Below are 141148 nucleotides of genomic sequence, written 5' to 3'. Positions count from 1 at the left end.
TTTCCACGTGCCCCCCACTCCCTGCTGCCCCAGAAAGCTCCCACTTCTCTTGTAAGAGCTGGTTCACGGTCACTTCACCAACCTTCAGTGACTCCCTGAGCCCTCACCAGGTATAGAGGGAGGGGGACTCCCCTACCTTCCACCCCGAATGTCCCTACCCAAAGGGCTTCTCTCACACCGATTCACTTCTCACGCTCCACTGACACTCTCCTCAGACAGCTCCCCCCCTACTTTTCCAGATCTGTGACCCTGCAACCAACACAGCATCCAACTCACAACAGAGCACAGCTACACCTGTGGGGAAATTACCATAACCAACGAACCTGGGAAAGGAAGGCCGTCTTCGACTTGCCGCACAGAGTTGTGGGTAGGCCTCACGGGAGCAAGGGCAGCATGGCACTCCGTCATATCGTACTGCCCCGTACTCAACTCCTCCTTGGGGAAGAGCTCGCTCTGACTCACCTCCTGGGGTATTTCAAGACAAACTCGGTGCCTCTTTGTCCCTATACGGTGCTTGGCTAGGCTGCAAGGAGAGCGAACTTTTTAAGGGCCCGCAAGTACATTTACCTACATACATATTCACACACAGCCCAAAATGAATGAATGGCCAGGGCCTGTCCAGTACGCGTCACACTTCAGTCCTACCTCTTATCTGTGGGAGAGACAAGGGACCTCACCTCTCTGAGCCTGTTCCACCCAATGGGAAATAGTTATCACCATCCACCTCAAAGATCTGATGTGAAGCTCAGGGTGCGCAGAGTGCCTGACAGAGCACCTGGCACACAGCAGGGACCCCACGAATGCTCCTTCCTCCTCCCCGTGGCCCAGATTCTCTGGCTTAGACACCAATGGTGCTGGCCAACTTCAATCACACCACCCCCCTGCCCTTGTGAGCTTCATTCCCACTACCATACTCTCCTTTTTTTAAAAAATGCCTCCTATGGGAAGGAGAAAATATGGCTCTTCTGGTTCGGAGGGAGCCATGCTCTCTTATGTGACCTTCGCTCTGGCTAATTACAGGCTCGCATATGGAGGTGATCACTCCTGGGAAACAGCCGTAAGGAAGGGCCTGAATGCCCTTGCTCTGAGGATTCTGGAGCCTTTCCCAAGAAGAATATTCCCTCTGCTGTGGCTCAAACACCCTACATAGAAACAGCCTCTTGGCAGGTTATGGAAGTTGCCAGACACCCTTTCCGCAAACAGCTGGGCCCAGAGGACTGTTGGGTTACCTTCTCTTTAAGTCGCCCTCCTCTCCATCCTCAACCCCTTCCATGTCATCCTCCTCTGGACACTCCTCCTCGCTTCTGGCTCTTGGGGGCAGTTCATTTTCCTTAAGAAACTCGGCGGCTTCTGGCGTAGGCAGAGTATGGTCGATAACTGTGGTGTCCTTCCCTGCTTTCCAAAGTTTGTACCTTTCTGGCTGGAACTTCCTCACAAACACGTCCATGGAGATCTTCACCATGTCCTTTCTACAGGAGCACTATCCCAGGGAACCAGGAGAGCTCCGGTCAACACTCTTTAATGGCTTCCGTGTGACCCCCATACCCCATCTCCCCACTCCAAGTGCAAAAGACACAAGACAATTGAAAGCCAAACTGTTTGCGTTCACAGGCTGAGGCCACATTGTCCTTGCAGAGCCTTTGAGCATGGAGGGAAGCAGGGAAAAAGGCAGAGAGGGATGTGCAGCGCTGGGGTGAGCCCACCTGGGCACGAACTAGGATGCATAAAGAAATGCTGGAGGTGAGGCTCTGCGCTTGGACCTGGAAGGCTCAACATCCACCTTCCCTTTGAGACACATCCAAGCCAGGACCACATCAGTGAGCGTGCTCCCAGTCAAGTGGCCAGCCCTGCTTGCATCCTGACCCTAAGCTTTCCTCAACGGAGAAATCCCAGAGCAGTCAAAGCAAGAAATATCCATGTGTGTGGGTGCAGTTCTCGTGCTCAAATGGACTCTGAGCATGGAAACCTCACTTTACGCATCCCAAGCCTGAACAAATTCTTCTAAATTCTGCATGGATGCAATATACTGGCACTTTGGCACAACCCCGTCAGTTTCTGAATTCCAGCAGCTCAAAGAATGTTCCAACCACCAGCCAGTGCATCTAACAAGAATTTGCTCACCAGACACTTTCAGTCATGGCATTGTGGAAAGAAAGCAAAGAGACTCACCAGCACAGCTTGTTTGCCATACTCAATCCACCGCCGAGTGGCAAAATTGGTGGACTCCGCGCAGTTGAAGCCATGGTTAAAGCCGGCATGGTAACCGTAAGGAAAGGTGATCATGAATTCACCAGCTTCTTGGGTCACCTGGACAAGAGGAGACTTGAACCAGTTGCATCAAATGGCTGATGCCTACAGGACCGGGGCTCTGCGCTCTGCTCCAGCCTCACGGAGTAGTCCAGCCAAGTCATAAAACCACTGGGGTCTTTGTAAGGTGCAAAGCCTGGTCCTATCAGCCCCCAGCACTATAACTGACCATTCCCCCAAGTTAACACTATTTAAGGGGATGTGACTCTCCTCCGGCAACGGAGAGCTCCAGTTCCTCCACCTTTCATATCCATGGATCAAGTACTGCTATGTGGGTTACCTGGTACAGAGGGATGAGCTAGAATAAAGGCCCTCTGTGAAACAGGCAAAAAGGGTGGCCGTCTTCCTTGTAAGCCTAAGGACCGTATGTACAGTCAGCTCACCTTGTCAAAGGGAATTCCATACTTCTTCAGCATTAAAGGAGAAATCAAGGTCATCTTATGGCGGAGAAAAGCCTCACAGCTCTGAGCGCTTCCAGGGAAAAAACCTGTTTCATTGAAAACGGGCACAGGTGAATATACTGCTCCACACCAGCCCCACAACCCTGCAGCCACTAGACTCCTGTGCATCTCATCTGGCTGTCAGGAGGCTAAATCAGCAACGCGATCTCCGCACATCTGTCTAGCTTCAGGCCAATCCTAAGATTCTACGATGAGCCTCTGGGCTCTCTAACGGCTTACCTGGGTAATCACATTCTGTCTGGGAAACTGAGATCACCCAACCCGTCTTGTTCTTATAGAGAGCTTGGAAACTATTTTAAGACCTTCCTCCGTCACTCTGTATCCCTCAATCTTTTGTTAGTAACACATCTACAGCACCGTATACCCAAGCTCTCTTGAAATGGGCCCCGTAGAGATACAAATCTATTAAAGTCCACTTAAAAGAACCAAAGCACAAAAATTTAATTTTAACCTATAGATTTCTGGCAGAAGAACCAGAACCAGTGTGACTGGTATACTCTCCGTGGTCAAATAAGCCCACACTTGATAAAACCAAGGCAAAGACTAAGAATTACTTAGTCCCTTCCTAGGACAAACGGAGGAAGTTTCCAGATTTTTAACTGCTCTGCCAGGGTACCCACTCTGGCAGTCTAGCTCATCACCTACACGAAGGCCTGTTAAAGGACAAGTAAGAAATCTGACTACAGAGAATGGACATTTTAGAGCAATTAGCGTAGCTCACAGAGCCTGAGGGCCTGAGCTGGCACAAGGAAGAGACACAGTACCTTTGGCAAGGCGCTCCAACCGCTTTCCGTGCTCCGGGGGGACAGAGTACCTGCAATTACACAGAGGCACTGGATGCCGAGGAGCGCATGCTATAGCACCCAAGGGGCTCAGCCCCCCTCTCAAAACAGCTCCCAACCACAAAAACTGGAAAGGAGTCTGGAGAAATGACATGTTAGACTTCGGGGAGAGGAGCCCACAAAGTACAAGTGAATTTATTTCTCTAGTCTTCATTCATTTACCGACACTTTTACTGAACATTTACCATGAGTCAGAACTTCTAGTACGCGATCAGCACTGTTCTCCTTTATAATGTTGAAGCAATAAAAAAATTTTTTAAAGGATAGCACGAAAGTGCTCCCGGTGGAGCCTGAAAGGCCTAAGGGGGACACGATGGAGGAGGAATGCGGAAAACAGACCTGATACCAGAGACCTGGCCCTATTAGCTGCTGCTGACCCCATTTTCACATCATCCCCATAACAGCTACATTGATTACCCACACAGGGTAGCATGACACCACAGAAATTGCTCTTCATAAACACACACACACAAAAAAAAATCCTGTAACTATGTAAAATTTTTGCAAAACTGGGGTGCCTGGTGGCTCAGTCAGTTGAGTATCTGACACTTGATTTCGGCTCAGGTCATGATCTCACGGCCATGGGATGGAGCCACACTCAGCGCAGAGCCAGCTTAAGATTCTTTCTCCCTCTGCCCCTCTCCCCTGCTTTCTCTAAATAAAAAAAATAAAATCTTTAAAAACTTTAAAAAATAAAAGTTTTGCAGAACTGTTAAACTTTATATTCTGAAACTCACAGTTAAGTCTATTTTAACCATTATAGTTAATTGTAAAGATTATTCCACAATAACAGAAACTTCCTATCCCAAACAGTTTCACTATGAAACAAAACAGATGGGGAGTGGAGGGAAATGTTGGTCACCCAAAGGGACCTTGGGATCCATCAGGCAGCCTTACCCAGAAGTCTCTGGGGGGGTCCCTCTTCAGATGACCTAAAAGAGTTTATGTAATAACTAGAAAAATCTTCTCTCTACAGGAAAATGAAAATCCAATCTCAGGGAACATAGGAATAAACAGGGGGAAAGCACAAAAACTACTTTTACAGATTCTAGAAGTCTAGCCATCTAAGAAAGGTATTGATGGGACAGCAGTTAGGGAGTCTGCACAGGCTCAGAAGGTCGGCCCCCCCCCCCCCCCCAGACTAGAGACTGGAAAGCCTTTGGAAAAAGGAAAACCTTTGGGAAAAGAAGTGGCTGAAAATGATGGAAAAGGACATAGAGATGCATACGGTTTCCATGACTCCCCATGACCTGGCCCACGGTGTCCCCATCGGCCTCCTCGCTCTTCCATCCTTATCCACAGCACCCAAACCACAACGGACTTCCTCTAGTTCCCAAAGACATTGTGCTCCCTCTCAGCTTAGGGCCTCTGTACGTGTCATTCATTCCAACCACCTAGACACACTTTCCTCAGTCTTCCCTGTGTGAAACCCACCACCGCCCCACCCAGCTAGGCCTCAGCTTGGTGGTCACCTCTTCCAGGGAAGCCTTCTCCAAGTCCCACCCCACCTTTGTGTACCCTTCCACCAGGATCTAGAGTACCCACATCAGAGCTTCTCTCCCACCTTCTCTCTCCTGACCAGTCTCCTATCTGGGTGACAATGCATAGCTATCTGTCTCAGTCACTGCGGTCGAACGCAGGATCTTCACTAAAATGCTGGGATTGAGACATGGATCAGCACAGGGAGAGAGGACAGAACAGATCTTTGTCTCCCCAGCTAGACGGAGGCCATCCTGGAGAGCAGGAAGCGCATACGGAGTAGCCCTGCGTCCCCTCTTGGGTTTAAGCACACACTGCTGCTCACCAAATATTTTTTCCATGAGGAAAAGAAAGCTTTCTATCATCTGAAGGAGCGACTCCAGTCTTGGAAGTCTGCCTCTAAGAAATGCCTCAGGCCTGTTCGGAAAAAGAAATCAGAAAGCAGTGGGAGAGCCTAGGAAAGCCTAGAACAGCCTCTGTGGCTCTCGGTAACTCAGCCATCTTCTCTTTGCGTCGGGTGTTATTCAATGACCAGCCCTCTACGGCCTCACTACTCAGGGAGGGGTTTGAGCACCAGAGCTCTAAGAGCATCTAGTAGCTTCAAAACCCGGGGGGAAATGTCAAATGCCAGTCCCACCCCAGGCCTACGGAACCTGAATGCACATTCTAACAAGACCTCAAGCTGCCACCTCTGCACACTAGAGCTGAGAGGCCCCGCCGCGCCGCCCCGGTGCCAACTGCGACCCGACTTTACCAGGACTTTGGCTCTCCAAAGTGCAGGTAGTTGATGCTGTACAGGTCCATGTCTTCAGTGTGCCAGGCAAAGGAGGTCTTCCACATGCCGAAGTACAGGTATGGGGTGTTCACACCCTCGATGGTGATCCCGCTCTCCTTCTCCACCAAGTCCAGGATGGTTTTCAGCCGCCCAATATTCCACTCGTCGACATGCTGCGAAGTCAAGTCACAGTTGAGGGCAATTACAGTACATACAAGGGGAGGCTCACAGGTGACCTGTCACCTCTAATGACGATGTGGAACAATGTCAAAATTGCCTGGACATGAGGACCACAGCCTCCCCCACTCACTCTTCACAGCCACCACTAGAAGTGACGCCATCAGACCTCCAAAAGGCAAACCCCACTTGGAAAAGAAAAGGGGTATGTGACAGATGAATAAGCAGGGGGCAGGCACCTGTTCTCAACCCCAGGGGGAAGAGTTTGATCTGAAACTAAAGAAACTGAGGCCAAAATAGGAAAGAACTCTTAAATCACTAAAAATACAAAACATGGGAGGGGCGCCCGACTGGCTCAGTTGGTTAAGTGTCCGACTTCGGCTCAGGTCATGATCTCACGGCTCGTGGGTTCGAGCTCTGCGTCAGCCTCTGTGCTGACAGCTAGCTCAAAGCCTGGAGCCTGTTTCCGATTCTGTGTCTCCCTCTCTCTCTGCCCCTTCCCTGCTCACATTGTCTCTCTCTCTCTCTCTCATAAATAAATAAACCATTTAAAAAAAAATTAATAAGCAAAAAAACAAAAACACAGGAATGAATCATCCCAATCTGTGACTGTTTAGCCCCAGGTTCCACCAGGCAGTGTCTTCAGTAAAAAGTCTACAATGTCACCAAAATCCTTTTCTGAAATTTAAATGGTCAGCTAGAAGCCCACCTTTTCTAATTATGTTCTGGATTACTACGTCCTGCTTCTATACCTCCCATCCCAGATCCTTACCTTATCTTTCTGCCATTTAACATCTGTAAGTTTCACTTTCCACCACTCAAAAAATTGTCACTGACAAACGGAATCTTTTCAAACTCCCTCTTTCCAGTAATTTACAAACACATTAAAATTAATCTGGATGATAATCCCTAAAATGCCCCACAGATTTTTTTTATCATCCAAAAACAGTCCCAATTATTCCTTCCTTATATCATATTTAAGGTTGTTCTGTATTCCGAAAAGCACTACACCCCAATCTGACTCAAGTTGTTAAAACAGGTTCTGCTGAAGTATCTTGTTTGAGGGTTCTGAAAACCTAAATGTTTCTCTTCTTAAAAATATGCCCCTTTCACTAAATTAGTCAGTGATCTTTTTTCTGCAGAAACCACTCCCCCATATACTGTGAGCCCACCCTTTCAAGAAGTCATCGAGCTACCACCCAGGCTACCACCCACAGACTAGTCTAACAGCCCTTGCAAAGAACACTAAATCACCCGATTCACATGGAGAGTGGGAGAAATACAATTCAGTCACATGCAAAAATACCCACAATTAAGTGTGCACAGCCTATCAGGCGGTGGTGGGTCATTCTTTTGTTCAAGCTCTCACTCAGCAAGCAGCTTCTGGGTGCCTACTAAGTGCTGGGCAGGTAAAAACGATGTTAAATTACAAACATGCTGCAGAGGCCTTCCCAGAAGTCTCACCTTTTCATAGAGAGTGCCATTCACATCTGCACCATAGATTGGGGGATTGAATGTGAGATTCTTCCAGTATTTCCGTTCAAGCTCTTCAAACTCACTGTAGCGTGGGGTACAGTACCTTTCAAAAGTAAAAAAAAAAAAAAAAAAAAAAAAGTGTTAACCACTTATAAGGACTAAATTCATCAGGCATGATGGAAGGACAAGACACAAGACACAATCCCCTGTTCTAGGGAAAATAGACATTTCAAACGAACAAGACATAAACTTGGCCTTCACGGTTCCAATACACAGTAACCTCCTCAACATCCCTTCCATAAGCTCCGGGCCTGAGGAAGGTAACATATATGAAGATGTTAAGCGCATCTTCCCTGAGAAGCAGAACACCCTCAACTTTTTCAAGAGACCACTGAAAACTACATCCTGCCAGAATCAGGAGTGGCCCGGCCACCCAGGGAGAAAGCAAGCAAATCCCTATACATCCACAGACAACCAGACCTGCCAGCATGTGGAGAGCTGACATTCTAGAACAGTACTACGCTCTGTAAAGGAAGTGGCTCCAAGGGAGCTCATCTGCATTGTCATTGCTACGTCCCCATTACGCAGTGCCTAACTCAACAAATTATCACGCCTAAAAACAAAGTATTTCAATTAAAAAAATTTTTATTTTTTTAAATGTTTTATTTATTTCTGAGAGAGAGAGAAAGAGAGAGAGAGCAAGCGTGAACAGAGGAGGCTCAGAGAGAGGGAGACACAGAATCTGAAATAGGCTCCAGGCTCTGAGCTAGCTGTCAGCACAGAGCCCAACGCAGGGCTTGAACCCAAGAACCATTAGATCATGACCTGAGCCAAAGCTGGACGCTTAACCAACTGAGCCACCCAGGCACCCCAAGAAAGGTATTTTTAAAAAGATATTTTTATATATGTACATATACATATATATAGCGCATGCGCGCGCTCTTTCTCTCTCTCTCTATATATACACAGCTGTCTATATCTATCTCTCTACATAAAGACATTAAAAATATCTATACTCGGGGCGCCTGGGTGGCTTAGTCGGTTGAGCATCCGACTTTCGCTTAGGTCGTGATCTCACAGTTCGTGGGTTCGAGCCCCGTGTCGGGCTCTGTGCTGACTACCAGCTCAGAGCCTGGAGCCTGTTTCAGTCTGTGACTCCCTCTCTCTCTGACCCTCCCCTGCTCACGCTGTCTCTCTCTCTCTCTCTTAGAAATGAATAAAACATTTAAAAAAAATTAAAAAAAAAAAAAATCTATACTCTTCAGCTCAATTATCACATACTGAGAATTTACTCCAAAGAAAATCTTTTAAAAAATTCAAAACACTTAAAAATTATTACATAGCAATTTTAAAAAGAATAAGGTGTAAATTGAATAGATATTTGAAAATGAACATTACAACTCAAATGGCAAAGAAATATTATGAATGGATAAACAGTAGAAGCAAAGACCCACAACAAACTGTGGAGACAATGACCTTGGTGGGAAAACCATCTTACTTTAAATGCAGCCTTACATTTTCAGGTCCACCTATTGAATAATACAGTTTAGGACTCTTAAATTCCCTCTGAAATAGAAGTAACTCTCCCACCTCCAACTGATCTGCTTTATAAATTTAGATTTTTACCTGCTGGGTTTTCTTAAAGCTGGCCGATCAAGCAGATAAGAAATCAAGGGCAAGAATTTGTTGCCTTTCAGATAGAGGGGAAAAAAGGGGCCTGCTAATTTAAAAAGAAAAGAGGTATCCTGGAAGACCTACCATTTTGAGAAGAGAAACTGGATACGAGAGGCTGAGGCCTCTGGTGGAGCGCTATAGGAGCCTGAAAGCTGAGGGCCCTGGCCCCAGGGCGTGGCTAGAAACCAGACAGAAAGGACAGCACAGCCTTTCCTGTGCAGAGCATGTCACTCTTCTTCAACAGGCTCTAACATACTCACTCGTTAGACAGCAGGTGGGTCAGCAATACAGGTGTTTTTAAAAGTTAAGCTGCCAGGGCACTGCCAGGGCTCAATCGGTTGAATGACCTACTTCAGGTCAGGTCATGATCTTGCAGTTCATGGGTTGAAGCCCGGCATCAGGCTCTGTGCTGACAACTCAGATTCTGTCTCCCTCTCTCTGCCCCTCCCCTGCTCACACATACACTCCCCCTCTCTCTCAAAAAAAAAATAAATAAACATAAAAAAAAATTTTTAAAGGGTTAGGCTGTATGGGCGCCTGGGTGGCTCAGTGGATTAAACATCAGCTCAATGGATTAAACATCCGACTTCGGCTCAGGTCATGATCTCACGGTTTGTGGGTACGAGCCCCGCGTCAGGCTCTGTGCTTACAGCTAGCTCAAGAGCCTGGAGCCTGTTTCGGACTCTGTGTCTCCCTCTCTCTCTGACCCTTCCCTGCTCACACTGCCTCTCTCTCTCTCTCAAAAATAAATTTTAAAAAACATTTAAAAAAAAAATTTTTTTTTAAGTTAAGCTGTCAATAAAACTGGAAAGCCACATTTCGAATTGTGGTAAGTCAAAGGAAAAGAAGGCAAAGCACAGAAACAGAACAAGATCTGATGCGAGACAGAGGAATGAATAAAGCACACGAAGGGACGCCCCCAGGAGCGTGAAGACTGGCCAGCTACAGATCTAGCTCTGGGCTCATACACAGCGAGACAAAATATAATGTCTGACTGGCTGAAGTCATAACATGCACAGATCAAAAGGGCTCAGGAATAAAAGCAAGAGTAAAGGGAAGGAATCCCTTGTGGACACTCAAAAATTAAGGAATAACATGGGAAAGGAAAAAGTCCGAGAGAGAAGATTAAGAAGGAACAGTCAGTGCTCAGTGAGGGAACCACACAATTCATCCTCTATAAATGGGAGGTCAAATGAAGCTCAATATTATAAACAGAAAACAACTAAAAACAGCAGGCTAAACAAAGACGTTTCTAACAGAGATAAGAATGTATGCAGGATAAAGCACGGAGATAGAAAACAGCGACCAGCTCAGAAGCTTAGTCACATTTTGTCCTGTCAAGATGCTGGACCGGTAGAGAGGAATCTGAGCACAATAAAAGACAGAAGAACCCCGAACCCCGAAGAGAATCAACTGCTGAGGCCGCTTTTCAATAAGCAGGTGTTATCAATACATCGGGCAAAAACTCCTTTTGAACCAACTCCAACGTTCCCCTTTGCAACTCTGCAACTTACCAGGGTCAGAAAATGATTCTGCTTCTGATGGAAAAAGAATGGGATTACTTTAGGCAAAAATACGGTACGGATGCGTTTAGACTGTGACACAGTACTGAGAGTACGAATGCTTCCAAAAAAGAGCAGAAAGGGAGACAGAGGCTAGAGCTGAGAAAAGAGTTCTTCAGGCTCACGACAGCAGTCTTAGCAGACAGCTAAGAAGGTGAGACCTGAGCTCCTAGGTGGGAAGGAATGTGTTTTCACTCACTTATCACTATTGGCTATCTTGCGGAACTCTCGAACAGTCATGGCTTTCTTCTGTATGTTGTACTGAGTGAAGAGGCCAGACTGCCCAGTCACCAGCTGTTGGATGGGGGCAGGAATGACCAGATCATCAATATCATCATAGGACGCTCGAGGCTTCCACTCCTTTGGAGGTACAACCTGTAGGGAACACAGGAAACAAAGAGATCAGAAATGGGGCAAGCGGCTCATAGTCCGGAATGTGGGTAGGATGCTATCCAACCAGCCAACTTTACTACAAAGTGACTGATTTAACCACACTCACCCCAACAGAGCAAGTCACACTGTTGTGCTAACCCTGATTCAGTTCAGCTACCAACTAGCCGCCTAGTTGCAACGACCAAAGATGAGTAATACTCATTCTCAGCTCAGTATCTCATCTGGGCACCGAGAGAGGAGACTGAAGACTTGATTCTCTTAATCTGACGGAAGTGCGCAAGAGAAGCCAGCTGCTATCAGAGTGCTGGATGAGACTGAAGTGAGGACGAGAGAAGGTGGACACGGCATATAAGCCCTCAAGTGCAAACACTAAAGCACCCATCTCCACCAAGGGGATCAGAGCACCACAGCAGCTGGCCCAGGAGGCAAGCTCTTTACCTCCCTTTAAAAAAGACTCCAAAAAAAGACTCCAAGCTCCCCTCCTACCTAAAAGGTGTTTCATATGTTAACAAAAGGCATTAACTTGCAAATAGGAAGTATATACTCCACACCCTGCCTTTAGGAAAGACTTCTGCTGCCCCTCACAAAGCCCTGTGGAACAATCCCACCCACCCTCACCTTGGCCAGCCCAGCCCGGTGAGCTCCTTGGGATTCAATGTAAGCCATGTATCGACTGAAGTTGCGGAACTCCTCCATGGTGGGGTAAAAAGTCATTATCCGAGCACTGGGATTCAGAGTTTCAGATTCAGAAGCCATTTTCCCTCCTTTTTGAGGTCACTCTGGTCTGACAGGAATCTGAAGAAATACATTAAGAACATAAAATCATATAAAATGTAATTAGAGGGGCACCTGGGTGGCTTAGTCGGTTAAGCGTCCGACTTTCGCTTGGGTCATGATCTCGCGGTTCGTGGGTTCGAGCCCCGCGTCGGGCTCTGTGCTGACTGCCAGCTCAGAGCCTGGAGCCTGTTTCAGTGACTCCCTCTCTCTCTGACCCTCCCCTGCTCACGCTGTCTCTCTCTCTCTCTCCTAGAAATAAAAACATTAAAAAAAATAAAATAAAATAAAATAAAATGTAATTAGAGTTAAATGCTGGGAACGTCAAGGAGGATGGGCTAAATAGGTGATGGGAATTAAGGAAGGCACTTGTTGGGATGAGCATTGGATGGTGTAGGTGAATTCTACACCTGAAACTAATATTACACTGTATATAAAATAACTGGAATTTAAATAGAACTTGAAAAAAATGCTGGGAATGTCAGTGCTGAAACAGTAAAAGATGTAGAAGTTCTGAAGAAGTATTACGACCTCACACCTAGAATCTGCCTCTACATAGGTTATTTAAATGAACAAGAAGACGGACAGAAAAGTTTCTATTTAAAAGAATTGGATATACTAGGGCACCTGGGTGGCTCAGTCGGCTAAGCATCTGACTCTCATCTCAGGTCATGATCTCACAGTTCATGAGTTCTGAGCCCTGCATCGGGCTCTGCACTTAGCAATACCTGCTTGGGATTCTGATTCTCTCTCTCTCTGTGCCACTCCCTTGTGCTTTCTCTATCTCTCAAAATAAATAAATAAAAACTTATTTTTTAATTAAAATATTAAAAATTTTAAAATAAAACATTAAAAATAAAATAAAGCCGACTTCGGCTCAGGTCATGATCTCACAGTTCATGGGTTCAAGCCCCGCGTCGGGCTCTGTGCTGACAGCTAGCTAGCTAGCTCGGAGCCTGGAGCCTGCTTCAGATTCTGTGTATCCCTCTCTCTCTGACCCTCCCCTGCTCATGCTGTCTCTCTCTCTCTCTGACCCTCCCCTGCTCATGCTGTCTCTCTCTCTCTCACAAATAAATAAAAACATTAAAAATTAAAAAAAAAAAAGAATCAGATGTATCAAAATTGTATGTATTCAAATCTCACTTAAATGGAGACATTGTTTCAGCTAAACTGTTACTAGAGCGTTGATCGTATCTAACAATACTATTGCTGCCCTGCCCCTATTTTAGTTTTATCTTTTCAAGTTGCTCCCTTATTCACCTTTGATAACTGCTTTCGGGTATATTAAACAATGTAGTACAACCAAATTTAAAAAACAACCTACGGGCTCCCTTTTAGGGCTCCCTTTTAGAGCACGGCTTAAAGCCCTATCTATTCTAGATTCCTAAAGACAGTTACTTGGCTACAAGATTACAAAGTTTAAGACGTAAAAAGTACACTGTTATTAGTATTTAAAACCGTAAAGTGAAATTGTTCTCATATCTAAACCAAAATGTAATTTCAGCAGTATTACATGAGATCAAGCAAGAAGACTAGTCCAAGTGTACCGTACCCAGAATTCAAAGGACAAAATTTAAATGGGCAATAAACTAGCAATACAGGGCAAACTTCAAACTGACTGGAAAAGGTCAAATATTGTGTTTCTAGAAGAGGCCTTCAACTAAGTGGGTGCATCTCCATTGCCTGATAACACAATAGACTATTCCAGCTGAATTAGAACCAAGCATACTAGATAAAAGGGGCCACTTTAGAAGCAAAAACATTTCCCTCCTCCATTCCCCCAATATGGGCCCCAAAGCCATGGCAGTTCAGCTTCAAGAGTTCCCCAGAGAGGAGAGCTCAGAAGGGAAATCTGTCTCCAATCGACCAGCAACCTAGTAACAGACTAGGAAGACAGCATGGGCACAGACCTACCTAAGGTAGGAGAGAATGAGCCACTACCCACATCTCTCAAGCTTCCATTCACCAAAAATAAAGTGTGTTCTTGGCCAGGAGCTTTTCCCGCACCTCACCAAAACTTTACACGGCAGGTTTACGTTTATCCTCCTTTTAAATACCAGGAAATACCCCCACAGTCCTGCAACGCACTCCCAGCACTCCTTCCACTACCCGATGCTGCCTACATCGTAACTTCCACCTAGACTAAAGCCATCTGCAAGGGCAGATGCAAGGGTGGAGGAACCTCTGAAGTTTAATCAATGTCCAGGACCCTCTTTTTTAAAACTGCAAAATATCTTCAACAAATCTGACAACAATATACAATCCTGTGAACGCAGTGTGAGGCCCCGTCACCTGGGCCTTGGAAGCCACTCATGGGGCTTCACCTGCCTCTGGACTTAGTCATCTTTGTTATGCCTACAACCTAGAACAATGCACGACACAGAGTAGGCACTTGGTAACTACTGAATAACTGATTTCCTCACCCCCACTCCAGTAGCTCACTCCCTTTCTTCAACCCTAAGATTCCCTTCCCCCCATCTATTCCCTGGGGAAAGCTCTGGTTCCTTGACTCCTTCATTTCCCCCATCCAGCAACAAAGCCTAGTAGTTTCAGAGCACCGGCTCCGGAATCAAAACAACTCTGAGTACAGATCCGGTCTCTGCTATTTATTAGCTGTGTGACCTTGACTGTGTGAGTTGTCCAAGTCTCAGTTTCCCCACCTGTAAAATGGGGATCCCAACCTTCTTGCCCAGCAGGGTTGCTGTGATTAACTCAGATGATGCAAGCGAAACGCTAAGCACTAGGCCCTGTACCTAATAACTCAATAAAGGTCGCTGTTGCTAACAACCGCCTCTAACTCCCGCCCCCTCCCCTCACGGCCGCCCCCGCGGGTACCACTCCCAAGGTAGCCCCCGCTCCCAAGGTCCCCGATCCTCACCGCGTAGACGGCCAGCCCCTCCCGGCCCCGCCGCCTAGGCGAGTGAGGCCCGGCCGCAGGAAGAAGAAAATAAGGCCTAGTACACCCGCCTCCCTTCCCGACGTGCATTGGCCATAAGAGATTAGAAAGGACCAATCTTATGACCCATATTAGAAGCTCCTGTTCCCATTGGCCAAGAACCATGCCTATCACTCACCGCTGACGGCAACCCCGCCCCTCCCCCACCGGAGCTCACGATCACGGCTACGGGCAGCAACAAATCCAAAGGATTCCAAAACCCTGTAGTTCTTACCTAGAGCCCACCGCCCCGGAAGGGCTAAGGCTGGGCTCCTGCTGTCGCCACTAGCTCTATCTACTGCTTTTTCAGCCGGCGAAGGGTGAAGCTCCGCCTCCTCAAGAAAGAACGGCCTCTGCGCAGCCGTACAGGGTCAACCAATCTGACGGCCGCTATCACTCCTCAACCAGCCAATGAGCACGCGCTGCAGTCGCCCAAAGTCGGGGCGTATCAATCTGCTCAGCCTATGAGCGCAGGGTCGGGCTGTTGCCAGGAGGAAAAGCTGTACCACTCGGGACTGCGGCCACTGAGCGTCTTGGCTGGATTACGGGGCTGGCCAATCATAGGCGGGCTTCTGACCGACCAGAGCTAATCAGAATTGAAAGAGGCGAGTGCCTGGAAATAGGATGGGGGCGAGGGTAGAGGCGATGAGATTATTGTAGGATGTTACTAACGAAAGGGTGGGGCAGAGTCTTTTTAGGGTGAGACCCTTGCCTAAGGTAGAAGTGCCCTGGGAGCCCTTAGAGCCAGCTTCCGAGATCAAGCAATTTCTGATAGGGTGACCAACTTGTCTCATTTTGCCAGAGACTGCCTTGGTTTCTAAAGCTGAAAGTCCCGTATCCTGGGGAGCCCCTCACCCGCCGGCAAACCGAGACATTTCCTGAAGGGAGCAGTTCCTGAAAGGGAAAGAGCTCTGAGGTGGGATGTCCTTAGGGTTATTAAAAAGCAGTTCTTCGATGAGCAGGGATTTGGGGGTCATTAAGAGCAGCTCTTGGGGCGAGGGAGAAGATCCAGGGAATCATTAGACGCACTTCTGGAGAGTTGAGGGGGTGCCTAGAAGTCATTAGGAGCTGTTCCTAAGGGGTACTTAGTCGCCCTAAGGACGTCCATATTACCACGGATGATGGGCAAGGAAGCCTCCATACAGGACCCTCTGATACGTCCAGTAGAAAAGTAGAATATTCAACCCGAATCAAAAAATGTGCAAAATTACCCATAGATGAGTTAGGGTGTGGTGCACTCTAAAGAGCTGTGGAGTCAGATCTGTGTTCAAAATCAATCACTCCTCTGAGCCTGAGTTTTCCCATCGGAAAATGGAGACAATAATACCTGCCTTGCGGGATTATTGTGAAATGAGGGGTAATATATGCTGACAAAATGGATGCTATTACCTACGTGGCATGGAGGTAGATCAATCGTGATTTATTCCCCTTGGACTGGGTACATGTGTCCCAAGAAAGGGGGCAGGGGGGAGAGTTCTGTTTCAAAAAAGACCAGGGAATGATCGTTGGTGGTTAGGTAGGCAACCAATAGCCTTTCACAATTATGAAGTTGTTCTCTCTTGACCTAGTAAGAGAATATATTGGATAATAGATTATATGGGGTAGCTCACAAAATTAAGAGCCTGAAGAATCCAACCTAGTAAAGAAAACCACCCCAAACCATGCCAAAGAATGCACCTACCGCTCTCCTTGCTGTCGTTCTTGCTGCTGCCACCTTGCTTTACCAACTCCACTAAGCTGGGCATAGATACAGTTGCTAGTACTGCTGTCACCACCAACTACTTCATGAATTTTATCTTGCTACAATTCCCACCGCTACCAAAGAGGATTTTGTATTGCTAGATTCCAATTGGTGCGCCCTGGTGAAAGTTGAAGCCTTCGGGCTCTCTTGACATCCTCCCATTTCTCTGACCAGTTTACCTGTCACCTTTTTAAGCTCATCTTTCCTTTCCCACCCCTTAAATGTTGATATTTACAGCAAAACTAATCATGATGAAAGAATTCAAAGGTGAGGTTACCTTTGGGTGGGGGGCAGGCAATGATGGGGGAGTAATGTAAACAATGATTCTGGAAGGGGAAAAAAAAGAATGCTTCTGGAGTGTTAGTAAAGTTTGTTGTTATTGAGTTTCTAATTTTTTTCTTTCTTTTTTTTGGAGGGGTAACATTCTATTTCTTGATCTGGGTGATGGTTATTACAGTAGTGTGTTCACATTTTAAAATGTCATCGAGCTGTACACTTATAAGTTGTCCATAACATTCAGTATACATGATACCTTAATTTTTTTAATTAGAAAATTTTTTTATAGTAAAAGTATTTCTTTTTTTAATTTTTTTTTTTTTCTAGGAGAGAGAGAGAGAGACAGCGTGGGCAGGGGAGGGTCAGAGAGAGAGGGAGTCACAGACTCTGAAACAGGCTCCAGGCTCTGAGCTGGCAGTCAGCACAGAGCCCGACGCGGGGCTCAAACCCACGAACCGCGAGATCATGACCCAAGCGAAAGTCGGACGCTTAACCGACTAAGCCACCCAGGCGCCCCTAGAAAATTATTTTTTAATTTAAAAACTTTCAAGAACTAAAAATATATTGATGTTCTCATGGCTCTCTGTCTTTTGCCTTCTCCTCTCATTCTCCAAACTCCTTAGGTGTTTCCGGTTTCACGACTCACTAACAGTATGACCTGGGGCAAGTTACTTCATTTCTCTAATCTTCAATTATAACTAAAATTGGAACGGTACTTCCCTTTTTTGGTACTTCCCTTTCTTCCAGTGACAACTGAATGAGATAATGCACATAAGCACTTAGTAGTCAAACTGGCATGTATTAAGTGCTCTGTAAATGTTAGCTGTGGAATCGATGATGATGGAGGTGGTAATAATAAGCTCTTAGCATAAAGCCTGAAACAAGAATTCAAAACACTTAAACTCTCAGGCTTCACTCCTCTGCACATTGATGACACCTATTCTGTACTCCAGTGCGGTCTTCTCCCCTGTCTTCAGATCCAAATTTCCTCCTATCTCTGGACCCCTAACCCTGAATTCCTACAGGTACCTAAAAATTATTTAGGTACATGCCCAATAAAGAACTAACCTATTTGCCCCACAAATGAGCTCTACCTCCTAGGTTTTCTGTCTCAGTTAGTGGGGGCAGTCCTCCACCCAACCACCTAAGCCTATCTAACTAGGGATTCCTTGATGGGGTCCATTACTTCACCCTGTACAGAGTTCCATAAACAAGTGTTCTACAAATGCCTGGATTTATTTACATCCCCATCTTCCTCCACTAGACAAAAATCTCTCAAGAGTATCGCTTCAGTCTTACCGATATTGTCATTTAGTCATGTGTTCCATTACCAGAAATAGAAAACCCTAGCAACAAGGTCTTAAATAAATATAAGGTTTTTTCTCTGATGTATAATAAGTCTGACTTATTGACATTGGCTCATTGCTCAACCAAGTCGCCAAAGAGACAGGCTCATTCTATCTTTCTCCACACTTCACAACCTGGCTTTGGCCCTTAGAGGGGTGCACCTCATGGTTGTAAGGTGACTGCTGAAACTCCAGACATCCCATCTGCATTCATGGGAATAAGGAGGAAAGGAATGGTATCAGCAGCAACTACTGCTCTTATCAGACTCAGCAAAAAGTCTCCTAGAATGGGGCACTGGCTAGCTCAGTTGGTGGAGATCTGACTCTTGATTTTGATCTTGGTGGTGAATTTGAGCCCCATGTTGGGTGTAGAGATTACTTTTAAAAAATTAAAAATAAAGAGTGGCTGGATGGCTCTGTCAGTTAAACATCTAACATCTGCTCAGGTCATGATCTCACCATTGGTAAGTTTGAGCCTAGCATCCGGCTCTCTGCTGTCAATGCAGAGCCTGCTTTGGATCCTCTGTCTCCCTCTCTCTCTGCCCCTCCTCCTCACTCTCTCTCTATCATAAATAAATAAAAAAATTTTTAAACGAAATCAAAAATAAACTAAAAGTCTAGTAGAAGGTGACTACCTGCTGTAATGAGTGGAACAGAACTTTACCTGCCCTCATCCAGTGAGGGAGACAGACATGAAACAGGTGCTCACATAAAAAAATAAAATCACAGAAGTTGTGCTTACTATGAAGGCAAAAAAACAGGGGTGAACAACTTTCACTTTTAAGGGTGACTTGCTAGCAATGGCAGTGGGATCTGAACATTAAAGTTCATCTTTATAGCATAAAGTTTATGCCATGCTTCTAGCTCAAAGATTCTTCCCTGGAGCTTTACTTTATCACTTTATCCAGCACTCAGCATGGTGCCCAACACATAGTAAGCATTACATCAGTAATGATAATGGCAATATTATTAGCATTAAAGGTTAACTATAGGGGTGTCTGGCTGCCTCAGCTGGTGGAGTATGCAAGTCTGGATCTCCAAGATGTGAGTTCGAGCCCTACATTGAGTATAGACTTTAATTTTTTTATTTTTGTTTATTTTTGAGAGAGAGAGAGATGTAGTGTGAGAGGAGAAGGAGCAGAGAAAGGGAGACACGGAATCTGAAGCAGGCTCCAGGCTCCAAGGTGCCAGCACAGAGCCCAATGCAGGGCTTAAAGTCACAAATGGTGAGATCATGACCTGAGATGAAGTCAGACACCCAACCAACTGAGCCACCCAGGAGCCCCTAGACTTTTTTTTAAAAAGTTAACCACATTTATTGAGCGCTTATTATGTTCCAGACAGTATGCTAAATGCTTTATATACACATAAATTGTTTACATTGCCATTGACATTGTTCTTTTTGTAAAAGCAACTTTATTGGGGCACTTGGGTCCAACTCTTGATTTCGGCTCAGGTCATGATTTCATGATTTCGAGCCCTGAGCCCTGCATCGGGGTCTGCACTGACAGTATGGAGCTTGTTTGGGATTATCTCCCTCTGTCTCTGCCCCTTCTCTGTTTGTGCTCACTGTCTCTCAAAATAAATAAATATACTTTTAAAAATAAAGAAATAATAAAAACAAATTTTTAATGTTTATTTATTTTTGAGAGAGAGAGAGAGCAAGAGCAGGGAAGGGGCAGAGAGAGAGGGAGACAGAGGATCTAAAGTGGACTCTGTGCTGACAGCAGAAATCCCTACATGGGGCTTGAACCCACAAACTGTGAGATCATGACCTGAGCCTAAGTCGGACGCTTAGCCGACTGAGCCACCCAGGTGCCCCTAATTTAATTTTTTCTTAATTTTAGAGAGCCCACGCAAGTGAGGGAGAGGGGCAGCGGGAAAGAGAAAGAGAATTTTGAGCAGGCTCCACACTCAGCATACAGCCCAAAGCAAGGCTTGATCCTACAACCCTTGGATCAGGACATGAGCTGAAATCAAGAGTCGGATGCTCAACCAACTGAACCACCCCAGTGCCTCTAATTTAATGATTTTTAATAAATTTACTAAGTTGTGCAACTATCACCCAATACAGTTTTAGAACATTCCATCACCTCAATAAAATACCACCTGAATAAGACCCTTGTGCTCAGCTACAACCACTGACCCTAGTATCAGCCCCATAAAACCATTCATCCACTTCCTGTCTGTAGAGGTCTGCTTTTTCTACACATGTAAATAGAACCATACAATATGTGATTTTTGTGTCTGGCTGCCTTGTTGTGTTTTTTTTTTAAGTTTTATTTTTTATTTTATTTTTTTAATGTTAATTTTTGAGAGAGAGACAGAGCACAAGTAGGAGAGGGCAGAGAAAGAAAGAGACACAGAATCCAAAGCAGCCTCCAGGCTCTGAGCTGTCAGCACAGAATCCGACATGGGGCTCAAACTCACGAACAGTGAGATCATGACCTGAGCTGGAGTCTGATGCTTAACCAACTGTGACACCAAGGTGCCCCTTAAGATTTTATTTTTAAGTAAGCCGTATACCCAATGGTAGGACTTGAACTCACAACCCCAAAATCAAGAGTCTCATGCTCCACCGACTGAGCCAGCCACACACCTCTGGCTTTTTTCACTTAGCATAATTTTTATTTCAGATTCATCCCTATTATAGCATGCACCAGTATTCCTTTCCTTTTTTGATGTTGAATAGTATCTCATTGTAGTACTTTTTCTTTTTTTTTTAAGGAATCTCTACACCCAATGTGGGGCTCGAACTCCCGACCCTGAGAAAAAAAACAGTTGCATGCTCTACTGACCAAGCCAGCCCCGGTGCCTTCCCATTGTAGTATTGTTAGCTAGAATGCCATGGGAAGGAGGAAGGGAAAAGACAAATGCAGGGAATATGTTTTGTTTTGCAGAACCAACAGATCCAGCCAAGGAGATACCCAAATAGGTTTTTCACCTGATAACCCCTTGCTAAGTATGTCTTGCCTGAGAGCCCCTTATGCCAGCCAGTTTGGGATGGATTGGAACTTCAGACCAGCGCAGATGTCCCCAAGCGCCTAGTTGTTCTGAGGTTACCTTTAGCTCATTACAATACTAACATCTTCTATATGTGGAGTTTATTGTCATTTTTTAAAACATAAGATGTATGCACTAGCGTGTTGAGATGTTAGGAGGAATGCACAATTGAATTGGAAGTGTCTAGGCAAGCGCCCCGCCCCCATCCCCTATTATGCTGAATAAAAATTTCCCCTGCTAACCCCGTAATTGCCTAAAGCACTCTCTCCCTGTCTCCTTACTTGTAACAAGTAATAAAAATTCCTTTGCTTTCTACATTTCCTTGGGTTGTGTTCAATTTCATGCACTCCAAGGAGTGAACCTTCTGAGTTAGATTACAGTATTGATTGACATTTGGGTTGTTTCCACTTTTTAGGTATTATGAATAGGGCTTCTATAAACATTTATGTGCAAATCTTTGTGTGAACATATGTAGATCATTAAGGAATGTCTGTGTCATAGAGTAAATTTGTGTTATCTTTTAAGAAACTGCCAAACTTTTCCAAAATGGTTGTACCATTTTATATTTCCATTAACAGTAGATGAGGGTCCCCATTTCTCCACATTCTTGTCAACGTTTGTTATTGTCTATCTTTCTGATTAGAGCCATTCTAATGAGTGTGATGTGGTATCTCATAGAGGATTTAATTTGCATATCTCTAATGATGAATGATGTTGAATATTTTTTTAAACAATTTTTTAATGCTTATTTTTCAGAGAGAGAGAGAGACAGACAGAGTATGAGCTGGAGAGGGGCAGAGAGAGAGGCAGACACAGAATCAGAAGCAGGCCCCAGGCTCTGAGCTGTCAGCACAGAGCCCGATGTGGGGCTCGAACTCATGAACTGTGAGATCATGACCTGAGCTGAAGTTGGATGCCCAACTGACTGAGCCACCCGGGGGTCCCCGTTGAATATCTTTTTATGTGCTTATTAGCCATTCATATATATATTCTTTGGTGAAATATCTATTTAAATCTTTTATCCATTTTTTTCCTTTTGTCCACTCTTTAACTGAATTGTCTTAATATTGACTTGTAAGAGTTCTTTACATGTTCTGGATATGAGTCCTTTATCAGATATAGACTTTGTAAATATTTTCCCTCACTCTGTGGCTTGTCTTTTCATTTTAATAGCATCTTTTGTGCAAAGGTTTTTAATTTTTTTAATGTATTTATTTTGAGAGAGAGAGATAGCCCTTGTCAGTGGGGGAGGGGCAGAGAGAGAGCGGTAGAGAGAATCCCAAGCAGGCTCCACACTGTCAGCACAGAGCCCGATGCGGGGCTTGATCCACGAACTGTGAGATCATGACCTGAGCCACCCAGGTGCCCCACAAATGATTTTAAATTTGATGAGGTCTAATTCATTGAATTATTTTCTTTTATGAATTGTGCTTTCGGTGCATTGACATTAACATTTATATAGTTCCGCTCTGCCTCCAAAATATATTCCGAACCCGGCACTTCCGTCCCCTTCCACCGCCACCACCCTGGTCCAAGCCACCATCATCTGCAGCCTCATCAGGATGATTCTCCTGCTTCTGGCCCTGTCCGCTACAGTCTTCTCAACACAACGGACAGAATGATGCTTCAATTCTAGAACCCAGACACATCGCGTGGCTCCTCCTCTTAAAAACATCGGGCTCTGTGCTGACAGCCAGCTCAGAGCCTGGAGCCTGTTTCCGATTCTGTCTCCCTCTCTCTCTGACCCTCCCCTGTTCACGCTGCCTCTCACTCTCTCTCTCAGAAATAAATAAAACATTTACAAAATTAAAAAACAAACAAAAACATCAAAAGGCTGACTGTCTCATTCTGGAGGGCAGTCAAGTCCTCTGATGACTTTCAACCTTCCCCTACCCCCATTCCTGTTCAAGTGCTCCCCCAGGTCACTGGTCCGGTGTCCCCAGTCTCCCTCGTGTTAATGGCTTGCTCCCTTACCCCTTCAGGGCCTTGCTGACATATGGCCTCCTCTGGGAGGACTTCCCTGCCCACCACTCTATGTTTTATTTATTTTTCTATCAACTCTTCTCGTTAGAAGATCTGCTCTGTGAGGACAGGGATCTGTGTTTTGTTCCCCACTATCCTGAGCACTTAGGGCAGCCCCAGCTCTTTGTGCCACATGTTTGTTGAGTGAATGAATGATATCCCCTAATTTCATCCTCGCAATGAACTTTACAAGAAGGCATTATTACTGTCCCTCTCATATAGCCTATAGCACAGGGAATTGGGAGGCAGAGAGTCTCAGTAACTTGAACACTGGACCTGAGGCTATTTGTTGAATAACCTAATGAATGATGAAGGAAATGAGTGAACAAACAGGAAGGACTGTTTGTATGCTAATGATGCTTTCCGTTTTCACCTCTGGGTCGGCCACATTCCTACCTTGCCCGTGGGCACTACCTACTCAAATTAAACATATCTCTCTGGAGCCTTGGAGGCTCTGGGCAAAGAGCCTGTTAGCTGCTCAGGAAAGTAAGCCCTGAGCTCCTGAAGCAACAGGAATGCACTGACACAGCCCGACCTGCTCGGCCTGGTTCGCTGGGGGCTGGGGGGGGGGGGGGGGGGGGGGGGGGGTGGTTCTGCAGTCAGGTTAGTCCATGTAAATGAAAAGGGAATTCAGCCTTGCAGGCAAGGTCACCTGGAAAGACCAGGGCCTTCTAGCCTACGAAATATAAAAATACAAATATAAAAACGCTTAGAAGCAGGCATGCACATACCCATAAATACACCCCGGATTCCTCCGTTTAATAAAAACATACTTTTTCTTTGTTGCCCTGACTTAGTTCCCTGCTCAGCAGAGGATGGCTCATCATTAGAGGCAAAGGCACAAAGAGGCGAAGCCAGGCGCCCCGTGGGCCACTTCTACATCACATTTGGTTCTTTATTTGCTTCCACCAACTGTTGTATTTGGTTTTTGTTTGGATCTCAGGCTCCAGAATGTCTTCAGCTCAAGGCCAAATCCCATCCATTCTTCAAGACTTGACTCAGTGGGGTGTCTGAGTGGCTCAGTTGGTGATTTGGTGATTTGGTTCATGAGTTCAAGCCCCACTTGGTCTCTCTGCTGTCAGCATAGAGCCTGCTTCCAATCTCTGTCTCCCTCTCTGTCCCTACCTGGCTCCCTCTCTCTCAAAACTAAATAAACATTAAAAAAAAAAAAAAAAAGGCTTGGCTCAAATTCTACCCATTTGTGAATTCTTTTATTTACAGATTTAGGGGTGCCTGGGTGGCTCAGTCGGTTAAGCGTCTGACTTCAGCTCAGGTCATGATCTCATGGTTTGTGGGTTCGAGCCCCGTGTCGGACTCTGTGCTGACAGCCAGCTCAGAGCCTGGAGCCTGTTTCAGATTCTGTGTCTCCCTCTCTCTCTGACCCTCCCCTTCTCATGCTGTCTCTCTCTCTCAAAAATAAAAACACATTGGGGCGCCTGGGTAGCTCAGTCGGTTAGGCGGCTGACTTTAGCTCAGGTCAGGAGGTGGAGCCCCGCATCGGGCTCTGTGCTGACAGCTCAGAGCCTGGAGCCTGCTTCGGATTCTGTGTCTCCCTCTCTCTCTGACCCTCCTTGCTCACACTCTGTGTGTGTCTCTCTCTCAAAAAAAGAAATAAATATTAAAAATAATAATAAAATAAAAACACATTAAAATATTTACAGATTTTAAAAACTTTAATGTTTATTTATTTTTGAGAGAGAGAGAGAGAGAGAGAGAGAGATTGAGAGCATGAGCGGGGGAAGGGCAGAGAGAGAGGGAGACACAGCATCCAAAGCAGGTTTCAGGCTCTGAGCTGTCAGCACAGAGCCCAACATGGGGCTCGAACTCAGGGACTGTGAGATCATGACCTGAGCTGAAGTCGGATGCTTAGTCTACTGAGCCACCCAGCCTCCCCTTATTTATAGATTTTTAAATAACCACCAATTTTGTGCTGATTCTAGGGACCCAGAGTTGAAGACAATTCTAATGGTCTACTCAGACTATTACAGGCACCTCAAACTCAGCAAAGGCAAACTCTTGGTTCTCCCCTAAACCTGCCTCTCCCTCAGTGCTCCTCCATCTCAGAAAAGGCACCAGTATTCATCCAGGTGGCCAGACATTCTTTTTTTTTTAATGTTTATTTACTTTTGAGAGAGAGAGAGAAAAAAAGTGCGCAAGCACAAGTGGGGGAGGGGCAGAGAGAGGGAGACACAGAATCCAAGGCAGGCTCCAGGCTCTGGGCTGCCAGCACAAAGCCTGACACTGGGCTGGAACCCACAAACCCTGAGCTCATGACCTGAACTGAAATCCGAAGCTTAACTGACTGAGCCACCCAGGCACCCCCCAGGCATTTTTCATCTTCTTATAGCCCACACTCAATCCTACTGGCCTTACTTTCAAAATGATGTCCCCCAACCCCCTCTTCTTCCCTTGCCTGTTACTACCATTCCCATGTCACCATCACCAGTTACCTGCATGCACCACGTAACTGTTGTCCCTTCCAATCTGTTCTCCAAACGACAACAAGAGAGATCTTTCAAAAAGCAAGCGCGAGGGGCACCTGGGTGGCTCAGTCGACTGAGCATCCGACTTCGGCTCAGGTCATGATCACAGGGTTGGTGGGTTCGAGCCCCGCATCAGGCTCTGTGCTGACAGCTAGCTGAGAGCCTGGAGCCTGCTTCTGATTCTGTGTCTCCCTCTCTCTCTACCCTCCCCTGCTCATGCTGCCTCTCTCTCTCTCAATCTCAGAAATAAATAAAAAACATTAAAAAAAAAAAAAAAAGCAAGCACAGGGTGGGGAGGGGGTGGCAGGCATCTGGGTGGCTCAGTTGGTTGAGCATCCACTTCAGCTCAGGTCATGATCCACAGTTTTTGGATCCGAGCCCTGCTTAGGACTCTGTGAGCCTGCTTTGGATTCTGTCTCCCTCTCTGCCCTTCCCCCACTCACGCTGTCTCTGTCTCTCAAAAATAAATAGGAACACCTGGATGGCTCAGTCAGTTAAGTGTCCGACTTCAGCTGAGGTCATGATCGATCTCACATTTTGTGAGTTCAAGCCCCACATCAGGCTCTGTGCTGACAGCTCAGAGCCTGGAACCTGCTGTGGATGCTGTGTCTCCCTCTCTCTCTGCCCCATCCCTGCTCGTGCTCTGTCTCTCTCTCTCTCTCAAAATAAACATTTAAAAAATGAATAAAAAATAAAATAAAACAAAAACGAAAAAGACAAAAAGTAAGCCTGAATCACCCCTCTCCTGAAAACCCTTTAAATATTCCCAAGTTCCCCGCCTAGGTGCAGCAGGCCATCGGTGATCTGGCCCCGCCCACTCTCCTCCCAGCCCTGCACCACTCTCTGGGCGCTCTCTGGGCTCCAGCCAGGCAGGCCTTGTCCTGTTTTCCTAAAGCACTCCTTGAAGTAGCGACGTTCCCTCCCTCCTCAGGGCCTTTCTGAGTCCCAGGCAGGTCCTGTGCTGCTTCCTTTGTATTTGGTGCTTTGCCCACAGAGCATCCAGGAGAGTTTGTAGTTATGTACGTGAGGTTTCTGTACAGATGTCTGTTTCCTGCCAGAGTAGGCTTCTAAGGGGAGGGGTTTTGTTTTGCCGCCACTGAATCCACTTTGTACAAAGCCTGGTTCATGCCAAGTGCTCAGCTAACACTCCTGGAATATTATTTGTGGAAAGAATGGATAAATGACACCACCTGGACTGTGATTTGTATAGTAGTTAAAGCATGCAGGCTCTGGGATCACCCACATCCAGGGTAATATCTAGGTTCTGCTCCTTTCCTGTGTGCCTTAGGATGACTTGCTTGACCTCTCTGAATCTTAGTCTTCAGCTGCAAAAGGAGGTAATAATACAACCAACTATACAAGGCTGTTGGGGGAACTAAATTTTAGCAACACAGGTAGAGTGCTTGTCCATTTAAGTGGTTGGTAACTAGTGGGTGTTATTACCGCCCTTGATAAGTGTACACCGTGAGGCGCCTGGGTGGCTCAGTGGGCTAAGCATCCAATTTCTGCTCAGGTCATGATCTCACTGTTTGTGAGTTTGAGCCCCACATCCAGCTCTGAGCAGAGCCTGCTTGGGATTCTTTCTCTCTCTCAGTTTCAAAATAAAAAAATAAACTTAAAAAAAAAAAATAGTGTGTTGAGGCACCTGGGTGGCTCAGTCGGTTAAGCATCCAATTTGGGCTCAGATCATGATCTCATGGTTTGTGAGTTCAAGTCAGCCTCGGGCTCTCTGCCGTCAGCGCAGAGCTCACTTCATGTCCTCTATCCCCCTCTCCCTGCTTTACCCCTGCTTGCCTTCCACCCCCCACACACAAAAAATACATATTTTTTTAAAGTGTACCATGTTTGTTGGATTTAAATCGTTAGGATTACATGGAACTCAGACAGGACTAACTGCAGAGACTGCTCTGAGGTGAGGCTGGAAAAGGCCATCCCTGGATTGGGGTTTGGGACACAAGGCGATTGAGGAGCACCCCAGTTCCGGGGCCCAAAACCTCTCTGGTGTGAGGGAAGGGGAGGAAAGCAGCTCATCAGGGAGAAGGTCGAGTCTGGTGTGGTGGATGCAGGTCCTTTCTTAGTTGAGGTGGCTGCAGGGTGGGAAGTCCCTCTAGGAGCTGACACCAGGGTGTGTCTGAGGCTCTAGAAGGCAGGCGTCACGGGGGGCTGGGAGCAGAGGTACTGAGGACTGTGTGCTCTGACAGTCCCCGCCAGAATCCCTCCTGCCCGATCAGATTTACTCCTTGCCTCCGGGCCAGGGCAAACACCTCCCCCTTCATCCACTCAGCCAACATTTATTGAGTCCCTGCTTTGGGCCACACTAAGCTGGGAGGCAAGTGAGACATGGTCCTTGCCTTCAAGAAGTTCACAGTCCACTGGAGGAGACCGATGAATCAGACCGTAATTATAATGTCAATTTGCATCTCTTTTCTGCACTGCAGCCCGGATAATTTCTTTGGTTTTTTTTTTTCCCTATTTTAGTTTGTGAGCAGCTGAAGAAGCAATGGTAGTAATTTCAGCGCAGTGCTATGGTTACTGTACCAACAACAGAGCTGGAGGTGAGGCCGTCTAGCTGGGGGTGGAGAAGGAAGGGGCTAAGATGGGGATTTCCGAGAGGAAATTTTCTTGGTCTTGGATGAGGTGTGCCCGGAAGGGTGTCTAGGCAAATTTCACCAGGACATGGTGCCTACTACAGTTGACACATTCTTACAAAAACAGTGCAGGTCAGAGGTGGCAAAACTAGCAAATTCAGTTAACACGGGGAGCGCCACTACCCAGAAAATCACAGTCAACATTTTGGTATATATCCTTGCCTGGGCTTCTGAAATCTTCATGCTCCTACAAATACTCTAAGGAGCTGTCAGAATAAAAGTTGTTTCAGTAGGTCTGGGGTGGGACCTAAGTGTGTTTCTAACATGTCCCCAGGGGATAGGGCACTGATGGGCTCCAAATTCACTTGAAGAAGCCTGAAATCTAGGCGTTTGTGTGGGTGTAGGTGTCGGTATTTTGAGTTGTTTCCAACTTTTTAGTATTATAAATGAGGCTGTGTTAAATCTTTGCCCATAAATTTTTAAAATATTTGTCAGTTGTTTCTTTTCTATAAATTTCTAAATATCTATCTCTGGGCTACAGATAAAGCATATTTTAAGGCTTTTGATAGATAACTGCAAATATTCCTCCAGAAAAGTAGAACTTTGTTTTTGACGTATATTTATTTTTGAGAGACAGAGAATGAGCAGAAGAAAGGCAGAGAGATAAGGAGATACAGAATCTGAAGCAGGCTCCAGGCTCTGAGCAAACGTTTGACACAGAGCCTGATGTGGGGCTTGAACCCACAAACCGTAGATCATGACCTGAGCTAAAGTCAGATACCCAACTGATTGAGCCACCCAGTCACCCCAAATAGAACCAGCTTATATCCCCACTAACAATAATGAGCATCCACTTCCCCATACCACATTAACACACAGTTTTTGCCAATTTGATAGTCAAACAATAGTACCTCCTTGTTGTTTCCATTTGCATTTTTTTTTCAATTTGCATTTCTTTGATAGTGAGGCTGAGTATCTTCCACATTTGTACTGGACTTTGTGTACCCCATTTTGCAAATTCCCTATTTGTGTCCATGCACATCTTTCCATTAGGGTGTTCACTTTCTTTTTTGTAATGTTTATTTATTTAAAAAACTTTTTTTTAATGTTTTATTTATTTCTAGGGGAGACATAGAGACGGCATGAGCAGGGGAGGGTCAGAGAGAGAGGGAATCACAGACTCTGAAACAGGCTCCAGGCTCTGAGCTGGCAGTCAGCACAGAGCCCGATGCGGGGCTCGAACCCACGAACCGCTAGATCATGACCCAAGCGAAAGTCGGACGCCTAACCGACTAAGCCACCCAGGCTCCCCAGTAATGTTTATTTATTTTTAAAAACAGGGAGAGAGGGACTCCCAAGCAGGCTCCGCACTCCATGTGGACACCTCAGCGGGGCTCAATCTCATGACCGACCTGAGATCATGACCTGAGCCACATCAAGAGTTGGATGGGAGCGCCTGGGGGGCTCAGTCAGTTAAGCATCCGACTTCAGCTCAGCTCATGATCTCACGGTTCATGAGTTCAAGCCCCACGTCAGGCTCTGTGCTGACAGCTCAGAGCCTGGAGCCTGTTTCAGAGTCTGTAACTCCCTCTCTCTCTGACCCTCCCCTACCTGTGCTCTGTTGCTCTCAATACTGAATAAAAGTTTTTAAAAAATTAAAAAAAGAATCTCTTACGTTAAAAAAAAAAAAAAAGAGTTGGATGCTTAACTGACTGAGCCACCCAGGTGCCCCTAGGGTGTCTACTTTTGCTTTTATTGATTCGAAAGTAGTTTTGGACTTAACCCTTTCATTGTTACAAGCTGTTTGGCATGATGTACTTAATAAATAGCAAGTAAAGGGTAAAGGGTTCAAGGAGAGATGAGCTGCACTTGAAGAAGAGTATGATGGTCTCAAACGCCAGGTTGTCAATGCTGGGGATGTGGAGAGCCTGTGACATCCTTGAGCCACATTTGCTCTAGAAACAGATGGCTGCAGATACCAATGTTTCTTCCTTTTCAGCAGCGCTGGATGAGCACAGCTTTCTTTTGATCCCAGATCCTAGGTTTCATTGAGACTTCAGCCAGCTTTTTCCTTGTTTTATGTTAACACATATTCTTAGATATATTGTTGTCAGTTTTATTTACTGAGGTGCAATAAAATCTGCAACCAACATTGAGGGATGGGAATTTTCCAAAAAAAATTCTATAGTCCGGTTGGAAGAAAAATAGGGGCATAACATTGCTTTTGAAAAAAAAGAAAAAGAGGGGCGCCTGGGTGGCTTAGCCGGTTAAGCGTCCGACGTTTGCTTAGGTCATGATCTCGCGGTTCGTGGGTTCGAGCCCCGCGTCGGGCTCTGTGCTGACTGCCAGCTCGGAGCCTGGAGCCTGTTTCAGAGTCTGTAACTCCCTCTCTCTCTGACCCTCCCCTGCTCACGCTGTCTCTCTCTCTCTCTCCTAGAAATAAATAAAACACTTAAAAAAAAATAAAGTTTAAGAAAAAAAAGAAAAAGATAATGGCGGGGGGGTGGAACTAGCTGTATCAGATAATAAAACAAAGCCATAGCGGTTTCATGAGTAGTTTTTTTTTTTTTAATGTTTATTTTTGAGAGAGAGAGAGTGCAAGCAGGGAGGGGAGAGAGAGGGAGACAGAATCTGAAGCAGGCTCCAGGCTCTGAGCTGTCAGCACAGAGCCTGACGTGGGGCTTGGACTCATGAACCGTGAGATCATGAGCTGAGCTGAAGTCGGACACTCAACTGACTGAGCCCTCCCAGGCGCCCTGAATAGTTTTGACTTAGACTAGACAGATGAATGAAATACACTTGAGGCTCAGAAGTAAACACTACATAATGACTTCACTGGTGATAAAAAAGAGGCATTACAAATTAGTGCTGGAAGAATAGTGATCTAACAAATAATATTTGGGGGGCAAAAACCCAATTTAGATACATTAACCATACACCAAAGTTTTGTTTTGTTTTAGTAAACTCTACCTCCACTGTGGGTCTTGAACTCATGGCCCTGAGATCAAGAGTCATACTGGGGCGCCTGGGTGGCTCAGTTGCTTAAGCGTCCGACTTCGGCTCAGGTCATGATCTCACGGTTCGTGGGTTCGAGCCCCGCGTCGGGCTCTGTGCTGACAGCGAGCTCAGAGCCTGGAGCCTGTTTCAGATTCTGTGAATCCCTTTCTCTCTGACCGTTCTCTGCTCATTCTCTCTCTCTATTTCTCAGAAATAATAAAAAACATTAAAAAAAAAGAGTCATACAGTCACACATTCGGGGCACCTGGGTGGTTCAGTTAGTTAACCATGTGACTTTTTTTCTTTTGGTGTTTATTTACTTTTGAAGGAGAGAGAAAGACAGAGCATGAGTGGGGGAGAGATAGAGAGAGGAGACACAGAATCTGAAGCAGGCTCCAGGTTCTGAGCTGTGAGCACAGAGTCTGACATGGGGCTTGGCTTGACCTGAACTAAAGATGACACTTAACTGACTGAGCCACCCAGGTGCCCCAACCATGTGACTTTTGATTTTGGTTCAGGGCATGATCTCATGGTTTGTGAGTTCGAGCCCCACATCAGCTCTGCTTGGGATTCTCTTTCTCCTCTCTCTTTGCCCCTACTCGATTTGCCCTCTCTCTCTCTCAAAATAAATAAATAAACAACAACAACAAAAAATTGCACATTCTACTGACTGAGCCAGCCAGGTGCCCCCACCAAAGTATTTTTTTATTGTAATTACTCTTTTTTAAAATTTATTTTGAGACAGTGAGAGAGAGACAGAAAGAGCAAAAATGAGGGAAGGGCAGAGAGAGAGACCCGATGAGGGGCTTGAACTCATGAGCCATGAGATCAAGACTTGAGCTAAAATCAAAAGTCAGATGCTTAACTGACTGAGCCACCCAGGCGCCTCCAAAGTATTTAAAAGTAAGAATTCCAAAAAATAGTAGGCAGATAGAATCAGAGAAGTCAGAGCTTAGAAAACCACATTTTCTCAAAACCAAAACCAAAAAAATCCACGTTCTTCTTAAAACCAAGATATCTGGGTCAAAGGTTGTTCTTCCCAAGGGAAGCTTGGACAGGTTTTGAGTTCAGAGTCTACAAATAAAAAATCAAAGTGATGAACGGGGCAAATATCAGGGTAATTTGGTACAGAATCCCATTTGCAAAGCCTCAACATTTGCCAGTACAATCCCTCCTCCAACAACTAGTTAATACAAAACTAGGAAAAATATCTTTAGGTTTCTGGGGAAAACAAGTTTTTCCTTTATAAAGAAGTCCATACCAGGCAAAGTTAAAACCATGAGTGAGTGTAAAAGATATTTTCAGACATATAGACCTCAGAAAGATTCTAATCCTGCGTGAAAACACTCTCATGGGGGAATAATCACTGAAGAAAAAGGCGAGCAGGCTGTACAAGAAACGACGGCAGCTGAGTGCGAGCCACATGTGAGGGAAAGAAAGAAGAAATCAGGGGGAAAAAATCTTATTTGAAATTGGCGCTTGACAGATTTTTCATCAACATACAACTGAAATGGCGTTTATCGGTTTTCAATTTCTGGGATGGAAGACTTAATTGTACTGATAGGACAGGAAGGATTGTAAACCATGACCACGTGAAATAACAGAAAATTGTAGTGGGAGGAGGGAGGAGGGGGAATCGTGGGAAGGGAGTAAATGTCCTCATTCTTCTTAGAGGGCAATCAGTAGGTACTGCCTAAAACGAGAAATCAAGACAGAGATGTGTAAGGATGTTTGAAGTCCTGACGGAGCTCCGGAAAAATGCAAAGTAATAATAGATCTAACAGAAGCAGGAGGCACAGGTGGGAGGTCACACAATGCGATGAAACCCCACACCTGGAGTCACCGGGTACTGTCCACTGAAAGTGCAATGCGTAGTGTGAAGCTGCATGCTTCCGGCCTGGGAAAACTACAACCAGCAGCTTCAGGGAATGAAACTGGAGCTGGGGAGAGGAGGGAGGAAAGCTGATCTCTTGTTTTGTACCCTCAAGACTTAGTTATTTTTTAAAATTTGTTTATTTATTTTGAGAGAGAGCGAGTGAGCAAGCGCACCCGCATGCAAGGGGACAGAGAGAGGGAGGGAGCATCCTAGGGCGACTCCGCAATGATGGTGCAGAGCCCGATGCAGGGCTTGAACCCACAAACCAAACTGCAAGATCATGACCTGAGCTGAAGTCAGACGCATAACTGACTGAGCCACTCAGGTGCCCCTAGACTTAATTATTTTTATGTGTAATGTGCATCCACTTTGTTCTTTAGTAAAAAAAAAAAAAAAAAGCTATACTGATAACCATTTAACAAAATTATGGTACATCTTTAACGGTAGTGTTGTGTAGCTGTTTAAAAGATGAGGTACTAAAGCTCTTTCTGCCCACAGGTCCTGTCCCTGTGCTTTAATAAAAACACCTTTTTGTACTGAAAAATAAAAGATGAGGTACTGACATGGAAAGAGATCCACAACATATTTAAATGAAAAGGGAAATTTACAGAAAGATATCACTAGGATTCTAGTTGTATAAAAAATAAAGTGGGATGCCTGGATGGCTCAGTCGGGTGAGCGTTTGACTTTGATCTCGTGGTTCATGAGTTTGAGCCCTGTGTTGGGCTCTGTGCTGACAGCTCAGAGCCTGGAGCCTGCTTCGGATTCTGTGTCTCCCTCTCTCTCTGCTACTCTGCTCGTGCTCTATCAAAAATAAATAAACATTTAAAAATACATAAATAAGGTTTATATACATTATATATATGTTTGTATATTCATAGAAAATGCCCAGGAGAATATAGACTAAATTGTTGTCCAGAGACTTCAAAGGAAAGGAAAGAATGGGGACTTTAACATTTTCCACTTCTATCCTATTTCAAATATTTTTTATTTTTTGAGAGAGAGAGCGAGAGAGTGCACGAGGGCGAGAGGGGCAGAGGGAAAGAGGGAGAACCTTTAGCAGGCTGCCACTCAGTGCAGCAGAGCCAGACACGGGGCTCGATTCCATGACCCTGCGGTCATGACCTGAGCCCACTGACTGAGCTACCCAGGAGCCCTGATTTTTGTTTTTAAAAACAAATAAGTATTCATTGTACAACTTTGTGTTTAAAATATTAAAGCAATATTAATTCTTTACAGAAGATTTGAAAAATTAGGAAGAAAATCACCCAACCTCACAACTCTTGGTGTATTTTCTTCCAGATACTGTTTGTCTCACTGCGTCTGTGCTCCTAGCTATAGGCAGATGGCAGTGTGGAAAGCGCCCTGGAGTCAAGCAGACGTGGGAGTGCGATGTTCCAGTTGGGACCTGGAGTAGGTTATTCAATACTTAGGTTTGGGATGGGGGGGAGGGGAAAGTGGGTGATGGGCATTGAGGAGGGCACTTGTTGGGATGAGCACTGGGTGTTGTATGTAAGCGATAAATCCTGGGAATCTATCCCCAAAACCAGGAGCACACTGTATATACCGTATGTTAGCTAACTTGACAATAAATTATATATTAATCCTTTACCTGATATGTCATTTGTAAAAATCTTCTCTCATTCCGTTGGTTGCATTTTAGTTTTGTTGATTGACAATGAATTATATATTTAACCCTCCCCCCCTCAAAACCCCCCAAAACCAAAAAAAGCTCACTTAGATTCAGCCTTTCTGATCACAGTGAATGACCACCTCAACCTTCCAGTTTCTCAAGCAAAGCCTGTGAGATCCACCTTGACTCTGCCTTGACTCTTTATCTCATCTGACCCATAAGCAAGTTCTTCTAGTGCCATCGCCGAGATATGAGCATATCTGGCCACTTCTCACCACACCTGGGTTTCCACCAAGGTTCTCCCTAATGGCCTAGGAGTTGGTTCCCATTTCTTTCTTTTTTTCTTTTTTTAATGCTTTATTTATTTCTGAGAGAGAGAGACAGCGTGAGCAAGGGAGGGTCAGAGAGAGAGGGAGGTACAGAATCTGAAGTAGGCTCCAGGCTCTGAGCTAGCTGTCAGCACAGAGCCTGAAACGGGGCTCGAACCCATGAACCGTGAGATCATGACCTGAGCTGAAGTCACTGAGCCACCCAGGCACCCCATCCCATTTCCTTTCTTTTACAAGTTTTTTTTTTTTTTTAATGTTTGTTTATTTTTGAGAGAGAGGGTACAAGCGAGGGAGCGGCAGAGGGGGACATAGAATTGGAAGCAGGCTCCAGGCTCCGAGCTGTCAGCACAGAGCCTGTCACGGTGCTTGAACCCACAAAACATGAGGTCATGACCTGAGCTGAAGCCGGACTCAGCCATCCAGGCGGGCCCCCCCCAATTTCCTTTCTGATGTCATCTCCCATTACTCTCTCACCCGTGGGTGGCTCGTGGTGTCAGGGCCACACCAGCCTCCACAATCAGGCACATTCCTTCCTGAGGCGTTTGCTTCAGCTGCTCTTTCTGCCAGGCGCTCAAGCTTTGTTTGGAGCAGAATCCCTCATCAGCTTTGTCTTTCTTCCCATCCCATCTTTTCAATGAGGCTTCCTCTGACCACCCTTCCCCACGTGCCTAATCCCTCCTATTTTAATTCCGCCCCCATGGCACTCATCGGTAACAAACTACATATACGTCTGTTTATTATTTTTCATACGCACCATGTTTCCTCCTATGAGTATAGATACCACAAGGGTAGAAGTCTTTGTTCAGGTCACTGGCTGACAGAGTGGACCGTGTCGTGGCTGGAGGGCATGGGGCGAGGGGCCAGGAGGAAAGAGGAGACTGTAGAGGCCAGGTCTGCAGCCTTGGAGACCCAGGGTGTTTGGGCCAACCGTGAGGGCTTGGCAGGGTCTGGCCCGGACAGTGACACGGTCACGTCTGCCCACAGGAAGAGCTACTCTGGCCGCTGTGCTGAGAATAGGTTGGTGGGGGCAGGCAGACCTGGGTGGATGGGGTGCCACGCACTGATGCCACTGGTCTGACCACTGGTAGAGAGGCCACAGGGTTCAACAAGATGTTGCTGGGGGTCAGATGGCCACAGTGTCCGGTATCAAGGATTACAAGGGTCCTCGTTAATCAATTTCCGTATGGTCCCGGCCTCCACTGGCACATGCCATCTCTCTCCTCACAGCAGGGGAGAAGAGGAAAGGGGAGGGAGGGGTGTGGCTCCTGGAGAATCCCTGACACGATGACCCAGAACATCCTGAGGGCAAGGAGAGGCAAAGGGTCTGCTCTTTGCCTAGGGAGCTGGGTGCCCTGTGGGCCGTCCTTGGCACACACTGGCATCTGGTTTTCAGGGTTTGTAATGTGCCTTCCTGAAAGTGGGCAGCCATGCTGGGAGCCCGACCTGCCGCAAACACTTGGGGCAGCCTCACTGTCTCCTTAGGAGCAGGCCATCTCCAGAAGGTACCCCTAGGTATTGAACTTACGGAGCCCTCTCTTTGGTTCCAGAAAGAGCTGAGACAGAGGCCCGGGTTTGTAAGAAATCTGATTATTCAAATTTATTACCATCAAGAATTATGCAATGATGCTGTAGTTTTCTTAACAAATAGAAAACAGACTGTGTACAACAGTGGACTCTACAGCACTAGCATCCACAAGGTAAAAATGAATGTTTCATCCAACATTACCAACCCTGGATTGTTGATCTTGACTGAGCCTAGCTAGATCTGGGGACGTCTGCTCCATGTCCCTCGGCTAAAACAGCTATGCACCCTTCCCCGCCCCCACTTACCTATCTAGATAGTGCTGCCCAGAGGAAGAGGCCCTCTCCCTGCCCCTCAGCAAGCCAAGATAATAAGGATTGAGTATAGTACCATTGAGAGAAGTCCAGTAGTCTTGCCACATTGGTTTATAAGGGCATCTTGAAGGAGTGGAAAAGAGCAATTCTCAGGGGCTTTGAAAACGGCTGCAAACCAGGGAGAGACATCATCTGGCCCCTGCTCCGAGGACAGACATGTGCTACCAGGCCCACTGGCCTAGACCTGAAGGGCCAGCTGTGCCCCTGCTCGGCCCTGAGGTGTGCGGGGCGTGGTACACACCCTGACCTGTGTCAATCACCTTGGCCCCACGGCCAGATCCACAGCTTACCAACACCACGCCATACCGCAATGCTGGGGACAAAAGCAAGGCTCTGTGGGCCCAGAGGCCGGCCTGGCGGCTCCCCTGGGCAGCCCAGGCACACAGAGCCGCCTCCCCTCTTGGGGGTTTGAAGCAGAGGCCAGGGGGAGGACTCTGTTTTTCTTGGTGGGTTTTTTTTGTTTTTGTTTTTTTTTTCATTTTTTGTTTTTGTTTTTTTTTCTTTGCGTTTTTTAAATCTTTGCAAACACGATGGTGATGAGGAATGCCTTGCCAGGCTCCCCGAGACACGTCTGTGGTTCTGGGCTGTGAATGTTACACACACACACGGGAACAGACATCTGGGGATGAGTGTTTCCTATCTCCTCCCCGCCCACCACTGTCTGTGGGGCCTAAAATAAGGCTCTGAAGGAAAAACAAAACAAAACTTAAAAAAAGAATTGTGTCCCCGCATTTGGCTGAAACACGATCTTGTCGGAACGGCTGGAGGAGCAGCTGGACCGGGGACGGCTCCAGGCCCACGGCTGGGCCTGCACTTAAGCCGGCGGCCCCAGCTCCACACGAGGAAGGCATGTTCTGTCCTTCAGCAGCAAGACTCATACAGAAAGGAGGTCCAGAATGAACTCAAAAAAGAAAACAAATGGAGCCCCCAACCCCACAGCAGCTCATTCTGCAGTTAAGGATTTGCAAAAGGAAAATCAGAGGGAAAAGGCTAGAATCCCTCAGTCTACCCCACTTAATGTATAAAAAAGGAGACTTTGCCCCCATCCCCACCCCATGAAAAGAAGCATGAGAAACGCGGCGGCAGCAGAACAGAGAGCTCGAAGCAGGCTCTGGGCGGGCCTGGTGGACAGAGACGGGCCACGGCACCTGCCTGCCGGCCCACCCACTCGCCCAGGGGTGTTCGGGGCTCTCCATTTGGTGTGGCAATGTTCCTGAAACGCTGTGACCCCAGTGGGCTGTGCTCTGCCAGCAACAGCATCCGTGCAGGAGGGCGAGACGATGGTCGGTATGGCTCAGAGGAGCTGAGTCCCCTCCGGAGCCCCAGGCAGGGGCAGCGGAGGAGAGGGGGCGGTAGTTACGTTGCATAGTGGTCAAAGCTGCCAAGGTACTCCAGGGCCGCGCGATAGCACAGCTGGTACTGGTCCTGCCGGAACAGGGGGCTGGTCAGCCTTAGGTGGTATGAGTGGAGGCTCCCGACAGGCTGCCAACGGCACTCACACGGTAGATGGTGGGCCACGAGCAGGTGCTAGACCCAGACATCTGCCCCAGGTAGTGTCCAGAGAGCCCGGAGGAGCCTCTGAAGGCTCACCTTTTCCCCCACCCCTTGCCTCATACCTAACCGTCCCCTCCCCGCCGACGGCCACCTCAATCAAGTTTATCTGCTCCTGGACCACACATCCCATAAGGACTCCCGTCCAACCCTAGCCGGGGAGCAGGCACTCTGCTGTGCTCAGTGGGGAACTGCTGAACGAGAAGTGTGCTCCCCTCATCCTATCCGGCACCTCGCGCAAAGCAGGTGAGGGTAGATGCTGGCGGCACGTGTGTGCGGGGAGCTGGGCACATGCACCAACCAGTGGGCCTGCGTACCTCTGTCTGCACCATGGCCGGGCGCTGTGTGCGCAGGGTCTTCACGGTCTGGAACATGTCGACCACGCCCTCGTAGCGCATCCGCTCCAGGACGATGCTTAGAGTGATGAACACCCCGGTGCGGCCCACGCCGGCGCTGCTCAGGGACAGCACCGGATCAGGGGTCCTGCCCACCCTGCCCACAGTCAGCCCCCTCCCCCAGCCCTCCGAGGGGTCAGCCCCACCTGCAGTGCACCGTGATGGGCCCGTCCTGCCCGAACTGCTCCTTAGTCTTGTGCACCTGCCCGATGAAGTCGATGAAGCCCTCACCCGTCTTGGGCACACCCTGCTCGGGCCAGTCTGTGAACTGGAACTGCCGGATTGTCCTCGACTGCCCATCCTGGGAGAGGTGGGTAGGGAACAGGCGTATCGCTCGTGCCTCACGCTGCAGCCCCACCAGGCCAGGCGGGCGGGACAGTGACACAGGTGTGCACCCGTGAAACCACAATACCTGAAGCCACCCCGGGAAATGTGCCCATGCCCCCACACCTGCACCCTTGCCTCAGATTCCCAGAGCCTGAGCCAGGGCACCGTGCAGGCAGCCACCATGCCACACAGTGCTCAGGAAGTGCTGCAGACGTGCTTTTGTGCAAAGATGCACACTCCCCTCTCTACACTTACCCGGGCGTCCGTGACCTTGAATTCACGCAGGATATACTGGGGCATGTTGTACTCTGCCATTGGGTCAACGACAAAGTACTGGTAGCGAGCAGAGCGCTCTGCTGGCCAATACTGGTGGCATTTCTCCTGTGGACAAAGAACCCAGCCCCCATGATCAGGTGGAGGGAGTGGGGGAGGGGAGCTCCAGGTTTCAGAGGACTCCAGGGCTGGGCATCTTGGGTGGTGAGGAAGAGGTCTGAGGGTCTGGGTGTGACAGGACAGATGGTGAAGACATGGCTGGTGTGCTCCCAGGCAGAGGAAGGGCCCGGGGGAGGGGAGTTGCTCACCCTGCCCATCTCCCGAAGCCTGGTCAGCATGACGATGATGGTGGAGTTGTGCTCCCACAACATGCGCCAGAAGTCCTCGGTGCTCTCGGCCAGAGGCCCCTGCGTGGCGATGTAGGCCTTCTGCTGTCTGTGGTGGACACAAGACCGGACATGCCGGAGGTGCTGTTGCCCCCTGAGTCTCCCTAAGACCGCCTAGTCCCTTGGAGCCCTGCCCTGATTGGCTACCCCTCCTCCAGGAAGCCCACTTTGATCTTCTGGGCTGACCCTGCTCTGCTGTGCCCCAGCTAGCCAGCTGCAGGCCTAGGCTCCCATAGGGCGTGGTGTGCAGTTGCAGGCATGCTGACCTGTAGCCATCCAAAAAGCTGGCATTGATGTAGTCAGAGCCTTCCACACCACGGATGGGCTGCAGACACACCCGGGTCAATTCATAGGGCATGATGTTCACCAGGCGGTTCTTGAACTTGTTGCAGGGCAAGTTGGCGCTAATGAAACGGGATGTGTGGGCCTTGGAGCTGGCCAGCAACTAGATGGAGGAAGGGGCTGGTCAGGCCTGGCCTTCTAGGGGGGGATCATCCCCATGACCCAGTCCAGGCCCCCGAGCCCACCTTGAACTCGAGCTCCATAGCAGTCACACTCTCCCCAGGAGGCACTTGGCCCAGCTTCTGGATGTGGGCGTACAGGCTGCGGGCAGGCACCTCCGTGTGTCCGCATGTGGCGGCTTCTAGCAGTGCCTCGTGGATGAACACATACTGGTCCTCTGTCTGCACCATATAGTTCCGCTGCGATCGCATGCATGTCACGTGGCCGTAGATGTCGACTGTCTTCTCGTGCTTCATCCGCTCCAGCATGGCATCAATAACGATGAAGCAGCCCGTGCGGCCCACGCCCGCGCTGCAGGACACGGGCTCGGCTTGGGGCAGAGGTCCACCCCACCTCCCACCCCACCCCTCTGGTGGCACTGTACCCCCTCACCTGCAGTGCACCACCATGGGCCCTGCATCGAGCGGGTTGCAGGCCTTGACCCGCCGCAAGAAGGCTAGGATGGGGGTCGGGTACTCGGGAACCCCGTGGTCTGGCCAGGCCATGAACTGGAACTGACGCAGCTCTCTCTTCTCGCTGGAGCCACTCTGGGGAGAACAGTGGGGACAGACAGTGTGGCAGGAGTATGCCTGCTGTAGACTCAGGGCATGGTGACCAGACGCTGAGGCCGGATCTGCTGCTCTCACGGGACTCAGAAGCCGCACAGGATGGATTGAAGGAGCTCAAAGCATGGTTTTCATTCATCCCACCCACAGCCCGGGCTGCCACAGGGCACTCGCACACCTCTAAGCCCTGGCTTCTAGGAGCAAATTCCTGCTCGCCTGTCCCCAGCACAATTAACTCAAACTGCTGTCCTCATGGGGCCCGGGTGGGGGATGAGTCCCAGAGCAGGACCGTACCTTGTGGAGTGCAAAGGTGCGCACAGTGTACGTGGCCAGCTCCACTGTGTCCAGCAGGGACACCTGAATGAGGCCGTAGGTCTCAGTGCCCCGGGCGGGCCAGTACTGGTCGCACTTCACCTACAGAGGGACAAGTGGGGAGCGTGAGGGTCCTTAGAGGCTCGGACAGGCAGGGGCCCCGGGGCAAAGAAGGGTGGGAGGTCTAGCTTACTTGGCCGCAAGGCCCCTGGCCCTGAACTCGCAGATCTGTTATGCCACCCTCTCACCAGACCGTATCAGTTCTCACGCTACACTGCCATCCGTGCCTGAGCTGGGGGAATGAAGGCCGTAATTGAAAATTATTTATTCATGACCAGATCGCACCAGGCACATTTTCTGCCAAATTTACCCATAACGTTTATGCGCCATTTTCAAGCTCTGTAAATTTTACGTTCCAGTCAATGCTTTGCAGTGCAAAAGCAGATAACAGCAGCTCTTCCCACTAATTAACTTAGGAGATGTGTTACTGCCCCAGGAACACTCCAGCATCTGGGGAACATGTGAACGTCTCGGGAACATGCTAGCAACTGGGGAACATATTAACATTCCTGGAAAATGACAGCATCTGGTATGACACGGTAACATCCTAGGAACCTGCTGGCTTCTAGGGAACATGCCATAGCCCAGGAATAGCCAGCAGCCAGGGCACATGGTAGTGCTCCGAGAAGACAATAGCACTTGGCGAGTTCCTTGAGGAACTTCCAACAGAGACAGAAAAAGGTGCCGAAAGTCACCTGGTGGCTGAGTATCTCCCCCCTCCACTCCCGGCAGGCCCCTGCGCTGTCCTACCCGGGACTTCTCCTCCAGCCGCGTCATCATGACCACAGTAGCCGTGCGCTGTTCCCACACCATCCGCCAGAAGTCGCCCATGGTCTCAGGCAGTGGGCCCTGTGTGGCAATGTAGGCGTTCTGCTTGCGGTAGCCATCGATGTAGTTGGCATTGATGTAGTCACTCCCTGGGACACCTAGGGGCATGAAGGGACACGGGAGAGCATTATGCCAGAGCCCCCCACCCAGCCCACCATCCCTTGGTGTACCCATGGGGCCCATGGATGGAAAGTCACCCCAGGCAGCAAGGAGGAGAGCAAGGGGATGGGAGGGGCACTGCCCTCGGCTCACCATCGATGGAGGTAAGGATGACCCGTGAGTGGTCATAGGCAATGACATTTGCGTAGCGGTTCTTGGGCTTGTTCACCTCCAGGTTTGAATTCTCCCATGTGAACTGTTGTCCAGGGTCAATGGACTGTAGGAAGTAGAGGCGGCAGGTAGAGCAGGGTAAGAGCTGAGGTCTCCCTACTGGCCCCCAGACCCAGCCTGCCAGGTGGCAGCCACATGCTGCCTTTGCTCTGAAGCCACGACCAGCTCCACGTCCCCAGCTATGGCACTCAGAGGCTGCCACATCGCCTGCTGGGGAGGTGATGGACCAGAGGCCCTTCTGACCATGGCACCAAATCCCCTTGCCCAGTAGGGTGGTCGGCGTGGGGTAGAGGCAGGGGAATGTCCCTCAAGCCCTGCACCTAACTAAGGAAATGAGTCCAGACCAAGAAGGAGCAATGTGACTCAGCCGTGCAGTGCCCAGCACGTGCAGTGGGCCACCCTGCCCAGCCCTCTTCCCTGCAGGCAGGGCACGGTGTTCCTCTAGGGTTCGTGTGCCAGCTTTTGCACTCTGCTACCTTGCAGGGCCCTCGTTTGCTCACAGGATCTTGCACTCACGTGCTGGAGCTGCCCACAACCCTGGCTGCAGCCTGGGTGCCCCGAGCTCGCAAGCTGAACTGAGTGGCCCGCAGCCTCCTGGGGAATCCCACCTGGGGTCCCCACAGGTCCCGCCATCTCAACCCTTGCTAAGCGGACTTCATCAGCTTCCCTCCACACCCGGCTCTGCCACTGGAGCACCATCTCGGTCAGAGGCACCTTCACGCATTTATCCCCCAAAACCCTGGCCAGAGCCCTCAAGCCATCCTCAAAAACCCCTCTGTGCCCCTGCCCCCCTCAGTCACTGTGTCCTTGTGCTTTCCCGCCCCCTCGGCTCTCTTCAGCCAGGCCACTGCAGCTTAGACTTGGGCATCTCGCTCTCTGCCTGTGCCCGACTCTGACTCCCTCTATCCTGGAGCCAGAACAATCCTCAGAAAAACGCAGATGTGATTATCAATTTCCTGCTTCAATGCCTTCCGCGGCTCCTCATCCCCACAGATGATAATGACCATTAACGGCTGCGTCTCCGGGAGAACTCCCCGTGTGCCTGGCACTGTTCTGAGCGCTTTGCGTGTATTCCCTCACGTACTCCCCCTACGAAGCAGGCTCTGTTACTACCCGCCTTTTACAGAAGGTACGATCCGAAGGTCTCAGCAGAGCCCATGATGCCCTCCATGTGCTGGTGCAAGCCAGTTACTCTCCACATGACGGCAGGCACTGTTTCTTTGAGACACTCCAGCCCGCCCTGCCCCTCAGCCTGCCTCAGTGCTGTCAGCCTACTTTCTCTGCACTTCCTGTCATATTTAATACTAGGGTATACTGTCATATGCAGTGTTGATTATCTGTCTGAGCTCGTCTCCCCCACTGGTTGAGCTGCCTGAGGCATTTGTCTCCATATCCCCAACATTCAGCATGGGTAAGTGCTCGACAGCGCGTGATGACTGACTGACTGACCAACAAAGGGGACAGAGCTATGGGATCTGGGCTGAGAGAAAGCCTACTGCAGGCCCAGGCAGGCAGAGAAGGCTTCCTGGAGGAGGAGGAAAAGCTCACACTCGAGTAGAGAAGTGGGCAGAAGGTGTGAGGGGGAACATGGCGAGCCTAGACAGTGAGGCGCAGAGTCCTGTAGGCAGGAAGGGCTGGTGTGGGACGTGGGACTGGATGAGCATGGGCAGAGACCACTGAAGGCCCCCCTGACCAGTGCAAGCATAGGCTGCGTGATTCATCAACTTTGTTACCTTTGCAGCAGGGGCTTATAGCAGAGCAGGCCCCAGCGGGTGCTCTACGCGTAGAGGCGGTAGGCTCTCCTCACAGCAGACACGTTCATCAATTTGCCTGCCAAGCTCAATTTCCTCTGTGGAAACCTGGCCCACAGCCCTCGAAGGGGAATCCTGGGACCCCAGGGTACTACACACAGCCGAGGGCGGACATCTGACTAGAGGGAGCAGACTTGCAGGCTGGGCTGAGTCAGCCCATCAATCATCTGTCCATCCATCATTGATCAAAGTTGAGTCCTGGGCCAGGCCTGTGCTGGGAGCAGGGGCGACAGTGGGAGAGGAGCCGATGGGGCAAAACGACACCCCTGTCTGTGCTCCTTAGAGGACGTGAGGCTCTCCTTCGTTATCTGCTTCTCTAGCAAAGCCACCCCACCTGGCTGGGCTTCCTGGAGGCCTCAGACCCCAGAAGCTCTGAAATCAGAGCCCCAGCAGGTAGGAGTCAAGACCAGAGTGCACAGAGTATGGGGAGGGCCGGGAGCAGGAAGGTTTGTGCAGTGTGAGCAGCGAGCCTGGAGTCCCCCAGCTGTCCACTCTGTGACCCATGAGGCCCTGAGAACACACATGAGCATGTGCAGGCACAGGACACAGGCCGTCCGGCAGGCCTGGGTCTGAATCCTGGGTCTGAATCCTGGCTCCACTAGGCATCAGCTCTTTGATCTTGGGCAAATCACTTCCCTTCTCTGAACCTCAGCTCCCTCATCTGTAAGATGGGATTAACAGCAGTACCATTTCATGCTCCGAGGAAGACAGGACAGGATGGCCTGGCCTGGCCTGCTGTAAGCTCTTGATAAATGAGCTACTACTACTGATCTGTGTGTATGTACGTGACCTTCTGTCTGCTTCTCTTTGCATGTGGGCACATGTCTGAGTGTCAGACTTGGGGTGCTTAAAAGGGCTTCATCCAGGCCTAGCACCTGAGGAGCTGGGCTCCCCACTTACCACTGCCGAAACCTCCAATCTGTGCTCTGGGAAGCCTGGGGCCGCCCACCCACAACTGGGACCCGAGGCAGGGCAGGAGCTGGTGTGGGGCTAGGCCTGGGCCAGGCACATGGCAGAGGGTGCAGATGTCTCACCTCGTACTCCTGGGAGAACTTGAGGCCATCGTTGGCTTTGAGGCGCTCGATGTTGTCCGCCAGGTCAGTAATGGGGATGGGCGGGTGGTCTCGCATACCTAGGGGCGGAGGCACATAAGGGCAGAGTTAGTGCAAGGCCTGTGCAGGGTGGCGGAGACAGCCCCAATCCACGTATGTGCACATGTGAAAACGTGTGATCATGGAGCACTCGCACTGGTGGCATGGAGACAGCAGCACATGCGGCGACAGGATGGTGGAGCACACGGCGGCCAGAGGGTGGGAGAGGACAGAGGAGTGTGTGTGCTCAGAGCACGTGTGAGCTTGTGTGCAGGACACGGCGCTGAGTGGGGGCACCAGGGCCTTGCCCGGCGGGTTCTCTGGAGGGATGCCAGGCATCCTTCCTCCTGGGCTGGGGCTGGAAGCCCAGGTTGCGGGGTGGGGCAGCTACACACCCACCCCACAAACCCTGCCCGTGCACAGCCCTCCTGCCCCTCACTGGCGCCAGTCACTGTGGGAGACTTGGTGACATCATCGTCTCCACACCTAGCGTGTGGATGGAGTGGACGCAAAGTACAGAGACATGGCAGAATGACCCAGAAGAATCTAGAGAGAGAATCAGAGATAAGGAGGGAGATGTGGAGACAGGAGAGGTAGGGTGTCAGACTAGGACTGGAGGCGACAGAGGCAGAGGGCGGGGGCCGGTGGGAGGGAAGACAGGATTGGAGGGAGTTGGGGAGAGAAGGGGAGAAGAGAGGAGAGAAGGGAAAGAATCTAAGGAAGGGTGGTGGAGGCGAAGGGGTGAGAAAAAGTTGAAGGAAACACACAGAAGCCAGAGTAGCCCCCGGAACTTGGAAAACTAACTTGAAATATTCGGGCAACTGGGGACACTGGAACCTGTAGAGAAAGAAAACACAAAAAATAGCGGGGCACGACAGGAGGGCCCATCAACCTTCTCTGGTTACAAGGGACACGTGGAGTGGCTGAGGGGGGTGGGCAGGCCCCACCACGGGCCCCTCCTGCCTCCCAGGGACACAGACCCATCTCCCACCCAGAGCGGAGCGCTCCCAACACCCAGAGGCCAGGACAGCCTTGCGGGCCTCTTTTTAAGACTGAATTCTAGATCCAAACCAACCCTCATCCCTACTGGTATCAAAACTTGACCTTGGCTATTTTCAGACAGGGAGGCAAAAGGGGAGTGTGCTGCTTTCGTATTAAGAGATGAGGCACGCATGGCCAGAAATGACAGGGCCAGTCTGCACAAGAATGTGCATGGAATGACTATATATTCTGTGGCTTTGAACAATTTTCAGAATAAAGATTAAATTATAGGGGTAAAAAAAGTTTACTTTAGTAAAAAAAAAAAAAAAAAAAAGAAGAAGAAACCTTGCCATGCCCCTGGTCCCTCTGTCCCTTGTGATCCCTGGTTCTCTCAACACTCCGGGGACCACTGTGTCCAGAGATGCCTCTCCCCACTGGCGGCCCCAGTTCCTTGACTTCTGCATCTCTGGGGACCCATGACCGGCCCCAGTCCACAGCCCCTTCTGAATGCCCTCATCCTCTGCACTTGACCTTTACCACATGTACACACCTCATCTTCGTCCCTCCTTTCCTCCCAGATCCCTGCAGCCAGTGACTGAGGATGGGACTCCTGGTTGCTCGGCAATCCTCCTGGGCACACCCGCTCAGCGCCCACACCCAAGCCACACCTTCCCCGATCTGACCACTTCTCATTGTGGAGAAAACTGAGGCCACCGGCCCAGACCAACAGCATGTGCCCTTACACCGGCTTCACCTGCCTCCTGTCCTCTGCTGACCTAGAATTCAGGGAGGCATCGCCACACTGCCCCACTGGGCTGCGTCACACCTCCACACTCAAACTAAGGGCCTGGAGCCGGCTTCCGGGTTCTCATCCCACAGGCGAGCGTGCCCCACCCCTGCATTAAAGGACCATCGTCAGTAAACAATTTCCATACTGATAGAAAGAGAAATCCGTTTTCAAGCCCGCACCCCTCTCTCCTCTCCTGCTGTGGTCCTGCCCAGCCTATCCTTTGCACCCCACCCTCTGGAAGGGGTCTTTCCACCTGCTCATTCCCCACTCACTGCTCCTCAGCCAACCGAGAGGCTTCTGCCCCCAGGACCCGGCCACCAAAGCCTGTGGTCCTCCTGGGTACGTAGCCATCCCTGGCCTTGGCTTCAGGGACACTCCACTCCTCCCGTTCTCTTCCTCCTCGGCTGCTCCTTCTTAATCTCCCTGGCTACTCTTCATTCGTCCTTCCTCAACACTGCACCTCTTCCTGGTTGCCCCCCTCCTGTCCTCCGGCTTTGATCACTGCAGGCCACTCAGCACCGCCCACGTCCACGGTTTCAGGTGGACGGTGGTGTGGAGGTCCAGACCCACAGTCGCGGGTGCCACCTGGAAGCCCCTCCTCAGTGCTCAGCCGTAAGCCCGAGCCCTTCACGCTTCCTGAGACTGTCTTCCACCCCACGGCCACTCTCCTCACCCAGGTCCTCAGCAGCTTTCACTCACTCCCTGGCTTTCCAGTCTCCCGATTTCTCCCCTCCAATCTGTCTCCCACACAGCAGCCAGAGCAAGATTTCCAAACCGTGGTTCTGACCCTGTCGCTCCCCTGCTGAAAACTTTTAATGCCTCCCTGGCACCCTCATGATGGAGTCCAAACCCTGAGCCTGGCACTCAGGTTCCTTTGTGACAGACCTCTGCCTGCCCTGTAGTCTCACCTGTGGGCTCTCAGCACCCCAGCTCCAATGCAGCAGGACACCCAGTGCTTATGTGCTGACTCTGAGTACTCTTCCCACCGAAGGGAGCTCCCTCTCACCCCGTTTGCTTAACTCATGCCCACATGGCTTGGCACCCCTTCTCAGAGGGAGCTTCTCTGCCCTGCAGGCCCCTGGCATCCTGAAGCATGGATTCCTTACAGATGTGATTATGCTGGGTTGCTACGGCCCGCGAGGTCGCCTGGCTCACTTGCTCTCATGACACATGACTTTGCAACTCAGTCACCATGGGGCGAGGGAGCCCAAGCCATGTAAAGAGGCCTCATGTGGTTGTCACAGATAACAAGCCCAGGTGGGCTCATGACCGACTCTAGCATCAACACTAGACATATAAATGAATGAGTCTTCAGAATTGAAAGGACAGGAAACTTTTCCATAAAAGCCAGACAATAAATATTCTTTTTTTTTTTTTTTTTAAATTTTTTTTTAAATGTTTTTTAGGGGCGCCTGGGTGGCTTAGTCGGTTAAGCGTCCGACTTTCGCTTAGGTCATGATCTCGCGGTTCGTGGGTTCGGGCCCCGCGCAGGCTCTGTGCTGACTGCCAGCTCAGAGACTGGAGCCTGTTTCAGTCTGTGACTCCCTCTCTCTCTGACCCTCCCCTGCTCACGCTGTCTCTCTCTCTCTCTCCTAGAAATAAATAAAACATTAAAAAAAAAAATTAAAAAAAAAAATAATAAATGTTTTTTATTTATTTCTAGAAGAGAGAGAGACAGCGTGAGCAGGGGAGGGTCAGAGAGAGAGGGAGTCACAGACTGAAACAGGCTCCAGGCTCTGAGCTGGCAGTCAGCACAGAGCCCGACGCGGGGCTCGAACCCACAAACCGCGAGATCATGACCTAAGCGAAAGTCGGACGCTTAACCGACTAAGCCACCCAGGTGCCCCCAGACAGTAAATATTCTTGACTTTGTGGATGTATGGTAGATGCGACTTAACTTTGCCTTTGTAGCAGAAAAGTAGCCATAAATAATTAATAAGTGTATAGGCATGGCTGTGTTCCAATAAAACTTTATTTGCAAAAACAGATAGTGGACTATATTTGGTCATGGGCCAAAGATTGCTAACCTTTAAGTTTTAATGTATTTATTTTGAGAGACAGAGTGTGAGCAGGGGAAGGGCAGAGAGAAAGGGGAACAGAGGATCTGAAGTGGGCTCTGTGCAGACAGCAGAGAGCCCGATGTGGGGCTTGAAATCATGAACCTTGAGATCATGACCTGAGTCGAAGGCAGACACTTAACTGACTGAGCCACCCAGGCGCACCACACCCCCCTTTTTAAAGTTTGTATTTATTTATTTGCTGACCTTTGCTTTAAATGATTCTAATTCTCAGACTCCAAGTTTTCCAGGTGAGGGCCCAGACATTCTGGAATAGAGACAAGCTGTTCCTGCTATACTCTTGTCTGAATTTCTAATTCACAAAAACTTTGAGGGAGTAACACGTAATCATTGTTTTAAGCCATTAGGTTTTGCAGTACTTTAACATGCACGGATTTAACTAGCTCACAGACACACAAGTCCTGGCTGTACGCTAGTTCACTCATTCAACTCAGTTGTCTGTGTGTCCATTTCACAGGTATCCAATTAGAGCCCACTGTGTGCACAGCACAAGGGATGACAATGAACAAGGCACAGTTCATGGCCCCACAGAGCTTGCATTGTCATTGAGGCCATTCTAGCCCAGGGTAAGAGTAGTCGTAGTGGAAGAAGCAGAGAGGCTCTGGGAGCCAGGGGAGACCCCCAGGCCTGTGTGGGGGCTGGGGCAGGCTGGGAAGCTTCTAGGGGAGGGGTCTGAGCTGTGTCTACCGGGGCTCAGGGAGGGAGGGACACTTGAGAAAGAAGAGACAGCCAGAGAGCCATGTGAGAGTGGCTGGAGAAGGAAGGGCAAATGGAAAGCCCTGTGTGGGGTCCCTGTGTTCACACCGCAAATCCAGGCACTCTATCTCACCACAAGTGACTGGTGGGCATTTCCTAGCAACACACCCCTCTTTAGGGCGGAGGAGACAAAGGGCAAGCATGGAGGCTGGCCACCTTGTGGCTGGGATGTGGGCTCTGTGGGTGTCCTTAGCCTATATTAGGAGTTCTTGACCCAAGCAAGGTAAGGCAGGGCCTGAGTAGCTGTTGGATATAGAAGCTTCTGTTACTGCAGTGAAGTGGATGGGGATAAGGAGAGGGGCAGAAAGAAGAAACAGGAATAGGAAATGTGGGCCTGAGGCCAGAGTCTCTTGGGTTGGACTCGAGGACCTGCAGGCCTGGGCTGGGGGCAGGTGGACTGGGGGAGCCGCCCTACCTGGCGTCTGGTAGTTGAGCCTTCGCATCTCCACCGGATCCGAGGAATGGGCCAGCAGGGAGTCCTTCAGCCCGACTGACTGCTCATCCTTGGACGACGGCGAGTGTGTCCTCTTCCTGAAGAGGCAGAAGGATCGGCTGGTGAGATTGTGAGGTCCAGGCAAAGGACAGAGATGGGTGGTGTGGCTGGCTGTGGCAGAGCCCCTATGTCTCCGGCTTGGTCCCTTCCACTGCCCCACCCTGGGGCCTCTGAGCACAGGGGAGCCAGTGGCAGAGCAGCTTTAACATGGAGAACACAGGGTGGGGCGGGAGGGGAGACGGGACTGGGGAGTGGACAGAGAGCCAGTGCAGCGAAGGGGGAAGGGGTTGCAGAGGCTGGTGGCGCCTTCCAAGAGAGGGCAGGTCACTGTCGGGCAGTGGCTGCTGTCCCCAAGGCCACCACAGCTGAGCAGCAGGGGCCAACAGGAGTAAACATGCAAACAACACATACGATATGCAAATATCACAGAGAGCTGGGCCCCGGCTGTCTGTCTCTCAGTATCAGGGTAAGTGTCCAGAGCAGCAGGAGAGGGACAGGGAAGGCGTCACCCTAGCTGGGCAGAGTCCTCCCTTACTGACCTCAGTTCCCCCGTCTACAAGGACAGGGTCAGAGACAGACTACGGGGTCTAGCTGCTGACAAGCATTCAGGGCCTGCTCCTGCTACGTGCACGTGGGTGTTTGCATAATTGTGCACGAGTTTTGTGGAGACACACACGTTCCCCCTGCCCTGCAGCCAGTGCTCTTTGCACATGGGTCTCCTGTAGCCCTTAGGTAATCGTAGAGAACTGGGAGCTCGTAGAAGGCTCTGGTGAGCTCGGGATCAGTCTGTGCACTCTGGGGAAGCGCTGACATCTGCACTACGCTTGTGCCCTGGGGAAGGGGCATCCCCTGTGCAGCATACAAGTTGAGAGAGTGACAGAGCCCACCCCGGTCAAGCCAACCAGACAAGCAGAGGCCAGGAGGCTTCCGGTCAAAGCACTGTCCCTCCCTGCTGGGCCCAAAATGTGCACAGGGATAAGGAGTGAAGGGGGAGGCGTGTGAAGAGAGAAGGAATGAGTCCTACCTTTCTTGTTTACTAGGTCCCGAAAGATAGGCAAGGACAGAAGAGAGGAACGGTCATTGTTTCCGCCAAGCACTCAGGCCCTCTCACGACATGGGGACCTATTTACGGCACCTATATGGCCTTCACAGGCAGGGGGTTGGCTCTCCTGACAGGACCCAGACGGCATGGGAAGGAGGACACTCCTCAGGGTCCACCCCCCACTAGTCCCCGTGCCCTGGACCAAAAAAGCCTGTCCCTATTCACCCTGGGAGGAAGGAATGAACTCTTCTGGAAGGAGGCCCTTGGTCCAGGTCAGGGGGCGGGGACAGGGACAGGGGAGAGATGGGGCACAGAGCACAGGAACTCCTGTGCAGAGACGTGTTCGGACGCACAGACTGATGTGTGTTCGCTGACAAACACTCACGAACAAGCCCGATGGGCTCAGAGTGTGGTGGGTGCTGGAAACATAGGCTGAGCTATGTGCCCAAGGAAGCATCACTGGGGGAGAAGAAACAGGGACCTGGGACAGCCTTGTGGGCCCCAGAGTTGGGAAGGGAGTCTTTTTTTTTTTTTTTTTTAAAGTAAGCTCTATGCTCAACATGGGGCTTAAGCTCAAAACCCCACGGTCAAGATTGGCAAACTCTCTGCACTGAGAGTCCCTGGGAAGGAGTCGTGAAGGACGCAATGGCAGCGGGCGGGTGAGCAGGAGGGAGCGCTGCAGAGTGGAGGGGGCACAGCCCCAGCCAGCCGGACTACGTAGGCGACAATGTTGGGAATGGCGGGAGGGGCCAGACTGGCCAGCCAGGCAGTTCTGACTGTCAGGTTACAGAGGTCAGGCTTTATTTTGGGAGCCACTGCAAAGTTTTAAACTGAGAGTGACAAATCTTTGGAAGTACCTTTCAGGATGGCAGGTGGATGGGTGGAAGGGGAGGCTCCAAGAGCCGGTGACTTCTACTGGCTGAGAGAGAGAGAGCACGGAGGAATACCGTGTGCCAGGCCCCAGCTACGCCTGGACACGTATGCCTCGTGGGGTGCCTACTGGGAGAGGAGGAGGAGATGTAGCCATCTTTAGGACAGAACTCCTGGGAAACCAGGTGGGGTGAGGGAAGTGGAGGGCTGAGGCTGGCACCCAGGTTTCTGGCTGCTAACTAATCCCTTGTGATAAGGACTGCAGGGGAGGAAAGTTAAGGGGAAGGTTCAAGACACATTGAGTGTGGATGTCATGGTTACAGCAGGCATTCAATAAATGTGTGCCAAGCTAACGTCTGGGGGTGCATGGGCCCGCAGAGGTGTCTGGACCTCTCTAGGCCTGCGTGGGAGAGCCAGGCTGGGGAGAGTCATCCAGGAATGGCAGCAGAGGAGGTGCTGAGGGTAGGAGACCAGGAGAGGGCAGTGTCTGGAAGCTTAAAGACAACATGTTCTCATCCACCGAAACAGAGAGACAGATGGACACATGTGCCCAGGGATGCGGGTGAACCAGCCCTCTGTGAAGCTTTGGCTCCTCGTCACACCTAGGTTGACACATACGCGTGTGCACACACACTGCTTCTGCTCTTCCGGGCTCCCGCCGAGCCCAGGGGCTGGGGTGCAGGCCGCCATGGCTGCCCTATCCCTGCGCGAACCACGCCAGGAAGGCCCTGGGAGTCCAGGGGCGGATGGCTGCCTCTTGGGGTGCTGAATGCAGCACTCACCTCTTGAACAGGAGGATGGCGATGACAATGAGGATGATGAGGATGACTGCCAGGACGGGGCCCGTCACCCACAGCATCTCGGGCTCCTCCTGCTGCTGGGCTGGTGTCACCTGCACCACAATCTCATCGGAGTAGGGGCTGGAGGCGTAGCGCTTCTGTGGCCCAGTGGAGGAACAGCATGGGCGGTGAGCTCAACATGAGGCCCCCTACCCGCCGCCCACCAAACCTTCAGAAAGGGCTCTGGGGCAGGGCTATGCTGGGCTCCATCCTAATGGGCTGACCTGAGCCTGGCCAGCTGACCGAGTCCCTAGGGCTAGATCAGGTCTGGCCTTCTGGGTCCTAGGGGCTGGCACCTTTTGAGATCCCTAGTGCAGGTCTGGGGTCTCCGGGACAACCTTAGGCCTGGGGTCTCGTGGTGTTTGAGACTAGCCCGGTCTTGGGGTACTGAGAGCCCAGGCGGCTCAGGCAGACCTGGTCCATAGGTTCCTTCAGGGAGGCGAGCACAAAGCACTGATAGCTCAGGTCTGGAGACAGGGGCCGGTTGTAGAAGCCCCGGTAGCTCTTCTTGTCCCCCAGGGTGAAGGTCTCAGGGAGCACGTCCACCTGAGCAGCCACATATGGCTTCAGCCGCTCCACCTGTCGCCGACGTCGTCGTTCCCCACTCCCCTGCTCGATGGCCTCCAGGAGCTGACAGAGCAGAGCACAGGAGTCACGCCGGACCTCAGACCACGTGCCCCGGGCCTGTGGCCTCAGACATCTTCTCCCCAGACCGAGCCCGAGGCTCACCGTCCATGTAGCGGGCCTGAGCCTGGCCCGGCCCACTGTCCTCACAGAATGATGCCACTCACCGGCACAAAGCCACTCCTCCCTGCCCACCCAGAGAGGAGAGGCCCTCTGGGGAACCTGCCCCTCACGCTATCTAGAGGGCTGGCTCCACACCTCTGTGAGAAGAGGACAGGGCTTTCCCAACATTTAGGAGGCTCTACTCTAGCCCCTCTGGACTGCCCGAAGTCTGTAGGGCTCAGGAGTCTCGTGACCCGCACAGGGGCCTCTGCGTCTTCCTGTCCTGGGGGGATCCTCAGCAAATCCCTCTAGGGAGTCTCTGTAAGCCTTCCAGTTTCCTGGAAAAGTCCCAGGGGGCCACTTCAGAGTCCCAGGGAGGACCAGCCGCCAGCCAAAGCAGCCAGAGAGGGACTCCAATCTCGGGGAGGGGGGAGCGGGTAACTGGGGCCACAGCCAAGTGGAGCAATGGGGCTGTCATGGCTGGTGCCCCGTCCCATCGCAGGCACCTCGTCCAGCTCTAGCTCCTCGGGTGTGCTCCATCTCGGGGCCAGCATGCTCCCGCCCACACGGTCGATGGGTACCACCACGATGTAGAACCACCTGGGCGGGCAGAGCGGGAATCAGGGCCGTCGTCACCCACGCGCCTGTCGCCAGCCCTGCCCTGCCCCCACCCACGGCCTCATCTGCACACCTGATGAGGGTGCTGTCCTGCACGTGGGGCATGGAGAGAGTGAAGCGACCATCCTCTATGTAGGCAGAGGCAGGCAGTGGCTTCTGTGGCAGAAGGTCCGGGGCCGTGCGGATGGACACAAGGTGCTGCAGGCCCCCCGCACTGCTGCCGCGGTTCATCAGCACAAACGAGTACTCTGTGTTCGGCTGCAGGTCTGCGATCAGTTTCCGCATGGAGTGCCCATCCACCTCCACACTCTGCCCATTGTACAGAATCTGCGGGAAGCAGGGAGAGGGACAGGCAGCACTTTGCGGTGAGCCCCTCCCTCCCCCCACCGCGGGCCTACAGGGCAGAGCGCGTGCGTCCACCTAACTGGGACATCGCGTCACAAACGCCCACACCTGGGGCTGGCATGACGGCGTGCGGCAGGCCTGCCAGCATGCTGGGCTTGGCTGGCCGTGGCCCTCACCCACCTTAAAGGGTACCGTGGACTTGTAGGAGTCAGGGACCTCCCAGCTGAGCAGCACAGAAGTCTTCATAGCAGCTGCCACACGGAAGTTCTTGGCAAACACTGTGGAACACAAGGAGGGGTGGGGAGTCAGCTCCGGCTGTGTAACAGAGGGCTGGGGCCAAGGGTTCCCTGCCAGGAAGAGGTGCTGGCCAGGGCGGAGGGTCAGGAATGGCTGTGTAGGCCAGGTACCCCATTCCGAGCCAGCTTCAGATCACACAGCACAGCTCTCAGCCCCAACTCCTCTTCACAGTGAGGACCGAGCCGGGCAGATGCCACAGGACCCGTGCTCAGGATCTCCAGAGGTGCTGGTCAGAGACCAGATGTCAGTGGGATTCAGTCATGAGAAGCACGTGACCCCACGCCACAGCACGGTGGGGCGTGTTCATTAGAAGTCAGTGGGTCATGGCCCCAAGAGATTAGTGTCCCACACCCAAGAATGGTGATGCAGTCCTAAGAAATCAGTGGGTCAAGGTCACGAAAGATTGGAGTCACACAGCAGAGGTCAGTAGGTCAAGGAGAGCAGAGGTCAGGGGTCGCACACTGAGAATGTGGCGCCTGTTCGCTAGAGGTTAGTGGTCACGGTCATAAGAGACTGGAGGGTCACACAGCAGAGGCTGGTGGATCATAGTTGCCAGAGGTCAGTGGGTCAAGGAGAGCAGAATTCCCCAGGCGCGGCCACATGCCCACAGCACACACCTTGCTCCACGGGCATGGTCCGGGACTGGATGCTGGGGCTGAGTGGGCCGGCGCCTTTGCTGGTACGAGCACGGACTTTGATGTCATAAGTGGTATCCGGCTTGAGGCCGGAGAGCACGAGGTGGGTGTCAGCAGTGATGTTTTGTAGCTCCTGCTGGCTGTTGATGTCACGGTACACCACGGAGTAGTTGGTGATGCGCCCGTTCCTCTCCGCCAGCACTGGGGGTTCCCAGGTCAGCTCCGTGGTAGAGGTGGTCAGCCCTACCACACGCAGGTTTTGGGGGAAGCCGTTGGGTGCATCCTCGGGAGTCGTGATCTCCTTCTCGAACTCCTCTCCCGGGCCAGCCCGGTTCTTGGCAGCAAGCCGGAAAATGTAGGTGGCCCCCTTGTGCAGGCCGGTGACTGTAAAGTGCTGGTCATCTTTGCCAAAATCCAGGATAGTGGGCTCTGCCTCGTCGGCACGGCAGTACCGCAGCCGGTAGCCCAGTAGTTCGCCGGGCAGCTCCTTGGGAGGGTGCCACTGCAGCAGCGCGGTGTTCATGGCTGTGGCGCTGACCATCATGGTGGGCCGGCCTGGGACTGAACAACCACGCGCTGGGCTCTGGCGCCGCCCCCCTTGCCGCCCCGCCCTCGCCTCTGTCCCTGACCCCTCACTCACCTGCCCCGGTTGTCGTCACAATTTTGGGCTTGCTGCGGGCACCGTCCCCCTTGGTGGTGTAGGCAGCAACGGTAACGGAGTAGGTGGTCTCTGGGGTCAGGCCACTGATGGTGGTTTCCTAAGGAGGAGGAGGGGCCCATTCCCATCACAGAGGGGCCAGGAGGCTAGCCCGCGCCAGCCACCTGAGGACCTTCGCTGGCAGGGAGTCCTAGAGCACACAGTGCCAGGGGTCCCAGGGAGGCGGTGCCGTGCGATGCTGGGCTCTGCTGGAAGCAGGGCAGGCAGGTGGCATGTGTGCCCAGGAGGACCCCACCCATCCCGGGAGCTGCATACTAGGAGCAGACAGCTCACCCTTCCTTTCAGATTAGAACAAAGGGCCACACTGTTCCTTCCTCTGCTCCACTGTGAATGACATCTCAGGAGGTCTGTGCGCACATGACACACAGGGCACAGAGCTTCGCATGCATAGGGCACCTTGCGTGGCTCTTGGCACGCACATGCACGCAGCCTACGGTTTCTCTTGCATGAGCAGGCAGAGGGCCCTGCATGCACACACCACACCCACACCCACACCGACAAGCACGGTGGAGTGGGCCAAGGTGCTACCCTGCATGACCGGTCTGGGACCCCATCTGACCACATGTAGGAGTGGGCTCTGTGAATACCGTAAGCCTTGCAAATTCCTTGTGAGAAGGGAGGAAAGATGAGGGAAGAAAGATGAAGAGGACAGAAAACACCCACCCCGGGGAATGTACTTCCCCGATGTCCTCCGGTGATGCCTAAGAAGTCAGCCAGGGCAGGGTCTCCCAGCCTTGGCAGGCCCTGCCTATATACCCATCTCCAGCCACAGCATCATTTCCAGACATGCGGAGAAACACCACAGGAGGCCAAGCCATGCCACACAGGGAGAGTGGGAAGAAGGGAGGGGCCCACCGTGCAGTGGGAACAGAGCTGTCACCACCAACCCTGTGTCCCTCCAGCTCCAAATCTTAGGTGGGGCCATCGCAGCTGCCACCAACCCCTCACAGACACCCTCCTGGCCCGGCTGGAGGGTGTCCCAGGGCTGGGGCTCCAGAATGCACCAATGATGGAACTGCCTCCCCAGGTTTCCCTCCCAGCCTGGGCCCAGGAGCAGGTGATTTTTCACTCCAGGGATCAATAAGGCCTAATGATCAGGATCGGATTTAACTCCATCCCTGTCTGGCCAGAGCAGGGGCCAGGCCCTGGTCGATCACAAACACTGGCCTGAAATTGCTGCTCGACAGGCGAGAAGTAAGGATTAGAGGAAATGCCAATCGCTGTTCAGCTCGCCGCTTGAGTCTAAACGCCAATTTTCTCTGGAGGTGGCTGGTGGCCTGCGGATCTCAGCGGCTCAGGCTGGGGGGAAAGGCGGGGGAGGGGAGTGTCCCATGAGCCCAGCCTGACCCAGGTCTTGCCCGCGCTCGCACACCTGTTACTTACATAGTCCTCGGACTCCTCTGGCCGCCACTGACCGCGGAAGGGAGAGAAAGGGAGACAGGATGTGAAGGACTCTGGCTGGAGGGGGCCCGGCCCGGCAGGGCAGAGGGAGCGCAAGGACCTCTGAAGTGCCCATGAGGGTAGCACCCCGAGACCACTCCCCATCGGGAGATCCCAGCCCATGCCGTGAGTCAGGGCTGAGGAGGGGAGGGAGACCAGGAGGCACACAGCTTGAAGGGGGAGGGCTCCTGCATGGGAGGGACCAGAGAGAGCCACCTACAGGTGCTGTGAGGGAGAGGCTGCCAGACAGGGGTGAAGACACCCCTCCACTCCTCTAGGAGCAGAGCGACTGCATCCTGGTTTGCCCAGGACGGTCCTGGCCTATGCCTGTTGTCTTGGTATAATTAGTCAGTGTCTCCTTTCACTCTCAAAGTCTCCCAGTTGGGAGACTGATTATACAGTTTTGCCAGGCAGGAGGGTGTCCCAGGAGCAGTGAGAGCTGCACTCGGGTTGGGAGGTGGGGGCAGGCTGGCTGGCAGGAGGATGGAAGTGTGAATGCCACGCTTGGAGCCTAGGCCCTTCCCCACAGGCACAGGGGGAACAGTCAGGCCCCTATTCCTTCCTGGGGGTGCCCAAGACCTCATTACAGTAGCAAGGCATGGTTCAGGGCTGGCAATGGCGCTGTTCCCTGGGACATTCATCAGGTCATGGTGCATGAAGGTGGAGGGACGGCGGTGTCCATTCTGTGGTATGGGGACACTGGAGGACTGAAGTTGGCTAGTGTCCAGCACAGCAAAGGGAGATGGCCCATGACAACTTCAGGCTAGAGGAACCACGGGGTCCTCAAAGTGTCGGTCTGGCCTCTGTCCACTGACCGCAGCTCCTCCTGTTCTGAGAAGCTCTGTTGGAAAGGCCTCGTGAGGAACATGGGCCAGAATATGGCAGGAGGCCATCAATAGGTCCCTACTGGCCACGGACACTTTCAAGGGTATGGCTGGGCCCGCCTCTGCTCTAGGTTCCTTGTCTGGAGGGAGACGCTCGCTGTCCCAGCCAGGTCTGGGCTTTAAGGTGTTCACGGACCACCTCTCCGTGTTGGAGGCAAAGTGAGGGAGAAGGAGAGACAGAGCAGATAAGCACAACAGAGGGAGAGAGGACAGAAGGGAGCAGTGGAAAGGAGAGAGGGGAAGAGAGCGAGGCAGGCACAGACAGTGAGAGGAGACACAGAGAGAGAGGGAGGAAAAACAGTGAGAAACAGACAAATTCAAGACGGAGAAACACACGAGGAGACGGGTCTGGCTACACATTCGAGGGGCGCAGGACCCCCATGGTTCTCCCAGAACTGATGGGGACGCTGGGCTAAGCAGATGGTGCTGCTGGGTGAACAAGGACAGGCTGTGGTGTCCCTGACAGGGTGGTCGGAGGACAGCTGGGCCCTGTGGCTGGGCTGGGTCCCCACCAGGCCCTCCATCTTCAGTTGGCTTTCCTGGAGCTCGGGTGTGCCCCCTGTCATGAGATGTCTGAGGCCAGATGGACAGTGTCCCTCGTCCTGTGGCCCAGCTCCCTTCAAACCACTTGGAACCAGAGAGGAGCACCTGAAGGGGCGGCTCTGGAACCCCCACTGGCTACAGCTGTGCCACTGGCCTTCTAGGATGGGAGAGGCTGGAGGGAGCCCATTCCCGGCATGTTTCTGGGTGGGTGTGTCCGTGGAGGCTCCAGGAGGAGTCCTCAACCTGCCCCAGGAATGCAGGCGGGTGCACATGTCCGCCCCTTCCACCCCCCTTCCGTCTCAGCACTGGGCAGGCTGAGAGGAGGAAGACAGCACCCTCTGGCCAGAGAAGAATTTTGCTTCAGAGCGCTAAGCCCAGCGGGAGGCATGAAGGCCCCATCTGTCCATGTGCACCAGCCCACCCCGAGTACAGCAGGCAGAACACGGCATCTGCACCTGCACCTCTAGGCCCAGCCCAGGTAGGGGTGAAAAGCTGGATGGAGTTGTGAACCCCCTCCCCAAGACCCTGGTTCTGGATGGGGAGACCTCGAAAGCAGACCACACCAGGTGTTATGGCTCTCCAGCAGAATCTTTGGGGAGGAAACTCACCATAACAATTACCACTCTTTCTAGAAGTCCAGAGTCCAGGGATGGGGTTTCTTATCCAAGCTCAGCCAGCTACTTCCTGGGAGACTCTGGGCCATTCACATAACCTCCCAGTATCCCAGGTTCTTTACCTGAACAGCAAACCAGGGACCTGACCCCAAGCTCACGGGTGAACCAGTTATCCCCTCGGGGAAGTGCACAGAGGAAGACAGGAGGCTGGCTGGCAGGCTCAGACCTTGAGCATAAACACCAGGGGCCGAACCATCGTCCCGGGGGCCAGGTGTGGGGCCAGGTGCAGAGCCAGGTGTACAGCCCAGCTGGGCCATTCACAGAACTCTGCCTGGTCAAAGGCCGAGTTGGGGGAGAGGACAGGAGGAGGGCTCTTCCTGCCCCGGTTGTGGGAGGAGCAGCTGCCCAGCCCAGCACTGTTGAGGGGGAAGGCAAATCTTAAATCCCAGCCTAACTGACAGTGAATGTGCTTTCTGCAAAACACAAAGGAGGGCTTAGGGAGCTGAAGCCTCGGCAGGGGGTGACAATGGAAGACGGGGTCTGTGCAGACAGAACTAGTGCTGTCATCTGAGTCACGGAGGTGACTGCCAGGCTGGGACAGTCACTGGGGCAGATGGGGCTGGCAGGGCCTGGGCTGGGGTAGCTCAGGCAGGAAGCTGTAAGAGAGAGTGTTCACGGAACTAGCCCTAACCTTCTGGTCTGAGCACTTCCCAAGCCTGATGCAGCAGGACACCTTGGGGTCTTAGTCCCCTGAGGGCAGGCAGGTGATGGGGGCAAAGCTGGGCTCCAAAAAGGTAGCAGAGCATGCTGGTCTTGTCCACCTCTCCAACCCACCGCCCCCCAGGGGCGCACCTGAGCCTCAGCCAGCATGACGTCCTGGATGATGGGAGGGCCACGGGGCTCGCCGTTCTCTAGCCGCACGTAGGTGACCTGGTAGCCGCGGATCTGGCCATGCTGCTTGCTGGGGACGGGCAGCTTCCAAGAGACATGCACAGCAGTGGAGTTCAGCGGCTCCACCTCCACCTTCCGCGGTGGCCCACTGGGCACTGGGGACCGGGAAGAGAAGAACGTCAGGCCTAGTGGTATGGACCTTGGCTTGGGGGTGGGGGAGGGTGGGCACAGCACATTGCAAGGCCTTGCCTTTGCACCCCACTGCCCCAGGAAAGGCCCTCACAGTTTCTGTCGACTGTCTGTCCCTGCTGAGGACACAGGAGGGCTCCCTCCACCTAGTGCAAGGAAGCCCTGCCAATCCCCTGGGCCCAGAGCTATCTCACTTGGTGGGGAGGGCAGTGGTGAGGCACCAGGCCTTTGGCCATCCTAAGGTGGGCACAACCTGTCCCATCACCTCCTGGCACCCACATCATGCCAACATCTGGCCAAGAGTGAGTCTCGCTGGTTCTATTCTGAGTGCCTCTTGGACCAGTCTTCCCAGTCTCCACCTCCCAGGTCTTAGGTGGGGCTGCTGCTTTCATCTTAGCCTTTCAAGGCTCCAGCTGCCTTGGAGACTGCACCAGAGGCTGGGATTTGGGCCTGGGCTATCCCACAAGCTATGTTTCCCTACTTCGGGGCATTAAGCCCGCACCAGGAAGAGGAGTCCTTCCCAATTCGTGCAAGGCAGAGGCCCTGGATGCACGGTGGGTGGTGTCCATGAGGGGGGCCTCCCCTCCCCCCACCCCTCCTCTCGGTGCCAGCGCCTACCGTCCTCGTCCGTGCGCACCAGCACCGGGCTGCTCTCTGGGCCGGGGCCCACATCCGTGTGCGCCCGCACCCACACCCGGTACTCCGTCCACTTCTCCAGGCCCACCAGGTCCCAGCTGGAGTGCTCGCGACTGATGCTCTCCACCACATGCCGCCCTCGGTCCTCGCCGTCCACTGCCTCGTAGGCCACCGAATACTGGGTGATAACGCCGTTGCGGCTGTCGGCTGGCGGTGGGACCCAACTTACCCGGACCGTGGTGGAGCCCGTGCTCACACAAGTCACCTTCTGGGGAGGGGCGGAGGGGGCTAGGGAAGACAAATGGGGGGAAGCAGGCAGATGGAGGGTGGGGGTCACAGGCACAGTGACAAGTCACACAGGATGGGAAACTCACCCGGGCTGGCTACTCCCTGAGTGCGGAATGGCTAACCCAGGGCCCCTCCTAGGTGGGCTGCCGCAAGACAGCCTGACTCCCTCCGGGCCACAGGCTCTGCGTGCGTGTACACACACACACACACCGTGTCCCACATACACATATGGCATTTTTCACACATGCAGCTTTAACAGCACCTCACATACACACAAGGTCTCTCCCATACATACGCTATCTCTCACAAAACATACACAACTGCCAGACCCACCTGAGCATGGGCCAGGACTCCGATCTCGTGGCCCCCAGTCACACACACAGCCATGTATGGAGAAGCTCTAGCTGCCGAGCCCACAGCTCTTGTCAGGACCAGCGGCCCCAGCGACTCTTCTGGCACAAGGTAGCTGTGGCCTATGCCTGCTTGGACAGGGCACCTGAGCCTGAGCCACACATGACCACGGAGACTGGAGGCCAGATGGGAAAGAGGCCAATGGCCTTGGCTAATTTGGGGAAGGTGTGCCCTGTGAAGGTGCTTGTACTCAAGGAGTTCCTTGGGGTGAGGAGGCAGGTCTGTGCCTCCCTTATTACCAGTGACGTTTCTAGACCTTATTCCCATGGAGGAACCTGGTGCCCCAGCACGGCTTCCTCACCATCTGGGGTTCTGCTCCCACCCCCTGCCTGGGTGACTTCAGTAGTCCCCCTCCCTGGCCCCCGAGCCCCTCATCTCCAGGGCTTTCTCCTCCCCTCACTGCTGTGGCCATGCCCTCGATACCGCCATGGCTCAGAATGGCCCTACCCCCCAAACCGTGGCCTCCGACATCCCCTTGCAGACCTTCCCCTCCTCTTGCTCAGCTGCTCAAGGTCTTCAGCACTATACTAGCTCTTCAGGGCCCCTGGGGACCTCTGCCCATTGATCTGCCATCCTTACCACCCTCCATATTGAGCTTAGACCCGGAGGTCCCACACCTCACTGCTCTTACGTGCACCTTCAACTCCTTCACCTACTTCTCTTCCCATGCTCTGGCCCAGCCTGTGCGAAGTCCTGGATGGACCCAACCCTCTGCCCTCTTCAAGGCAGCCCTGGGGCAGGGAGGCACCTGCCCCGGAAAGCTGGCATCCTACAATCGTGTCACCAGTGGCCTCACCTGGGCCCTGCATGCTGCCTGTGGCCTCTGTCCTCTGCCGGCTCGCTTCGCCACCGTACACAGCACTCTTTTAACCTCCTCCACACTCTAACCTCCGGCTCTCAGCACACAACTGTCTCCCGCTTTGCAGAGAAGACTGAAGCCTCCCACCAGCAGCTCCCTCGATCTCTCGCTACCAAACCCACCCAAAAATTGCAACCTCGCTGAGCCACCCTTGCCTCCCACGAGGAGAGGTACGCCCAGATCTCTCCCATCCATGCTCTGCTCCCTTCCCCCACCCTAAGCCTCCAAAATCCTTCTTTCTTGAGTTTTTGACTTTTCCGAATGGACGCATTCCTAATAATGTTTAAATATGCTCAAGATCCTATTTTAAAAGACCAAACGCACATTCAGGCCCACAACACCCCCCCACCCAGCTGCAGCGGCTCCTCCCTCCAGCTAAAGTCCTCCAAATCCTCAACCCAGTAGACACTCCAGTGCTCCTTTCGCTCTAGCCAAGCATCTGGCCTGCTTCTTCCTCCAAGATGCTCCCCTCTCCTGGAGTTCCTGCCATCTCAGGGTCCCCCACCTCCAGTCCAACATCACCACTGACACGGCATATGGTACCTTGGGCTGTGGCGCCCAGGTCCGCACAACAGAAGGCACAGAGTCCGCCCAGCACTTCCCTTTCCCTCAGCACCCCAAACCCAGTCCATCACCAAGTCCCAGCCAGCTCTCCGGTGCACCACCCCCACCTTATCAGAGCTGCCTCCTTTTGCTCAGACTACTGCACCTCCCCCTACCTGCTAGGCTGTCCTGTGTGCTCCTGCACAGCGGCTGGTCAGCCTTCCCACCTGTCCTCTGAACCTGAAGCCGGTGGCTGTAGTCTGGTGGCTGCTGCAGCCACACTGGCCCCCTGCTCACCACCAACCACTTTTGGGTCTTTGCACCTGCTGACCCTGTGCCTAAGGCCTGTGTCACCCAAGGAAGCCCCTCTGACCCCTCAGACCCAATGAAACTCCCATCCCACCATGACTCCACAGCACTTAACACAAGTGTAATTACATGCTCATTTGGGTAATTGCAGGTTTAACATCTGTGTGCCCCACTAGACCGGCATCCCCGCAGGTGGAGGCCACGGCAGGGTCACTGCCAGCACTGCACCGTGCACAGGCACGCGGGAGCACAGCAGGTGCTTGCAGGATGAATCACACATGGCCGCCCGACATCACTGGCACATTCACACACAGCCCTGGGTCACATGGGCTGCCTCATAGACGCTGCCATGTCGAGGGTTGGCACCTGTGCTGTCTCAATGCCATGATCCCATCCAGCCACACATCCGTGGGCCCCGTTACTGCTCAGAGCCTCATGGCCGCTCAATCACAAGAGCACACCAGACACTCGCTGGACACACACGCAGGTGCTGTACAGCCAGGCAGTCACACGTAGGCAGGAACCCAGTAACACATAAAGCCACAAAGTGTTGCATAGATGGCCTCACGGTGCTTGCAGGATGACCTCACACATGGAAGGTCATGTGGTCTTAAGGCAGGCGTGTGGACACTCTCAGGCACGCAGTCTCATGCTCACAGGCGTGTCCCTACGTGCAGCAGGCCCAGAGTGATGACACAGCTCACGTGGCCTTCTCATGGCGGGGCGCATGGGGCAGGGAATGTAGGTGACAGGGGAGATGAGATGTGGGTAAATGGAGGGGGAGGACAGCTGCTGAAGCGGGGGCGTGTCTGAGGCCGGGCAAGCGTGGCCGTCCCACCACTGGGAATGGCCAAGTTGGCCAGTGTGGCCAGCACAGACAGGCTGTGTGGGGTGGGGGGCGGTGGGGATGATGAGTCACAGACAAAGAACTTACCTGGGCAGTGGGTGGGGACCTGGGGGAGGGAGGGGCAGGAGGAGGGGGTGGGGAGCAGCGCGGGCAGAGGCCACCTGGACTCAGACCAGTGGGAACTTACCTGTCCCTCTCTCGGGGTCCAGACCCGGAGCCCAGACGGAAGGTCCAGTCCGGGGCCTGGCAGACCTGACCAGCCCCCTGGTGGAGGGGGAAGGGTGTGCGTGTCTGTGCCCCACCCCCAGCTGCGGCAGGCAGCAGCCTCAGAAGACACTTACTGGACTGTGCTGTGCGGGCCTCAATGGTGGGGGTGAAGACGCCCACCCCCATCTCGGAACGGGCGGCCAGCTGGAAGTGGTACAGTGTGTCAGGCTTCAGGTCCTCTAGAGTGTAGGAGGAGGTGGGGTCGAAGGTCACCTTGTGCTGGAAGAGCAGGGAGCACTCACTGACTGCTCTGACCTCAAAGGTCACTCAGAGGCTGTTCCCCAACGTGGGCTGCAGCTGAGCCCTGCGGACCCACCGTGGCTCCAGGGCCGGCTCCGTGTCACATGGCCACCTGGACCACCCAAGGGACTCGGACCAGCCCATGCCATGGACATCGCACAGACTACATGGCCCTGAACACCTGGCACAAGTGGCTCCAGTGGGGAACTTGAGGGCTCTGTCGGTGCCGTGTAAGCCACAGAACCTAAGAGACCCAAGGACAGACCCAAGGACAGGCCCTGCCCCTGGCACGGGGGTGACAAAGACTACAGGACCTTATGGGCCGCATGAGCCCCAGGGCCCCAAGGAGAACCCTGGGGGCTGTGTCTGTACAGCCACAAAATCCAGAGAGTCTGCCTGGGTGAACCCACCAGAGTCACTCTAAGGGGTCAGGAGGGCCCCCCTCCCTTCTGCCCCTGTAGGGCCCTCACCTGCTGGCCTTCATCCTCTGCTGCCCAGTATACCAGCTCATACTTGATGATCCGCTCCTGCGGGGGCAGCAGCCATGATAGTTGGATCCTGGTGTCCGACTCCGCCTCAGCCTGGAAGTCCGCCGGTTGGGCAGGCACTGCAACATCCCCACGCCAGGTGCCATGAACCTCACCGATGCCCTCAAGGGCAGCCGAAGACACCCTTGCGCCCCTCCCCTGCATCCTGAGTGACCACATGCGTGTGGAATACAGGCCCTCATCTTCCCATGGCCCCCAAGTCCCCGGCCTGATGGAAGAGGCTCAGCCACAGCCTTGCCCGCCCCAGCATGCCACCCGCACGTACCTCCTTGCTGCGTCTTGACCTGGATGGTGGGGCTGGGTGGGCCGTCACCCACAGCAGTAAAGGCCAGCACGTGCAGACTGTAGGTGATGCCAGGTAGCAGGCTGCCCACAGTGGTGAGAAGCCCAGCATCCGTGTTGTGCTTGTGCCAGGCACTCAGGGGGCGGCGGGAATCGGGGGTGTAGTAGACGCGGTACCCTCGCACCAGGCCGTTGGGCTCCTCGGGCGGCTCCCACTGCACCAGCATGGTGCTGGCGCTCAGCATGCGTGCCTGCACGCGGCGTGGGGGGCTGGAGGGCGCCTGCTCTCCCGTGCGTGCCCGCACCGCCTCGCTGGGTGGCCCGCGTCCAATGCTATTCACTGCCAATACTCGGAAGGCATATTCCGAGAAAGGGCTGAGGCCACCAATGCTGTAGCGGGTGGTGGCCACGCCATCCACCTCCTGGAAGGGGCCCTCCGCACCTGCCGCACGGTACTGGATGCCGTAGTAGGACACGGGCTCTGCGTTCCCAGAGTCCCAGGTCAGGGTGACGCTGGTGGCAGTTGTCTCTGTCACCACAAGGTCAATTGGAGGTTTCGGCAGAGCTGGGAAGAAAGGGGGAGGCTCAGGACTGCCTGAGGTCATGACTCCAGAAGCCAAGCCTGCCTTTGGGGTTATCCAACCAGAAGGTGGTTGACCCCCACAGCCCACCTTGAAGAACAGCTTGAAAAGCTCAAGGTGACCTCTAAGGGCACCTAGTGGGGGATGTTGACCACGCCTATCAGGGGCCCCAGGGGCCTTCAGTCATCTACTGTCCACCCACATCATTTCTAGTACTCACTGAATCCTCACCTAACAAGATGCAGAGGAGGCATGGCCTGACCAGGTCTCGTGCACACAGGCTGGGAGGCCGACTTCTGCCTCTGGGGCTTGCCTGTGCTCACCCGTGGGCACCTACATGTGACTGGGGCTGATGTTGGGGAGACACGTGCCTAAGGGAAAGGCTTGGAGTTTAAAAAGTGATGGGGTTCTGGGGGCGCCTGGGTGGCTTAGTCGGTTGAGCGTCCGACTTTCGCTTAGGTCATGATCTCGCGGTTCGTGGGTTCGGGCCCCGCGTTGGGCTCTGTGCTGACAGCTAGCTCAGAGCCTGGAGCCTGTTTCGGTCTGTGACTCCCTCTCTCTCTGACCCTCCCCTGTTCACGCTGTCTCCCTCTCTCCTAGAAATAAATAAAAATATTAAAAAAAAAAAAAAAAAAGTGATGGGGTTCTGGGCCCCACACACCTGCGGCTTGGCTCAAGTTGAAGGCGGAAAAGCCCCAGAGCCGACCATTTAACAAATAATTATCAAATGCCTACTAAGTGCTGGGCACTGCGCGGGGGCCGAGGACACAGCCACATCCCTGCCCTCATGGAGTTTAGGGTGAGTGGGAAGCACTAAGCCCATAATCATGATTCTGGTGCATGCGAGGACTGCAGAGAGCAGGGTGCTGAGCCGGGGACTGTCCACGAAGACCTCACAGAACTGAGACCCAGACTGGGAGAGAACCACCATGGCAAGAGCTGGGTGAGGGCCCGGCGGAACCGAGCAGTGCCAGTAGGGCCGGGTGAGGTGAGTGAGGATCCCGGCCTTTACCCTAAAAGCAACGGGAAGCCACTGGAAGGAGGTTCTCTTAAAAGACAGTGGCGAGAACCTGCTTTACATCTTCAAAAGACCATTTCAGTTGCCGAACAGAGGGAGGAGGAGCGGAAGCAGGGAGCCTGGAGGAGTAGGAGTATGCATGTCTATCCCAGGGGTCTGGTGGAGAGCCCAAGACCCCTTGACCACTATTTCACCATATCCTTCCTGCCAGGAGGCTGGGAGACCTGAGGGGCTGGTGTTGTGTAGTGGTTAAGGGGTCATACTGTAGCATCAGATCCCCAATGGTTCAAGTCCCTGCTCTATCATTTACTCCCATGTGACCCTGCATCTCAGTTCCCTCATCTGTAGACTGGGGAGAGCGTCCACCCCCAGTGTAACACAGGCAGACCAAAGTCATCTGTGCTTAGCAGCGCGGTATCTGCCCACAGGAATGCAATACCTGTTAGCTGTTCTTACTAACACTATGGATGACAGAAACCCCTCTCTCCACCAGTGAGGGCCAGGAGGACCCCAGGAGGCACCCAGGAGGGAGCAATGACCCCTAGACCTCGTCCATCCCCACAACAGCCATCCTCACCTGCTATGGGTGCTGGGCCCTCCTGTCCCCCTGTGAGACAGGGCAGGCCACGGGCCACAGAAGGCATGCATGTGGCACTCACCTTTCACAGTGACCTGGGCTGTGGCCTCGATCATACCCAGCGAGGAGATGGCCACACAGGTGTAGTTGGCAGAGCGCACGACATTGCTGAGCTCCAGCACGTTGCGGCCAACTGGCATCTCATCCTCCTTGGTGAGCTCCTCAGCCCCCATCATCCACTTTACGTAGGGCATAGGTGCACCCACCGCAACGCAAGTCAGGTTCACGCTGCCCCCTGGCATCACCTCTTGGCTGCTGGGAGGGATGGAGAAACGAGGAGCCACACGGCGCACTGTGGGAGGAGGGAGAGAGGCACTCACAGGCCGGGCAGGACACTCTGGAGGATGGAAGGGCAGGGGCCCCTCATCCAGGAAGCCCCACTTGTCAGAGCCAGACCCACCTCAGAGACAGGTGGGGTGGAGTCCCTGAGCCCCAGCATACCACCTTCCACCCCACTTTTGGGCTAGAAGTAGCCTCCACACTCAGACTGGAACACAAGAGATTCCGTAGCCAAACCCCCATTTTACAGCCTAGGAAACTGAGGCCCAGAAAAGTCCTGTCTGCCCAGAGTCACACAGGGACTCAGTGCAAGGTTTGGGCCTCAGGTCTACACTGTGGGCCAAGTCAGGGCCACATCCCAGGCTGCCTTCCAGTGCCCGCCTCTACCTGCTCTTGACCCTCTCCAGAGGGGCTAACTGGGGCACCAGTGAGAGAAGTCCAGGCACCCTAGGGTGGAGGACATCAGAGCATGGCTGGGGCAGGGGAGAGGGTCAGCCCAGGAATGACATGGCCACCTTCTCTGGAGTCATGGCCTCCACTTCCAGGCTGTGACCCAAGGTGAGACATGAGGGCAAGGGGCATGACCACCTGCTAGGACCTCAGCCAGGCTCAAGGCACAGCCTGGGAACCCAAGGGGAAGGGCTGCCCCTCAGAAGGGGCTGGCCAGGAGCGCGGGGGGCGGGCCAGGGACGTGGTCCGCGGGCAGGATGGGCATGACAATGGCAGTAACACGATGAGGGCGCCGAACAGACGGCCTTCTGTGTCAATGAACAAGGGTCTCAAGGGGGAGCGTGGCTGTGCCTGGCCACGACCTCTGGCCTTGGGCTTTCCAGGCCAGAAGCAGTTCTGAGCTTCTCAGGCCAAGTTGCAGCCTGGAACCCCCCTGAAAGTTGGAAGCTGGGCACAGACATTTGGAACATGCAGTGGGAGGGAAGGCAGGCAAGACCTAGCCAGGGGCAGGCATGCATGGCATGCTGATGGGTCATGCAGCTGGTGGCCAGGGGCTGAGGAGTGTCCCTCCTGGGCACCCCTACAGACAGTGCTGGAGAAGGGCAGGCAGCGAGGCTAAGGGACCAAAAGGCGGCACCGAGAGTGCATGCGGGTCTCCGGGGCCCCTTGCCAGGGAGCCCGGGCATGCAAAGGACCCGTGCTGTCACATCAGGAGCATGTCCACTATAGGTTCCAGACCCTGCTGTTCAGACAGCCCCAAACCACAGAATCCGAGCCGGAACGGGCTGCATAAACCACCTGGTCCAACCTCTGAGCTTACTGCCCAGGGGTCAAGCTGCGGCCCAACACATCACCAGGTCCTGGTAACGCGTGGCTACAGTATCTTTCAAACCCGCTAAATTTCTTTCTAAACCCAGAGGCTACTGCCCCCACCAAAGTCTCGGCCACTTCCATCTTTCCCTGCACTGCTACGCTGGCTTCCTCCAGGCCCCTCCACAAACAGCACAGGTCTGTTCATGTCACTTCTCTGTTAAAAACCCCCTACACGGGTCCTCAGACCACATGACCAGACCCCATCTCACTCAGCCCCTGCCTCAAGTCTGTCCACACCACCTCACTCCGAGGCCTCTAGAAGGAACCCCCAAGCAAACCATGGGTGATAGGCATCATGGGCTGAGTCTACTTCCCTCTGTGTCCCCAGGCTCACTTGGGATCCCTGTGGGTCTCATGGACACCTAGTGTTCTGCTTTCTAGAACTGGCTTCCTCATTTTCATTAGGGGAACTGCCTCTCCTCCTGTTCTTGCTACACGGGGCATGTGACCCAGATCAGATTAAGCCTTTGGACTTGTGCAAAAACTATTAGAACAACTTTCTCTCTGTACGGCAGTGGCTAACCTTAGAGGGACTGGGACCACCTTTCATAACACTTGGGAGAACATACTTGAGGACAAAGAAGCCAACTGAGGAGAACAGAACTAAGAGACAAACACAAGAGCCTGACCAGACTTAAAATATCTGGATGCAGCCCTGCCTGACATCAAACCTACCTCTACATATTGGAGTTTGGTAAGCCAAGAATATCCTTGCTTTGCTTAAGCCAATTAAGTAGGTTTCTGTCACTTGTCCCAAAGCTGGGAGTCTGCATGGCACAATGACAATGTGTCACAGAAGAGAGTTCTGCATGGCAGAGAAGAGGCGGACCCTGGGCACAGTTGGCAGGAGGAACCCACAAGAAAGAGCACCCTTTGAGCACTCCCTCCCTCAAATGGCACCAGAGTGAGACCAAGAGGCACAGAGAGAATCATCACCCAGCTTGGTGCTGCGGGCCCTCCCTGAGCTCCGGAGCTGGGCCTGGGAGGCAGGCTGTGGGAGGAGAGGCACAAGCTGGCAGGTCTATTTGCAGACCAGGGTCAGGCCTGTGGATGAAGGGAGGGGTCCCTACAGCCCTGGCTTGAGCAGACAGGCACAGGGGAGCAGCCTTAACTGATCAGGTCTTTATTCTCAGCCCATGTCCTCCCCGGTCACCGGCACTGAAAGAGGTTCGAGGAGGGAAGCCACTCTTGAACATCTACTACGTGCCCAAGGTTTCCTTCCTAGAGATGTTATCACCTCCCAATTACAGACAAGAGAACTGACCTAAGGCTGATCCTTTTAAGCAACATGCCTGAGTTTACGTATTACCAGGAGATCACTTGTGTGATGAAAAGCTCACACCCTTTTGAGCCCTGGCTGATAAAGCTTAAAAAAGACAACTGGGAGGCTCCAGGGAGAAGCTTCTGGACTTCTGGATAGCCAAGGCTAGCAGAAGATATTCTCCGGTTGGCAGAAGGATGGGACTTGGACAGGGTGCCTGGGTGACTCTGTCGTTTGGACATCTGACTTCAACTCTGGTCATGACCTCACGGCTTGTGAGTTTGAGCTCCATGTCAGGCTCTGTGCTGACAGCTCAGAGCCTGGAGCCTGCTTCTAATTCTGTCTCTCCCTCTCTCTGTCTCTCTTCTGCTCCTCCTCTACTCACGCTCTGTCTCTGTCTCTGTCTCAAGAACAAAAAAAGAAGGATGGGACTTGGAGAGCCTGTGCCAGGGGACACCATGGCTGCAAGCTTGCCCTTGCAGTGGCAGAATCTTGGGGCCTGGTTACTCCCTGGACAGAAAAACAACGAGCCCCAGGGAAAAGAGGTAGGTCCTTGGCCAAAAAACCTTGGGTCCCAACCTGAGCAGTGTAGAAAGCTGATAGGACTATAGCCTATCCAAATAGCCCCGGGAGCACAAGGTCTTCTGTTCCACCGCCAGGAAGGGGAGGCCCTTCAGAACGAACGATGATGAGTTTGAGAGGGCAGGTGTGACCCTTAGGATCATCCCTAGTCCCTGGGCAAGGGTCTCAAGCCCCGAGGCTGCTGGGAATGCACCCTTGATGCTTTCACGGGGCTTCAGGCACACATAAGGAGCTCTGGAGCTCTCCAAGCCCAGGCTCACCCTCCCCGCAGTGTCAGGGAAGTGAAAGTATGTCTGCAGAGGGAGGGTGGGGGCAAGAGAGGTAAGAGACGGCCTCCTGGGATCCCGAGTGGCAGTGGGGCCCTGCACCCTGGACCTGCCTGGACAGCCACCCCCGCCTTAACAGCCAGGAGGGGCCGGTGCCTCCCTGCAGCAGCCCATGGTCACTCCTCCCACTGTCCCAGACACAAGGCCTCCCAAAGGGACAGGACGCGCCCCGGACTTAGTCTATTGACAGAGCAACAGCAGGGAAGAAAAAAACCAGAGCCAGGAAAAATGCACTTAGGATCTAATCCTGGGCTCCAACAATGCCGGTCTATTACTGTTCCCCGTGCATCTTTACTGCTGACATTTTATAGACAATTTCCAAAACAGGGCTCTGCCATTTCTGGATTATATTTCAGCTGTAACTTTTAAGTCTAATTATTTGCGCTGACAGCTTCCTATAATAGGGCGGTGTGGCGCCCAGAGGCATCAGCATTCAATGGAGTGACAGCCTAATCGCAGGGGGAGGCAGCCCCGCAATCTGCATTCACTCACAGAAATTTCTCTGATGAAAATAACACAACATTAAGGAGGGGATGAGGGGCAGGATCCACTGTATCAAGATAAAATAACTCTTTAATAAATAACCTTGTGGCTGCCGCAGAGCAGTAATTAAATGCCGGCGTGCTCGGCACACAGTTTTAAGTAAAGCTGGAAAAATGTAAGATGTAATTATCAGCGCCAAACAAATTACCAGCCCAGCAAATCCCCCTGGAATATTTAGAAACTCATCTCTGCCTTCCCGTTAAATATTTGTATACGTGCTTATTTTTGGTGGGACCACAAAGGGGGAGAAGGAGAAGGGACGAGGGACCAGGACGGTGGGGGAAGGGGTGTAGGGGGAGGCGGCTGCAGGCAGGCTGGGCTGTCTGCTGATGACTGCTTTCTGGACGCCCCAGCAGATCTGCCTGGTCAGCGAAATGGTGTAAGTGAAATGCCCCAGAGCTCAGGAGCGCATATGGATGGATGCTCAGGGCTGATATCTGAGCTGGGCTGCAGCCCTCCTCTGGACTGGCTCCCTTCTCCCTCACGGAGGAAACCTAAGCCAAGGAGATGCTGCAGAGGGGACCAGGTGGCCTGAACCCACTCCCTGGGGCTCAGCCTAAAGCCCAGCGGACAGGTGAGTCTCCTCTGACTACTGAGAGCACGTGACACAGGAGTGAGTGCCAGCCTCTGCTGCCGGCCCCAAGGCTAGGAGGAGAGGTCTGGACCTGAGGGTGGGGCTGAGAACTGAGTCCCATGTGAGAATGTTCTGGAATGGGCTGGGACAGTCTCCAGGGAGTCCTTCCCAACCTGTGGCTGGGCCAGGGCCTCTTCCAGCTCCCACGTGGGCCTCACCAAGTTGCAGTCAACTGTTCAGTCAGGTGTGAGCTCCCTGAACCTGAATGCTCAGCGCCCAGCACAGGCCTGAGGAAACGCGAGAAGGCTGGGAGGGCCTGGGCAGAGGGGCCTGGGGAAGGTGGGAAGATCTTCATTCAGCTCTGGTTGGAAACGGGGAAAAGACAAGAGTGTAGGATGTTTCCTCTGTACCCAAGATGATGCCACCCTCCTGTGCTGTGGACACCAAACTTGACGAGGCACATCGGGGCTGGGTGCCCCGTCGGGCTTGTTGGGGACCTCAAGGTCAGTGCAGACCTGCAGGACTTTGTGGGGTAAGCTCATTCTATATTAGCCTTTTCCCTTCATCCTCCCAGTGGCTACAGCTGAGCTCGGGCAAAGGTGGGAGCTTAGGTGACACGGTTGTGGAGGGAAGGCCCCACAGGCACAAGTAAGGTACAACTGCTCTCAGCTCCCCCAACCAGTCCTGAACCCCACCTGGAACAGACAGACGGCCCGGCCCAGGCATAAGGGGGGGGGGGGAGTCTCGTGTCATGCACCATGCCTGCCTGACCGCCCCAGCAGGGGAGCCCAGCTAAGGGGACATGCAGCACGTGGCAATCAGGGACCCAAGCGGCACAAACATGCAGGGCAAGGGGCCAGCCCGCCCTCCCCTTGTCCTGCCGGCCTGCCGGCCCGAACAGCAGAGAGCAGAGCCCAACTGGCGGGCAGGCCTGGCTGGAGTGAGCCCGAGGGAGCTGACCGAGCCCTCTGGGCCCTACTGACGGGAGCATCCCGTCGACGGGCGAACTGCAGATGGATAAGAAGTGAAAAGGACCAACCTTCTCGCTGATCTGAGAGATGAGAGTTTGGGTTGATGGCAGAGTGCGATGAGGATGAGGAGGGAATAAAAAAAAGACAAGGAGAAACACAGAGAGAGTAAAAACAGGCCAACCTTCATCTGCCCACACAGCACGGAAACAAGACAAGACTGTGCCCCACGCACACGCACGTGCACGCAGGTGCACGCGGACCACGCTGCTCACGAAAAGACTCAGGACTCATGGAGGACATGGTGGACAGGGCTGGGTCCCGCTGGCCGGCGCTGGGACACCAAGGGTGGGACAGGGCAGGGTGAAAGGGGAGCACAGGCGGGCCCCCATGCCTCACGCACACCCCACGGCTCGACAGACCCAGTGAGCTGGGCTCTGGGGTCAGGGCCCACCCAGCCTACAAACCCACTAAGGCACACAGGCCGCTAGATTCCCACCACCTTGAGGAAGCCCCATACTGCACAGGGCATCAGCGTGAGGAGCTGGTGTGGACACCTATGGGGAGAAAGGCTGTGGAGACACCGCCCCGTTGAGGCTCAGCTATGGCCAGCGGCCAGCTCCCTGCAGAGAAGGGGGAAGGTTGAGGGCAGGTAGGGTGTGGCCACACCCTGGCCCCTGGCAGCTCTGCGTCCTGAGAGCTAGAGGAGAGAGACGCTGTGGATGGAAGGAGAGGGTGAGTCACTCGGAGAGGGATATGTTTGGTGACACAGAAAGGCTGGTCCACCCAGCTTGCCTGGGCCTGCTGGACTGTGGGCAACTGTGAGCAAAAGCACGTGTAACTGGATGACGCACCCCCAACGGCTCTCCCAACAGCAGCAGCGGTCACTGGCCATCTAGCATTTCCCGTGTGCCTGCCCCTGTGCCCGGAGTTTCACACAAGCTGTCCCATTAAATGCCTCAGCTGCAGCGGCTCAGAGTGTGGAGCCCTGAGATTCTGGAGGACAGAAGAGGGATGGGAGGCGCTGAAAACAAATCTAAGGAGGAGATATGGCCTTCAGTGCAGTGGACACGGCAGGAGAAGAGAGACGGAGGGAGGTGAATGCTGGCAGGGAGGCCATCCATCTACCGTAGCAGTTCCTCCCCGACCCAGGCAGCACTGGGCAAGGTCTGGAGAGGTTGCGAGTTGTCGTGGCTAGGGGGTATTGCTGGCATCTAGGGGGCCAGAGGTGCTGCTAAACATCACACAATGCCCAGGATAGCCCCACATAACTAGGAGTCACGCGGCTGCAAGTATCAACTACACCGAGGTTGAGAACCCGGGGCTAGGGTCCACAGCAGCCCAGGTGCTGACGATCCTGACAGTTGGAGCCCACTGGCCTGGAGGGTAAGGTGTCTGCCCTGGAGGAGACGTCATGACCGCTCTGCGGGCAGCGGGCAGGCAGGCACTAGGGGTTTCTCCGTGGGCGGCCCACTCACAAGCAGGTTTTAGGACAGAGCTGGTGGCCAGCACAGGAGAGGCTGTCTCAGAGGAGCTGGGGTGGACAGGCCCTTGGCACTGCTGGGGGTGGAAAGCAGGGGCTTTACCAGGATGGAGATGAGGAGCAGTGGGGACACGAGATGCAAAAGTCCTTGGAGCAGGCTTCCCAGGTGTCTAAAAGTCTCATTTGTAGGGCCTGTCCTGGGGCTACAGGGCAAATCGCCCTTGACCAAACAGGGCAGGTACAGGTTCAGGTGGGGCCTGGGTATAAGAAAGGTCTTGGGGACAGAAACTCAGAACTGAACCTTACATATGAGGGTGCACAGGAACAGGTGCGTGAGGGAGGAAAAGACAGACAAAGCCAGGTTGGGACGGCCTGCTTCAGGGTCCCTGGCAAGTGGGGCTGAACTAAAGAAACTCCCACACTCCCTGGCCCCATGGGAATTGGCCGGAAAGGTGATTTAGGAAGACTTGATGGGAGTGGGGGATGGGCCATGGCAGGGTCCTGCCCGAGTCCACCATGCGTGGCTGGAGGGAAGAATTCCCTGGTTAGTGCTGGCTGCCAGTCACGCTGGCTGAGCTCACCTCCTCTCTGAAGAGACCCACTTGCCTCGCCTCAGGGGTGAGGCCAGTGCAATGGTGACTTCGGGGACTACCAACCACTCAAGATAACAGTGCAGGATTCATCACCTATGTCTGGGCCTTTCCCTGCCTCAGTAGGGCCTCCTGCAGCTCTGCTCCAGGAAATGTGCCCATATGACCAGACCATGCCCAGACACCAAGGGTTTCTCAGTGGCTCTGCTGGGCCTCTCTTCTCTCTGATGCTCTTGACCCTTTGATCTTTTGGAAGAAGTGTTCAGTCAGGACCCTACAGCATTTGGAATGGATAGTCCCGGTGGGAGGAGAGCCTAGGGCTGTCTCGGCAGCTCCTCTCTAGGAAGGGCCTTGTCAGACCCCTGCGCGCCAGTCAGGATCTCTGCCTGCAGCCGTGTGGCAGGGGCTGTGCACCTCACACCTCTCTCAGCCTTGTGGGTGGCTCTCAGGCGCCTTGTCTCTCTGCTCTGGTGCGGCTCCTTAAAACAGGCGCTGGGTCCACTTAGGCGAGTCTTGATGAGGACATCTGACAAGGGGGCTGAGTGGGGACGTCTCACCCCACACCTCCAACCCTGAGGAAGATGGTTCCGTGGTCTCTGAGGCACAATTTGCCAGTCACCCGGCGGGCTCACAGGCTGGGCCTCTTGGGAACCTGTGCCGACATAGAGCAGCTCCTCCATAACTACGCGGCCGACGACCTGATTCTCTCTGCCCCGTCTGACCATGGGGCCCCCAAGAGTGGGACAGGCCGCGGACACCGCCTGGGCAGACGACCCCCTGGAGAAGCTGCCCTAAGCACTTAGCATGATGAAGTCATTGCTGCAAGGAAGTCGTGTCCGCTTTCCTTTTCAAATCCCCTGAGTGGAGACAGTTTCACTTGTAATGATGCTCATCTGTGCAGGAGGGTTAAATAAGGGGACATGGGGGCAGAAGCAGGGCCCCTCCCAGGCGCTGTGCACACCAGACCCACGGTGTCCTCAGGAAGGAGCAGGTAGCCAGCTTTGGTCACCCTATGAGCAGACACTGGACACTCCAAAACAGTCCCCAGGGCCTCTATGCTGGGCACCTGGACTTGTGAAAACACATGATCCATTAAGGCCCAGCAAGAAACACCTGAAACACAGTAGGTGTGCACCTGTCGGGGCTCACAGATGCCTCAGACTGACCGTCTCCAAGGGTCCTGGCTGGTGACAGAGCACAGCCGCCTCCTCCCCCCGAAAGGCCCTGGGCAGACCTGGCGAGAGGGCAGGTTCACCTGGCCCGGAGCCATCCCCCTTGCTGGGGTGGGCAGGACAGACTCAAAGAATGCCGGGCCGGTATGCCCCTGCTTCCACACAATCATGTGTGCTCGCCTGTGCACGTGTGCACACACACACATGACAGTGAGAAGTCGGCTTGGAAGGCTTGAGACTCCCGTGGGGCTCTGGACCCACGTGGCAGGACCTACAAGAGATACAAATGCTCCCCAGAGCGACTGCCTCCCAAAGGGCCTGCAGGGAAGGAAGGAAAAGTAGCGGCAGACATAGGGAGCCTGCCCCGTGGGAGCAGTGGCGGCTGTTCTTGCTGCGGCAGGAAGAGGTGGGAAGAGGAGAGACTGGGCCCACGGCAGCCCCCACCATCCACACCAAGTGTTCCAGACAACATGCCCAGCAGGGTCAGTTCAGCTCCACAGAGACAGGGCTGGGCTCTGCCCGCATCCTTACCTCGCACGTATAGGTTGGCGGGGGCCGAGTAGCGTGTGCCTTTAGAGTTGGTCGCCACACACTCGTACTTGCCTTGGTCCGACTCCTCACTGCTCTCAATCTGCAAGGCACCTGCGGGGACACAGTGACAGAGGTCAGGCCTAGAACATGGGGAGGGGCTTGACAGCATTTGGGCTTGTGTTGACGAGACGCTGCAGATATCAGGGCCACGCCTGGGCACAAGTGTTGCTCCCAGGAAGCTCTCCCGGATGAGCCCACGAGCCTCCTGGTTGGAGGCAAGGGTCACACTATGAAGCACAATCCTGCCTGTCCTGCCCCGAAGTCTAGTAGGGCCTGTGGGCCAGGCCAGCGGCTCCATCACACCCCCTTCATCCCTGGAGTGGCCAGCACTAGAGCCCATTTGCCAGTGAGCAACCCCACTGGTGGCCCCAGGCCTGTCAGCCCTGCCGGGCACTGTGGAGCCAGGCATGGTGGGGATGGCCTGTATTCCTGGGGGCCTGGGAGCTGCAAGCTTGCAATGGCCCTCACTGGGCAAGAGCCTGAGAAACCGCGCCGGCCAGAAGTCCACAGGAAGGAAGGGGTTTGCTCTGGGGGCCTGGTGCCCAGCAGCTTCTGCTCATAACACCCATCCTCTCCTCCCACCCTATCCCCACCCCACTGGCCCCACCCATTCCGGCTCCTCTCCTCAGCTGGTCCGATAAAGTGCTTCGACCCACCACGGCTGCTGCATAATTCAGGAGGCTAATGGAGGCTGTAGCTCCCATTCAGGCCAGTGCCCTGAGGGGCTGCTCCGGCCGCAGACGGACAGACAGGAGCCAGGATTCAGGCGAGGGGGGGAAGGGCAGCTGCAAAGGACCCTCACAGAGGGCCAGTTCTGGCAGGTCTAGGTAGTGGAGCCCAAGCCAAGGGGGAGGTGGCGGGTGAAACCACTTGACTTGGCCACCCCCCAGCCCTGGCAGTAAACACTGGAAAACACTGTTCGTGAGCGCACACCAGGCAAGCTGTCTGTGACAGTAACACCCCGAGGCACAGGCAACACCCCCTCCCTGGAACAAGCCGACAGACAAACCCACACAGGACAGTCCAACGGACACTTAACCCCACAGCGCACAGCCTGACAGAAAACTGCCGCCTGCACAGAACGGCCGGGGTGACCCTGACAGCCCCCACCTTCCCAGGGCTCAGGCTGCCTGATGGTCCCCACACCCACACAGGACATAGACAGAACCTGAGGAATCCCACCTGACTGGACTGGTCAGGAGCCACGGGAAGAGTTCCATGTCACACTCTCACAGCCCAGCCCCCAGGGGAGGCCCGCCACGGGTCCTGGCTGCAGCCTCTTCACTGCCTGCCCTCCCTCTCCCACAGCCTAGACCTAGGGAGCTGGAGGGGCCCTGAATATGCTGGGCACTGGAGGTGGGAGAAGAGCCTGCGAAGGCTCAACCCCAACGCGGGACACCGGGCTGGCCTGCTCTGTGGTCCTGGCCTCAGCCCTCCCCAGTGGGCATCAGGGAGCACGCGCATGAGGGCCCAGCACACGTGCCAAATACCCATCTCCTCCAAGAATAGCCCCGACGGGCACTCCACAGGTCATGTGTATGGGATGGATGGACACTGTTACAGAAAATGTTCATTTGAGTGGGTGGGGTCAGGCCCCTGGCTGGTGGCGGGGTGGGGGTGCTGCACTAGGTCAGCTCAGTTGGGGAGGGAGGGGAGACATGGTGGCTGGTGCCACCGGCAGGGACAAGAAGTAGTGCCTGGGTGGGACCCCTGCTGGGGGAGGAGGCTCCCCTGTGACAAAAAGTAGGACAGGTCAGGGGACCCAACTCAGATCCTGAGCCTAATTGCACAAAGAAACTCCCAAATCTGGAACCAACACCAAGACCCAGCGGCAGGGGTGTGAAGAACTGGTGCAGGCTGAGAGGACGGGGTGGGGGGAGCGGGCCCTGCAGGGCCAGCCCTGTCCTCAGAGGGTGATGGACAAGATGCCCCATAGGGAGGCGGCTGTTCCTCGGCCCAGCCTCTGTCCTAACACCCCCTTGGCCCTGGACTGAGGGATCTAGCGGTGCCCAAGAGACGTGTGAAGAAATGAAGTGAATAAAATCAGTGCAGGAGCAACCAACCATTTTACAGTGTGCCTGCTCCAAGCCAGACACTGCCCACACCCTTGTCTCCTCCTCTGAACCTCATGAGCCCCGAGGTGGGCCCTGGCCCTGATTTAAAGATGAGGAAGCAGACTTCTGAGAGATGGATGGGTTTTCTGATGGTCACACAGGTGAGTCAAGCTCGCACCCGGATCTCTGAATCCAGAGTCTGATTTCAGAAGCCCCAGGCTGTGGGGCTCTGCTGCATGAAAGCAGCCAGGCTTGGCAGGTCACCTGATCTGGTTGCAGCAGACCCTGGTTATTCTGTGTCATGGCAGCACCTACACTAAAGCCTTCACTGACTGCTCCTCCTCGCGTGTGCCGGGCTAACGGGATTTACAGGATGGTCCTCACCCTGTTCTAGGGCCAGGATGTTAAAGGGAAGTCAAGCAGTCATTGGGGGCCCCAGAAGTCATTGGGGGCTTCTGAGGAGGAAAGGCAAGGCCCGGCCATGCTGCCACACTTCCTGGGAAGACTCTCCGTCTGTGGCCGGGCTTGAGGATCAGAACTTGGCTTCACTGTGGGAGCTGACAGGGTCCGTTCTGTGGGGCTGGCCTGGAAGGGCCGGGAAGTAGGGCTTGCTATCCCCAAGGCGGGGCTTAGTGGGGTATTTCTACAGTCCAGACTTGCAATGGATGAGTCCACAGGAGGGAATGATCGAGTGTGGAGGTGTGTGGTGGCCGGTGGTGCTGAGGGGACCGGAGCTGGAGATGAGGAGGCTGGAGAGGTCGGGATGGGCATGGGGGAGGTGACGGACTGGACGGGATGGAGTGGTGGTGACAGCAGTGGCGTGGCGTGGCGAGATGCACGGACAGCATTCTTACCTCTGATTGGTGAACCACCTGGCGAGGTAATTTGAATGCAAATAAGATCAGAGAAAAGCATTAGTACAGAAGGAAGGAAAGCCACAAAAAGCCAAACCAGATAAAATAAAACATGAGAAAGGGCCTTAAATATACAGAGAAATCGAGGCCCGAGTTAGGCCAACGCAGGTGACAAGTGCGCGGGCACCAGGCTGAGCCAGGCAGAGTGCAGGTGAAGCAGTGTCCCTTGGGTCACTGGCATTGCTCTGAGGAGGTGAGGGAACGTGGGACTGGGGTTATCGGGGCTGGAGGTGATGGGACTTAGGAAGGTGGAGTCAGGGCTCCTGCAGACCCTCCTGGCTGAAGCCAATGAGGGGGAAAGTGAATAAAAGAAGTAGCAACCCTGCTCCTTAGGGGTGCCTACATCTCACAGGTGGGTAAGGTTTCAAAAACAGAGCACTTACCAAAAGCAACCAAGGAGGTTAAGCACAGAGAATGGGTTAAAGGGAGGACCTGCCTTTGGCCACCATCAGGCTAGGTCTCCCTCAAGCAGACATACCAGCCTGGCCCCACCATGGGATTTGGGGGGAACTTATAACCCAGTAGCAGATGCCCTACAGAGCCCACTCAACCCTGCTAAAATGTGTGGGACTACTGAGTTTATCCCCAACCTGAATGGTGAGAGCCAGAGGCAAGTGTCCCCTCCTTGCCTGTTCAGTGCTTCAAGCCCAGAGGGCCAGACACACACTTCCAAATGCCCTGTGCAGGGTGGTTATGAGGTCTGAACAGCTGCCTTCCCAGCGGGTGCCTCCTCTGAGGCAGTGTTCGGGCCCCATCTTCTGCCACCACCTCACCCAGAGGAGAAAGGAGCCCATGGGCGAGCTTGGGCCCAGTGCTGTCCACCGTGCCCCTCTCTGCCCATGGCTAGGGGACAGAAATAAGCCAAGAGACAAATCAAACACTTATCATTCTCTCGTTGAACTTGAGGACACCTGCCTAGGAGGAATGATCCATGTTCATGTCCACATGGGAAAGATGAAACAAGCTGAGGAACAGGAAGTGACCTGCCCAAAGCCCAAGGTCACATGGCCTGTAAGTGCGGGGACAGGAATTAACCAGGTCTGGTGCACAGCCTTTCCACTACAGGTGCAGAGGCTGGAGGGGAGGCAAAGGTGGCTGCTGGGACCTGGGCTGGGTGTGTGAGGGGGGCTGCAGAGAGACTGGGAAGAACTATCACGACAGTGATCCTCCAGCCATGGTCCAGGGGACCTTTAGGGTCCCTGAGACCCTTTCAGAGGCTCCACAAGGTCAAAACTATTTTCATGGTACTAAGAAGTTATTTGCCTTTTTCACTTTTGCTGTCTCGTGAATATACGGTGGAGTTTTCCAGAAGCTCCGTGAAGTGTGATATGGCAACAGAGCAAATGCAGAAGCAGATGTGAGGACCCAGTTACCAACTTCTATCAAGCCCCAAATTAAGGAGATTCGTTAAAGCATAAAAAACAGTGTCACTGTGCTCATGTAATGTTTTTGTTTTATGAAACATAATTATTTTTCATTAAAATATATTATTTAACATATAATGGGCTTTAAAAAAGTCATGTAAAGTTTAAATATTTAAAACCTTTTCAGTTCTAACATCTAACGTGGTAAATGCTGACGGAAAAAAACCTCTGCAGACGAAAACTCCTTGAGATTCTCTAATATTTACAATCAGAGGTTGACAATCACTGATCTACGCTTGTGGCCTGTCATGGCAGGGGGTGGCAGTGTAGACGGTCCAGGACTCGGACCCCTAGCTTCTGGCCTCTGCTCTCCCCATACCTAACCTGCCATGTGAGGAGTCTCTGGACCTCTCAGAAGAGTCACTTCCCCACCAGACTGAAAGAAGAACTTGCCTTACCATTTCACAAGGTGGGTGTGGGCCACCTGGGCGGGGACCCAGGAGTCAGCATCACTCCTGAGAGGGGCCAGTGTGCTCAGGACAAAGGGAAACCGTAACCATACACTGCCAGTGTGCCCACCCGGCAGACCCAGCTGAGGGGTGGGGAGAGTTGGGGAGCAGGCTCTCCCAGTCAGAGCTGGGCCAGCCAGCAGGGGAGGGAACTGTAGGCCTCAGGCCCATCCTGAGTCTGCTCTGCCCTTGGCTCTGGGTCCTATCTACCGCATCCAGATGCTGGCATCTCTGCTCAGGCCCTCTAGTCTCAGCTCGGGTGGCAGGGCGTGTGGAAAGAGGCTGTGGCCTGGGTGAGAACATAGATGCGTGGATTAGGTTGTCCTGGGCGGTGATGAGATGGCAGCTTGCACATTCAGGCCACTGGGATGAGCAGAGCAGGGGAGGTCTCCTTGGTGCCCTGTCCATGCTGGGCAGAGCACGTGGGCCACCAGCTCCTTTCAGGAGCCAGCAGTGGCTCTGAGCCCCGCTTGGAGATGAGCCCCTGCCAGCTGCTCCAGTGATGCCATCTGCTCCTGACTTGATTTCTATTCTCCCTGAACTTGTCTCCATTCCTCCTGGGCCCACCATGGGCCTCAAGTTCAAGTTCTCAAGAGGCTCCTTGCATCAGCACATCACGTCACTTCAGTGCGGAAGGTGCCCATGGAGCAGAGCTCATGCCTGAGCAGGGCTCACACCAACTGCCCTCCTCTCAGCTCCTGTTCCAGAGGCCACGGCCCGTGACATGTGCTGTACCTTAGCCTGCAGGTGCCTGACAAGTTTGGGGGACCTAGTCAGGGAGAGCCTGAGGTCTGGAGAAGATGGGGTCCTGGAACTCTGGAGTGCCCGCAGTGTCCAAGCACTCCCTAAGCCCTAGATTTGGTATATGTGATACTAGAAGGCCTCTGGGTGACTGCACGGAGGGGGTGCTCCCTGGCCCTGGATCTCCACATGTGACCCCAGGTGACTCCCCTAGGGCAGCTATAAAGTGGGCATGATAATCACAGCCTGTCCTACTTCTCAGGCTTGGGGAGAATCAAACGCAACAAAAGGCAGGAAAATACTTTGTGATCTGTTGGCGATGCGTAAACTGTGACGGTCCCTGTACGGCTGAGTGCTTGGGGGCCTGATTCTACTCCACTGAAGGGATATCCCTGTCACATGTGCAGGGAGCCGCCCCAGCACCCTTTTAAACGGTAGCAGGACAGGGGCAGCAGCTACCGGAGTCGAGGACCAGGCAGCAATGGGGGAAAGAATCCTGTCTGTCACTACAGAGGTGGGGTGATTGAGGCCCCGAGGGTGTCATCCTAGGAACTGGACTTTGGGTCCAGAACTCTCCAGGTGACAGCTTCCAGGTGGCAGTAAAGGTCAAACAAGGTCTTCCTTGAACCCAAGGAGCAGGAGGGTTGGACACTGGTCTGTAGGAACAGGACCCGAAGGTCATGTTCATGAAATAATTTATCAGCAAGGGCTCAGAGACACTGGTCCTACAGCTGGGTTTGTGCTGGGAGCTGGGGGAGCCAGCCATCGCAGTGGGGAGCCGACCCAGGCCCTCCCTGCAAGGAGCACCTAGTAAGTGAGCAGAACGAGAGCCAGGCAGTAACAACACAGGGCAGGGTGTGTCCTGAAGGAGTAGGCCTTACTTAGGCTGAGGAGGGAGAGGCTTCATGACCTGGTGAGTTAGAGGAGAGGGCAAGGACGGGGTCAGGGTGGTTCAGGCGAGTGGGCAGTGGCCACAGGTAACAAGAGCCCAGTTCACGGAGCCCTCCACATACGCAAGGCGGCAAAGTACAGCTTCTGCTGCCGTTGTCTCACTTAGTGCTTACTGTCACTCCTTTTTAATGGTGAGAAAACAGAAGCTCAGAGAGGTTAAAGGACTTAACAGGGCTAGTAAGTGGAGTAGCTGAGATCTGAGGAGGTAAAGCTGTGGAGATGTGCATTGGGAAGATGGAGAGGGGTTCTGTGCACCTTGTTCGGGAGCTGGTGCCCAGCCACATGGGCAGGGAGATGCCACTGCAGTGGTCGGAAACTGGAGGCACCGAGGAGAAAAGTGACAGCTGTTAGGGGATGGATTCCTGGGGAGAGCCCGGATGCGGAAGGGCAGGGGGTGAGGGGAGCAGTGCTCAGCACTGGGATGTGGTCAAGGTAGCAGACGGACAGAAGGGGTCCAACATGAGAGCCATGTGGGTGATGAGGGCATCTGATTCTTCCTTAATGGAGTAGGAGTCGGGGTGTATCCTAGGTTTCAGGCTGAGGGGGCTTCCACTTGCAGGGAGAGGCTCAGGGTGGGGGGACAAGGGTGCGGCTGTTTGGGAAGGAAGTCACCACTTCCTTGGGTGAAGGGTGGCCAGGGTGACACTAAGAAGGCAGACAGATTTTAGTCTAAAGCTCAGGTAACTGTGTGGTGTCGGAGAGACAGAACTAGGTGTGTGGGAGTGGAGAGGAGACCTGAAGCTACAGGAGCAGGTGAGCTGGCCTAAGGGAAGGCCCTGTGCATGAGGCAGGGCTCCCCAGCTGGAGGAAGGAGCAGAGGAAGAGGAGGCCTCAGGGAAGACAGCAGTGAAAGGGAAGCCAGCCGGGGGTGGGCGGGGGTGGGGGGGCAGGCAGAGGAGCAGCAGCCAGTGGAGTAGCGGGCAGGAGCCCACTCACCGGGCAGTGAATGGGTGGCACAGGGCCTACATACAGTAAGCACTACATAAATACTTGATGAACAAGCACACAAGACAGTGTGCCTTCCCAGAACTGCTGCCACAGGCAGTCAGTGCCGTGCTGGGGTGGAGGCCAGGCCTGCAGGGAGGACCATCTGGCTGTTTGGGGAGCCTGCCTGTGGGAACTGTGGGGAAATGCAGAGGAGCCGAACCATGCTGGCCAGTGGGCAGTGCTGGGCAGTGGTTGCAAATGCTACCGGACCATTTCCTGCCTTGATTATGGCTGTTTTAATTAACTGTGTTACAGCTGCCTCCATCTTGTTGAGTTTTAATTAAATTAAATGAGCTAACACTTCGTAGGCTGTCTCAGGCGGCCATGGCTAGGCCCTGAATCCTGCCCTGCTGGGCAGCTCATCTCTCCCTCCTCCCCTGGGCACTGCTGGGGCGTCTACCTGGTGGGAGGTAGCAGGGAGGGGCTGGAGCCCCAGGGAGTGGCGGGGGCACCTCTCAAATCTGCGGGGTCCTGAAAAGGGTCGAGTCACATCCTCCTCTGCAGCGCTGACATCACATCTGACGGGCAGCAGGGCCCCTGGCTGGTGCCAGCAATCTCGCCAGAGCCCACCGGCCCGCAGCTAGCAGGAGAGCTTTTGGACCAAGGCCTATAGGTCCAGCCCTTGCTGGCGGCAAATGCAGAACGCAGCTAAGCTGATTCTGAGCCTCCTTTTCCCGCCTGCATCGTTCCCACAAAAACTGAATCAATTATCCTGGCGGGAGCCTCCGAGGCGGATCGATCAATGGGGCGACACCTCCTGCCTGGTCATGACGGCATCCTTGCTCCTGGGGCTCCGAGCTGGCTTGACTGAGATATCCAGAGGAGACGTATGGCCCTGGTGGCCAAGGGATGACAGCAAGTCCTCTTGGCTCTAAGCTCCTGAGGGCCAGCCTTTTGAAGCCAGATGCATAACACATCTTTGGCCTCTTTTCCTGGCTAAGCCCTGCTGTCTGGAGAAGTAAGGAGAAGCATCATGTAGGTCTCCTCTCAGGCAAGGCTTCAGGAAAGACAGAGGACGAACACGCATAGAGCACCTCTGCAGGGCCCAACGCCATGCTGGGCACGTCACGCATGCCACAAGGAGCCGGGCTGGACCAAAGTCTAGACTCTGAGGATTCCAGGAAGGTAAAAGAACCACCAATGACTAGACCTCGTTGTCAAGCTCTCTTCCCTGGGCCAGATCCGGCCTAACCACTGGATCCCCTATGCACAGCTCTGCGGGGTCGGCCCCAGGCTGAGATCTCCTGTGGCTCCCAGGCACCCAGGCTGTGCTTGGCTCCAGCTGGACACCTTTCCTAAAGTCTGTGTGGCCCCTTGACTCTCGCCCTCTGCTCACCTGAACGCAGCTGCTTGATGCGCCCGTTGCTCGTGGCAGGGTCCACGGGGAGGAAGTCCTTGAACCAAGAGATCTCTGGATCTGGATTCCCACCTGCCGCACACAGCATGGTGGCTGTGCGTGCCTTCTCCACCACCTTCAGCTGAGGCCCCATGTCGATGGAAGGGAACCCCGAGGGCAGCTGTTCTTCTGCAGACAAAGGACAGACATGCGAGTTAGGTCTGGCACTGCCTGCCCTCTAGAACCCTCCACTGTGGGCGGCTTCTCCTGACTCCCAGGTTGGATGGCACCCTCAAGACCCTTGCCTCCCAATTCCTGAATGCCAAAGGTGGAGCTTGCTCCATGTGAGTCCCACTACCCAGGCCTGCCCTCTATAAGGCTAGGGTGGTGGGAGGATGGGGGGTGGGGGCGGGTACAGTGGGGCCGCCCTGCCCTGTCAGGGAGTTCCAGATCTGAGAAACAATACCTCATATGGGAGATGTCAGCACTTATCTCTCTGGGCCCTCAGAAAAACCAGGACTGATGCTCTGCTGGCTACAGCAGAAAGTACCACATGGCTGCTAGGCTGCATGTGGCCCACAGCTCAGACGGCAGCACCCAGAGCCACAACTCAGCCCCAAAGCTCTGTACTGTCTGGTCCTGTCCACTGTTTGCATCTAGCCGTTAGCTCTATGACATGGAAGAACCCCACATCACAGCCCAGATTCTGCACCTGACTCTCATACCCCCTGCCCTACCAATGACGCCCCACTCAACCCCTGGTCCTGACCCTGACCCTCTTCCCTCCATCACTGGGGGCCATGGTCAGGCCTGGGGACCACATCAGTGTGTGTGGAGGCTAAGTAGGTAAAAAAGCTCTAGGAAGACACGAAAATTTGACGAAGGGAGGCAACACCCTTCCCCAGCAGCCTTTTCCCATCTTGCCAGGGGTTGGCGACTCACATAAGGGTCAGTTCCCTGGGAGCAACAGCAACAGGTATCAGCACGTCCCCACTCCCAGTGCAGCCAGGCTTCTACACCCAGGCTTCGGCACCCAGCCACAGGTCACGTGGGGCTTCCACTTTCCCCACTAACTAGCTCTATGACCTGGGCGCACTACTTATGCTCTCCATTTATCTGCAAACAGGGTTCAAGTGCCCACTTTGTAAAGCCATCATGAGGATGACATCTGATGACACAGAAGGTGCTGGGCAGTGTCTGACACAGAATCTGCACCAGTGAATATCAGCTGACGTTATCATCATAACTAGCAACAGGTGAGCCACCAGGGCAGCCAGGTACCAAGGCCAGGGGCTGGGGCTGGTGAGAGGCCCTCCCCATCAGCGTGTATGTGAGAACTGGGCAGAGCCTTTCCCGCAGTGTGGATGCCAGGCACGCCTAATAGAGGATGGGGAACGCTGTCAGTCTTCCGGGTGGGGATGGGGGGCAAGGCTCTGTGGTGGCAGAGACCAGGATATAGCACCGCCTGGAACTTCCTCCCTTGGGCCCAGCATAAGATGGATGTGTTGGACACTTGCTGAGGTCAGGCTCCTGTGCCGGGGAAAAGGCATATGGCATCCTCAGAAGCAATTCTAGAAAGTAAAGGCTGGCAAGGCTGCTTCTCCCTATAGACTCTCAGGGACCCAGGGGGCCTGACTGGGGAGGCAGGCAGGAGAGGAAGCTGGAGGAGCCCCAGTAGGCAGGGCAAAACATCCCTCTGCTGCTAGATCCCAGGAGGGGCTCTGCCAAGGTTCCAGCTGCCAGGGGCATCCCAAAGGGACTATGGCCACCACAGGATAGGGGGTCTGGGGCTAGGGAACAATAGGATTCCCAGCACGGCCTTGCCTCCCCAGCCTCTCCCAGTAGCTGGCAGGATGCTTACTTCCCCACCTGCGGTCCTATAAATTCCAGATGTGAATCCAGCAACTCCTTGGCTGTAAATATGATCCCACAGTGTCCTGACTTTCAGCTCTGATTTTTAAAAGGAAAATGTTAAACAGTGGCAAGAAAAAGGAAAGTGGCAAGAAAGTAGGACTTGGGAAACACCCAGCAGGAAGCAGCTTCCTTTGGGTCTGCTGTCACTTGCTTTCACAGAAAGGCCCAGGCAGAGCCTGAGCCTCAGGTGCCCGCCCCCTGCACCCTCCTTGCCTTTCCCAGCAGCTGGGAGACACTCAGGAGAGTTAGAGCCACCCTAACCCAGCAGGGCACCAGTCCTGAATCCTACCTGTTCTGCCCTGCTGAGCAGTGGGGGCAGAGGAATGTCAGGGCCTGCCAGTCCCCATCTCCACCAGCAAGGTAGATCAAGGAGAAGGGAAGAAGTGCAAACACCTGCAGCTCCACGTCCCGGCATCTACTCTGAATTCCTAACACGGGGAAGGTCTTGGGGATTCACGCCAAATTAAGGACAATTAATTTTCCTCCCTCAATTATCGGGCCCTCAATGGCTCTGTCCTTGGCTCAGATCATGCCTCAGGCACTGCCGCCAGAGCCTAAAACCGGCATGTGTGAAGAGCTGTCCATAAAACAGCGGGACCCGAAAGCCAGTCCCTTGTGCCAACTAGGCTTCTAGGCAGAAGTCGGAAGGCTGCAGTTCTGCACCTCCAGCGGGGGAAGCGTGTCTCACAGGAGGACTCCAGCCCGTCGGGAGTGAAGGCGCTGCCATCTCTTCCTGCTATGCTCCCCAGGAGGCCTCCAGCACATTCAAATGTAGCCAAGGTCAGCAGCTGTTACTGTCTGGCCAAGCTGGGCACTATGCACGCTGGTGTAAACTGACCCATCCACTGGTCTGGCACATTTATTCCCTGCACACCCCCAGTACCCACAGGGGTCAGGTCCATGGTAGCCTGAAGCACTGAGGCTAAGGACCAGGGTGAATCCTTCAGTTGGACTTTACACGATCACTCCAAACCCAACAGCAATCAGGAAAGCTGAGGCTCAGATATGAAAAATAGAAGGTTATGTTTACTAAGTTCCACGTACCGAGTTAAAATGATTAAAAAAAAAAAAAAAAACGAGTTAATCTCTACCAAAACCCTATGTGGTATATGAGTGAATAGAGGCTTAGAGACCTGCCCAGGGTTACGCAGCTACATCAGAGGTGGGGCTGGGATGACCCCGGGTGGTGGGACCCCCCCCTGCGGTGAGGAGCAGCACCACCATCCTGCCCCATACCATGCCCTCTGTCCGATTCAGAACTCAGCGCTCCATGGAAGCCCCCTGCACACAAGCGGCAAAACGAACCTGCACGCACCCACACCCCAATGTATGGGCACTCACACCTCAATGAATGGTCATCGAGTCCCCTCAAAACCTGGCCCCCCCAGCTGCGGGTGGAGGGGAGGAAGGGCTCCTCCCCCTCCAGGCCACCCGGTAACCATGGCAACGGGAGAGGCGGCCTCACGGAGGAAGGTTGCGCGCTTGCCCGCGTCCCAGCAGGCGCGCAACCTCGATTGGTCCAAGCAGCTGCCGCCCCGCCGCCCCCCCGCCCCCCGCTGGGTGGAGCGGCTCCATTTCAACTCCCCAGCTCTCTGCTCCCCTCCCCCTTGGGCTTCCTTCCCGCTCGACCGCGTAACTGGGGTTCCCTACACTTGCCTCACAGCCTCAGCCGGCTTGGCATTCGCAGTGTCTGTGCCTGTAGGGCTGAGGCCCCTCTGTTCTCTGATAAGGGGGTCCTTGGGAGAGAAAGAGAAGTCCTTGGGGCCTTTAAGGGGCTTCAGAGGTACCAGGGAACCTGGGTCTCTACAGCTGTCTGCGGATTTCACCTGCATGCACAGGTAAGGTGCTCAAGCATTCCCAGGGCTCTCCCATCAGGACCTCTGTCTGCCAGTACCTCAGTCTGTGTACCTGTGGTGGGTACGCTCGTGTACGTTAATGGCTCTTGCACTGAACGCACTGGTCTTTAGATACCACAAGAGGGGATCTAAACTCCTTCCCTGCTGTCCCCACTGAGCAGGGGAAGATGACAGGGTACGGGTGTGTGTGTGGGAGGGCTGGAGGGTATTAGGAGACTGAGGCTCAGAGGGGAGTAGACACTTGGCTGAGGCCCCTCGACATGGTGGAGCTGCTTCAAATCCAGGACTCACCTGTTATCTTGGTGGCTTCCTGGAGGAGGAGAGAGACACAAGAGTACTAAACCCTTGAGCATGGGAGCTTGAGGAAGAGCTTTCTAGGGGGAAGGAGGGAGTGCTCGAGTAAAGGTTATGGAAGGGTGGGAGGCCAGGAAGAAGATGAGTCTGGTTGGAGCTAAGGCAAATATTGGGGTCCCAAAAGATGAGGCTAGAGTAGGGGTGGACAGGGGATGGGCTTAGGCTAGCTGCAGTGGCCGGGGGCGGGAGGCTGCAGAGGCCCCTACAAAGCACACAGGTTTCTTTGTCCAGCTCAGCCTGGATGCCTGAGGCTGCGTCTGGGCCAGAGGGAGGGGGCTGCACCAGGGAACAACAGATGGAGACGCCTTGCAGGGTCCTGGGGAGGGCAGCACCGTCTGTCAGCACGACCTTCTCACCCGTGTTTATCCAGCTTCATGGCGTCTCCGTGCACATGCAGGCACACATTGGCGCACACATACACAGGCTCCCTGGGGTGGCACCATCTGTAAGCCTGACCTCCTCCTCTGTGCAGGAGTGTTGGGCCTGGCCTCACCCTGTCTCTGAACACAGACACCTAGAAACATGCACAGCCAGGCACCCACAGAGATATACGTGGAGAAAGAGACAGGTGCAAAAATAGAAACCGCCACCCGCCTATGGAGGGGCACCTGCAGTGACAAGCACCTGTGGAAACAGACGCAGGCGAGCATCCAGAGGCAGGGCGCACAGGCGCTCCACACACATGTGGAAACATGCAGTCAGAGACACACACATGCTGAGGCTTGTGCACCCAGAGACACGTAGAGAAATTCGAAGGAACGGAGTGAGTAGCGGGGCTGCTGGTACCCCCAACCCTTGTGCATTCTAAGGAAACCAGAGCCACCTTAGGCCTTGTCCCTGAGGCAGCTCCATCGCAGGGTGGGGGCCAAGGCACCACCTATCAATTCAGAGGTGCCCCCCCCAGACCTGTACTCTCCCAGGTTCCCCGCTTCCAACGCAGTAAGGGGGGCCCAGGGAGCCCTGGGCCCATCTTCCTTCACAGCTTTCAGTCTCCATTTTCAGCTTTTTCTAAGAGAAAACTCCCACCTCTTGCAGCACTCAGATTTCATCAAACTTGGCATCTTAAAAGCCTGTTTTGTTTTTGAATCTGAGCTGTTTGGGGCCTGTCGGCAGCAAGAGCCCAAGAGTGGTAGTGAGAGCGGAGAGCAGCCACGGCCTGCCCCCCCTCCCTAGGGCTTCCCTGACACCTCACACCACCCTACTCAGCCTGGTTGGTGAGGCCTCAGGGCCACATACACCCAAGTGAGGCCTGGGGCTGTCCCCGGGCACACGCCCCAGCAGCCCTCTGGCTTCCGGGGCCCCGGCCGAGGCTGGAGTCTGTTCCGGGGGTTCCCCCACCGCAGCCCTACTCCAGGAAGAGTCTCTTCATCCGTTTCCCCCTAGGTTCACGCCACCAACAGCCTCCTATTCACTTCTCGGACCCCCGGACCCCCGCCACCCCCACTGCTTCATGCCAGCTCACCAAGGCCAACCATGACTCCTCGGGGCTAAATCCAAAGGGCACGTCTCAGTGCTCATCTTGCCTGAGCTCTGAGAGTGCCCCGCCCCACTGGCCACTCCCTCCTTCACATGCCTGTCTTCTCTCCATCCCCGCAGCCTCACTCCAGGTCTCCCTCCTACCTCTCAGGCCCCTTCTCACCAGATTCCCAGGGACCACCCCCCACATGCTGACCCCCAGCCGGGGGTCCATCCGGGCTCCCTTCCTCCCTTCTTGGCTCTGGCTGCCTGAGATTTGCCATTTCTTAACCTTCAAAACTCAATCTCCAGATGTCCCTTGAAGTGCCGGGCAAATCTGCACATGGCCTCCTGGATTCCTCCCCCTGGATGCCCGCACACGCCTGCTACAACAGATTTCTAACTAGACTTGTCGATGTGCCCCTTCAGATCTGGTCCTGAATCTTAGAAAATAGTACCACCATCTACCTGGGCCCAGAGCCATAACCCACAGTCTCCCATCTCCCCAAGTCTATAGTAGCCAGGCAGGTCACTGCTCTTTCTCCACTGCTTGTAACCCTTTCTCCCTTCCTCCCCTGCCTGCTGCCTGGGTTTAGGCCATTACTGCCTGTCAGGATGCCCCAGTCTCTCACTGGTCTCCTTTCACCCTGCTCTGCATCCCCAGGGACCTTTCTTAAGCATACATTTGATCGTGTCATTCCTCTGATTAAAATCCTCTCTCCTCAGGCAACCAAGAGGGAGGCACCTTACTAAGGATGGAGAGGGTACACACATGGGGGCATTTAAAACCTCCCACTTGGCTAGCTACTCCCAGAGCTCCTAGGCTCCACTCTGTGGTCATGAGGCTGGGGGAGAGGGGAGCCAGCAAGGAGGCCAAACACACAGCAGGGTCTTGTAAGTCCCTGTGAGTGCAGGGGTGGGGTGTGGGGGGAGCAGGCTGGGCACAGGGGAGGTGCCCACTGTCTGCCTAACAGAAGAGGCAAGCATACTGCCTATGCCACCGGAGGACCACTCAGAAGGGAGTCCACTTGGGCCCTTGGAGAAGGATAAAAACTAGAGAAGGTGGGGGATTCTAGGTACCAAGAAACCCAGAGTCTGACCTTAGGCCTCCTGGCAGTGTCCATCTACCTAACACCTCTCTCAACCCCATGCCTATGGTCCAGAACTCTCCAGAAAATGGCTGCAGAGCCTCATGTGTGCGTGATCCCAAATGCTACAGTGGTCATGATGGGGGTTGGGGGGGGTGTGGAAGGTCAGGGAGGATCAGGGAGACCAAGTCACTAGACCAGAATCATGTAGGTCATGCCTTGGCTCTGAGGGGAGGGGCAGGAGCTGTCCTGGGTTCTAGGCCTACTGTGGCTGCCAGTTAGAGAGGTGACAGCTCCAGCTTCTGCAAAACCAGCCTGTTACCCAGACACAGGGAGAGGGCACAGCCTGCCACTTGGGAAGTCATACTCTGCCTGTGGTAGTTCTTTATCCCAGTGACCCCAACCCCAAAGCCACGCTTCGGCCCTGGGCAGGGAGGAGGGTGGGGAAGGGAGTGCTGACTCCCTGGAAAAACACCCACCCGTCCTGAAAGCAAGCGCCCTTCCGGTTCCGCTCTGGGTCCAGCACAGCCCAGGATCTCAGGACAGGGTCATACATTGCTCATCAGCCCTGCTGTTGCTGAGGCTGTTTCCAAAGGGACTGAGTATGGGGGTGGGCAGTCTCACAAGGTCCTTTATCACCCCACAGGTCCCAAAGTCAGTCAGGGTCAGAGTCACTGTAGAACCCAGGGGTCCAGGCCCAGCACTGACTGACCTTCCCCCGCCAACCCCAGTCACTGTCCCACATGCCTCATGGCAACCCCGAGCCTATAACAAAGTAGGCAAGACCAGATACACTCCGTGCATGGCACCCATGGGTGGTATGGTCCTGGTCAGTCGGCTGGGTGGAAAAAGGTGAAAGGGAGCCTCGCGGTGGTAGGAAGAGGGGAGGCAGAAGAGGGGGCCCAAGGCCTGGGCAGGATCTTTATCTGGTGCGCCCTGCCTCCTGGCGTGGCTGCACAGGAACTGCTGAGGAGCTAGTGTACTTGAGAATGGGTCAGCCTGACCACTCGGTCCCACGTTCATCCCCATCCAGCTGTCCCGCCCAGCAGCAGCTCTGAGCAGGGAACCCGTGGGTCCGAGAGACAGAGAGCCCACACGCAGCCTCTCTGACCATCCCCCCAGGGTCAGACTGACCCCCCACACATTCAGCTCAGACTGCCTGCTGCACATTCCCCTCGCCACACACCCCACACCCACACTGATGCGTGCACACACACAGACACTGCATAGTGTACACCACCTACTGTATACACGCCCCCTGCAGCTCGATGGGCACGCAGGCACGCACAATCTGCTGTACACATAGCATACAAGGCACGCACCTGCTGCGTTAATGCCATGCCACACACCTCATACACTGCCTTACCCCAGGCACACAGGGCACCCACGGCACATGCAGGTGCCTGTTGTCTGTGCATCCACAATCACAAGGCAAACACTGCCACCTGTACCCTGAGCCAGGCCCCTCCAGGACAGAGCCGGAAACAGCCCATTCCTGCTCCTGGGCTCCTCCACCCCCAGTCCTCCATGTCTCCCCCTCCCCTTCCGTAACCCTTCCAGAACCTACCCAAATCACCAGGGCTCTGCCCACATCTCTGCTGTCTGGCCTCCTCTGGGGCTTTCCTGACCACTGTGCTGCCTGGCTTGGAACCCACAGGCTCAGCTGAATCGTAACCTCCAGAAGGAGCTCCAAGACCCTCACTCCCCCCACCTCCTGGAGGGAAAGGCCAAGAAGCAAAGCCTGTCTCCCCTCCCCCTGCCTCCAGAGGGAAAATGTCAGATTCTCTGTCTCAGTGGCGGCAGCGGGCGGGTTGGAGGGGGAGTGATTCAGCCTCTGCCTCAAGAGTGCGGAGTGAGAAGAGCTTTTCCTGCCATTACCGGGCGAGGGAGAGGCTGGCGCGCTAATGGCTTCAATTACCACTCAGACAGGAACACTGGGCGGCAGGGCCCTGTGCCTGTCACAGCCTGGACAGCCTCACCCCCAGCCAGCTTGTGCCAGGCACCCCCACCCGGTCCCCAGCCATGGGTGTGGGGGGAGAGGGGGCAGCCAGGCAGCCGGCTGCGCACCACAGGGCAGCTGGGGCACATCGGGCCACACCTGGTCACACGGGGAGTGGCAGTCCTGTCGAGGAGCTCGGTGCAAAGGCCTGGACCAGGGAGAGGCTCAGGGAGCCTTGAGCAGTGTAGGGTGTTCCCCAAGGCTGCATGGCAGCCACGTACGGGGGAGGCTGGGCCTGGTGTGGAACAACACAGGACAGGGGGAGCAAGACCAAGCTTGCAGGCCTGGGCTCCCTTTTGAGGGTACACCTCTCCTGAGCCAAGTCGCCACAGGCAGCCCTCAGCCACTCCCCTGGAAAGCCCAGTGCGTAGTAAGCATGACGGCATACAGACTTTTGGCCTACGTGCAGTGTGTGACACCGGTAGAGGACTCCACTCGTATTCCTGTCCCCCGAACCAGCTTCATCCTCACCCCAGGCTTCCTGAGAACCCGTGGTGGCCTCCCAGGATCGGCCCTGGCTCTCTTCCCAGTCAGACTATCCTTCCTCCCTGCTCCCCCCACACCCCCCAACTCCAGGCCTGCAGAGGAGGGCAGGGAGGGGCAGGATGGTCCTTGTCTGGGCTGCTTCCTCCTGGCCCCGCCTCCTGGCCCCTTTGAGGCCTCCTACTCCACTCCTTTCTGCCAAGCCAGGAGCCTGGTCAAGGTTACACAGACCAACATGGTAAGTCAGCAGTTCGTCTTCCGGGATGGGTGTTTCAGGAGGGGGAGGGGCTCAGAGCGCCACCCTCACGGGGGCAGGAGTACAAGCAGGGCAGGGACCTGCCCCCAAATCACCCGGGACCTCATCAGACACCTCCTCCCACAGCCCAGAAACACAAACATACCCCAGACCCCTGCTAGAGAAACCTTCATTCAAGAATGCCCCTCAGGACCTTGAGGTCCCTCCAGGTCTGAATCCCCCTCAACTTCCGAGCCTGAAAAACCATCCTCATCCTCCTCAACCCTTTAAATATAAAGCTGCCCAGGGCAGTGGTGGGGATACGAGAGTGCCCACAAAGGAACTGGGGCATAGCGGCTCTGGCAGGGCGGGGAGGCGGATTTCTCTTTCGGCACTAACCCAGAGGTCCTCTTTCCTCAACACGACAGTCTTAGAAGATGCCCTCTTGGCAGAAGCCACAGTTCTGGCCCTTCAGCCAGATGCCTGGATACCAGGGTAGGACAGAAGGCTCCCCGCTGGGGCAGATGCCAATAGGAGGGAGGGCAAGGCTGAACTATTTGTCCCCTCATTAGAGGACAGGAACAGAGCCCAGGATACTGGGCAACCAGTGGTCCTGGCCCAGTGCCTATCCTCTGGGGCCCTGCTCCACAGGGAAGTCCCCTCCATGGCAATGGACATGGGGCTGCATCACCTGGATGATGCCATGGGAGCCGGGTACTGCCAGGATGTACAGCTTCCGGCACAACAGCAGCTACCGTTCGCTGGGTCCTGCAAAATACTTTACATCATACTCAATCCTCCAAACCAGCTCGGGCAGTGCATAGTACATCCCCATTTACAAATGAAGCAGATGAGGCTCAGAGGCATAGTTGCTTGTCAAGGTCACAAGGCGAGAGAGGAAGTGGTCCGGAGCCACTGTCTTAACCACTGTCTTCCACTGCCCCTCTAAACTGGAGTGCCCCCCCCCCCCCCACTGCCCACAGGAGACACACAGGCACAAGGGAGTTACTGAATGGATGCGTGCAAACACATACAGCCATAGCGTAAAAATGGCCAATGTGAAAAGATGTTCAACTGCTCTTGTAATCAAAGAAATGCAAATTAAATTGAGATGCCATTTTTTTGCCTATTAACTTGGCAAAGACTTTTTTTTTAATGATAATTCCCACTAATGGTGAAGATATGCAGCAAAGAGGCCCTCTTAGGCCTTGCTTGGTGGGAGTGTAAACTGACACAATCTTCTGGAAATACTGAAAGGCTTAAAAATTCACGTGTCCTTTGATCCAGCAATTCCACTTCCATGAATCTAGCATAAGGAAATAATCAGGAAGGTGAACACATCTGACCTGTAAGGAAGCGTATAGCACTTTTCTTTATGTATATAAAAAAAATGGGAACAACATACGTGTCCAACAATAAAAGAATGGCTAAATAAATCAGGGTACTTCATGGGATACCTACGGCCATTAAAAATAATGATACAAAATATTTCACAGAGAGGAAAATGTTTATGATGTGTTACTTTATTTATTTTTAAATGTTTTATTTATTTCTCAGAGAGAGAGAGAGAGAGAGAGTGTGAGCAGAGGAAGGTCAGAGAGAGAGGGAAACACAGAATCTGAAGCAGGCTCCAGGCTCTGAGCTGGCTGTCAGCACAGAGCCCAACGCAGGGCTCGAACGCACGAACTGTGAGTTCATGACCTGAGCCAAAGTCAGATGCTTATCTGACTGAGCCACCCAGGGGACCCCATGATGTGTTATTTTAAAAAGCAGTCTTCAAATGAGGAGAGCCTGGCTGGCTCAGTTGGGGGAGCATGTGACTCTTGATCTCGGGGCTGTGAGTTTGAGCCCCACACTGGGTGTAGAGATTACTTAAAAAATAAAATCTTGGAGGGGCGCCTGGGTGGCTCAATCAGTTAAGCATCGGACTTCAGCTCAGGTCACGATCTCATGGTTCACGGGTTCAAGCCCCGTGTCGGGTTCCTTGCTGTCAGCGCAGAGCCCACTTCAGATCCTGTCTCCCTCTCTGCCCCTCCTCAACTTGCACGTGCACGCATGCACGCGTGCTCTCTCTCTCTCTCAAAAATAAACAAACAATAATAAAATGTTGGGGGGAAAAAAGGAGTCTACAAATCATTGGGCAGGGCGCGATCCCACTTTTCTTACACAATTCACCCTTCCTCAATACAGGTTTAAACTGCACAGGTGCACTTATACATGGAGGTTTTTGGATATGGCACAGTACTATATATAAATATATTTTCTCTCGTGATTTTCTTTTAAGTTTATCTATTTTTCTTAGTAATCTCTACACCCAACATGGGGCTTAAACTCACAACCTGGAGGTCAAGAGTCGCAAGCTCTACTGACTGAACCAGCCAGGTGCCACCCCTCTCTTTTTTTTAATTAAAAAAATTTTTAAGTTTATTTACTTATTTTGAGAGAAACAGACAGTGTGAGTGGAGGAGGGGAAGAGAGAGGGGGAGACAGAGAATCCCAAGCAGGCTCTGCACTGCCAGTACAGAGGCCAAGGCACAGCTCAACCCCACAAACCGCAAGATCATGACCTGAGCTGAAACCAAGAGTCGATTGCTTAACTGACTGAGACACCCAGGTGCACCTCTCATGATTTTCTTAAGAAGATTTTCTTTTCTCCAGCTTATTTTATCATAAGAATACAGTATATAATACATATAGAAGATATGTGTTAATTGACTTTCTGTTATTGGCAAGGCTATAGGCTATTAGTAGCTAAGTTTTAGGAAAGTCAAAGTGATATGCAGATTTTCAACTGCTTGGCAGTGGTGGGGAGGGTGAGCATACAAACCCTGCACTATTCAAGGGTCATCTGTATATATAATGTCTGCACAGAAAATGGACAAGGAAAACACCAAATGTGACTGGTAGAAGCAAAATAACAGCTGATTTTTATTTCTTCCTATGTGCTATTTTATATTTATCAAATTTTCAACAGCGACCAGGTATTGCTACTGCAACTTTTTTTTTTACAAAAGGCAACAATCAAGGCTGTATTTTGAAAATATACACAGACATATTCAGACGGATGAGTCCATTGTGGCCGGGGGCTGATCAGGTCACTCCCCACCCCGTGGCTTCCTCCATCCCCAGGAAAGTGTTCACTCCTTGGCCGGGTCCTGTGTGATCTGCTCTCTAACCTCCCCAGGTCCGTGCTGGATAGTTTCTCCCGGGCTTCTCTCAGTGCCCTTGGGCTCCACCCTCGAGCTCCACCCATCCCCTAGCCCAAGCTGAACTACTCATGAGTTCCATGAAAACTCCCGTCTCCTCTCTTTCTGGGCCTTGGCACATGGCGATGCTGTTCTTTCTGCCTCGGCCGCCACCCCAACTCCTAATTATCCTCAGGACTCCACTTAGACCACAGCTCCCCTCTGTGCTCCCCTACCCCCCTGGCTGCCCCCATAGGGCTTACTGGAAACTGTCTCAAGGGCAGGTCCCTGGTCAGATGACCCACAGCAGCATTACGGAGTATTTGTGAATGAATGCAGGAACCATCAGGTGAAAAGACACAAAAATCCACACTCAGGGTCCTAGCCCCCAGCCTAGGGCCCTGGTACATAGGGGACACACCTCTCTGAAACCCACTGCTGGGCTCCACAGGCAAATCAGATCACACAGGCTATAAGCCAAGTAAACCAAACGATACCTAACTGCAGCCCCACACCTCAAATCCAACCTCAGGCCCAAACCCCACCTGAGCAAGGCCATAGCTCAGCAGGATACACAGCTGGCCTTAGCGCCAGGCAAACAATCCAGGCCAGATCCAGTGACCACCCCGTCCACTTCTGACCTTTGCTGCTGCCAAGACGGTCGGTTCTCCTTTCTGCCAAACACATACCAGCCCATGGCAGGGACTGGCTGGCTGGTGGGCTTTTCCCACACGTCACCTTACCCACCCACCATGCCGCATTCCTCTCCAGCACGTACCTTCGAGCACTGAGAGCTTGGCGCTAGTGTTGATCTCTCCCAGACTGTTGGTGGCCGTGCACTCATAGATGGCTTCGTCTCGCTGCGCCCGCAATGGCTGGATCCGCAGCACAGACCCTGCCCCATCATCAAACTCAATTACCTGCCAGAGGACAGACACAGGGTCACAGCCTGCTCGGGGTCAGACATCCTCCTGCCTCCAAAAGGCCCCTGAGGAGGGAGACCAAGGAGAGGGGATGTAGGACCAGACCCCGGAACAGGACAGGCAGACCCTGAGCTCGGCCTGCCCCTTCCTACACAAGGGCTTACCTCAAAGCGCTGGGAGCTGACTTTCTTCCCCTTCTTCATCCATGTGATGCGTGGCTTGGGCTCCCCTGTGGCTTGGCACACAAAGGAGGCCACTCCTCCCGACAGCCCAGTCTGGTCCTCAGGGACCTTAACGAAGACAGGTTTGCCTGGAGAGATGGAGACACCAAGTCACCATTGCACAGTCACTACTGACATCACCAACACTCCATAGGTGGCAGTCATTCAGGGGATGGGGTGGCAAGATCTATAAACAGTGATGCCTAACCCTTGTACGGTGCTTACGATGTGTCAGGCGCTATTCAAAGAACTGTAGCATATGAGGTGGGTGCTATAATTATGTTTGCTTATAGGTTAGAAAACCAAGGCATGGAGAGGTTAAGGGATTTGTCTAACATGACAAGCTGGTTAGTGGCAGAGCTTTGAACCCAAGAGTTCTGTGTCTGGAGTCCATGCTTTAACCACTATACTACTGTCTCCCATCCCCCATCAGTTCCAAGCAGGAAGACAAAGGCATGCTGAGTGCTGCCTGGAAGAGTCCCAGCACCTCTCAGACGTGTCCCTCCCCCACTGCTCTCCATGGGGGGTGGTACCTCCATCTACCCCAAGGCTCAAGCCAGAAACTGTGATCCCTCCTCCCTCAGCCCCCACATACCAGCAGTCCCAAAAGGCCTAGACATTCCACCTCTCTAAGTATCTCTGGATGCCTTCCCAGGTGAATACCTTCCTGAAAATCTGCCCCCCACCCGCCCCCACTGACTTGGTTATTGCCTTCTGATAGCGTGTACATCTCCCCAGGGTGTCCACTGGGAGGCAGGGGAGGGGAAGAAAAAAGGGGGCTCAGACACTGTACTGCCATGCCCACAGCACCTTGGTACACACACCAGGGCCAACTTGGGGCACCTGTCTCTATGAATCCCACCCCCCAGGAGGCACGAGACCAGAGAAACCAGCTTTTCATTAAGATGTAGCAACGCCTCGTTAATCCTGACAGAGGATCCATTTCCTATTAATCAGGCCAATGAACAGCTCCAGGAAGGCTAACACAGTGAGAAGTGACCTTTCAGACCACCTGCTCAGCACCGATGAGCCCAGGCCTGACCCAACTGCTGGCACAGAAACACATGTGTGCCATGATGACAATCCCTCGCTAAGCACCCACTCTGCACCAGGTACTTTATCTCATTTAGTCCTTCCTCGTTGTTATTACCAGTTTGTAGGCCCAGAGAGGTCAAGTCACTTGCCCAAGGTCACACAACCAATGAATGGCATTTCTGAGGCTTGAATTCAAGCCTGTCTGACTCCCAACAGCTGGTACAGAATAATGGGACCTTATGAAGAGCAGGGTCAGTGGTGTGCTGGGGGAAGCCAGACCAAAGAAAGTGGAGGAGTAAGTGGGGGGGCGGAGAGGAAGTGAAGAGTGCAGTGACCATTTAAAGGAGACTGGCTGTGATGAGAAGACACAGAAAAGTTGACACTACAGGGGATGAGGGGTCCAGGGAGGCTTACACCTTGGTTTCTTTTTTGATTTCCTAAGACGTGAAAGACCATGTTTAAGTGCTGCTGGGAAGGAGGGAGCAAACAGGGAGTGTGCCGACCCTGGACCCAGTGGACAGACATGGGCACAGTCCCTCGGGAGGGGAGGGTCCGGGGGACCAGCAGGGTCAGCGAGAGTAGGGGGGCTTAACCTTGCAGGGAGCAGGAAGGCAAACACTTTATTGAGCACCCCAGGGACCCGGTGGGCTCTGTAGGTTTTATGTAATTTTCAAGCAAGTCACTCATCATCTCTGAGCCTCTGTTTTCTCATCTGCAAAATGGTGCTAGGGTCCACAGGTCTGTGTGGACAAATCGTGATGATGTCTGCCGAGGGCGTGTACAGGCGAGATGGCTGGTGAGTCCTGTGTGGGAGGCAGCTGCTGTTCCCACTTGAATTCTTAGTCTTAAAACAATGATGTGGGGGCACCTGGGTGGCTCAGTCAGTAAGCGTCCGACTCTTGGTTTTGGCTCAGGTCATGTTGTCACAGGTTCGTGAGTTCTAGCCCCATCATTTGAGACTCTGTCTCCCTCTCTCTCTGCCGCTCCCCTGCTTGCTCATGTGCATGCTCTCTCTCTAAAATAAATAAGTAAACTTTATAAAAACAAAACAAAAAATGATGTGGGTAGTAGCATCAGCTTCATTTTAGAGATGGGGAAATGGAGGCTCCGCAGGTTAAGTAACAAGTCACAGAGTGATACAGGGGTGGAGCTAGGGTTCAATCGGTGTTCCAAGTCCTAAACTCTTCCTGTAGCACCAAAGGCTCCCTGGAGGAGGGACACTCAGGCCTCCACACTTGCCTGCTTGCGGAACACTTAGATAGGGTGAGGGCAGCTGGGCCTGAAGAGTCAGGGGCAGCCTTGGAGGGGAAACACATACACTTGGTGAGGGTCAGAGTGGCACGGGAATAATGCAGAGGTTCTAGAAGCTACAGTTTGCTCCACATTTCCTTCATGACTGCGCCCTGAAGGAGGCTCCTGACTCTCCCAGTCTGCGGTCGTCTGCAGAGCCTGTCCCTGTTTGCGGGTCCTTTCAGGCGGGTCCTCTCGGACAGGACTCTGACCACTCAGGCTCCACTGGGTGTGCAGCTCCCCGACACCCGAGGACCTGCAGACAGCAGCTCCGTGACCTCCTTCCCCACTGCCACCACCTCGGTCCAGATACCACCTTCCCAACTGGAGACTCCGCTAGCCCAACAAGCTGCGTCCCGCCTCCCCTCTAGTCTTTATCCAGCAGCCAGAGTGAGCTGCCTGTCTCCTCTGACCAAAACCTTGCAAAGCCTCCCACTGCGATCAAAACAAAATTTCAACTCCTTTCATGGTGGACAGAGCCTCCCCCACCCTTAGCCCTGGCTTCCCATCTCCTGGATGAGCAACGTTCCCATGGCCTCAGGACCCTTGAATAAGATTTTAGACATCCTCTTTACCCAATAACTCCTGTTCACCTTCCTGATCTCAACTTAGACATCATTTCCTCAGAACACCTTCCCTGGTCTCCCTGTCTTTGTCCACTGCTCCATTAGCTCAGTTCCTGGCTTTAAGCTCTCTGGTAACCCTCCCTGCCTGAGGTTGTTACTTTTCCTACATTTGGGGAGAGTATTTGGTTCACAGCTGCTTCCTCACCCTGCTTTGCTTCCTGCCCCGGCCTGGTTGCCCAGCCCAGTTCCTGGCACACGGGGGTGCAGAACAAATGAGGGGGTGACTTGACCAGGGAGGGCATGCCTGAGGATGGAGACTGCAGCCCCTCACACACCAGGGAGAGGCCTGCTCCACCAGGGAGATGAGTCCAGGGTAGAAACCCTCCTGCCTCAACGTGTCTGCAGCAGAAAGCAGGGGCTGGAACCTGCTGAACCGGAATGGCCGGAGAGCGCGCCTGGGGGCGGGGCCTCCCCACCAAACAAAGAACCAGAAGCTGGGGAGGCGCTGGGGAGGCGGGCCAGGCCCAGTCACGAGAGAGAGTGAGAGTCAGTGAGAGTGAGAGAGTGAGAGAGTGAGAGAGTGAGAGAGTGAGAGAGAGAGAGAGAGAGAGAATGGCCAGGAGGGAAAAAGCCCGAGTACTGTGCGGAGGTTGGATGGCGCCCAAGCCCTGGGGCCACTGAGGAGGCAGAAGCCGTGGGAGGCTGGAGAGAGGCCAGCGCCCCGCCCACGCACCCACCCACTGACTGGTAGAGCCTCCTGACACCCTCACTCACCCCAAGTGGTAGCGGGCAGGTCAGGCCCCTCCCCTCACTCAGGCCTCACCCTCCACTTCCTGAACCTACTCCCACTCCCACCCAGGGGCCCCTCACCCAAACCCCATTACCCCAGCTCGTTGGTGTCCCAAAGCCCTGCCAAGCCCTTGCCTCTCTTGTTCACCCGGCTGACCTTTGGGGAGCACAAATCTGACCAAGGTCTCTTCCCAGCTACAAACCCTGGGCTGATATCGGTCTCTCCTCCCCTCCCCACACTTGTTCCTGCTAACCTCTCCAGGCCCACCTTTCTCAACTTGTTCGAAACCGAGCATTGACCACTGTGCTGGGACACAGCTTGGCTCTGGTGGCCTGGCTCCCCCTGCCCAGACAGGCCAGGCCAGTGGGTACCTCCTTGCCTTTGTAGGTGCCCTGCCCTCTCAGCCACCCCACCCCCAAGCCTGGGAGAGCCTGTCCTGCGTCCAGCGGCCCTCTGGTTTCCCACTCCAGCACTGGAAACAGCCACGCTGACTGTGTCCCAGGCACTCTGTCAGGATCAAGCAACTTGACAGGTGGTGACTCAGGGGCTGCCTGGTGTTCAGCGAGGGTCTGAGGAACTTCGGAGACCATGTGGCAGAAGGGGCTTTCTGGCCCCAGCAGAATGTGGTTCCAGCACCCCTCTGGCCTTCCCCCCTGTCTCACTGCACAGAGGGTGTGGGCCACACAGCTCTTTGGGCAGCGGGCCCCAGAGGTATGCCCTGGGACACTCTCCGTCCAAGCAGGCCAACGAGCCCACGCACAGTGGGAATGGGTAGCCAAATAAAGCAAACCACTGGGCCGCTTAGAGAGAGGGTGGGCACACTTCTGGGGCGGAGGGCGTTTGGACAGCCAAGTCGGGCCACCTTGGAGGCTCTTCCGTGGGGAGAGATGGACTGCTATGTTGTGCCTTCCCTGCGGAGTACATACACACACGTACACACATGTGTACACGGAAGCCGAGAGCAGACATGCGGCTGTGAGGGAGTGAGGGCCAGTGAAGCAGGGGAGGGAGCTCCTGGAGAGGCAAATTTCCCAGGCCCTGAACTGCCTAATGAGCTGGGGACTCATTAACTCTGGCTCCTATGACTGTTCTTGGTGTCCTCCAGAGGGGAGCCTGCTCAGAGGCAACTCTGGGCTCCCAGGGGACACACACAGAGCCCCCAGGTCATAGCCTCGGGTGGAGGGACCACATACTAGGTGCCAGGTGCCTTGAACATGTGACCTCAGTTAACCTTTCCAGGCAGGAATGACTACCCTCATTGTGCAATAGGAAAACAGGCCAGAGAGAGAAAGCAACCTGCCGGAAGTGCCACAGAGGGCAGAGTCCAGGCAGGCCCCCAGGTCCTACCTACCTACCCGGTAGCCCTGCCTCCCAGTGAGGCTGGCGGGGATGACGTTGACAGACACACCCTCAGCTACTCGGGCCCCTGCCCCCCACCTCACCTACACCCCCAGCATCGGGCATCCTGCTCCAGGCTCCTGTGATTCCAAGTAACTGGGCTGTAACCAGGTCCTCGCTTAAACCTGATCCCTGCCCCTGTTCTGTGCTGTCCGAGAACAAAAGGGAGATGGTTTTCACTGTGTCTCTTTCATGAGCTCCATGGAGAAGCCCAGGGCTGTCCCTATCCCCCCTCCCCCATCCTATCCCATTATGCAACACTCCCCCATTAGCAAATATCCAGTCACTGTTCAGGTCTCCCTTCTTCCCCAAAGCCTCCTAACACCCCTCCCAGGGGCTTAGGTCACTCCCTCTGCGCCAGCACTGTCCCCCAACAGCACACATTGTAGTAACCCCCACCGCGGGTTCCAGAGGCAGGCCTGGGTGGCCCTCTAGCACCTGGCTTGCACATTAGACAGGCAGAAACCTCTTCCTGCTTGGGCCCACCTCTAGCCCCCCACAAGTCTTCCCCTTGAGAAACCACAAAAATGTGGGCTGGGGGAGCTGCCTGCGCCCTGCGTGCCTGGGTCTCCACTGGAGCTGACTCGGCATTAACGCTGGGGCCTCCGGGCTAACTCTTGGCAGCTGCTTCTCCACCCCCTTTCCCTCTGCTCCCCTCAGAGGCCAGGGCTCCCATTCATTTGTCTCGTTAAGAGGCCTATAGAAACACATTTGTCCGCTCCGCGCTTCACTGCTCCGGTCGTCAATTCTCTGGGGCGCCTGCCCTACCTTTTGCAGTAGCTCTGTCCACGTTTGCTCGCTCACCCCTGGCTAGAAGTCTCCTAAGCCCAGCCTAATCCTGGTCACGGTGGGAGGGGTACAGATCCAAAAGGGAATGTAGCAGGAAGCAGGTCTATAAGAGACCCTGCCTCCCGGGGCCAGGTCACAGCTCCCAGTCCAGGGTCCTCCCTCATGGCTCTCAGCCTGGAAGCCGAGCCCCACTCACCCTATTTCAGTATCTCCAGCTGATTCCTACCTTCACGACCCTGGTCTTTGGGCTCTGGTTCTTTTTTTTTTTTTTTAATGTTTTATTTATTTCTAGGAGACAGAGAGAGAGAAAGCGTGAGCAGGGGAGGGTCAGAGAGAGAGGGAGTCACAGACTGAAACAAGCTCCAGGCTCCGAGCTGGCAGTCAGCACAGAGCCCGACGCGGGGCTCGAACCCACGAACCGCGAGATCATGACCTAAGCGAAAGTCGGACGCTTAACCGACTAAGCCACCCAGGCGCCCCTGGGCTCTGGTTCTTAAGGACCAGCATGGAGGTTCTGGGACTCTGTTCTAAAATTGTTCCACTCTGTCTCCCAAGTAGCACATGACCCAGACTCCTGGAGGAAGTGATGGTCCCAAGTGTGTAAGAACTGGTCAGATGAGGGGACAAGGAAGAGTGTTCCAAGCAGAGGGATCAGAAGGAACAGAGGCCTGGGGAGCACATGAGTGACAGGAGTCAGCATGGCGGGAGCGCGAGGTGGGGAGCAGAGTGAAGGATGAGGTTGGCAGAGGCCAGAAAATGCATTGCTTGAGAAGCATCGAGACCCCTAGGCTTGATCCTGAAGGCAAGAGGGGAGGAGAGGGAGAGATTTTAAACTGAGCGGTGACACAGGCAGGCTTTCATTTTGCAACCTGACTCTTAGACTCTGGAAGGGAAAATGGATTACAAGGGAATGGAGGCAGGAAAGACATCAGGAGGCAATTGCGTGCAAAAGCCCAAAAAAGAGCTGAGTGTGGCTTGGGTGAAGGCAGTGGAGAGGAAGGTGGATGCATTCCAGAGATGTTTAGAAGGGAGAAACAACAGAAGTTGGTGATGGATTAGATGTGCGGTATGAGACAGGCAAGAGGCCCTGGGCTCTGACTTGGGTGGCGGAGTGGGTGGTAATGCCATTCGCCAGGAGAGAGAACACAGAAGGAGGAACAGGTTTGGGGGGATGAGGGTACATGTCAGTGCATGTTTGGTCTGAAGCAGGAGGGGAAGGCAGTTATTCTCCCAGGATGTGTTGTCTGAAAGCCCAGCTGGGCGGGGGCTCCCTCTGCCCTCAAACTCTTGGGTGAAGGCCACGAGAATGTCCAGGGTGAGGTTGGGGATCAAGGACACTACTTCAGTGTCCAAGGGCTCCTGACCACACCTGACTGTTGACAAGCTTTCGCCTCCCTGCGAATGTCAGAGTCACACCCAGTGACTTCTACCCCAACCTGCCCCTGCAGGCTCAAGCTCTCTCCAGCAGCCCTAGCCAGGCCTGGAGATCACCCTCTGCCCCCAAACCCGGCCCTTCCTTGGCCTGCACCTCAAAGCTCCCACACCCCCTCAGCCCCCGCCCCGAGGAGGAATCCCCTCCCCTTCCCTGCGCCCTACCAGCCCCACCAGGGCCCAGCCTCCTAGTCCCACCCCTCTCTAGGATCTGGTCCTGAATAATTAATAAGCCATTAGGAGAAAGGGCCTGGGTGGGGCAAGGAGAGAGATCTGTGCCCAGATACTTGGAGAGGGGGGTGAGGGAAGCCCTATGGCTTGCTGACCCCCAGGCTGACCCCAGGGTTGGCCCCTGGCCACTTCTGGGCTCCTGACAGGCTGGGAACAGCCCCTTTCCCCAGGGACCTTGGCTTCGACCTCGCCCCTCCCTGTCAGTGTGCAGATTGGCTAAATCTGCCCTGTGCTCCGCCTCCCACCAGTAACCAAGCAGTGGTAACCATGGTGACGGGGCGGGCTGCTGCGGCCGGCCAGTCTCGTAGTGCCAGGCAGGGGGAAGGGCGGCAGGAAAGGAAGGAAAGTTCAGAGTTGGATTTGGGCAGGGGACAATCCCACTTCCCCCAACACACACACACGCACGCACACACACACACACACACACACACACACACACACACACACACACGTCCACTGGAGCCCAGCATCCCTCTGGCCACGTGCAATCTTTCCTGGATTCCCAAGGTTGAGGGGCTGGGGGAAGGAGGATGCCCTTTTGCCTTGAAGGTGGTTGGGAAGGGGAAGGAGGGGCTCAGTGTCCCCACATCTGAATTCCAAGGGTCTGGCCCAGGGGAAGAGCTGTGGTGGCTCCAGCTTCTGACCTCTCCCTGGACCTGTGGACACATGTGGCATCCCAGTCACACGTCCACATACATTCCTTGTGTGCCACCCCCATTCCCACTCAACTCTGACATGGCTCACAGTGTCTTCTGCACAGATCTGCAGTGGCCGACACAGTACACGCCTGAGCATGTCACCCAATGACCACATGAATCCTGGACATGTCTCACTCCCATCCCATAAAACAGGGTCACCCTTAGCCATGCCCCACCCTGCGGTGCCTTAAGGGACATGCAGGCCTTCCACAGGATGCTCCTAGGAAGCATGAGGCTGGAGGACTCTTTGGGGGGAGGAGGTTATGTGATTGAGGAGGGGTGTCTTTCTAGGACAGTAGGTGTTCTGGGGAGGTATCTAACTAACCTGCCTCCTATAGTTGCTGGTTGTGTCCCTCACCCTAGAATCTTGCTAGGAGGAATGCCATCTTTTAACCTGGGAGATCCCGCACCTTGAGGGGTCAGACTTACTGTCACCATGGGCACCTGCCACCAAACCAAGCATCACGAGTGCAGGCACAAGGGGTACCATCGTCTTCCCTGGGGCTGGCTCTGGGGCCATCCAGGGCTCTAGCACCACAGCCAGCCACAGCCCAGGACAATCAACCTGTGACAGAGAGAAGGGCAGAGCCAGTTAGCTGGTTTCCAACAATGTCCCTACCGCCCACCTATGCCATCTTCTGGCCCCTACTTACCACCCAGACCCTGCTCATCAGGGACTGTCCCGAGTCTATTTCAACAGACATCCCCCACCCCCACCTTGGATTATGCAATGACCACTCAGACCCACAGAACCCTGGCTCCTCACTGATCCCCCCTTTCCTCAGTGACCTCAAGGATAACCCACCAGTCACACTGTAGGGAGACAGCACATGAGGCCTTCAGGTCATTCTCTAAACCTGAGTAGGAGGGCAGGGGGCCAATGAGGCCAGAGGATGTACAGGGATGTTCTGTCCCAGACTGTGAGTTTCCAACTTGCCTCCATAAGGGGACAGGAAAGGGGAAACAGGATTGGGGAGACACAGAGACACACAGGTGGAGACAGAGAGCAGTAAGAAGGTACAGACCCATGCAGGCTACTCCCTGCGACATCCCATTGTCTCTTCTCTCCCCAGCAGAGAGGGAGGCGGCAGGAGGCCAGACCCTGCATGCTGAGCACAGGCCCCAGAGCATAGACTCCTTAGCAGCAGACAGGATCCAGGTATCAGAGGCTTGAAGCCAAAGCCACAACCCGCCCAGGCTCGCCAGGACGTGCTCTTGACAAGTTGTAGCTGCCCTGCCTGACCACCCTCGTCCTACCCAATTCCCATGGCACCTTCCCACTCCGAAAGGGAACCCTAGGGAGGCCCAAGTGGCCAGGGATGGGGGTGCTGGACCCTCAGATTCCACCCACATCTCCTCTGCCCTTGCTCCAGTGGCCCATTACGGATCAAACTTCGGGGAGCTGCTTGCTCAGAACTGCCTTCCAGGTGGAGACAGGCACCTGTGCACAGGGAAGACCGTGTCTGGGGCTGGCTCAATGCCTCCAAGCCTTTACTCATAAGGCTCCTCAGCCAGGTGTGCCCTCCCCACTCTGCCAGGCACCTGTGTGAAGCCTTCGGCAAGGCCACAGCATACACTACAGATACACTGCTATCACTTCACAGGCCCAATCATGAGCTCCCAGGGGTCTCTCTCCTATGGCCCCCCAACCCAGGAGGCTTCAGGAGATCCCGAACAGCGGCCACTACCTCTGCTCACACCTTACTCTGAGCAGGTGGCTGGTATGTGAGAAGCCCCTCGATAATGTTCTGAAAACACAACAGGACATAGAGGAGGGAAGTGAGTGACAATGAACACAGGGACTCTGGTGGGAGAGTCTTGATCAGATCCAGGTACTAGCTGACCCACAGTGGTAAGAGAATTTTCAAGGAAAGACAGGACTGGTGAATGTGAAGGGGCAGGGCTCAAAGATGGCTCTGCTCCTTCCTGGAGCCTGAACCCTAGACTCAACTGGGACAGTCACAGGTCCTAAGATCAGAGGGCGGTAGGTGAGCAAAGGTGCGGAGACAGAACAGGCAGGACTGTGAAGTGGGGCAGGGGCTGACCGCAAAAGGCAAAGGGAGGGAGATGTCCTTTGTCCCAAGATCTTGCTACAAGTCTTAGACAAGAGCTGAGAAGTAAAAGCAAGAGAGCTGCAGGGGCACAATGGGCACCCATCGTACCTGGGGTTCCCACTTAGTGATCACAGAGCCCAGGCGGCTAAGGCCAGGAGAGGGGGAGTCCCCACCATGATGCCCCGAATGGCCAGTGTGGGGTGGAGGTCCCATATCACTAAGCCCCTATCTGAACTTGATCACCACGGCACTGAGGTGCAGCCATGGAACCCACAATAGAATTCAAGTTCTTGGCAGCCATTAGGCAGGCAACTTCCTGGCCAGACCACCACAGGGGCACGGCTCCTGACACAATCATCCTGTTGTCCCTGGTACAGATACCACGGGTTTACAGCTCAATGGTGTGTTGCACCAAAAGACAGGGGCAGAGGGGCCAAGTCCAGGTGTCATAGGGTGCAAGAGTACCATATTTACAGAGGTTTCACTCCCAGGTACAAATATTCTGGGTGTGCACCCCTCCCCCACTAGTGTGGACACCACAGGGGTAGAACCCTCAGGAACACACAGCATGGGGAACAGAGCTCCCTGGTATAAACTAAAGAGGCTAAAGCTACAAGGCAGAGATGTCATGGAGGTACAAACGTGCAGCACAATCAGCATGGGCTGTAGCTCTCCAGGATGACTATCATGGAGGCATATCCCTGGATCGGCCTTGGTATAGAAATCACAGCACTTGCAACGCCTAGGTGGAGAAGTCACATGAGCGTAGACATAGGGTACAGACATCCTGGGGGTGCAGCTACCTGACAGACATTATAGGGATATCACTTTCCAGTACATTATCGTACAGGTATACCCCCCCCCCCCCGCTCCGGCATAGACATCATGGGGCATCAGTCCCTGGTACTGATATTAAAGGGGTATGAGTTCCCAGTATAGCCATCACAGGGGCATAACTCCAGAACAGCATCACGTGGTACAGTGTAGGATGAGATTCTGGCCATGGGTGTCAGAGAATTGGTAACCCCACCCCCGGTATGACAAAGACAAGTGACACTTATTTGGGGATTCCAAGGACCACCCACGTATTTGAGTCTGGGATACTCAGCACACTATTCAGATACTGCAAGGACAAAGGTAGAGAAATTGAAAACAAAGGCAGACATTCCCTCCCCAAAGAGCTTCTCCCAGAGGTCCAAGGACGCAGGGACACGGCTATACCCAGAGACAGGAGACACAGGGGACACACAAACATGGACACATTCTTAGAGAACTACTCCGGCAACCACACAGCTATCCAAGCCAGGGACTCTCCGTCACCAGCTCCTGGCAAGATCCAAGTGCTACCTGTCCCGGACTCTGGAAACAGAGCCTACCCCCCAGCTCCAGGACCCCCTTGTCTGAGTCCTGGATCCCTGGGCCCGACCTTGGTCTAGACTCGGCCCTGTCCCCAGACCCATAGTGCTCAGGATCACCTATGGGCAGAAGGTGGGAAAGAAGCAGTGAGGCAGGACCGATGCTAACGGTGATAGGGTTGCTGAGAATTCAGTGCAACAGGGTGGAGAGCTGGGCGTCCACTTCTTCCAGCATGGCTGGGTGAGTCTGGGATGAGAACAAGGCCTGAGCCCTTGACATTAACTAAGCCTTGTCTCTGAAATGCACTGTGGGCCACTGGTTCTCCCACACCGATGTACTTGGGCAGGAAAACAACTCCATACTGTACGACATTACAGAATATAATTGGATATGATTTTTCTACATTCAGAATGGTTTTAATATATCCTTTTTCTTTGTTACATCAGCATAAGCTGCCAAATGCCCTTTCTTGGGAAGAACTGTCCGTTATTCGCTTATTTTGTTTTGGTGTTAAAAGGTCCTTTCTTGTATGCAGCATGGGTGTTAGCAGATAGCAGTATTTTCCTATAATATCCTTACTTTGCAAAATAAAAAATTGCCATTCCCATGTCTGGCCCCCAAGTACTTTTGGAAAGTGCACTAGTTTGTGAAACTGGAGAGCCTGGGAATTACTGCTTGGAGGAAAAAGAAAGGGGCAGGCACCACACCAAGCCACAAGATCCAAATAAGAATGTCATGGAAATGCTTATAACACAGAGGCCATGTCACCTCCCTGTAGCCTGACCTAAGCACCTCTGCCAGCTTCAATGGGTACCCCCCCCCAACTCCTGAGAGACCATGTTACGCCAGAGATGGGGGGGGTGTTCCCTGGCTGGAGAACAGCTGGGATCATTCTGAGTCCTCTTCATGAATATGCAAACACAGATTGATTTGTTTCCCTTGGGCACGTGTTATTATTCACAAATATTAATTAGTCTCCAAATACCACCTGTTCCTACAGCTCCCCCACCCCCAGACCAGGACCATGGCTACCAGGAGGCTGGGGCCCCAAAACGGACAGCAACAGGAGAAGGGGTATGCGAGGCCCCCCCAGAGGGGTCGGCCAAGAGGAGAGACCAGCGCTTTGGGCCAGAGGAGCCTGAAGTTGGGAGAGCTGGGAGCCCTTCACGTTCAAAGCTGCGGGCGGCTAACCCAGCCCTTTTGTCATGTCCTGGACAGTTCACCGCGTGGCACTGCAGCAGCGGCCGCGGAGGCGGAAACAGGCCTTGTTACACTTGGGAAGGAAAACCAACGTGTTTTCAACTCTCACCAAACCAACCGCGGGATTATGACAGGAATAAATCAGTCTCAGCCTCGACCCCGGCCCCGGGGAGTGAGGCTGCCAGCAGCAGGCAGCTTTACTCTGCCAGGCAGTTGGCCAGAGTCTGTGAACACAGCCTGGCACAGCCCACCCACCCTCTTAGAGCCAGGCCCCCTGCTCTCTCAACAGCGCTCACCCCCCTCCCCCCTTCCCCAGGGAATGGAGGAAGGAACTTAGGAAGAGCATCCAAGAGTCTCTTCGGGTGGCACAAGGTCCAGCAGAGGCTTAGCTCGGGGCAGAAGACCAAGGGGACCAGCAGAGGCATCTGCCTACAGCCCTCCAGCTTCCTTCCTGCGGTGGCGGAGCCTCCCTCGGGTTAACGCTCACCAGAACCTGTAGACCCGTGCGTTTGCTGTTCTCTCTACAGGAAGGAATGTCCTTCTCCTGCCCCCAGCTTCCTATTCACCCCTCAGAACTCAGCTCAAGTGACCCTCCCCAGTTTAGTGAAGATGACAAGAGGTGTAGGCCAGTGGTTCTCAATCCAGGATGATTCTGCATTCCCCTCCACTCCCCTCCATGGGATATCAGGCAATGTCTGGGGACATTGTTTATTGTCAAGACTGCAGGTGTGTGTGGGGGAGGGGGGTGCAGGTACTCCTGGCAGTTAGTGGGAAGAAACAAGGGATGCTGCTAGGTATCTTACAGTAAGAGGCCAGCCCCCCACAACAAAGGACTGTCTGGTCCAAAACGTCAACAGTATTGAGACCGAGAAACCCTGATGTAGACAGCAAGATCCTTTGCTGATATGGGCCAGGGCCTGCCCCAGAACCCGGTCTCCTTCAGCACCGGGGCTCCATACCTAAAGAGGCCTCAGCCTGGCTTAACTCTCGTGTCGGCGGTGCCTGGGCCTCAGGATCTTAGGGCATCTTCCCCTCCCCCTCAAAGTCAGCCCTGCCTCCAGACGGCAGGCCTACAGCACAGTCCTGCACCCCTTCACACATGCCATCAGCAAGTGGCCTCCCTAGAAGACAGAGAGCTCCACTTTAGGGCACTTTTTCTGTTGAGGATGGGCTCCCATACCCAGCATCTGAGGATGGACAGGTGGAGGGACACATGGTACCTCCACTTCCACCTCCCCATCTGACCTTTCCGACTTGGGACACAGCCTCCCGCCACACCCCCTATATTGCCCCAGTGCCCATCTCACCACGCACAGGGCCTGGCCCCAGCAGACACCCAGTACATGCTCATTTCCTTTCCCTGCCTAGGCCAGACCCATCTCTCATAACCCTCTTCATCAGCTGACTGTGCAGAACTATTCAGTGGGCCCTACTGGGCCCTGAGCCAAGGAGCAGCCATGGGCTGTGCCTTCCAACAGCTCATGGAAGATGGTCCAACCAAAACTCATCCTCCCCAGCGCCATGCCTCTCCAGGTCCCCATCCTGGTGACAAGCACTACCTTCGACCTAGTCACCCAAGCCAGCCAGTCCTTCTCAAATTCTCTCTTTTCTTCACCCCATTCACCCAACTGGTCAGTAACTTTGAATCTGCACTGCCTCCATTCTGACCTCCACATCAGTAAGACCTCAGGAGTGTGTACCTCTTCAGGGAGCTACTTGCCTCAGATTTCTCTCAGTTCACTCTGCATACAAACCAATGCCCCCAGCTAGCTTACAAAAAAAAAAAAAAGAAATGCAAGGTGATCATGGCCATCAAGTGCATTTTGCTACCTTGATTCCATAGCAGACACACAGATAATATTTCAGAACTGAATGGATGCGCAAATGGAGAGATGATGCTTCCTGCTTAGGAACCTTCAGTGTTGGGGCGCCTGGGTGGCTCAGTTAAGCATCTGATCCTGGCACAGGTCATGATCTTAAGGTTCCTGAGATCAAGCCCCACATCCAGCTCTGTGCTGACAGCTCGGAGCCTGGAGCTTGTTTTGGATTCTGTCTCCCTCTCTCTGTCCCTCCCTTGCTCATGCTCGGTCTCTCAAATATAAATAAACATTAAAAAAACAAAAAACAAAAAACAACCTTCAGTGTCTCCAGATTACCCTCAGGAAAAAATCTAGAGTCGTAGCCCAACATTCAAGGCTCCCCATGCTCTGTCTCCCAACTTCACTCTCTCCAAACCCAACCCACCTGCTCTATGCTCTGGCAGAAAGACAAGAGGAGAAGTGGACCTGAAAGAGAAAAGGAAGGAGGTGCCCCAGATCTTGGTAGTACTTGGCTCTTTCTACCACAACCTACAGTTGACAGGAACAGACTTTCCCACAGAAATACGACGACTGAAAAAGCAGACAGATCCTAGTGTAAGTCCCAGAATGTCACCCAGAAGCCTATTTCATACCTACAGCAGCTGACGAGCTGTATGTATATCACTCCCCACCCACCTCCATCAGCCATTCTGGCCAGAAACCCAGGCACCATCCTGGACACCTCCCCTCCTTCCTCATGCCCCACATTCAGCCCTGCACCATGCCCTGTCTCTTCTGTGTCCCCAAACAGCACCCACATCCCTTCTCTCCACCTCCATCATCACCTCCCTGGTCCTTCACCGTCGCTCAGCCATATGTACACGGCACCATGTCATGCAACGAGTGGCAACCCTTCCGTGGCTCGCCACCGGTCTCCAATACCATCTGAACTGCTCAGCCTGGCGCACAGGACCCCCCTGTGCCCCGGCCCCTGCCACCTCTTAGGGCACACCCACCAGGTCTCTGCTTGCTCACGTCAGTCACTCTTGGACAACCAGCACTGAGGGCAGGGTACCAGGGTCTCCACTCCTTCCTGGAGAGAGAGGAAAGGATAAGAAAACACCAAGAATTGCATCACAGCATAGTATATTCTGACACACAAAGACGCTCAGAAGTTGCTGTTTATGGAACAACAACAAAAAAGCAGGTTTTCGAAACTATTTGTGCAGGACAATCCCCATTTAGTAAAAACGCCCGTCTCTTCACTGAATTACTCTTTCAGCACTCCTGAGCATCTACTAGCGTGCTGGGCTTTCTTCCGGGGGCCCCAGCATACAGCCAACAACACAAACTGAGACCCCCCACCTCAGTAGTAAAACTTGTGTCTGAACCCCTCGGGGCACCCCTCCAGTGGAGCCGAGGCCCCGCCCACCTCCACACCTGCCAGACAACCCTGAGAACTTCCCCTTCGGATCCTCAAATGCACGCTCTCCAGCCTGCCATGCCTCCAACATGTTGCCCACACTCTTTTGCCAAGTACCCCTTAGATCTCAGAGCCAATGGTGCTTTCTCAGGGAGGCCTCCTATGATGTCCCAGACTACATGCCCAGACCTTGCCTAGGAGTTGTGACCGCAACTGTGATGAGTTATTTTCTTATACAATTGCTGCACAGTCACGGAGTCATGACCACAAGCCTGGTGTGTGCTGGCTCAAGTCCGTATCCCCAACGCCCAGCAGACAGCAGGCACGTAGTAGGTACTCCATCCGGATATGCTGAATGGAGTGGATGGATGCATGAATGAGTTCACAGAAAACACCCCAGCTTCAGAGAACCACGCCGGCAGACGTGCAGCCTTCAAAGAAACTTCAGAAGCAATACTTATTTTTGACTTTCTGCTTCTCTATAATTTTTAAAATGAAGGTGTGCCCCTGGATGCCTCCTCCGCTGGCACATACACAGCCACGCAGCCCATCTCTTCCCTCTAGAACGATGACTGAGCCCCCATCAGCGTGGGCACCCTCCTGGGTGGGGGCTGAATACCCATGCTGTCTTGTTACTGCCACACCACAGCTCAGCAACTTGGCACCGCTGGGGCCCACTCAACACAGGATGCACGTCACAGTGGGTTTCTCTTCAGCCTCACGCCTCCACATGCACAGTGACGCCCACGCCACACAGCAGTTACCCCGAGGCTCCTCCCAAAACGGACACTCAGGGATGAGAGTCAGGGAGTGCCCTCATCAGCTCTGAGCCAGCCTCCCGCACCTGGGAATTGTCCTCACTCGAGACTGACTGCCTTTGCCAACATGGGGAATGTCCTTGGAAGGCCCATCATATCTGACTGAGACGGGCCTCGCCAACCTTGTACCATCTCATGCTGACCCTGCAGCACACCCTCTTTCTGGCCTCCATTGTCCCCTGCCCGTGCCAGAACCAAGAGCCCTGGCCCGCAGGAGGGCTGCCCGCCTGCCTCCCCTAGTCCACTGAGTTTCCACAACGTTCCCTGTGACCGCTGCTCCCAGCACACAGGCTGCTGGGCGGGTCTGGCCAGACAAACCAGCTTCCACGTCCCAAACGCAAGGGCCGGTTTGTCTGGGGGCGCCTGCCTTGTGGTACCAGATGTGAGGCTATTGACTCCACCGTTGCTCAGTGACCATGGGACAGAGTCTGGGGCCGAGAATGGGGAGGGTCCCTCAAGCCAGCTGGTGCTAGTGCCATGCCCAAGGTCATGCCAGGACTATGGACCTAAACCAAGGAGGAGTCACACCTCGGAAGAGATGTGTGTCCAAAATGGCCTGGAGGTGGGTCAGAGAACAAACAAAACAGGCTCAGACAAAACTTCGTACTTGGAAAGACCTTAAAGCACACAGAACAGCGCCAGGGCAGGCTTCTGGAACAGCCAGGCCAGCACCTGGTACCACACCAGTCCAAGATCAAACCGGCCTCAAAACAACCTAGACAGGCAATCAGAATTCACCAGCAGCCGCTACCAGAACCACTCCAGACTCACCTTGGCACACACCTAGATCACAACCACCAGAAACACCCAGAAAGCCAACTAGAAAGCTACGCAGTAAGGGACTGACTGGTACTGAGCCCAGGTCTGGAATCACTGGGAAGGCCGCAGAAGTGGTGAGGTTGGCAGCTATGACCAGCATCAGGTAAGAGGCCTTAGCACCAATGCAGGGCAGGCCCCCAGGAGGGCTGTCGGTCATCTGCCACACCTGGAACCCGGCCTGGCGGCAGGACCAGGAGCAAGCGGCGTATGCAGGAGCGCACACACCGTGGGCCCTTGGAAGCAGCTCCCAGGCAGCCCCTGGGACTGTCCCAGGGTCAGTCCCCAGGAGCGGCAGCTAGAACAATGCTGAGGGTCTCGACTCAGGTCATGATCTCCGGTCGTGGGACAGCACCGGGTGTGGAGCCTGCTTGGGATTCCCTCACTCCCTCTCTCTACCCCTCCCCGACTTATACGCACGCTTTCTCTCTCCCTCTCTAACTAAATAAAAGAACTTAAAAAAAAAGTTTAGGGGCGCCTGGGTGGCTCAGTTGGTTAAGTGTCCGACTTTGGCTCAGGTCATGATCTCACAGTCCGTGGGTTTGAGCTCCAGCTCAGAGCCTGGAGCCTGCTTCAGATTCTGTGTCTCCCTCTCTCTACCCCTTCCCTACTTGCTCTCTGTCTCTGTCTCTTAAAATAAAATAAAGATGTAAAAAAAAATTAATTAAAAAAAAAGTTTAAAACAATGCTGAGAGGCAAAAACCGCTGTTCTCAAATCTGGAGGTTGGGGGCACATAGAGACTGGTTCATCTGGACCTCAGATACAGGACCTCATTAGACACCCAGGGAATGGGGCGGGAATGGGGAACCGAGCATGCTGAGGCCTCTAGTCTTCTCACAGCAGCCCACCAGAAGGTCAAATACACCTGAGCTATACACACGATCCCAGAGACGATGATGAGGGCAGGAAGCTAGGGGCCTGGAGGCTAGGGGCCAGGCACCCTCCTTGCTGAGCTCCCCCAACCTGCAAACCTCAGCTCAGAATTGCAGTTACTTTAGGCAAACAGGTGCCCTAATCTTAACAAGGTATTGCTTTATTTATTTTTAAATTTATTTTCTTTTTTTTTTAAATATTTTTATTAAAAAAATTTTTTTAATGTTTTTATTTATTTCTAGGAGAGAGAGAGAGAGAGACAGCGTGAGCAGGGGAGGGTCAGAGAGAGAGGGAGTCACAGACTGAAACAGGCTCCAAGCTCTGAGCTGGCAGTCAGCACAGAGCCCGACACGGGGCCCGAACCCACGAACCGCGAGATCACGACCTAAGCGAAAGTCGGACGCTTAACCGACTAAGCCACCCAGGTGCCCCTAAATTTATTTTCATTTTATTTTTAATGTTCATTGATTTTTGAGATAGAGAGAGAGGGTATAGGTGGGGTGAGTAAGGGGTAGAGAGAGAGGGAGACAGAGGATCCAAAGAGGGCTCCACACTGATAGCAGAGAGCCCGATGCGGGGCTCAAACCCATGAACCATGAGAGCATGACCTGATCACGATCGAAGTCGGTTGCATAACCAACTGAGCCACCCAGGTGCCCCTATTTATTTTTTTAAAGTTTTTTTATTTTGAAAAAGAAAGCACAAGCGAGAGTGGGGAACAGGCAGAGAGAGGGAGAGAGAATCGCAAGCAGGCTCCTCACGAACAGTGGGGCTTGAATTCATCAACTGTGAGATCATGAGCAGAGCCAAAATTAAGAGTCGGACACTGGGGCGCCTGGGTGGCTCAGTCGTTGAGTGTCCGACTTCAGCTCAGGTCGTGATCTCGTGGTTCATGAGTTCAAGCCCTGTGTGGGGCTCTGGGTTGACAGCTTGGAGCCTGGATCCTGCTTCAGGTTCTGTCTCTCTCTCTCTCTGTCTCTCTCTCAAAAATGAATAAAACTTAAAAATTTTTGAAAGAAAAAAAAGAGTTGGACACCTAACCACTTAACCGACTGAGGCACCCAGGTGCCCCTTACCAGGTATTGTTTTAAAGGCCACCCCACACCCCAACTTGCACCACCCCTGTTGACGATTAAACTATTAATGACTGCTAAGACCGTTGAGACACCACTGCTTACTAGATGCCAGGTCCTGTTCTAAGCACTTCCTGCATATTCAACCTTGATCCTCATGACCCCACCATAAGGCATGGACTTGTCTCATGCCCATTTGACAAAGGAGAAAACGGATTCAGAGACGTTAAGCAACTTGCTCAAGGTCACACTGCTACTAAGTGGAGTGGCACCCCAACAGTTTGGAACCAGAGCCTGCACAAACCGCTGAGATTGTGAACTCCTGATGAGCCTGCTTCTAGAGAACTCTCCATCCTTCCTCTGGCCCAGATTTCTCTCCCAAACTCGAGATCCTCATACCCAGCCCTCTCCTGGATGTCTCACCTGGACCTCAAATGCCCCAAGCATCTCAAAGACAAGGGGCCTAACCATGAGCTTGCTATCTGCTTCCCAATTTCCCTCTCCTCTCCAAGTCCCCAGCTCAGTGAACCTGCAGGGCTTTCAGTAAAGGCCTCACCCGGTCACTCCCAAGAACCTGGACCCCTTCCTCTTCCTCTTTCCCACCTCCACATCCAATAAATCATCCTGTCCCCATAAATGCACCTTCTAAATGGCTCCGTGCTACTCCCCTATCTAAGACACCATCACCTCTCACCTGATTTCCTCCTCACTGGGCATCGTGGGTCCATCCACTTCCCATGGCCACAGAATCCTCTTCCGGAAACATCTGATCATAGTACATTCCATTACCCCAAACCAAGCTTTAAATCTTTGGCATCTCCCTTCTGTGCTTTCAAAGTAAAGTCACAGCCACTTAAAAGAGGGCATTAAAGGCCCTCTGTGATCTGCTATACCTTAGAATACGTCAAGAGCTTTGAGTCTTTACCCACAGTCTTTTTCTGCCCAGAATGCTCCTTCTTCGGCTGGAAAACTCCTGTTCATTCCTCAAAACCCACTCCAGATAGCCCCTTCTTGGGCTCTTCCAGGACTCATTTCACCTTGACCCTTGAACTCTCCCCTTGCCTCATATGGAAGCACCAGTCTCTAACCTTGTAACTTCAGCACAGAATTGTAGTTGCTTTAGATGAGCTGATGCTGAGCTCAACCACAGCAGGTCCTAAGCGGCAGGCTGCCTCTTCTACAAAGCTGCTAGTGCCATAGGAAGCAGGGCCGCCTGGCTGAAAGTGCCTAGCCCAGTGTCTGGCACACAGTCAGCAATCAATAAGAGGTTAGTGAATTGCTCTGCACTCCCATGCTGCAATCGGTTCCCCCAGGGACCATGAGCTTCTCAAGGGCAGAGCCCTGGCTGCAAGCTTGGCCCAAGCACACAGCAGTGCCAGTCACTGGAGAAGGGACTGCCCCTGCTGATTAGGCACTGCCACACATCTCTCTCGATTCTCACAACAGCCCTGGGACCCAGTCAAGGTTGGATGAGGTGCCCCATTTCACAGGGGGGTAAACTGAGACCCGGGAAGGAACAAGCTAGAAAGTGGAGAAACTGTGACGCGTCTCAGCCCCTATCAAAGAGCTGTGGGGCCCACTTCCTATTGACTGAGGGTCCTCAACACTGACCTCCCAGTTAGAGCTGGCGGGAGAGCATATAGACAGACCACAAATTGCCAGGGCCAGCATTTTGCTGCATATCAATACAATTCCCAAGGAAAGCTTTTCAGTCCTCTACTCTTACTGCAGCCACCCCCCTCCAACTGCTCCACCAGCCCCTCAAATCAACACCCCTCAACACCCCCCCCTCGGAGCTCACAGTGTGAACAAAACTGAACAGAGGGGAGGTCAAGAGCTACAGGGCAAAGAGCAAGGAGGCAGGAAGGAATAATATTAAAACAATGCGCTCATTAAAGGAAAAAAGGGAAGAGGAAGAACAAATGGAAAAGAAAACAAAACTACAGACACATTTCAAATAATAAGGGGGAAACTGAGTCAGCCCAAAGGTGCAAGAAAGCGTGTGCAGGAGAGTGCAAAAGACTGTGGGCGCACATGCACACACATGGTTTCTGGAGATGTGCAAGGGGTGCTGTGAGGGCACAAGCAAACACAGAGTGGTGCACGGCCATACAAGCACAGTAGATGTCGGAGCTCTGGGTGCCATGCAGGCCCGGGTGTGCAAGTGTGAGGGCAAGAAGGTAAGTGGATGTGTGCGTGGGGGAGGGGGTGAGTTGAGTGTGGGAATGAAGGTAGGGGTGTGTGTGTGTGGCCTGTGCCTGGGGCTGCGGATGTTGGGGGCCGTGCCTGGGGAGTTACACCTTCTCTTTCTTGAAGCCTTAGGCTCATTCATATAATCAGTGAAAAACAGGGATTTTCTTGCTCCCTGAAGCAAGAGTTAATAAGGCACCAAGCATAGAATTTTCTAAGATTTCCTCTCAGAACCCTCCTCTGGATCCCATCAGATCTCTGATGCCTCCCAAAGGATCTCTCAGCAGGTCCCTTCCCTTCCCAGGGGATCCCTCACCATTTGAGGATCCTCCAAAAGATCCTCCTGACTCTTTTTCTAGGCCTCCCACCCCAGTGCACTTCCCAGGATTTTCTGGCCAGATTCCGCACCAGGTCACTCTGGATCCCTGCCCTTGTCTATTCAGGAGCCAAAGTGGAGCCTTCAACACCAACACTCAGCAGCCCAGCCTCCCAGGCTCCGCCTGGCTGCCCCCAGGGGAATCCAGTGAATCCCCTCCTGCTGGCGGCCTCCCAGCTCAGGTACAGAGCTCCTACCCCCCAACCTGCTCCAACTTGGGGGGGGGGTGCCCCGCACTGCGGGGGGTGGGAATGTTGAAAATGGGGAGAAAGGCTAGCCCCTCCCCCACCCTGGAGTGGAAAAACCAGAGAGGCAGCATTCCAGAGAAATGGGGAGGGGGCTAGCTAGCAGAGGGCACACAGATTATGGTCAGTGGGAGACAGATACACCAATAGGAGACACGAGAGAGAGAGAGAGAGAGAGAGAGAGAGAGAGAGAGAGAGAGAGAGAGACTCGGAGATGGGGGAGGGAGCACAGAGAGCCCTGGGGAGAAAAAACAGAGAGACCCGGGGAGAGAGAACAGGGATCCGGAGCGGGAGAACAGAGAGACCCGAGGAGAGAGAACAGAGAGACCCGGGGAGAGAGAACGGAGAGACCCGGGGAGGGAGCCACAGACAGCAGAAGAGACCCTGGGGCTGCGGGGGGTGAGACTGGGAGGCAGTGACACAGGGAGACAGAGATTCAGAGACACTGAAGGGCACTGAGACCAAGCAAGGCACGGAGGAAAACAGAAAGCAGCTGAGACGGAAACGTGGGCACAGGGATGAGGACCGGGGCACACCAGGACGAGACAGGACGGGACGGGACGCGGGGCGGCGACTGAGTGAACTTTCCGGAGCCGGTCCGAGTGGACACGTCCTCACGGGACAGGTCGCTCTGGGGCCTTCGGGTCGTAGCACCAGGGTGGGGGTGGGCACGGTCCGCCCGGGCCTCTTCCCTGCCCACGCCGGCGACCGAGGCTGGCGGGGGGCTCCAAACTCGCGCCCGGCGCACCTCGGGCCCGCACGTGCGCCAGGGCCGCGAGCGAGACGGGGGCGCGTCGGCTGCGGATCCCCTGCCGGCTGGGAGGGGGCGCCTGTGCGGCGGGGGCGGGGGCGCGGCCTGGACCCGCCCGGGGCTGGGGTGGCGGTGGGTGGCGGTGAGAGGTGGAGGGCCGCCCCCAGAGCGCGGCCGCGCCGGTGGGGGGAGACGAGGCGGGACTGAGAATGGGGAGCACAAATGCAAAGGGAAACTTTGCACTGGGGGCGCGCGGGCTGCGGCTCAGGTGCGGCGCGGAGGGCGGGGAGGAGGGGGGCGACCAGGGGCGGCGAGGGGCCGCGAGGAGCTAGCCAGCCGGCGGCGGTGGGGGGCGGGGGGGAGAAACGCGTCTGCCGCGGGGTAAGCGCGGGGAGGAGCCGCCACGCTCGGGTGTGGGGGGGCGCCCAGCCGAGGCTGCGGGCGCGGCAGGTGGGGGCGCGGCCCGGCCTAAGCGGCGCCTCCAGCCCCGCTCGGAAGACGCGGGGAGCGGGGAGGGGGCGGGGGGAGTGGGGAAGGAACCGATGCGGAGGGGACTGGAGGGGGGCCCGGGGGTCACTCACCTCCTATCCAGGGGCCGTCGGTCCGCATGTCCCCCCCTCCCCCCCAAGCCGCTGGGGCCGCTGTTCCCGCTGCTCTTCTGCCGCCGCCGCCGCCGGGTCTCACTCCCGCCACCGCCGCCCGAGCCGAAGCCGGAGCCCGAGGTGGAGCCGGAGCCGGAGCCGGAGCCGCCGCCTCTGCCGCCGCCGCCGCCGCCGCCGCCACCGCTCCCGCCGCTCCCGCGCCAGCTCCAGCCGCGCGCCCCCGCTCGCGCCCGCGCCCGCGCCCCTGCCCCTGCCGTGCGCGTCCCCGGCGCCGCCCCTCCCCTCGTGCACTCTCGCTCGTAGAGCAGTGGAGCCGCGTAGGCCCAGCGAGGCCACAACCCAACCCTGAGTCTGAACCGGCTGGAACTCCAGTATTGGACCAGAACCTCAGTTATGAGCGTGGACAGACCTAAACTCCCGTTCGAAGTCCATATCCTATTAGTGACTCCCAGTCCTTTATGTGAACCTGATACTTCTCTAGGACCCCATTTCCTCCCTATACAAATATGCACCTGATAGTGAGCCCAGACCCATCTCCAAATTCAATATTGAGTCCAGACTCCTAAATCTGCCCCCACATTGGCACAAGTAGTAATTTTAATCTACACCCCTATATTGGCCCCAAATACCAGTTCTGACTCTAAACCCCTCTATCACTTCTACCTTCCTAAGCTTGATAGTGATACCAGCACTAACTCTAGTCCTTAAATGGACTCCAGTACTAATACCGAACCCCAGATCCCTATATTAACCCTAAAGTCCAACAGTCACCTCGGGCCCCAGTACTCTTCTGAACCCCAAAACTTACATAAAACTCCAACACTGCACTCCCAGTCTCAGGTCAACACCAATACTTTCTAAATTGAGATTCCCAATTCCACAATAGGACTGGGTCATCAGAAAAGAACCCTACCACAGAGACTGACCTTAAACCCCACAAATCCTAGCAACTTAGGACCCTAACTTGCCCCAACTGTAATATATCTTGGAATGCAAGATTCGTAAGACTAGCTTTGTAGAAACTGCGCACAAATCTTCATCCCCATGCTTGCCCTCCACTTATCTAACCTGATGTCAACCCCAATTCCAACGGTGAACCTGAATCAAGTCTTTCATTGGCTCCTGAGTTCAGGACTTGATAATGTTCCTCAAACCTGATTTTTAAAAAAACCTTAGTATTGAGTTTCTGACTCCTCATACCAATACCAAACTCAAATGCTGGCCTTATACATTTCTGGGTTAAACCCATAAATTACCTGAAGAGTTAATTCCAAGCCTTAACTCAGAGGGAGACTTGGTGGGCTCAAAACCAAGAACCACACACACTGACTACAAACTCCCCCACACCCCCTTGCCCTCCATCAGCTCCAGACCCACCCTCCCAGTCCATACCACCACCATTTAAGAATCAGCCGCACAACCTCCTCCATCCCTGGGAGAGATGGGAACCTGCCCCTATTGCCTGAGGTCAGTTGAGGACCCCTATGAGGTTTCTCATCTTCTACAGGTCTCCCTGATACCTTTGTGAGTTTGGAGGTCAAGTGAGAAATAAGCAAGCTTGGGGATTGCTGAGGCACCTGGATTCAGGCATCACAGCATTAACGTTCAGGGCAGGTATGGAAGAGGGGTTTAGAAATCTGGGCTGAGGGGTCAAGTTCTGGTTTATCATGTAATTCACTGCCTGCTTTTGCCCAGGATTTGGATTCAGAAACAGTACGTGTGCGCCCCCTGGTGTGTGAGAAAGGGATGGACTGGCTCTGGTGATTGTGGGCAAACAGATCCAGATGACAAATGGATGAAAAATGAGTATTCCCAACTCAGTGGTTTTTTTACCCATTGGTAATTTTGGTACCCTGTGGAGGAAGTGTTGTAAGTTTTACGTATCTTTAGACATTTTGCTTGGTTTTCTAAGTTTGAAACCAGTTTAGCTTCTTGTTTTTGTTTTCTGAATTTAAAATTATACTTTTTAGCCAGTTATGCCTCCTCTCGGCTGACTTATGAACAGTCCTTCCCCTTGGCTTCAATGACCTACACCTTCCTCAAAGGCCTATTCCCTTCTTCAATCTCCTTTACCATCTCCTGCTTTTCCCAAGGTCTATCCTTTTTAAAAAAAATTTTTTTTTAATGTTTTATTTATTTTTGAGAGAGAGATAGAGACAGCATGAGCAGGGGAGGGTCAGAGAGAGAAGGAGTCAGAATCCGAAGACAGGCTCCAGGCTCTGAGCTAGCTGTCAGCACAGAGCCTGACGTGGGGCTCGAACCCACGAACCGTGAGATCATGACCTGAGCCAAAGTCGGATGCTTAACTGACTGAGCCGCCCAGGCGCCTCTAAAATTTTTTTTAATGTTTATTTATTTTTGAGGGAGAGAGAGAAAGACAAAGCATGAGCAAGGGAAGGGCAGAATCTGAAGCAGGCGCCAGGCTCTGAGCTGTCAGCACAGAGTCCAATGCTGGACTTTTTTTTTTTTTAAACCCTTTTTTAACGTTTTTATTTATTTCTGAGAGAAAGAGAGACAGCATGAGAAGGGGAAGGTCAGAGAGAGAGGGAGACACAGAATCCGAAGTAGGCTTCAGGCTCTGAGCTGTCAGCACAGAGCCCGATGCGGGGCTCAAACCCACGAACAGTGAGATCATGACCTGAGCCAAAGTTGGACACTTAACCGACTGAGCCACCCAGGCGCCCCTCGATGCTAGTCTTGAACTCACCAACCATGAGATCATGACCTGAGCCAAAGCCGGAAGCTTAACCAACTGAGCCACCCAGGCGCCCCTCCCAAGGTCTATTCCTAGGCCACCCTTCCTCCCTCTCTGCTCCTTCTCCCTGGACTATCTTGATCACTGCCAACTCTATGCCGATGATTTCCAAATCTATCTCCAGTTTGGGCCTCTCTCTGAACTCAGTCCGCATATAGCTAAGAACTTGCTCCATACCACTCCCTGGATGTTCCTCAGGTTAACTGAATTCACTCTCTCCCACCACAGATCTACTGGCCACCAGATCCCCCTCTCAGGCCATGAAATCCTTCATTCCGTCACTGGGTTAGAGACACAGACACTTTCTCTCCTGCATCCCTATCCAATCAGTCACCAGTCCTAAAGCCTTGCAAACAGAAAGGGACTAGAGGCTTTCTATGCAGCTCTGTAAGGGCCATACGGGAGGGTGCAGGAGGAGAGCGAGAAAGATGAGGAAAGGGGAGGGGAGGGGCTGCAGGAGAGAAGAGTTTCTGATTTGAGGGTTTTGGTCCATACAAAACCATACAAATCTCTTGCATATAGTAAAACTATAACAGCCCTTAAGCCTTGCTCTCTCTTTTGTTTAATATTTAATTTCTTTTTTTTTGTTTTTTGTTTTGTTTTGTTTTGTTTTGTTTTTATTTCTAGGATAGAGAGACAGCGTGAGCAGGGGAGGGTCAGAGAGAGAGGGAGTCACAGACTGAAACAGGCTCCAGGCTCCGAGCTGGCAGTCAGCACAGAGCCCGACGCGGGGCTCGAACCCACAAACCGCGAGATCATGACCTAAGCGAAAGTCGGAAAGTCGGACGCTTAACCGACTAAGCCACCCAGGCGTCCCCCCTAATATTTAATTTCTTAAATGATTATTTTTGAGAGAGCCTGAGCAAGGGAGGGTCAGAGAAAGAGGGAGGCAGAGACTCTGAAGCAGGCTGCTCACCATCAGTGCAAAGCACAATGTGGGGCTCAAACCCACACCGTGAAATTGTGACCTGAGCTGAAGTCAGATACTCAACCGACTGAGCCACCCAGGTACCCCAAGTCTTGCTCTTTCCTAAGTGAGTACCTTGGAACTTGTTTATAGCCATTGCTTCCTCCAGAAAGCCATTTTTTATGTTTAGTTATTTATTTTGAGAGAGAAGGAGAGTGAAGGGGGAGGGGCAGAGAGAGAGGGAGAGAGAGAGAGCATCCCAAGTAGGCTCCATGCTGATAGCATCCAGAGCCCCATGCAGGGCTCAAACTCATGAACCATGAGCTCATGTCCTGAGCCAAAATCAAGAGTTGGATGGATGCTTAACCGACTGAGCCACCCAGGTGCCCCAACTTTTTTTTTTTAACGTTCATTTATTTTTGGAGAGAGAGAGAGCCAGAGAGGAGCAGAGAGAGAGGGAGACAGAGGATCTGAAGCAGGCTCTGTGCTGACAGCAGAGAGCCCAATGTGGGACTCAAACTCATGAACCGTGGTGAGGTCATGACTTGAGCCAAAGTTGTACCCTTAACTGACTGACCCACCCAGGTGTCCCTAAAAAGCCATTCTTAACCCCTGGCTGGGTTGAGGACTGGCTCGCTGAAGCGCTAAGCTCTAGATATCACCACCCTACAGCCTGTGGGTCCCTTGCAGGCAGAAGGGATGAGACTGTATTGTCCACTGCCATGTCCCTGTGTTTAGCACGTGGGTCTGACACACAAGAGGCGCTCAATACATGCTTGTCATAGGAATGAAAAGGTAAATTTGCCTTTCTTGTGCTCAGGGATGCATCAGACACAAATGACTAGGGAGGGAAAAGCTCCCTGATCAGGCCTCGAGCTCACCCTTACCTGGGACCCCTGGCGGCCCAGCATGTGCTGAAGAGGGGCTTATGATGTTTGCTGACCTGCCCACCTACTAGCCTGGGCCTCACTAGGTCTAAAGCTCTGGCAGGCCAGTTCCCCTCTGCCCAGCACAGCCTGGTCTGTGACCACAATGCTTGGAAGGTAGGTGGGCAAGGGCCCTCACACCCCTGTGGTTGAAGTCGGCAGCCCCCACTCACAACTGTGCTGACCAGGCTCTTGCTTCATCCCCTACAAGGACACAGGGGTCTCAGCCCACCAGAATCCGGACCCCTGCTCATCCACCTTTCAGTACCACGTGGGGTCAAGTGTTGGCTGAGGCAGGGCACGAGAATGCCTACGTGCAGCTTGCCTGGGCCTCACATGAAACTGGACATGAGGCAAAGGTAGAGAGAGCAGAGGCCCAGGCCCCAGGGCCACACAGACAAGAGCTCAGGTGGCTCGGCCTGTTAGTGCATGACAGCTATGGAAGGAGAGGAGCCAAGGCTCTGTCCAGACTGCCAAACTCGGAGCACTGGGTCCATGTGGGACTGACCTGCCACCCTACTCCTGGGCCTGGCGGGGAGGGACGTCCTTGCGCTCATCGGTGAAGGCCGAGTAGTACCACGTGGTAGTTCTGTGTCTGCTGTGTTTCAGCCCCAGGGTGCAGGGTGAGGGGAAGCCAGATGTCAGCTCCCACTCACTGTTCACCCTTTGTCCAGGTCCTGGGCCCACTGGACATGCTCTTCAAACTCAGCACGTAAATACATCTCTGAGTCGGTCTAAATCAAATTGAATTCAGCTTGAGTCCCTACCCAGCATATCAGCAAGAAGTCCATTTCACTCACAGCTCTCCTTCACCCCCCTCCAGTTATTCAAGAATTCCAGGGACTGTATAACCCCCAAAACGGTAAGAGAGAGAGAGAGAGAGAATCCCAGGCAGGGTCCATGCTCAGCACATAGCCTGATGTGGGGATCGATCCCATGAGCCCTGAAATGATGACCTGAGCCGAAATCAAGAGCAGGACGCTTAACCCACTGAGCCACCCAGGTGCCTAAGGCTGAAATCTTTTTGAAGCCATTGATGTTGTTGTAGACTGGCTGTCACTGCCACGAGGCTCCCACTAGTGGGCCCTGTCTGCAGACCCTTGCTTGTCCTGCCTGGGCCTTGGTAAGGGGGTCCCCACTCCCTCCATCCAGGCCCTTTCAAGAGGGCCTCTCCTTGAGGGCCACAAAATTGCAGCCTTGAGCTCTTGGCATTTGGGGTGCTACCCAGGCACTTTCCTGGAAGTTGGGTCAGAGTGGGCTGGCCCCTGGCCCTATCCTCTGTGCTGGCCAATCAGTACCCTGAGATACATGGTGTCCTCCCTTTTAGCCAATCAGAAAGAGTTTAGTTTAGACTCCAGAACTGCAAAGCAGTCTGTTTACCCTCTCAGGTGTGGGGTGGGAGAAAAAAGGTGGAGGTCTCAAGTACAAAGGCCTGGCTAATGCCTTTCATTCCTTCCTGATGAGTCACTCTAAGGGGGGGAAATAAGCCAGGGGTTCATTTTTCAATAGAACACTCTGCTGAGGACTTCACCTTAAGCTTCTCTGAGGAAATGGAAGCCACCAAAGGAGGATTCCGTCATCCCCCTTCAACCACTACCAAGTCCATAGACTCAGCCACTTCTACTACTTCCTCTCTGTCCCCCTCCTGGTTCCAAGGAGGCTGTCCCCCACCACAGCGGGGGCTGACCCCCACCTATGTGCAGGATTCTTTTACTCCTCCAGGACTTTGTTCGTCTCCCCTCACCCCCACCGCCATATTTTTTACCTTGTCATTTCCACCTTCTTGCAGTCAAGCTTAGGTCTCTCCCATCCTAAGGAAAATTCCTTCCTTTGACCCCACACTCCTTAGAGGGGAGACATTGAGCATTTCTCTGGTCCCCTTCACAGCAAGCCCGAGAGCTGTTTATACATGAAGCTTCCACTCTTTGGTCTCATGCGCACACTCAGCCCATTGCAACCTCACTTTGGGACCAACACTCAACAGCAATTGCTCTTGACATAATGACTATTCACCTCCATTTTGCAAAACCCAATGGCCCTGACTCAGTTTTCAGCTCAGTGGCCTTTGCTACATTCTGCCATCTACCTGAGTCACTTCAGTACAAGTGCAGACAGGCCAGCTCCTCAACCTCATCACAACGGCCATCTTCTACAGGCCATTTAGGTCACCCATTTTTTTTTTTAAAGATTTTATTTTTACATAATCTCCACACCCAACATGGGGCTCAAACTCACAACTCCAAGATCAAGAGTCTCATGTTCTACTAACTGAGTCAGCCAGGTGCCCCAGGCCACCCATTCTTACTGGGTCTCGTCCCCATCTCTGACCACACCTCCAGGGCTTCCACCTTGTTCTTATGACTTCGAGATAGCTATTTGGTCTCATTAGACCACCATCCTTTTTGACCTTTTAGTGTTCTCCTAAAACATCAGTTCTCTCCTTGTTTCACTTTTTTTCTTGGCCCACTTAGATGCCAAGGTCCCACATTTTAATAACACATGCCAATACCCCAAGCCTTTTGCCTCTTTGCTTTTGATTGTATGTGTTGGGCACACCCCCAGCTCTGATGAATACTCCTATCTGCCGCCTTCTTCTTCTTCTTCTTCTTCTTCTTCTTCTTCTTCTTCTTCTTCTTCTTCTTCTTCTTCTTCTTCTTCTCCTTCTTCTTCTCCTTCTTCTTCTCCTTCTTCTTCTCCTTCTTCTTTTTTAAGATTTTATTTTTAAGTAATCTCCACACTCAACACAGGGCCTGAACTCACAACCCTGAAATCAAGAGTCACATGTTCTACTCACTGAGCCAGCCAGGTGCCCCTCCTATGTGCTGTGCAGCCCTCTTGTGCTGTGCTCAGACAGCCAAGTGACTCCACAGGTCATCTCGATGTTCCCATAAATCATAGGTACTGACTGTATGTTGGCCCTCGGCATGTGTCTCCACCTGTGCTCTGTGACGGCTACTTCCAGCCTTCCCCTTCCTCTTTAAGTCTCCCTCCAGCCCATTTCCTCCTCCATGACAGATGTGATGGTGCTGTGCTGCTCCTTGACAGAGAGAATTAAAGCCACCAGACCAGAACTCTACTCCTCCACCCTTGTCTCCATCCACACCCCACATCTCCCTAACAGCTGTCCTCTCCCCTGCTGCACTAGAGAAAGCCCCCCTCCTCTTACCTCAGGCTAGTTCTGCCCATCTTTGACTCCATAGGCCCCCCTCCTCTGAGAACCCTCCCAACTAGATCCTTTCTATCAACCTGCCCCCTGCAACCTCCACCAGCTCCCTTCCCCACTGCTGGCCATTATGGGTTCCTATTCACTTCAGCATCCAATCAAATTTGACTTTCACCTCCCACAGTTCCCCCCAAACACTATACTTGACATATGACCTCCGTGTCTCAAACTAGATAAACTTTTTAATTTTATTTTTTCAGAATTCATCTTACTAAATTTCTTGATTACATCATTCTTAAAAAACACATTAGCTTCTTTGACTCTCTGGACACTGTAGTCTCCTGGTTTATCTCTTAACTCTTTGATCTCCTCCTCAGGCTTCTTTGCAGGGTCACCCTCCCCAACTAAATGCTCTTGTTCCTCAAGGCTGATTCCCAGGCCCTTCCCCCCTCTCACTGTGGACTCTCCCTGGCGGTCTCACTCATGCCTACAGCTTCGATTACCATGCACCTGCTGACAATTCACACCTTCATGTCTCCAGCCCGGGGAACCTCCTGTCTAAGCTCCTGACCAGCAGGCATCTGGCCCACTGCCTAGTCAACATCTCCACCTTAATGTCTTAAAGGCACCCATCCCCAGCATGTCCAAGACTTAACTTGTGACCCTTGCTCTCTCACCTCTCCGATGTTCTCTCAGTAAATAGCACCATTGTCCACCAAACAGGCAAGCCAGAGTCCTAGGAGCCACCACCAAATCCTGCCAATTTTACCTCCAAAGGAGCTCTCTAACCTCCCTTCTTCTCTTCATCTCTACAGATATTTCACTGGTCCCAACTACCACTGAGTCTTGTCTGGATTCCTACAGTGGCTCCTAACTGATCTCACTACACCTGCCCTGCCCTTCTCCAGTCTTACCCATGTCACTCCCATTTTAAGACCTTCTAGGGGCGCCTGGGTGGCTCAGTTGGTTAAGCGCCCGACTTCAGCTCAGATCATGATCTCATAGTTCGTGGGTTCAAGCCCCGCATCGGGCTCTGTGCTGACAGCTAGCTCATAGCCTGGAGCCTGTTTCGGATTCTGTGTCTCCCTCTCTCTCTGACCCTCCCCTGCTCATGCTGTCTCTCTCTCTCAGAAATAAAAAACAAAACAAAACAAAAGACCTAATGGCTTCCCATTGCTCCTGGGATTAAAAAAAAAAAAAAGCAGCTTCTTACCTTGTATCATCGCTCTCCTCTTGCCTATGGCTCAGTCTCATCCAGGATCACGCTCCCTCTTGTTCAGCTCCCTCCAGCTGTGCTGACTTCCTTCCAATTCCTCAAACACACAGGTACACCCCACCCCCAACCACCAGTCCATTCTTTCTAGACAATTTCCCCACCCACCTTTTTTACCTTTTAGCTCATCTTTAGCCTTCCCTGACCCTTAGCCTAGGTCAGAGTTGTTTGTTAGACATTCTTACAGAGCCCTGTTTCTTCCACCAATAATGATGCATATATATCTGTCTGACACCCCAGCTCTGTGTGGAAGGTGGATGGAGTCCATGGGCATCTCAAGCAATGTGGGCAATGGGATTCAGAAGTGTGGTGAGAGCTTCTAGTGAGAGCCCTATGTGTATATAGGAAACACCTCCAGGTTTCCAGGGACTCCCCACGTGCTGCCAGTGCCACTAATGCCATGGGCTGGACTGGCCCCCGTCAAGACAGGCCAGGTGCTGGGGGCAGCCTGAGATCTGGAGATATACACACCTGGTTTGAATTACACCCGTGGCACTACGAGCCCTGTGGTCTTGAACAAATTACTTCTCTCAGCCTCAGTTTCCTCTTCTGTAAAAAGGGCATGCTATTTACTTTGCCAGCATTGTAAGAGTGACATGAAATTGTGTTATTTATAAAGAGCTTCACCAGAGCTTCACATCACAGGTTCTTGAAAATAGAAGCCATTTGATGATTATTAAAATTAGCATAATCAAGCCTCTAATAGCACCAGTTTGGAGAACTATTTAAAAGCTAATCCCACTGGGCCCTATATCCTGGTAATCCTCAACCACTATCTGAATGAGAGCTGGCTTCATCCTCCATCAATCTTCTGCATTTCCTCTCCCCTGATCCAACTCCCCACTGCTCCCTCCCCAACCTTCCCTGGAGGCCTCCAGAAGCCCTCAGTCTCTTCAGAGGTCCTTCCTCTAATTCCTGCCTGAGGACCCAGCAACAGTCTCCAGGGCAGCTGTCATTCTCTATGGCTACAGAGTGAGGAGGCAGGGGTAGAACCTTCCTCATTTTCAAAAGCCACTCCCAGATCATTATTCCTTCAGCCTCATGGAAAAATCCCTGCTCATTTAAGTCTCATGCCATCTGGCTCTTGCAATTCATTCATTCAACCAAGATTTATTGAGTGCTTTTTCCTCTTTCTCTCCCCTATCTTTCAGAAAGTATTTTGGTGACTTAGAAAAAACATGTAATATAAGATGCCTAGGACCTAGTAAGATCTATATTTGTGAATACATGAATACATCTAGGAATATTATATAGAGGTTGTCCTCTCCCCAGTACCAGCTTCAGAAGGGGGTTTCAACTAACACAGAAAAGTGGAAGACTTAGTCTTAGACGTCCCTTGAGCTGTTCAATTGGTAGCTCATCTGCCATTTTAAATGTTCTTCTATGTTCTAAAGGGGATCACATCTCATAATGTTTGTCACCATCTGGAGCTTAGGATATAGATACCTCAAGAAAATGTCGCTCTCTCCCCATGAACCCCAGCAAAGAGGTGGGGGTAAAGCAGGACCCCTGCCCCATTCACCACACCACCTTTATATTCTCCCCAAGACCATCATATGAGGCTGGGCTGCCATCTGTGACTTGCTTTAATGAAGGGCAGGGCACCTTAAAGGAGCAATTATGATACAGAAAGAAAAAATTACAGCTGGAGAATCAGTAAGACTTTCCGAGAGACCAAAGGAAAAAGTATCTCAAAATTCAAATGTTAACTTTACTCTCCTGTCCTCTATTATACTTCCTTCATCCTTCCTCAACTCCCCCTTCCAAGCCACTTTCAGAAAATCCTTTCCTTCTTGGCCACATGGAGGGGCGTTTATCTCTCCGGCTCCCTTCCCTTTTCCCATTCAGTTTCCCAAGTCAAGATAACCAGGAGTCACATCTGCAGCTTTATTAAGTTGGTTAGTAACATTCACATTGACACTTCTTTCCAAAGATCATGCATGTGGGGAAGGGTGTTGGCATTCTACATTCCCTCTTTCAAGGTGGGTTTATTTTCTTTGAGGGCTTTCTTTTCGATATTCCATGTCCATATTGGTTTCCTTAAATGTTGTACTTGCTAAACAAATACATTGATGCCCATAGCTCAAAGACAGATGTAACTTCTTATTCTAAAGCCATATTGAGAAAGGAAATAATTCCTTAACTACCTCATAATTAGCAGTGTGTCTTCCCTTTTCCCTGGGAATCAGTAAATCCGATTATTGTGGCAAGGGTAGAATGTCTACTCCTTTCTTGATCCCCTTTGGGATTTGTTTGAATAAGAATATGGTCATAGTCCCTTTAATGACCTCTCAATGATTTTCACAAGAGAGGCTTTGATGGCTTGATTTTAGGAAGCCTCAATTACATTCTTGCCAAGAGCTAATATCAATTTGGGGAAAGAGAAAGGGGATGACCTATTCTTCCAGTTAAATAAAATTAAGAGTAAGTGTATGAAGAAACTGAGAGAAAAAAAAACAACCCAAAACAGTAATCAAGACAGTGTGATACTGGCATAAAATATACAAATCAATGGAACAGAATAGAGAGTCCCAAAATAAGCCCTTATTACATTTATGGTCAGTTGATTTTGACAGAGGTGCCAAGGCAGTGTGATGTAGTCTTTTCCACAAATGGTTCTGGGGCAATTGGATATCCACATGCAAAAATATTAATTTAGTCTCTTATCTCATGCCATACTCAAAACTTAACTCAAAATGGGTCACAGATCTAATTGTAGGAGCTAAAGCTGTTACACTATTAGAAGTAAACATAGGAGGTGCCTGGGTTGGCGCCCAACATTGATTTCAGCTCAGGCCTTGATCTCAGGGTCATGAGTTCAAGCCTTGTGTTAGGCCCCGCATTGGGCTCCGACCTGGGCACGAAGCCTACTTAAAAAACAAAATGACATAAAAAGAAGAAAACATAGGAGTACGTTTTTGTGATCTTGGTCTAGGAAGAGTTCTTAGGTATGACACCAAAAGCACAAGTAATAAAAGAAAAAATGATATATCAGATTTCATGAAAATTAAAAACTTTTCATTTCAAAAAACCCCAGTAAGAAAGTGAAAACAAGGTTCAGACTAGGAGAAAATATCCATAAAACTTAGGTCTGATAAAATGTTTGTATCCAGAATATACCACTCAATAATTAGAAGACTAATAACTATATTTAAAAATGGGCAAAGGAAATGAATAGACATTTTGCCAAAGAAGATATATGAATGGCCAATAAGCGTGTGAAAAGACTCTCACCGTTAGTTGTTAGGGACATATAGATTAAAACCACAGTGAGAGAGGCGCCTGAGTGGCTCAGTCAGTTAAGTGTCCGACTTCGGCTCAGGTCATGATCTCACAATCCATGGGTTTGAGCCCTGCATAGGGCTCTGTGCTGACAGCTCAGAGCCTGGAGCCTGCTTCAGATTCTGTGTCTGCTTCTCTTTCTACCCTTCCTCCGCTCACTCTCTGTCTCTCTCTCTCAAAATAAAATAAAGACATTAAAAAAAGCCCACAATGAGATACCACCACGCGCCCACTAAGATGGTATAATAAAAGAGACAGGCAGTAACAAGTGTTGATGAGGAGGCTTCATACACTGCTGGTGGGAAGAGACACGATGCAGCACGTGGCACCAGTTTGGCAGATTCTTAACCTAAATTTACCATGTAACCCAGCAATTCTACTTGTAGGTACCTGCTTGGGAGAAAAGAAAAACATGTCTATAGAAAGACTTCTGTATGAAAGTCCATGGTAGCAGTATTCTCAATGGCCAAAAAAACAGAAACAACTCAACTGTTTATCAACTGGTGGATGGATAAACAAAATGTAGTGTCTATGTACTGCAGAATACTATTTGGCAATAAAAAGGATAGATTCTGTGGATGAACTTCAAAAACATGCTCAGTGAAAGAAGCCAAACACAAAAAAATCACATATGATACAATTCCATTTATAGAAAATACCCAGAAAAAGCACATCTACAGAAACAGAAAGTAGATTAGTGGTTGGATGTGGGAACATGGAGCGACTAGAAATGAGCACAAGGATTCTGTTTGGGGCGATGGAAATGTGTGTGGGATAGTTGCACAACTCAGTAAATGTATTAAAAATCACTGAAGGTTGCGCTAGAAACAAAACAGACAAGTAAAAACAACAGTGAGGTAGGAAAGAGAAAATAGAAGCTAAGGGCAATGCTAGTGTCCGTGGAGGGTTCTATATTTTGCAGAGCTTCCTGACAGCCAAAGGAAGAAGGAAACATAATTGAGTATGCAGTTCATAGTGTCTTTAGGATTAAAACAAAACAAAACTAGTTGTTTAAGAGCAGCCTTGCCTTCTCAGGTCCACAGACCTGAGAAAAAATTTTCCTAGTGAGAAGACAGAGTATGAGCTAGTGAACACCTCATGCTCCATCCTACTGTCAATTTAATTTTGAGATTTCTTTGACAGTTTCATATGATGTCCTCATTGTCACTGATGGAATCAGGCTAGAGTTGTGTCGTTCAATATGGTAGCCACCGGTTGCCTGTGGCTACAAATTCAAATTAATTAAAATTAAATACAATTAGAAATTTATTTCCTTAGATATCCTAGCCACATTCCAAGTGCTTAGTAACCTCGTGGGATTGTGGCTACCATATTGGATGTTATATTTATAGAATCTTTCCATCACTGCAGAAAGTTCTATTGGGTCGTGCTAGGCCAGAAGGTCATTTAGTGAAAACAAATAAAAGTTTGGAGTTTGGAATGTTGGGCAAAGAGTGATTCTGTTGCTACCTTGGCAAGGGTGGAACGTTTTTTAAAATTAAAAAAAAATTTTTTTTAATGTTTTATTTATTTCTAGGAGAGAGAGAGAAAGCATGAGTAGGGGAGGGTCAGAGAGAGAGGGAGACACAGACTCTGAAACAGGCTCCAGGCTCTGAGCTGGCAGTCAGCACAGAGCCCGACACGGGGCTCAAACCCACGAACCGCGAGATCGTGACCTAAGCGAAAGTCGGACGCTTAACCGACTAAGCCACCCAGGCGCCCCACGTTTTTAAAAATTTTAATAAAACGTTGTTAAAGTCGTGAGCTTAACATTTAATTTAAATATTCAGGAAACTGTGTTTTTTGCCTAGAGAAGGTGAAACCATGAAGCAGCAAAAGCATTTGATCTGATTTCAATTTATTTTTATTTTTTATTTATTAAAATTTTTTTTAATGTTTATTTTTGAAAAAGAGAAACAGTATGAGCAGGGGTGGGGGAGGGGCAGAGAGAGAGAGAGGGAGACACAGAACTTGAAGCAGGCTCCGGGCTCTGCACTGTCAGTACTGAGCAGAACCTGGGGCTTAAACTCACAAACTGTGAGATCATGACTTGAGTCAAAGTGTGATGCTTAGGCGACTGAGCCACCCCGACACCCCTGAGCTGCTTTCAGTGGAGACCAGTGGCCATTTGATCTGGGGATGGCCCAGATCTCTTCCCTCTATATATTCCACCTCTTTCTCTCCCCTCAACCTAATCAGTTAAGGGTCAGTTCTCTGATGTAATTGTATTCAGTTTATTCACACAACGAAACATCTTATTAGTGGGCGCCAGATAATTACTGTTCACCCCATTAGCATTTATGGACAACACACATGTTGAACAAGGGACAGAACTTTTCAATCTACTCTCATAACTTCACAACATTGAGAAAGCAGGAGGGGCACACAGAAAGATCGACTGGGGGTAAGTGTGGAAATTTTGTCATAAACAATAGGACATGGAGCAGTCAGGTACACAGAGGCCACCAGGGGCACACCCAAGGAACAACATTTGGTTAGTTTAGGTGCTTAGCTAAAGACTGGACTTTTGTTTTGCAAAATGCCCTTTGGCCAACTTCTCTTCTGCTGAGTTGAATATTTAGGCTGCCAGAGTTGGATACACTGAGCAGGGGAGGGCCAGAGCCAGATTGGCAGGCATCGATGGATGGGGAAGAGAGGAAGAGCCTGTGATTTACCTCTGGTGCTTCAGGAGTACGTGTCTGCCCTACAGAGGGTCATGCAATCCGCTCTTCCAGCTCTCTAAGAAACTTTTGGTCACACCAGAGTTAGGTTCGTATGTGGGGGGATTGCGTGGTGTGTGACTCCAAGCAGTGGCTCAAGGAGATTCAATCCGGGAGGTTTTGTCTGAGATTTTTTTCTTTTCAATATTTATTTATTTTGGGAAGAGCACAAGTGGGAGAGGGGCAGAGAGGGGAACAGAGGATCCAAAGCAGGCTCTGTGCTGACAGCAGCGAACCTGATGTGGGGTGCGAACTTATGAACTGTGAGATCATGACCTGAGCCCAAGTCCCACACACTCAACCAACTGAGCCACCCAGTGGCCCCTGAGATTGTTTTACCTAACGGGTGTTAGGTCTAAGGCTACATCTTGGATTAAACTGTTGTTCTCAAACTCAGGAGTACAACCTCACTCTGCCAAGCTTGCAGATTTACAGCACAAAGAAATAAAGACTGATCAGGCCTGAGCTGTAGTGAAACTTGGAATCCCGTCTTAAAGTCAGGGGGAGAGTGTGGAAACCACTCTGAGATAGAAACAATAAACGTGGCAGTACTAGGTCCCCTTGGGGCCCATATTTGCCTTCCTGAAGCATGGGACATACAAAGACCAGAGTGACAAAAGGGTCATGTGGCCCTGTGACTCCTGACCCAAGCGTCCACGGCTCTTTTTGCATAATAGCATGCAGGCCAGATGCCAAGAGGAGACTGATACTGGTAGCATGAAAGTCTGTCTTTATTTAAAAAAATTTTTTTAATGTTTTATTTATTTCTGAGAGAGGGAAAGAGCAAGAGCAAGAACGAGAGAGAGAGAGACAGCGTGAGCAGGGGAGGGTCAGAGAGAGAGTGAGATACAGAATCTGAAACAGGCTTCAGGCTCTGAGCTGGCTGTCAGCACAGAGCCCGACGTGGGGCTCAAACCCACGAACCATGAGATGATGACCTGAGCCGAAGCTGGACGCTTAACCGACTCAGCCACCCAGGTGCCCCGAAAGTTTGTCTTTCTTTCTCGTAGATCCTCTAACCAACGGCCCCAGCCCCACCCACCCCTACCCCAGCTCAGCTGGTGTGAAACCAAAGGGAACCAAACACCGGACGGCTATACCAGAATCCACAGAGCCAGGCTCCTGCAGGAGGGAAAGAAAGGGATTCTGGGACACAAATAGGTAGAGCTGAAGAAGAGAGCCGGAGAGGTGTTTTTTTTTTTTTTATGTATTTTTTTTTTAATGGTTTACTTATTTCTGAGAGAGAGAGACAGCGTGAGCAGGGGAGGGTCAGAGAGTGAGGGAGTCACAGACTGAAACAGGCTCCAGGCTCTGAGCTGGCAGTCAGCACAGAGCCCGACGCGGGGCTCGAACCCACAAACCGCG

The 141148-nt window shown here is 53.0% G+C and overlaps 2 protein-coding genes and 1 long non-coding RNA gene across 10 annotated transcripts in view; 1 reads left to right on the top strand and 2 right to left on the bottom strand.

Moving 5' to 3' along the window:
* The window catches only part of KDM4A (lysine demethylase 4A), a 47770-nt gene extending 32579 nt beyond the window's left edge, over positions 1 to 15191 (bottom strand). The window contains exons 1-10 of one of the 2 annotated variants that reach the window (XM_039238632.1): positions 15091 to 15191; positions 11765 to 11941; positions 10953 to 11128; positions 7506 to 7620; positions 5844 to 6037; positions 3533 to 3582; positions 2691 to 2794; positions 2170 to 2307; positions 1230 to 1480; positions 324 to 523 (exon numbers count right to left, since the gene is read on the bottom strand). In XM_039238632.1, coding sequence (XP_039094563.1) covers positions 324 to 523; positions 1230 to 1480; positions 2170 to 2307; positions 2691 to 2794; positions 3533 to 3582; positions 5844 to 6037; positions 7506 to 7620; positions 10953 to 11128; positions 11765 to 11902 — 1366 coding nt within the window. In that variant the 5' untranslated portion in view covers positions 11903 to 11941; positions 15091 to 15191. Of the gene's footprint in view, positions 1 to 323; positions 524 to 1229; positions 1481 to 2169; positions 2308 to 2690; positions 2795 to 3532; positions 3583 to 5843; positions 6038 to 7505; positions 7621 to 10952; positions 11129 to 11764; positions 11942 to 14798; positions 14853 to 15090 lie in introns of those variants that run through there. The other variant, XM_039238631.1, reaches the window with a different exon arrangement.
* Positions 15192 to 36720: 21529 nt separating this feature from the next.
* PTPRF (protein tyrosine phosphatase receptor type F) lies at positions 36721 to 133798 on the bottom strand. Of its 7 annotated transcripts, none has more exons than XM_039238634.1 (35): positions 133722 to 133798; positions 116606 to 116682; positions 109610 to 109745; positions 100896 to 101041; positions 100587 to 100728; positions 87240 to 87428; positions 78324 to 78434; positions 68714 to 68983; positions 66439 to 67020; positions 66096 to 66232; positions 65460 to 65604; positions 61844 to 62149; positions 60998 to 61191; positions 58048 to 58074; positions 56587 to 56704; positions 55929 to 56507; positions 55195 to 55292; positions 54743 to 54996; positions 54558 to 54651; positions 53740 to 53955; positions 53269 to 53423; positions 50497 to 50612; positions 46281 to 46313; positions 45420 to 45517; positions 42497 to 42620; positions 42167 to 42342; positions 41339 to 41458; positions 40872 to 41026; positions 40505 to 40790; positions 40244 to 40422; positions 39900 to 40026; positions 39574 to 39699; positions 39138 to 39292; positions 38914 to 39049; positions 36721 to 38470 (listed from the first exon to the last, which is right to left on the bottom strand). In XM_039238634.1, exons 3-35 carry the CDS (start codon positions 109698 to 109700, stop codon positions 38402 to 38404), a joined length of 5754 nt encoding a protein of 1917 aa, XP_039094565.1. In that variant the 5' UTR covers positions 109701 to 109745; positions 116606 to 116682; positions 133722 to 133798; the 3' UTR covers positions 36721 to 38401. The 7 variants fall into 7 exon arrangements, with proteins under 7 accessions (XP_039094565.1, XP_039094564.1, XP_039094567.1 ...); XM_039238633.1 differs by lacking the exon at positions 133722 to 133798 and adding an exon at positions 124737 to 124839; XM_039238636.1 differs by lacking the exon at positions 116606 to 116682 and having other exon boundaries at positions 133722 to 133754.
* LOC120236045 lies at positions 70780 to 74313 on the top strand. The gene is made up of 4 exons (XR_005529563.1): positions 70780 to 70987; positions 71965 to 72099; positions 73362 to 73579; positions 73995 to 74313. It is a non-coding gene; the product is annotated as an uncharacterized LOC120236045 (long non-coding RNA).
* Positions 133799 to 141148: the final 7350 nt, after the last annotated feature.

Source organism: Hyaena hyaena, unplaced genomic scaffold (genome assembly GCF_003009895.1).
Source record: "Hyaena hyaena isolate Hyena2069 unplaced genomic scaffold, ASM300989v1 scaffold_144, whole genome shotgun sequence".
Taxonomy (NCBI): Eukaryota; Metazoa; Chordata; class Mammalia; order Carnivora; family Hyaenidae; genus Hyaena; species Hyaena hyaena.
The sequence above is the reverse complement of the archived record's forward strand: the minus strand, read 5'-3'. Positions and strand labels throughout refer to the sequence as shown.

Excerpts from the sequence above, each read along its gene's own strand:
- PTPRF (XM_039238634.1), bottom strand. The coding sequence starts at position 109,700 with ATGGCCCCAGAGCCAGCCCCAGGGAAGACGATGGTACCCCTTGTGCCT. Across the intron at positions 53,424-53,739 it reads TGAAGGAACCTATGGACCAG|AAGCGCTACGCCTCCAGCCC; the intron begins GTCTGCCTGAGC and ends ACTGGGCCACAG. Across the intron at positions 42,621-45,419 it reads AGTTCTCCCAGGAGTACGAG|TCCATTGACCCTGGACAACA; the intron begins GTGAGACATCTG and ends TACTTCCTACAG.